The 144,179-nt window shown below is 39.7% G+C and overlaps 2 protein-coding genes and 1 pseudogene across 3 annotated transcripts in view; 2 read left to right on the top strand and 1 right to left on the bottom strand.

The window, feature by feature from the left end:
* Positions 1-6,601, top strand: part of HOMER1 (homer scaffold protein 1) — a 125,311-nt gene extending 118,710 nt beyond the window's left edge. Inside the window, exon 9 of the mRNA XM_021699847.2 lies at positions 3,952-6,601. Coding sequence (XP_021555522.1) covers positions 3,952-4,140 — 189 coding nt within the window. The 3' untranslated portion in view covers positions 4,141-6,601. The remainder of the gene's footprint in view (positions 1-3,951) is intronic.
* Positions 6,602-39,233: 32,632 nt separating this feature from the next.
* Positions 39,234-133,680, bottom strand: JMY (junction mediating and regulatory protein, p53 cofactor). Of its 2 annotated transcripts, none has more exons than XM_044916709.1 (11): positions 132,115-133,680; positions 96,839-97,012; positions 83,086-83,236; positions 75,233-75,402; positions 61,523-61,688; positions 60,757-60,944; positions 58,133-58,219; positions 49,367-49,462; positions 46,812-47,397; positions 45,047-45,357; positions 39,234-40,881 (listed from the first exon to the last, which is right to left on the bottom strand). In XM_044916709.1, exons 1-10 carry the CDS (start codon positions 133,153-133,155, stop codon positions 45,050-45,052), a joined length of 2,967 nt encoding a protein of 988 aa, XP_044772644.1. In that variant the 5' UTR covers positions 133,156-133,680; the 3' UTR covers positions 39,234-40,881; positions 45,047-45,049. The 2 variants fall into 2 exon arrangements, with proteins under 2 accessions (XP_044772644.1, XP_044772645.1); XM_044916710.1 differs by lacking the exon at positions 39,234-40,881 and adding an exon at positions 43,043-43,117.
* Positions 84,330-84,699, top strand: LOC110589309 (annotated as a pseudogene).
* Positions 133,681-144,179: the final 10,499 nt, after the last annotated feature.

Genomic DNA, 144,179 nt, shown 5'->3' with positions numbered 1-144,179 from the left:
CTCCTGGTTTTTTAGTGTTTTGTCTCATTTCTGTTTTTAGTGTTTGATATCTGTCTCAGGCTCTATTTTGAATGCTTGTTCGACAATATTTAAAGTTCATTTACCTATTTTTTTTAGTACTCTGTACATCCAATGTGGGGCTCAAACTCATGACCCTGAGAGCAAGCATCACACTGTCTTCTGACTGAGCCAGCCAGGTGCCCTATTTGACAATATTTAATTCAGAGTGGAGGCTTCTGTTTTCTTGTGCTTCATAGCTGTTTTTGGGGGGGGGAGGGGTCTTTTATTTTCAATCACTAAAGTCTCTACAGTTTCATTTTCTGTTTTCATCTTATGATAGTTTATGTAGATGAAGATAGCTCACACCTTTGTATTTTGTGGATTGAGTGGCTTACAGATTCTCAGTTCAAAATCACCCTCTTTTTGGGAGATAGTGGGGAAGGGGCTATGTGTCCTTCAGTGTTTGAGTTTTCTCTTGTCTTAGAAGATTGTAAGTTTCCCCGTGTTGCTTCTTCCCCCTTTACCGTAGTATTCCGGAAGGCTCCTCTCTTTTTCTTCCTTCTGCCCATTTCTCCTCAGAAGTGTTGCCTTTCCAAGATTGCCTCCTGTCTCGTGTACACTAGTAAGTCCCTTCCTTGTAGTCCGCTCTGGTCTACCAGGACTTTATTTATTTTTCCAGAATTTTGACACTTCCAGCGGTCTGTCTTAGGGTTATTAGAGTTCAGTCTTAAGCCTTTGGTTTTCCTCTTGCTTCTGCTCTACTTGCCCCACAACCCTGCCTTGCCCTCTGCAAAGGGTTAGAGAGAGAGCTTGGGAAATGTCTTTGCTGGAAATTGAAGTTTGTTTTATATCTTCTAGTTATTTGAAGTCATGGAATTTGTGTGGTGTTATTCTTATTATTGATTTATATAGTTTGGGAGGATGGTTGAGAGATCTCAGCATACAGAGTCACCATTACCTCAGCGTCCCGGAAGTGTTTACTTTTTTGTTGCTGGCATCCTGATTCTAGAATGCATGCTGCATTAAAACAAGAACCATCTTTGTTTATTTTCTGCTCTATCTCTATTGCTAGTACATAGAAGATACTTGGTAAATAATTGTTGAATGTTTCTTCTTCAAAATTTGCGTGTGTGTCTTTGGCCCATTTTTCTCTTGAATTACTAATACTTTTGATGATTTCTATGTCCTGTTACATATGAAGGTTGATGATCTAATAGGGCACTATATCTTGCTTGTAACGGCTTAACATGTGAATCAGATGTCAAAGATAATTTTTCTGTAACTTTTATTTAGATTAAAAATGCACGATTTAAACTTACAGAAAATGAGCCTGATCTGGTCCCATTGATGATGGTAATGTGTAAATTTTTTTTAATCACTCTAGTGTTGAGGCTCCATATCTAACAAACACAGAGCATGACCTTCTACCCACTAAGATTTTATACCTGCAATCATTGCCCTTTAAAGCACTCGAAAGGGAGTTAGCTTCTGGCCTCCATTGCTTTATCAAGACTGAACCAGGTCTCTGGATGCCCCTGGCACATGCTTACATGTCAGTGAAGGAGAAGAGGAAACTGGTAGCACACACGTGGTTAGAAGCAGAAGAATGCGTTCGGAGGGAGAAGGAGAGGCTTGGAAAATGCGGACATAAGGCCGACTACTAGGAAGTTCCCACCTGCCAGGGCTCCCGTTGCCTTGTGTTGGCCCGTGTGCACTGGCTTGGCCGTCTTGCTCTATCTAAGATTATATTCTGTGCCTCAGAATAGACCAGCACCGTCAGCACTGTATTGGATCCCTTTTGTTATCTGACTCCTAAAATTCCTCCAATGAGAGGAATGGCTGAGAGTATGACACTCTGTCTAGAGAGAACAATGCGATTTTGATAGCTGAGGAAATTTGGTGTTTTGCATGCTTCCATTGAAAATGTTTGCATGTTTCACTGATTGGCAAGGAGAACAAGGAAGCCTTTCATTTTAAGGAAGGCTTCAGAGGGCATACTGGATGGTGCCTGGTGAAATGGGTGTTTTCTAGTGAATGACATTTGGTCTATTTTTGTAGTTGGAAACATGCTACTCTTAAGCTTATTGTTGAAGCAGGCAAGAGAGCATGCTGTGCAATCATGAGTGGAATTTTTACATTTGACCCCAGGGGCTGTTTTCTCCCTCCTAGTTTGGAGCCTCCATAAATATGGCTTCTGAATTTATAAGCATTTTATTGGTTTCAGATCCTGCTCTCCGTTTATTTATCTTCACTTTGTGGATTATTCAGAGGGAAGAGATTAGAAACATACCTGGGAAACATCCAACACTAAATGCTTTAATATTAGATTGGGATTTCTTAAATTCCTCATTTATTACTCATTAGAGCTGCTGTATTCCTTTCTAGTATTTTCCCAGGTTCTTGTGGCTCCTCCGTGGCATTCTTGCTGAAGCCTTACTCTTAGTTATTTCTGTCAAAGCGAGTGAACATTTCTTTATGTTCAGAATCCTAGGTCAGGGTTACTTTCTTAGATGTATTCAAGCCAATTTCCTAATTATTTTTCTCAGAAGTTTACAATTTTTACAGGTGTTGTAAGAAAAATAGATTTTGGAAAAAAGTACCCATAATCCTAACAACAGCAGCTCTTTCCTATTTGTACAGTAATTTACAGTGTTTGTCCCCATGAATACCAGTGTTTGCCCGTTTGCACTGTGTGCTTCATATTTGGGGTTTTTTCTCATTTAACATTTACCAGATTGTCTTTCAAAAATTAAAAAAAAAAAAAAGTGTTCTGCCATCCATTAGACTCGATATAATTTTTTACGAGATTTACATTTAAACCATGTATTCACATTTGAAACATATTTTCTGAGGCTGATTCATATTGTATTACTAACACCAAAATATTGTCATTGTCCCATATAATTGACATATGTGAATGTAATTTGTGTCAATCATTTAATTCCTCTCAGAGGTAAAAATGAGCTTTCCAGAAAGGATATATAACTTTCAACTAATTGCTTATCTGAATACCTTGTTTAAAGTGTCATAAAGTGTTTAAAGTTTCTGCTCTTTTTCTCAGTTTGAATTTTTAACCGAAATTAAAACTCTAGGTCACTAGACCATTTCATTTTTTTAGAATTACTTATTATTATATTTGTCATGTTTAGAAACATTTTTAGAACAATAATAACTTCTAATTAAGTATGTTAGACTTGATTGTTTTTTTAAAAAAATAATTATTTTTGTCATGAACTTTTACTTGCCTTTTGTCATTTTTTTTTTTTCTTTTCTTTCCATGATTTGCAGTATGTTGGAACTGTCAGCTGTATAATTCTCTTATATGTACGCTTATTGTAGATCTTGACTGAGACTGTAGATCTTGACTCAGTTTTTAGCCACTGAGCTACTTCCCCGGCCACAAGCACTCATTTGGACGGTGAGGCAAAACAAAGAATAGTAATTAACATATTCAGAGGATCCTGATACCTCGTGTTAGAGAGCTGTTGTCTTCTCACGGGTCTTTCTCCAGAATTGCCCGTAAGGAGGAAAAAGTATTCTCTTTTTCTCTGCCTGCTTTCAGCTGAGATTGCTACCAGTTGGTTGTGCATTAGGGAAAAAGAGGTGGGCCGAAATTGAATTGAGATGTAGCTAATCCACAAAATGATCTTTAATCCTCTTCGGTATTTGAAATGCCCACAGTGTTTGCCTGGCAGGAAGTAAGCATTCAGGAAGTTTCTGTTGGGTTGGATAGATGGATTCATGAACATGCCTGTCTCGAAAACCACATGGATTTCTCAGAGGGCAGAATTCTAAAAATCTCCGTAAAGTGTGTTAACTTGAGATTCAGAAGCTCATCTTCCTGTGTGTCAAACTGCATTAACTACCACGATATTAGTAATAATGAAAGTTGTATCGTTATCTAAGTCGTGAACTGACATGTGTATATATATCACACTTTTGTTTCTAAAGGAAGTAGAGATTCGGAACAAAGACCTGGAGGGACAGCTGTCTGACTTAGAGCAACGTCTGGAGAAAAGTCAAAATGAACAAGAAGCTTTTCGCAATAACCTGAAGACACTCTTAGAAATTCTTGATGGAAAAATATTTGAACTAACGGAATTACGAGATAACTTGGCCAAGCTACTAGAATGCAGCTAAGGAAAGTTAAATTTCAGTGCCAATTGATTAAAAAATACACTGTCTCTCTTCATAGGACTGTTTGGGCTCTGCATCAAGATCGCACATAAAATTTGAATATCACTCCTCCTCCAGGAGGATGATCTTTTGAAAATTGGAATTGTATATTTCAGTGTAAATTTTAGAATTCAGCTCGTAGCTAGTTGGGGAAAAAAGAGATGAAAAACTTGAACTACAAATTACCTCCATGTATATTATTGGCCATAGTTAACTAGAAAGTTATAAATAGACACTTAATGCAATCTTTTTTTTCTGATATTAGCCAGTGGGAGAATTAACAATGTCTGGGTCACATCCCCTTTTTGTGTTCAACACAGTGAAGGTTATCTGCTTTTTAAATTAATTTATTTATGATATCTAAAGCTGTGTTTTGTGCAAAAACTTAGTGATGAAAGCCCTGTCTTCTGTTGTAATCTGAATAATTTCTCAGGATATTTTTGCACTGCTGAGAAGCAGCGCCATTACCAATTAATTCTTGCCAGGAGTGAGAGAGAGCTGCATCTTTAATTGAAACATACTTACTAGAACTGGGTGTATAGAGTTCTTCCCTTTTTTTATACTGGAAGATATTTCACTCGGTGACCACTCTGGTACACTCTGGTGTTCTTGAATCTTGTCTGCTGTATAGTTAGTTTACTTTTCCATATCGATTCCGTGTATTTATGAGAAGATATTGTCTCCCATTTTATTACACATTTTAAAGCCAACTAACGAAGGCAGCTGAGTCCCTCAGAAATTTTTCTTTTTAAATTTCTAATAAATTTGACACACAGTACTGAAATACAGCAGCCCGTCATCGACGGTCTGGCCTAGCAATGTTAAGTATATTTACAGAATATGCAGTTACATTTATTTATATATTTTGCAAGAAATCTTTTCTGAATGATCGATGCATTTCAATTTACAACTAATAATGGCTATTGGGGAACTGTTTATTATAGATCATTTTAAGGTATATAGCAGTTTTAAAGGGGATCCATTTCCATCAAACAGCCGATCAGAGGACTGTTGGGATTGGAGCCGTGTACTCTGTCTGGGTCTTCACATCAACCACCTCTCTAGTCAAACCTCACAAGGCAATATTCTGAACTGTTAACTAGGTGTTTCAAACAGGAATTCAATTCAATAGGCTCTTCTCAATGAACAAGTTTTAATGTTGTTTTGATGTAATTTTAAAAGACTTTTGGCAAACATGCATTTCTTTATATATTTCTTTTAAGAAGCTATTTTAAAAGTAAGCCAAGTGCTGTCTAGTCTGCTTATGGAGTTAGGGATTGCATCAGAGTCCATATATTCTCGCTGTACAATGCCTGTGATGTTGAGGAGGGTTCTTTTTTAAAGTGTATGCTTGAGCATCTGACTCTGTGGAGTCTGCAAATGCACTGACTTTGTTTGTACCCCAAAACGATGGAATTGTTAAGTACAAAATTAAGCTAATGAATCAGTTTGTAACCATTTTTTCACTCACACACAGCAACTCAACACTAGACAATTTTGTTTTATATATGTATGTGTATGTATGTAAATACATACATCTTAATTTATATTAGAGTGAAAAATAAATGGTTTGTTTCTAAAGTTAGTTTCTAAAGTGAGTTTTCAGGTGTCTCTGAAAAGTTTCTATCAGACACTTAATCATCGTGTATTCTATGTGCTATGACATCATGTAAGTTACCTCCATCTATTTTAGGATCTTTTCCTCACCTATTTATTATAGGGAGGGTAATTTAGGTACACAAGCTCAGAGCTGAGAGATTTCTCTGATAAATCAGGTAATAAAATTTATTTGATTGATGGAATTTTGAAGTAGATGTGATTTTATCCATCAGTTTCTGAGTATCTGCTGAGTAACAAAGAGCACCAGATTTTAATTTAAACAGGGGATTTAACACTAGGGATCAGGGAATTTAGTTACGAAGAGTTAAAAATTAAAAAAAAAACAAAACAGTGTAAGCTGTTGAAATGGTAAGTGAATTATTTTAATGATGTAATAAGATATTTTTAAATTTTGACATAGTTGTCATTTAATGGGAAAGTAACTCACCAAAATGTCTCCACTTGAATTGTATTGATAGGTGAGACGTGTGTAATTCAATATATACATATACCTGTATGTATATGCAGAAAATTATTTTTAATATTTTCCTACTGATTAAGAAATTTAAAATTGGAAATTTTGTGAGTTTTTTCCTCGTCCAATAGGGCCTAATTTTTTTCTTTTTTTTAGTGATTTAACAATTTGAGGGCTGCACCTTTAAATTCCCAGAGTGTCATTAGACGTGTACAGTATATGGGATAAGGGTGGACACAAGTGCACATATAAATAAAATCTTAAGACTATTTTAAATATTCATTTATAGTAGGAGAGTATCTAGAAATCATCATCTACAAGTCATAATTAGGTTGTGTGTCTACTATAGTTTTCTCCATTTCTGTATTATATAAATAAAAGTTTGCCTATTAAAATCTGATTTTTCCCAGAGACAAGTATTATATAATGTATCTATATTTAGATCCAACTGTGGTAATATATTTATCAGAAAATGATGCTGGGGACTGTAGCCTGAACATGTGGACTTTAAGTGACACAGACAAGGAGAGCAGAGATCGATCCCATTGTGTATAAGTTATTCTCTGATAATTATGAATTCTTGTACAAAAACCTGAAAAAAAAAAAGGAAAAAGAAAAATACAGTTTTTATTTTGAAATATATTTGTTGTTCTCTGGAGAATGTACTTTATCTTTTTTTCCTTCAGTCTTTTCCAGATACTTTTGAAAAGCATTTAAGTGATGACAGCATTGCTTAACTTTTACAGGTGCTACTGGATTTCGCATTAGTGTGTTCTGTTGTGAAATCCTGACTTTGACATAAAAGGTTTTATACGTATTTCCCTGCCTGGAAAATTAGTTTTTGTTTCTCCTCTCTCTCCTTCTCTCCGCCTTTCTCTCTCTCTCTCTCTCTCTCTCTCTCTCTCTCTCTTTTTCCTCCTTTTCTTTCTGCAGATTAAAAACAGTGCATGAAGTTGCATCCCTCCTTGTCCCTCTAGAAGAACTTCAGCACCGTCAGAATGTAAGGTTTTGCTGTCATTGAACTGCTGGAAAGCAGTTAGAGGAAAAGCTTGCAGGGTTTTTTCAAGTGGAAATAAAAGGGATGCTCAAAATTAAACCACCACCTTTGAAAACTCATTTTTTTGCCCCATTCAAGAATGTGGACAGTCTTGTGTCACTCATGTCCTTCTGTGGTTTCGTTTCACTGCGGAGTGTGCAGCTCGGCTACTCTCCTCCTGCAGACCCGATCTTCTCTCCGTTCTGGAATGCGAGGCTGGCCGCAGGGAGAATTGGTTGGGTGGCAGTGTTGTGTTGACTTTTTAAAGAAATCCTGTTGTTTGTTTGGTATCACATGATTTTACCATTCCTGATAGTCTGTGCTTGAAGTCATGAAATAGTCTTCATTGCATTTTTGTCTTCTGTACATTTGGCATTCATGAGGTAAATTAATTTATGGAAAATCTAAAGAAAACTTACAGGTAAGAAGTAGTTAAGAATGACACATTAAAAATTTTTTTTCAAGTAGGATACTGTGCCATAATTATTGAGAAGATAATTTTCACGTGAGAGAATATTTTTTAAATAACTAGAAAAGGATCATGTTGGAAAGGAAACAGCTGAGTCGTTCACCTTACTTTTATTTGAGAAAGTGCATTTTTTTCCAATGTAAAATTGGACCTTAAATTTTGATAACAGTTTTTTTCAACGGGAAACTGATAATATATCAGTGTCACAGAAATACAAGCATTGGTAATGAATTAAACGGTTTTTGGTTAGTAAAATAGCTCACAATTTTATCCAAGAAAAAAAAAGTCAAAAACTCAGCACTATACTGCCTACTGATTTCTGCTTAGTACACTAGATAGAAAAGAAACACTCTTTTTACCCAAAACAGGTGACCCAGGAAGAGAAATTGCACCTGGACTAGAATAGAATGCAAAAGGCCACGAGCTCCCAGTAGATTTCCAGTCAATTCTCTGACCTCCTTAGGTCCCTCCTGTCCTTTGCATGAAAGGACACATACTAGTGATGGCAAGAGCCAATCTGGAGGATAAGGGGATGTTTTTTGTGGAAGCAGGGCCAGCAAAGAGTGGGTACACGCTCACGTCAGTCTTTATGGAAGGCACTTCAGGCTAGCCAAAGACACCTGTTGCTTTCCACTAAACAAGTTGGGATCGCCTTAGTGAACTTTAAAGGCTTTCAGGAGATCTTGTCATTTTATCTTGTCAGGATTTATGACCTAATAGAAGACACCTGACATTTGGAACTCCCCATTCTGTGGAATTCTGACGTATTTTTGCCAGTTACTTTCGCATCAGATCTACCCAGGGATAGAAATATTACTGTGCTTTCTCCTAATAACACCAAATTAAGATGATAATGAGTGCCTAATAGATACAAAACTAAGCCCACTTCTGTACCACAGGAAAACATCTTTTGTGGGTATTTTGTCTATCAACATTCATGGTTTTGTCTTGTTAGCTGTGATTTATAACTGTGTTATCATATAGGCATCTCTAGAAGTCCTAGCTGTATGACTCACGTATAGGGCTTGATTGTTACACCTTGAATGGAATGTTTGTTTCATGAAACATGGCCAGAGAGCAGACCCATTTGGAGGAAACGCTTTCTCAACAACTTCAGTGTGAAATGGAACAGAAAGGAGTGTTTGTTCAATCTGTGCTATGTGACAGGCTCTGTACTAACTGACATTTCATCTCTACGTATAGGGGCCCTTGCAGGGGTGTTCCTTTGGAAGGGGGAGGAGGGAAAGGAAAGGAAGAGGTCAAATGATTGCACCCGCTCTGTTGCCACAGTGATCAGTCTGGTCATCCAGTACGCCAGTCAAAAGGTGGAGATCTTGCTCATGTATCTGGTACAGTTTTTCCCTCCAGCTTGACTGCCTTGCTCCTAGAATTATTTCTGTTAGGGTACTTCTTAGTTACCTATTTTATATTTGCTCTTCTTGAACTTCTTCCTTCAGCCTCCTTTGGTGTTTATAATGCTCGTTATCATTCAGTTGCAAATTGTACTTTGTTTGCAGGTCATATTTATGCAATGTATTTTAGTCCCAATTTTTTTTGAACTTACAAACTTCAGATAATCCAAGGACAGTGGGTTTCTTACGCAGAGTTCCAGTCAATAAAATTTAAGTAGGAAATTATTTATAAAGGCCTTGGGAAGACCATTCATCTCCTAAATTCCCTAGTGAAATAAGCTGTAAACCTGTAAAACCCATCCTCCAAGACGAAACCGTAGTTGAGCAGGATGTGGGTTTTGCAGTCAGTGTTGAGTGACTTTGTGGTCCACTGTGGTTCCATAGAAGGTAAGGCCTCTCCACGTTGATCATGTCATTAGATCAGCTGCAGAACTATCTTATGGCCTGATCTTTAGGTAGGCGATACCCCTCTTTTAGGTGGAATCATACAATATTTGTCTTTATTTGTCTGGCTTATTTCTCTTAGCATAATGTTTTCAAGGTTTATCTGTATTGCAGCATATATCAGAATTTCACTCCTTTTCAATGCTGAATGATACTCCATCGTATGGATGTACCACATTTTATTTATCAGGTCATTTGTTAATGGACTCCAGAGTCATTTCTCCCTTTTGGCAGTTGTGAATAATTTTTCGATGATCCTTCATGTACAGGTATTTTATGGGCCCTGCTTCCATTTATTTGAGGATACATCCACGAGTGGAATTGCTGGATCATATGGTAATTTTATGTTTAACTTTTTGAGGAAGGATTGGGTTTCAATTGGGTTAATTTAAAAGACAGAGCAGAATGCCATCTCACTAGGAATCCAGTTGTGGGGCCGGTGTTTGTTAACAGACCTGTAAGTGATCCAAGGGTATCTAATAGATCTTAGGCCTTTTTACTCTCTTACCTAAAATATTTATTGAGCACAGGCCATGTCCCAGACGCCATTTTGCAATAGAGACCAGAGAGAGAAGCTTAAAATCTAATGTAGGGTACAGATGGTTACTTCACAGTACCTAAATGCTACCCTAGAAGAGGACACTAGAATGAGGGAGCCCAGAGCGAAGAGGAGTTTTCAGGTCTTTCCCAGAAGAGTGAAGAGCTTGCTGGTTGAAGAAGGGGTGAAATTTCAGAGAATTGAGAGTGTGTCATGTGCAAAGGTCCAGAGAGATGAAAGCATTGAGACATTTAGAAAATTAGGCTGGGTGAGTGCACTGAAACATAGGATATTAGGGAGGAGTATAGCAAAAGATGGCAATAGAGAAGTAGGCAAAGGGTAGATCAATAAAGTCTTGTTAAGTCATAGGGAAGATTTGGGTTTGTTTTTTTTTTTTTTTAAGATTTGGGTTTTATTCTGAAGGGAATGCAGAGATAGTGAAGAAGTTTTTGTACAGAAGTGATGTAATAAAAAGTGTGTTCTGTAAGTCTAGTAGTTATGCAAATCATGGTAGTCTCTCTTTGTTTTTTTTTAAGATTTTATTTATTTATTTGAGAGAGAGAATGAGATAGAGTATGAGAGGGGGGAGGGTCAGAGGGAGAAGCAGACTCCCTGCCGAGCAGGGAGTCTGCTGCGGGACTCGATCCCGGGACTCCAGGATCATGACCTGAGCCAAAGGCAGTCGCTTAACCAACTGAGCCACCCAGGCGCCCCCATGGTAGTCTCTCTTAAAAGGCTGCCTTATGGCGGTGACACTGGAAATGGAGAAAATGGAATGGATTCAGAGGGTAGGAGGTAGAATCAGTAGGACTTCTTGGCTAATGTAGATGGCAAGGAAAAGAATGCAGGATAATGCCTAGATCTCTTGAACTGGCCAGCCAGGTGAACGATCTCATTTACTGATAGTGAATCCAAGATGGGAAAGGGCTTAGTTTGGGTGTAGGTGAGGAAGAAGGACAAAGCAAGATGTCGGAGGGAGGAGTTAATTTGTTTTGAGTTTAAGGTGCCCCTGGAATAGGCAAATGGAGATGTGAGCTAGATGGAGCTTAGGAGAAAAATGGGAGCTGAAGATCGGTATTTGGGAGTTGTCAGCATATGTAATGGTAATGGAGGGCATGAGAACGGGAACACAAGATAAAAATGTCACTTTGGGTCAGGTACAGCACCGAAGTATGTGAAAGAGATGGAACGGCCAAGAGGGATGAATGGATAGCTGAAGAGCAGGGACTCATGGAAGCCTAGAAGAGTCTCAAAAAGCCAGATTCCACACAACACAAATAAATCAACAAATGAACTCATGTCTTAAGGCATTGATATTCAAACTGTGTTGAGACCTTTTGTCAATGTGTAGTTTTAAAATATATTTTAACTGGAAAAATTAAAAACCAAACTCAAATTTATGTTGCTTTCTAACATTTTAAACCATTAAAATCCAGCAAACGTGAGTTCCAGGTAAAGCGTTTTTGTACAGATGCCACAATAAGGCCATGTCTGGTAAACTGAAGAGCATCTTGTTATTTCAAGGTGAGTTGTTAAAGAACTCCATTTCTTACTGTGAATTAGGAATTTCTCAATCCTTTGTGACGGAACCACGAAATACAGAAATCGGGTCTTCTACACAAGCTAAGTTCTGTCTTCCATAAACCCAGTCTCAAATGTTTGTTGTTTCTGAAAATAACTTCACTCTTCTTACTGACTTATTGATGAAATTAAATGTCACATACCATCCTTTCTGTTAATGTGTTGGTTTTCCATATAGCTGTCATTTCTAGAAGGTTGCAGGGCCACAGATAAAAGGAGGTTGACACTTTCCTAGCAGAACTTGGCTTATTTTTCTGTGGCTCACCTGCCTCTCCACAAAGTCAAGTTCTAGGGGCTTAAATGTATTTCCTGTATCTTTTTAAATGTATTATTTTGATACCTAACCCATCACTAGGACCAGGTGATTTTGTGTTTGTGTTCCCTGTTACTGTGGGAAGTTTAGAGAGTTAACATTTATGTGATCTTAAATGATCTTTACTCTTTTTTTCATATTGATTCATAAATAACTGTGTACAAATTATCTCTGGTAGAAATGATCTTGAGCAATGACAACAACAAAAATACTCTTTGTATTTGGTTTTAGACTGCTGTATGGTATTTGATTTAAGTTAAAATTAGCTTGAATTCCTTGAGTAGACACAACTTGCAGTACTTAGGCAACAAATTAGAACATGTTAGACATTCCAGGAAGAAAAGAGGAGCTACTGGTTTTCAAATTTGGCGCCAAATAACCCATAAAATTTGCAAATCACTTGTGAATTGTCAAATAAACTCTTTTAAACCACTTTTGTTCATATTTTTCTATTTAGTGATTAAGCTTGGTCTCATTTAGCAGAGCCTTTATTTTAGAGTATACTGTGTGCACTGAAATCCTGTGTTATATGTAAAAATAGAAAATACAGAATTTCACGGGCTCGTGGCCATCTCAACAGTTCACAACAAATTTTCACAACAGTACCATGACCTAAATGTTATTGTTATCCCCATTTTATAGATTTTATAGAGTCTGAGATTCAGCAAGATTAAGTGATCAACCAAGACAGAGGCCGCCAAGAAGACAGGCCCCGCCCCATGCCTGCTAATCCTGTGCCCTTCCCACTCCATCATGCCCAAACTGCGAACTGCAGACCTTTTTTAGGAAGACAGGTACAAAAGTTTATCAGTTCCCAATATTTAACAACCTGTCACTTAGAAAAATTGTTCGTTTTCCATTTCACAATGGTATAACATTTTTGAATATTTATCTCCCTGCTCTTTTTTAGAAAAAAAAAAAAACAACTTCATGCTACTCATTCATAGGTGCTTTCTTTTTGCAAACATTCTTAATAGTACAGATAGAAAAGTCACCCTTGATCTTGCAGTTCCATCCCTAGAATTTATGTCCTTTTGGCGTATTTATATGCATTTATACTTAATATTTATGTGCTTATAGAAATATCTAATTGTTTTGGGAGGAGGGAGTACATAAATTCTATTATCAGTGTGTCTTGTTCTATAATTTGCTGTTTTTTTTACTTAATCTCTTGGGCAGCTCTGTCCAAGTCAGTACATACAGTTTTTGACTCCTTCAGAGTATTCCATCCTATGGATGTATTACACTTAGTTTAAGCATTTCTGTATTGTTTCTTTCCTTTTTCATGCTACCCTCTTCTTCTGACCTTGAGGCTACTTTGTTAAGCACAGTATTAGGGATATTCAAGATTGATTAGTACCCAGTTACCAAAAGCCCCCACAAGGCCTTTTATATCCCCAATGAAAATGAACTCTGGATGAATAAATTTCCGTGAAAACTTAAAACTCAAAAAAAAAAAAATGTTTTAACTGGTCTTGATAAAATTCTTTCTAAATAACTACAAGCAACACCTAGCAACGTGCTTTGAACATAGTAGTCACTCAATAAATGTGTGGACTGATCAACCGTGCTTACTGCCGTAGAAAAAAGAGGATGCCTAATGTAAATTGTAACCTCTGCTGAGTGACTCGGGCCACCAAATGTTATACAGTGCCACCATCTGCATCTGAGGACCAGCAGGGGTGTATGGCACAGTTTAAAATGCAAAGTGCTGTGCTTTGTGGCCCTCAAAGTGGGCAGGAAGGGGACAGGACTAGAAAGGAAAGGACAAATAGGAAGATACGTAAACTGTGGTATTTCCAGACAATGCCTCCCTCTTAGGCCAGTAGCCTTTTGCCCCTTAATGGTGGCTTAGCTTCTGGTAGCATCCCCTGCCAGTTGACTGTTGATTCAGACATTTTGTGAGCACCTACAATATCACAAGGGACTGAGCTAAGCACTGAGAATGGAAAGGTGATCATGCACAGTCCCTACCCTCAAGAAGCTCATAGTCTGGTGAAGGAAGCAGACACATTAACCAGTAGGAACAGTAAGACAGTGACACTGAACGGAGTCATGGCTTCTGGTGAACAAGGCAGAGGAGGGAGTTAGCCAGTGTCCCTGAGGAGGTGGCATCTGAGCGAAGACGTAAAAGATGAAGAGATGTCCACTTTGACGAAGATTCAGGTGGATGGTGGAAAGCCTAGGGGCAAGGGTACATCACAAAGAGCCACACGCTCAAATTCAGTCTAACACCCTGGCGGACCCATCCGTGGCTTAGCTGGGGTCCAGAGCAGACGAGGTGGGCGGATTCCAGACTGCAACCTTGTCTCGGGTCCTCGGCTGTTCTGACTTTCCCTCAAGGCAGTGGACGGCTGCTGAAACCTTGGAGAGGGGAGGTATCATGACTAAGATTTACACCTTGAGAGCAAGTAAATCACTCTGGCCACAGTGTCAAGAATAAATAAAAGACCAGGTGAGTGATGGAGGTGCTAACTAACCTCATTGTGGTCATCATTTCATAATAAATACATGTATCAAGCTATCACATTGCACACCTTCAACTTACACAATGTTATATGTAATTATATGTCAATAAAGCTGGGGAAATGGATTAAAGAAAGGTTCTGCAAGACCAGATTCAGAATTCAAGAGGACTCTCTTTTTTTAATTGTAGCAATCCAGGTAAGAGACAAATAAAAACTGGAAATGATGCCAGAAAACGCTGAACTGAATATGAGAGAGACTCCAGAGGTATCTGATGGCAAGATATTTTGAAATTCTAAATTTCTGCTGCTTTTGTGGCATTTATTGCTTCCTTTCCCCTCCTCCCACCCCCAATTCAGGCAACAGCAAAAGCCCTCTATTCCCTGGCCCTCGGGATTGGGTTGGTACTGCAGTAATGAGAGTCCGTTCTCTACTTTTGAATTTCTCCACTCCAATGAGATGAAAAGGAAAAAGAGCTCTCTCATGTGACTAGGAAGAGGAATGGAAGGGAAACAACAAGAGGGTGGCAAGCATCACTAAGAAGGGGCCCCGAGGGCTGCTCCCTCCCTCCAACACACTAGCCTTAGATCAGAGGTTGGGGGACAACTAAGTGACTCCCCAGACAGGATGGGGGATTGGAAGACCCATGCCTCAGTTTCCAGGCTTTGCCTACAGAAGAATTCCCCTGGGCCAGGATGATGGAGCAGCTGCTGAGGAGAAATAATGATGTGGTATGGCAGCTAAGAGGGTCCCCAACAATTTTTTTGGTGCCCCAAAGGGCATACATAGGGAAACATCTGAAAAACTTCCCTGGCCGACCCTCAGCAGGTGCAGAAGCAGCTGACAAGCCAGTGAATTGGGATAGAGAGTCATCTCTGTGGATCTGGGACCAAAGACCAGGTGGACATCACCGTGGATGCTGGTGCAGAAAGCTCTCTGAGTACATGCCAGCCTCAGTAGATCAACACTCAGTAGTGGATGAACACTCAGAAACCAGCATTCTTCCCAGCCCCCTCCATACTTGGACACTCTGTGGAACTTACTTGTAATCCAAGGGAGGAGGTGGTAGAAGGGAAACTTTCATTGGCTGCTTTTATCTGGAAATGACAAGAACAATGCTTCTGCTGCCAGGCAGAATGTATTTTAGAACAAAATTGAGAACAAATTTCTTTGCACATCCTACTTGTGGCCTGGGAACATAGACCCATTACCAGCAGACACTGCAGGATTTGGCAAGTGTCTGGAGGGCTGCTAGGTTTCCATATTTGGTGTAAGAAGGATAAGTTCTGTTTTGGACATAGTGAGTTTGAAGTACTTCCCCAGCATGTAGGCTGGAGAAATAAATCTGGAAGTTACCAGAAAACAGGTTCTTGGTGAAGCCATAGGCAGATGAACTCAAATAGAGGGTAAAGAGAACAGGCCCAGAGCCCTAGAAAGCCCTGACATTTAGAAGGGTATGCAGAGAAAATAAAGTTAGGGAAGAGCCTGTGAAGAATTGTCCAAAGTGACCTAGAGAAGAACTAGCAGGTGACACCAGGTAATCAAATTGATAGCTATTTAATTTTATACTGAATGGGATCCAGCCCTAACATAGTTCATGGTGTAAACTAAAATTCTTTGTGACATCTCTTTTCCTTATTGACCAGGACATCTGCCTCATCTCCAGACTTGAGGCCATGTTCTGGTTTCCTGAGGATTCTGGGATTCTGACTACCAGGGCCCAATTTAACCTTACTTAGCTCCATAGTGTTCCTGCAAAGTAGATGGAAGTTCATGTGCACAGGGAACACTGCTGCAGGTTATGTCAATGTGCTACTGGGATCTTGGGGGGTTTTTTGTTGTTGGTTGGGTTTTTTTTTTTTTTTTCCTGGTTTTGGTTTTGTTTTGTTTTTGGCTATATAACCCACTTTTTCAAGAAAAGATCTCCATCACAAATTGTTTTCAGAGATTAAGACTAAATAAATTTGTTTTTTCGGGCCTGTGCTGCTTATTTCTGGGCAATGACAACTACATAAATCCATCATTCCCTTATCACCCTGGCTGCTAGGAAGCTCAAAACCAGGTTTTAGGCTTAATTGCTATTGTGTTCCTCAGCTAGGAGTTAGAATTCTAGGTTTTTTCCCTTCCTTTTGGTCCTTATTTTTTTTCGTCTTCTGATTTTTTTTAGAGATATATTTATTTGAGAGAGAGAGAGCACGAGCACAGGGAGAGGGAGAAGCAGACTCCCCGCTGAGCGGGGATCCCGATGTAGGGCTCGATCCCAGGACCCTGGGATCATGACCTGAGCCAAAGGCAGACGCTTAACCCACTGAGCAACCCAGGGCACCCCTCCTGTTCCTATTTTTTGATCAGTAGTTTGGTCTTGTACTGGTCTGATAGTACCTATATTTTTATAATAAGTTACCTCAACTCTTTTGTGAGTTTGGCCAGGAACAGAATAGCTAATTAAAAAATAAAGGATATGTCATCATTTTACAGTTTTTTTTTTTTAACCTGTATCTCTAAGGCTGGCCGTTGGTCTATGGTACTAACTGCTGTTGTCATTTTAGTTATAAAGTTCATTCTGATGAATAATTCAGAGAAGCTTCCCCCAGTCCACACCCCCGTAGTCAACCCATATATCAACAACAGTAGCAAAAATGGAACATTTGATTGCTTGATGATATAGGGCATTTAAGGAAACAAGGTAACCCTAGTGAAGTGACATCAGCAAGCTTTCCTCTTTTGCATCTCTTAGCTCTATCTATCATGGCCATGTTGGTTAGAAATGTGGCCAGTAATCTTTTAGGTCATTAGTATAAAATTTGCCTTCTCCAAATCCCATGTGAGAGCTGATAACAAGCTTCTTGCTCTGCCTGCTGAAGTATCATGGGCAAGAACTCAACAAAAATTAATAATAATGTGTTCCCCTGTACTGTACTTGGTTCATGACTTTGGACATAATTTCACTAGCCACATCTTTGGGACTGTCACATCTTCTTTAGGAGCCAAGATCAACTTTTGCCATCATCAGCCAGGAAGACCCAAGGCTTCCCTCCAAGGTAGAGTGAACTACTGAATGGCACTTTGTTCAGAACAAAAATATCCCCCCAAGAGCTCTGCCAGAGATTGCCCCCTGGGCCAGAGGTAGCCTCCTTCAGAGAGTGAAGCACACACCATGTGATCTTCCTTTCCTCACCTGGCTACAAAACTAATCATAGCGCCACACTTACCTAAAGGTTAGAATGGAGTTACCAATCATTGCTTTAATTCTGACAATTTAGATGGCCCCGTGCCACCTGATTTGAAAGTTGGATGAAACTCTCCTTTAAATAAAACTTTCATTGCAGTACTTAATGTGGCCTTCGTCTTCAGCCCATGCCTGCTAAATACTCACTTGGATTCCAAAAAAATAAAAAATAAAGTCTAAACTCTCCGTTTGATGATTTGTTCATCAAACCAAAATGTCTCAAACCTATAATTCTAGTTTTAATTGATTTCCCAGTTGATTTCATCCTACTTGGGAGAGCAATAGCTACAGGGGAGAAGAACAGGATTTTATTAACCACAAAGCATGTATAAGGTCCAGTGTTGGTCCTCACAACAGCCCTAGAGAAAATGGATAAGCTCCCAGAGACTCCAGGAAACCAATGGTCACCCAATGCCATATAACCAACAAAAGATGGAATCCAGTTTGAATTTTTCTCTAAGAGGCATATTTTTCTGGGCCAACCTCATGGGCAGAAATATCACGGAAAAAAGAGAGTTGACTATTCACTTAAAAGGCTGTAACAAGATTGGAGCCACAGGGCTGTTGCTGGAGACCATGATTCATTCATTCCTTTCTGTTGCCTGGCTTCTTATCTGGTCCCAAGACTGCTAAGCTTTTGGGACTAAAAAAAAAAAAGAGCTGAGCCCCTGCAATAGTCACACCTCTGATGCCTGAGATGCCTACTTCACACATAATGGGGGAAATGCCTGCAAGAAAGTTGCAGGTAATCATCGAACCACATTGGGAGTACAATCTCCCGTAGTGCCAAGGTAGGCTAATGCACGTGGACTCCGGAACCTCAGGGAGAGGCTTTAGAAAACCAGAGCCTGGGGTTCTGGAAGCTAAAAGTGTTGGCAGTAATGAAAGTACTTGATACTCCCCTTCCGGAGTACTCCCATTCCTGTCTCTGGAAGGGGTCCCAGATTTGCTGGAATCGGATCACATAAAGATGGGGTCATGAGGGAGAACGGTGGTGACACACCCCCATTCCTCCACCTAGAGAACCTTCTTAGCCTTCCCCATACGCATTCTCCTGTAAAGAACTCCCTTCCACTTTGGCTTTGCTGGGATCCCCAGATTTCAAAATGAAGGTTTTGGGTCCATCCGGGATGTCTCAGGACAGACAGTTTTTGTTGCAGGCTGGGAGCTGGCAGCGTAACTTGAGGGCCAGAACTCGGATGGATTCCTTAAAAACATGCCGTGTGGAGCAGGTAGGAAAACCACAGAACTGCTTCTGAGATTCCCCTTTAATCTTCAAGCTGTAAAACCAATAGCAATAATGGTGGGACTTTTGTTTTCTCTGAAGAGCCTAGGCTTCCTTTGAGAAAACTGACAAATTTGTAAATGTGGTAAAGATAACATTTGCAATAAGCTTTTATCTCTTCTTTATTATTTGGTTCAAAGAATTTTAAAATTTCACTCCGGGCGCCTGGGTGGCTCAGTCGTTAAGCGTCTGCCTTCGGCTCAGGTCATGGTCCCAGGGTCCTGGGATCAAGTCCCACATCGGGCTCCCTGCTCCACGGGAAGCCTGCTTCTCCCTCTCCCACTCCCCCTGCTTCTGTTCCTGCTCTCGCTATCTCTCTCTCTGTCAAATAAATAAATAAAATCTTAAAAAAAAAAAAATTTCACTCCAATTCTTTTCACTTTGTGAAAAACAGTCACCAGGAAACACTTGACCAATATATTCTTTTCATATAACAAATTCTCTTCTCAAGCTATTTTTTCTGAGATGAATAGAAATAATTTTATTTATTGTTGGGTTATGGTCACGTTCTTTCCAGTGACATTTTTCCCTTAAATATGCAGTTTCCAACCTACCTGATTGCAGCACTTAAAATGTGCTGCATCTAGTAGTGTTCCATCTAAAATAAGATTGGCGGGGGGCGCCTGGGTGGCTCAGTCGTTAAGCGTCTGCCTTCGGCTCAGGTCATGATCCCAGGGTCCTGGGATCAAGCCCCGCATCAGGCTCCTTGCTCAGTGGGAAGTCTGCTTCTCCGTCTCCCACTCTCCCTGCTTGTGTTCCCTCTCTTGCTGTGTCTCTCTGTCAAATAAATAAAATCTTTAAAAATAAAATAAGATTGGCTGTTACTGCTAGAGATTTTTTTTATAAAACTCCTTCTAAGAATCGTGCATAATAGTATTGACAATAAAAAGCAAACATGAATTGATTTTTTAATTAGAATTTTGTTGGGCTTATGTTTTAGATTAAGAAAGAACTGTGGTCAGTTAATGATTTTATTCCACTTGTATTGCAAACAAGAATGAAAAAGGGAGCAAATATTTCCACACTGGATTCATGAATGAATTCAAGCAAACTTCATTACTAGTACTTTTGTATTTGGCAAAGGTGTGAGACTGTGCCCATAGAGGTGCTGATTTGCTCCTCCTCCAGAGACGGGCCATTTTGAGCGGGCAGTGTTGGCCCCAGGAGAAGTATCTGCTCGTGTCTGTTAAGTCCCAGGGACTTCAGGGGTTTTTGTTTTTAAAGATTTTGTTTTTTTAAAAAGAATTTTGAGAGCGAGTGAGCGAGACAGAGAGAGAGAACTGTTGAGGAAGGGCAGAGGGATAGGGAGAAGCAGACTCCCCACTGAGCAGGGAACCCAACTTGAAGCTTGATCCCCGGACTCCAGGATCATGACCTGAGCCGAAGGCAGACGCTTAACCGACTGGGCCACCCAGGCACCCCACTTCAGGGGTTTTGATAGAGTTAAACACTGTTTTTTCCCCACTAGATTCTAAGTAGAGAAAATATGTCATCCAATGTAAATGATGACTAGATCGTTACTGACAGTCCATAAGCATAACAATGTGAACCAGCCCCCAGAGCTGTGCAGCTCTTCTTGACATTTCCTTCCATGAAAAACCCTGTGCACTTCTGTTTGCCATGTACTGTTCTTGGCACTTGTGACCTGCCAAAATTGATAGCATGCCTCACAGCTCTGTTTCTGGATGGTCCCTTTATCTCCCCAGGCCCCAAGTCCTCCTCTGCAAATGAGGAAGATGATCTATAACTTGTTCCAACCTATTCTTCCATCTCTAGAATATCTAATACATTAAGAGAAGGACTGGGCACCTGGGTCGCTCAGTTGGTTAAGCGACTGCTTTCGGCTCAGGTCATGATCCTGGAGTCCCAGGATCGAGTCCTACATCGGGCTCCCTGCTCAGCAGGGAGTCTGCTTCTCCGTCTGACCCTCCCCCCTCTCATGTGCTTTCTCTCTCATTCTCTCTCAAATAAATAAATAAAATCTTTAAAAAAAAAAAAAAAAAGGACTGAGTTGGGGCGCCTGGGTGGCTCAGTCGGTTAAGCGTCTGCCTTTGGCTCAGGTCAGGATTCCAGGGTCCTGGGATCGAGTCCCGTGTCAGGCTCCCTGCTCAGTGTGGGGGAGGGGTGGTCTGCTTGTCCCTCTCCCTCTGCCCCTCCTCTCCACTTGTGCTCTCTCTCTCAAATAAATAAAGTCTTCAAAAAAAAGAGAAGGACCGGGTTAAGAATCAGTTCCTCTAGCACTTGTGATGAGCACTGGGTGTTGTATGTAAGTAATGAATCACTCAATTCTATTCCAGAAACCAACATTGCACTGTATGTTAACTAAAATTTAAATAAATTTTTAAAAAATTAATGCCCCTAAAGAAACTCTGAAGTTTCTCTCATCTGAGGGCTAAGATGTACTTGACAATCACTGTTGTCTCAAAATTCTGTGAACTTTCTTTAAACATACACCTACCATATGTATTCCAGCCATTCTTCTAGCTATTGACTCGAGAGAAATAAAAACATATCCACACAAAGACTTATACATGCATCTTTTTTATGCTAATATTATTCACTTTTTTATTGAAGTACACTTAACACAGTTACATTAGTTTCAGGTGGACAGCACAGTGATTCTACAAGTCTTTGGGTTAATGCTTTGCTCACCACAAGTGTCTCTGCCATCTGTCCCCATGCTTTACCGTATCACTGTATTCCCTGTGCGGTACTGTTTATCCCTGTGACTCAGCCCATAACCGGAAGCCTGTACCTCCCACTTCCCTTCATCCATTTTGCCCATCCCCCACATCCTCCGCTCTGGCAACCATCGGGGTACGGATTTGTTTCTGCTTTTTGTTCGTTTTTGAGATTGCACCTTCAAGTGAAATCATATGGTATTTGTCTTTCTCTGTTTTATTTCGCTTAGCATGATACCCTCTAGTTCCATCCATATTGTTGCAAATGGCAAGATCTCATCCTTTGTTATGGCTGCATAATATTCTATCGTGTGTGTGTGTGTGTGTGTGTACATACATGCCATATCTTTATCCATTCATCTATCAATGGACACTTGGCTCCCTTCCATACCTTGGTCACTGTAAATAATGTTGAAATAATCATAGGGTGCATATATCTTTTCAAATTAGTGCTGTTGTATTCTTTGTGTGAATACTTCATAGTGGAATTACTGGATCATGTATTTCTATTTTTAATTTCTTGAGGAAACTCCATACTGTTTTCCATAGTGGCTACACCAACTTACATTCTCGCCAGCAGTGCACAAGTGTTCCTTTTTCTCTTCATCCTTGCCAACACTTATTTCTTGTGTTTTTTTATTTTAGCCATTCTGACAAGTGTGAGGTGATACCTCTTTGTGGTTTTCATTTGCATCTCCCTGATACTGATGTTGGGCATTTTTTTTCATGTGTCTATTAGCCATCTGCATATCTTCTCTAGAAAAAATGTCTATCAGATCCTTTGCCCATTTTTAATTGGATTGTTTAGGGGTTTTTTGATGTTGAGTTGTGTAAGTTCTTTATATTTTTTGGGTTATTAATCCTTTATCGGATATGTCACTTGCAAATATCTCCTCCCATTCAGTAGGTTACCTTTTCATGTTGTTGATGGTTTCCTTTGCTGAACTTGCACATGAATATTTACTCACAATAGCCCCAAACTGGAAATAACCTAAATGCCCATTAACAGATGAATGAATGAGTAAAATATAGTATATCCATACAATCAATGTATTACTATTTAGCAATAAAAAGGAACAAGCTACTGATACATGCAACATGAATGAATCTCATTAGCCTGAATGAAAGAAGCCAGACATAAGAGTACATGGTGTATGATTCCATGTATGTAAAATTCTAGAGAATGCAAACTATTGTAGTGACAAAAAACATTTCACTTGCCTGTGGACTGCAGAAGGGTACAAGGGCTCTCTTGGTGGTGAAGGAAATATTGTGTTTTGACTGTGATGTTAGTTTCATGGGTATATGCAACTGCCAACACTCATCAACTTGTACACTTCAAATGGACAGAACTTATATGTAAATCATTTCTCACAGGTACTAGGGGAAATTTTTTGTAAGCTCTTGACTGTTAAGGCTTAAAGAAAATACGTAATGGTCAACAGATAAGTTTTGTGGGGCTATGATATCAAAAAAAGGGTTAATAATCTTAAAATATTCTGGAAAACCCTTTAATTTCTGGGTAGCAGATACGAATTTGTAGGGAACATTTTTATCTTCTGGTTTTAGGTAAACCCCAGAAAAAGGACTGCCTTGGGGACTAAGCGGGGTCCTGGGCTGGTTGAGCTTTGCTCACTCTCTTTCTCCAGCTTTCTGTGGATTCCTGAGAATAGCTGGCTCAGGAAACAAAGGCAAGCAAGGGCTTGGTGGTGGGCAGTCTCCTGTCTTTTTGCATGTCAGGCATCTTAAAACCAATTTTCCTTCACTCTGACTAAAGTGGGGAGATTCCACTCTACTTTTTTGAAACTAGAAAGCTGTAGGCCACATTCTTCCTTTATAGGCCACTAGGAGCGACGTATTTTAGTTGGCTCTACATACAGAGTCATGGGATGTGAGATTTGTAAAGAACCTCAGAGACTGTCCTGGCCAACTTCTCAAAGGAAGAAGCTTCGGCCCAGAGAAGGTAAGTGACTGGTACAAGCTGACACAGCCAGAGCAGGGCTACCAGCCACTGTCTTCCAAGTTCTCTTGGCTTCATATTATGCCGGCTCAGGACTCGCTGAGGAAGCGCAGCTCGAGATCTCTGGCTGTCAAAAGCTAGGTCCTAAACCCAAGCACGTAGCTTGCTGCACTATTTTTAAAAATGAAAACTGTAAAGTGGTTGGGTTGTAGCTCCAAGAAAGGCGGCAGAATGTCACTTCTGACCTAATGTGAGGAAACGTAAGGATCAGACCTCAGCTTGGGAATGAATGAGAGGCATTTATGATTATTGTAGAACTTGGCAGCAGTAACAAAAGCCTGTTCCATGGTGGAAATGACCGTGTTAAATTTCCATTCTTATTTGCATTTATAAAAGTAAAATAAAATTGTTTCTTCGGTAGGAACATTGTGACTGGAAAATGCGTCTTGGTCATTATTGCTCCTTTCACTCTTCATATATTTTCCCTTGATGTCTATTTAAATAGCAGATATTTTATACAGAGAGAACATTCATCACAACAGCAGATTGTTTTTTTGGAAAGTAGTTAAATTTTATTTAATTAACTTTTTAGGTTTTTTTTTGTTAACACATAATGTATGTTTGTTTCAGGGGTACAGGTCTGTGATTCATCCGTCTTACACAATTCACAGCGCTCACCATAGCACATATCCTCCCCAATGTCCACCCCCCAGTTACCCCCTCTTCTCACTCCCTTCCCCTCCAGCAACCTTTAGTTTGTTTCCTGAGATTAAGAGTCTTTTATGATTTGTCTCCCTCTCTGGTTTTGTCCTGTTTCATTTCTTCCTCTACAACAGCAGATTCTTTTTTTTTTTTTTTAAGATTTTTTTTATTTATTTGAGAGAGAGAATGAGAGAGAGAGAGAGCATGAGAGGGGGAGGGACAGAGGGAGAAGCAGACCCCCCCGCCGAGCAGGGAGCCCGATGCGGGACTCGATCCCGGGACTCCAGGATCATGACCTGAGCTGAAGGCAGTCGCTTAACGAACTGAGCCACCCAGGCGCCCCAACAGCAGATTCTTGAAGTTGAATCAGATTCTTCCAATGAAGCAGCCCCTGCCTGGGAGTCAATTAGACCTTTCTGGAAGCTCCACGAACTGTCCAGCACAGCTCTAGATAGTCCAGTTCGGCAGGCCCAGCCTTCTCCTCTCGCATGGTGCCCGTCAGTGCCTGGGCAGCAGTGGGGTGCGGGCGGCTGAGAGTCCCAGTGCCATCCGGACAGTGCCCTTGATGCTGGTGCCACTTTGGGGGAGACAGAGATGTGTCAGCTGTGTAACTTAGCAGTGGTCTTGATTTGGATCGCTTGCTATGCTGGAGACAGGTTTTGTTCTTCACCCAGACTGCCCAGAATAGAAATGGCAGAATTCGGCAGAATGGCTAGGATGGAAACTTCAGGAAGAAGACGTCAGGTTGTTAGAATCCCCCTAAGCTGAAGAAGCCGCATCAGCATTCCCTGCCTCTGTGAGGGGACTCCCAGATGACCATACACTTCCCAGAGGTGGCGACGGTGGTGAGATCGCCCTTCCCAATGGTATTATTTTCTGTGCCACTTTGTCTTGCACGGGGGGGCATGCTGTATCATGACTGCAGCGAAAACCTGGTGTGTTTCAGACATGCTGGGCAGCGTGGACGAGCCACACTGGTGTCCAACACCTCCCACTCCTGAGCACTGTGAGGGCAGAGACTTGGTCTTCTTGCAACCTATTTCCACCCCCTCACATTGCAGATACCTGTATGTCCACAAAGACACATCATCAGCATGTAGTAAATCCTGCTAAATGACAAAATGACTTGTTGGGCAAGTGGATAATGAAAGTAACTGACCTTAAATGTGGACTATGCCAATCATTGTACTAATGATGCAAGAAATCACTGAAAACACTGTGGGAGAAGAACGGAAACGTTTTCTAGAAAACCCAGTAATGACCAGAATAGATCTGTCGCTTTTTTCACGTGTATTAGATAACCATGCAGAATTGAGGTGGCTCTTTGAACGAATATTCTCTGCTTCACCTCCTCTAATCTTTTGATTTGAAATCATTCCTATCATTGAGGTCAAAGGTGTTTGGGGCACCTGAACTGGATAATTAATTTTCTCCTCCATTTTCTCTTTATTAGTTACAAAGGTAGCCTTTTGCTTACCCAAGAAGCAGGTGGATAGGACTGCTATTTCAAGTCACTTTTATTTTTTATTTACTATTTTTAACTTTTTTTTAAGCAGTCTCCACACCCAGCATGAAGCCCAATGCAGGGCTTGAACTCAGGACCCTGAGATCATGACTTGAGCTGAGATTGAGAATCAGATGGTTAACCACCTGAGCCACCCGGGCGCCCCATTTATTTACTCTTCTTTAATTAGCATACCAGCATGCTCTAGTGTGTCCCCTCCCTTCCTCTCCCCTCCCCTTTTTTCTCTTTCTCTCTCTCTCTTTCGGACAGGGGTAGGGGTAGAGGGAGAGAGAGAGAGATTCTCAAGCTGCTCAACGCCCAGCACAGAGCCTGACGTGGGGCTCGATCTCACAACCCTGAGATCATGACCTGAGCCAAAACCAAGAGTCAGACGCCTGACTGACTGAGCCACCCCCAGGTGCCCCTAGTGTCTCTTACCTTTAAAGAGGTTCACCTTTAGGGGCGCCTGGGTGGCTCAGTCGTTAAGCGACTGCCTTCGGCTCAGGTCATGATCCCAGGGTCCTGGGATCAAGCCCCACATCGGGCTCCCTGCTCGGCAGGAAGCCTGCTTCTCCCTCTCCCACTCCCTCTGCTTGTGTTCCCTCTCTCGCTGTGTCTCTCTCTGTCAAATAAATAAATAAAATCTTTAAAAAAACAAAAACAAACAAAAAAAACAAGTTCACCTTTAATCCTCAGAGTTATTTTTTCTTTTTCACCAAAAAACTCTGAAAAAATTGTGTACTCACAAATTAGCTCCACTTCCTAACTTTCCGTTTGCTCTTCAGACTTCTCCACTCTGGCTTCAGCCCTGCCTGCTCCACCAGAATTGCGCAGTAACCTCCATGTCACCCATGCTAGGAGCGTTTCTGAGTCCTCATCTGGCTGGCACACTCCTCACAGGACCATCTGAGAATCCTTCTCTTGTACATGAAAGAAAACCCAGCTTAAACTGTAGTAAACAAAGGAGTAAGTTTCTTGTACTGTTTTTTTAAATAATTTGCTCCTCTCCACTTCTTTTTTTTTTTTTTTGCTCCTCTCCACTTCTTTCTACTCCCAGCATCAATCAGATATTGGATTAGCCGAATTAATCCTCTAATTATATTTTCTATTGTTCATCTCCTTAGCCGTCCCCACATACAAATATCAACGTGGGATGGTCTTTTCTCTGCGGCCATTTAGTTTCTCCAGAGAGGGATCTTTCAGACTCCTCTGGGAGGTGTAGATGCCCAGCCAAGGCCCATCTCAGAACCAGGCAGGAGAAAGCAGCCAGGGGCCTCCGGGTTTCGAAGGTAGATTGTAACTTAATCGTACAGTGTTCACCATTCCCCCTGCCTTCCTCTTGTACCTGCTCTTAGAGTCCAGATCTTCTCTGGCTTGTTTATTCCAGAGAATAAACCTCTAGTGTCTTGAAATGGGAAAGGAAGGTCCAGGGAGGTGGGGGATCTGTTGTTTCTGTTGGGAGACTTTTCACCTCTCTCCTTTGCACACTTATACCTCATCCCCACCTTGCAGGGAACACAGTACCTCCAAGTGCCAGGCCCCTCAGCCCTTGGCACACTTGTCAGTACTCACTGCAGACTCTCAGGTCAGCTCCCTCCACTGTTAAATCATTATTTCCTGTGCATCTTGCAGTCACTGACATTTTTTGTCCATAATTTTCTCTTTCGTTTTTATTCCTTTACTGCCATGTTAGGGATTTAGGAGGATTTGGCAATAAAAGCATGTTTCAATCCACCATATTTAATGAAAGTTCTTTGTATTCTTTATATTTTTGGATATTTTGATTCTTTAGGATTGCATTTCTGCAGAACGTCAGAAAATAGAAATTCTGCATTTTTTCAGTTGCACCCAATTCTCTCTACAAAAAGTAAACATGAAGGTAAGGTTTTTTTCCATTGTTAATATAAAATGTTGCCTATTGCATATTTTGACATGTGAATGAAATTATGTTCTATTAATGAAGGAAATAGATATGATCATCGCTGCTTTTTAGATTGTCCAGGAGCAATCTATTCTAATCTCAGATGTTCTTGCTTCTAAATCACTCAAATCTTTGTGGTTCTTTCTGAGAAATTTTGGCAACATACTTCGGGAGAATAATAGCTAACATGTACATATGTGTGAGGCACTCTTCTATTTAATCCATGTAACAACCATATGAAGTAGACATTGTTTCCATTTTACAGACTAACAAACTGAAGCACAGAGAAGTAATTTGTCCAAATTCACACAGCTCTACCAGATGTCTCGAGTCCTTGCAGTTAACCACTATGCCATGCTATGTTGCAACATCTTTTTATTTAATGAACATTTTAAAGCTCTTCCCATCTACTTCCTCAAAGGAAACTCACAATATTAAAACACCAAGAAGGAGAGTTTCACACATACACAGACACACACAGCAAATTAAAAGGAGCAAAGAACAGTGTAGACCAGAAATTTGAGATGAGTTGTTTTTTCGATTGGAGCACTAAATTTGCTCTGATTTCCTGGCAACTAACGAAAAAAAGTGAAATGTTAGATTATATTGTTCATTGTTTTGTAGAGCAAGCATGCAAATTACTTTGCAAAGTTTTTGGCAGCTGAATTCTAGAAGCAATTTCTAGAATTCTAATAAAAGAACTATATTAGTGTTTTTAAAAAATCTTTTTTTATGGTGAAATGTAATACTTAGAAAAATACATAAACATAAATGTATAGCTCACTGAATTATTGTAAAGAGAGCCCCACCTAACCACCCTTGTCAAGAAATAGAAGCCTCACAGCCCCAAGGAACACAAACATTACCATTATCATCATTTTTATGGCAATCATCACTTTTTTTTTTTTTTTTAGTTTTATTACCTAAATATCCTAAACACTATGGTTTAGTTTTGCCTGTTTTTTAACTTACTATGACTGGAATCACATATTCTTTTTGGCCTCTGTTGCTCAACTTTGGCAGTGAGATTCATGCAAACTGGTCTGTAGAGCTGTATTCATTTTTATTGTTCTCCTGCACTTCACTGTACTGCATTTTAGGAATATACCAGTTTGTCCATTTATCCGTAGATGGACATTTGGGTTATTCTGGTTGTTGGCTATGATGGAGAATGCTGCTCTAAGCATTCGTGTGTAGGTCTCCGGACTGAAGTGTGCATACTTTAGCCGAGTGTCACAGGGTGAGCACAGACCCAACTTTTGTAGATGATGCTTAGCAATCTTCCAAAATAGTTGTACCTATTACAAAATAGCAGTATACCCCTACTAGTAGTGTCTGAAAGTTCTTTTCTATATTTTTGTGAACACTGGAAACCGTCAGTCTTTCAAATTGTAACCATTCTTGAGGATGCACTGGTATCTTATTTTGGTATAGTGTTCTCCTTATTGCTATTGAGGTAGACCACATCAACCATCTGAATCTCTTCGGTGAATTAACTGCCTACTCAGGTCTCATGCCCAGTTTTCTACTGCATTGTCTGTCTTCTTTTCCTTGACTTCTCAAGTTTTTAAACAATGATAGTTTTTATAAACTTAATTTTTAGCTGCTTGATACTAGTATATAGAAATTCTGTTGATAATAAAATACTGAATGTTATCAAGCAATTCTTAACGAAAGCTGTCTTAATTCAATGGATATTTTTGGGTTTTCTACATACATAACCGTAATACCTGCCAAACAATGTCATTTTTTTCTTTCTTTCCATCCTTCACCTTTTCTTTTTCCTGCCTAACTGCAGTGTTAGTACCTCTGATACAGTAGCAAAAGGAAGTTGTGACAAAAGGAATCCTTGTCTTCTTCAGTCTCAAAGGAAGTTCCGTTTTCTTGTAGTGTATGAGACTTCTCTGTTTGCCACTAGAAAAGAGAAATATTGGAGCAATTTTTATGGACTTTTCACTGCATCAGGCTGAAAGTGACGCTTATTACTGCTTCTTCCATCTCATTGGTCAGAACTAGTTATATAACTCTTCTAACTGCATGGGTGCTAGCAGATGTAGGGGGAATCGGTGAATTATCTGATTAGCATGACTCTGATGGAGCCCAAGGTGGGATCTACTCAAGGAAGGGTGGGAAGTCCTCCTGAGGAGATGATACCTCAAGTGGGAACCTGAAGGATGATGTATCGTTTCCTAGGACTGCTGTAACAAAGTACTACAGACAGGGGGCTTAACCAAAAGAAATTTATTGTCTCACAATCTTCGGATGCTAGAAGTCCAAAATCAAGGTGTCAGCAGGGTTGGTTCCTTCTGAGGACCTTGAGCTTTCTGTCCAGGCCTCTCTCCTCGGCTTGTAGATGGCCATCTTTACTGTATGTCTCTCCACATTACCTTCCCTCTATGCATGTTCGTATCTAAATTATCCCATTTATAAAGATACTAGTCATAGTGGATTAGGCCCACTCTTAATGACCTTACTTTAACTTGATTACTGCTGTAAAGAACGTATCTCCACATTCTGAGGGTTAGGACTTCAATATAAGAACTTAGAGGAGACAGCTAAGTTGGTCATACTAAAAAAGAGAGGGAGAACAATTCTAGAAAGAGGACAGTTCGCATAGGTCCTAAGATAAGAGATTATACATATGGCTAGAGCTCAGTAAGCCCATGGGCCTGGTAGGAAGGGTCAAATCACATCCAGCCTTGGAGGCAGACCATAAGCAGACTTGAGATTTCATTCTAAGTGTAATGGAAAGCAACTGGAGGGTTTTGTGCAGGAGAGAGATGTGATCTCACCACTTTGTGGGTGGAGAGTAAGTTGGAAAGAGACAAGAGTGGCAATGGAAGGATCATTTAGGAGGCCAGTGCAGTAGTCTAGTTGAGAGGTGGTTGTCTGATAAAGATAAGGGTAGTAAGGGACAGAGAAAGCAATGGAAGGATGCCAGATATAAAGTGGACCTAGGCTTCATAGAACTTGGGAGAATTGGATGTGGGGGGTGAGGGTGAGAAAGGCAGCAAGGAGAACTTGCAGGTTCCTAATTACAGAACAGGATGAGCTGTGGAAGATGGGCAAACCTGGGAAAGGTTGGGCTTGGATTTCGATGGGTGGGTCCAGGGCAACATTTTGGACATGTTATGTTAGAGATATGCTTGGGGCATCCAAATGAAGAGACCATCAGGCAGTTGAATACATAAAGATCTAGTGTCCTGAGAAGAGGTATAGGCCAGAAAAAAAACTAATTGGGAATCATCATAACAGATGTCATTTAAAGCCATGGGAAAGAGTGAGACTAACTAGGAAAAGAGTCATGAAGAAAGACCAGAAATAGGTATTTATTTCTACACCTCACCCATCCCTGAAAGCTGAAGTATAAAGTCATCGTGCTTGTATCTAACGTAGTGAATGCATTGCCAGAGTTGGTGAGGTAATACGTCGAGGTGTTGCCTTCTGATGATGCAACATAATGTAATACCAAAGCTTAGGTAAAATCAGAGAAATTTATAGTTGACATTAGAAAACCTTTTAGAGCAAGTCCTGGGTCACAGTAAACTTATGGTTGCACTTTATGATGGTCCTTGGAAGTGCTGACAGAAGAGGCAATAGAGTTAACATTGTTTCAAAAATTGTGGAATTGACTGTATACTTGCCCAGGAAGGCCACCCTATTTCTGAAAAGAGGTAGGTCACAAAGCGGCCTACAGGGAAGACCAAATAATTTTTTTTTCAAGATTTTATTTATTTGAGAGAGAAAGAGAACAAGCAGGGGGAGGAAGAGGGAGAAGCAGACTCCCCCCTGAGCAGGGATCCCAATGTGGGTCTCAATCCCAGGACCCTGGGATCTTGACCTGAGCCGAAGGCAGATGCTTAACCGACTGAGCCACCCAGGCGCCCCAAGACCAAATAATTTTAAGTAGATCTGAACTCCTAGAACACTTGTACATTTACTCAAAAATCCCAAAGGTTTTGGTCTTTAAGCATGAAAAAGATTATTTTGGCCTACAACATGTCTAGGATGTTGATGCCAACTGGACTACTTCCACCATAGAACCACAGTATGGCTTTTTCATAATGTAATTTTGAATAAGATTATGTCACGATATGCCCATGATGGCTACAGGCATTAAGTTTCTGCCTGTCTTCTTACTCTTCTCCCAAGTCCCTTAATGATGTTAATTTATTCTTCTAGCTTAAGTGTATATTCACACACTGTACCACACACACAAAATTAAAAAAAATTCAGAGTAGGGTTTATATTGTTCTAAATCTTTCATAAGAAGTTTTAGGAGTAACTATATGATTGATTCCTGCCAGACTTCATTCTTTCCATTAAAAAAGGATTACAGACAACATAAGGTTTCTTGTAGTTTGCCAGTCTTTCATCATCACTGATGACATACACAAAGCGTCTGTTGATGGGAGGTGTTCAGCACCCTTGGGGATAACTAATTGTTCGTGGTAGTAATCTATTCTAACAGAAACTGGCCAGTGGGTTTAATTGCTGTTAAGGCTTTTCTTCAAAATCCATATTCATAGACTTGCAATGACTTGATTAAAGTATTATTAATTTGATTAAAGCAATTTTTAATATTTCAATATAAAGGGCCTCCAGATCAGGTCGATATAGCAAGACATTTACTGAGGGTTGAAAGAACTTGAACTGGCCAGCCACTGGGAATGTTGTAGCTCCAGAAGCATCTGAATAGAAAGAAGTTGCTGAGGGGGTACCTGGGTGGCTCAGTCAGTTGAGCGTCCGACTCGATTGCAGCTCAGGTCGTGATCTAGGGGTCCTGGGATAGAGCCCTGTGCTCAGGGGGGACATCGGCTTACGGATTCTTTTTCCCTCTGCTCCTCCCAACTTGTGCATGCTCTAATAAATCTTAAAAAAAAAAGAAAAAAGGTGGCTGAGGCTGAGTAAGAGTCCCAGCTTCTGCAGCTTGGAGACATCACTGGAAGTGAGACAGGTAACTGTGTAGGCATATATTGTGTGGGGATAAAGATGTTCCTGACTCCCCTTGCAAAAACTGTGGTGTGGGGACCAAGTTTCCTCCATCTACACTGCCTGTTAGCCCTGTGACTAACCATAATTACTTACCGTCTGTAACTGACTTTATTTGAATTTACATCTTGATGTCTTTGATACTTTGTTTTTATACTTCTTGAAAATTTTTATTGAATTTCTCTAGCACATCTCAACACAGGAGACTCGGGTCTAGTTATAGCCTAGAATGAGCTCTTTTCAAGACCGTCTAAAATTAAAGCTGAGCACTTGGATCTTACAGGGTTAAGAGTGAAGTTGAAGTTGCTGTGGGGAATGATGGAGGGGTTAAACCAAAGCTGCTGGACAATTTAATACCTAAACCCTTTTATTTCTCGCTCTGCCTCAAATGATGAGTAACATTTATAGAATCATGATTAAATCAGATTATGTAATTCCTCTTACATCTTAACTTTCTTATTCCCCTAATTCCAGTGTTCTAAGGATGTTGACACACCGAGGGGGAGAGGGGGGTCATGACTGCCCATGTGCTTTCCAAATTAACATTCAATGGATGGAATTTAGATGGTGTCGACAGAAAAGAAGCATTTTAGGCAGACACGTGTGCAGGTGGAAAGGCATGAGATGAGCATGTGAAATGGAGATACTACAGCTAAAGGCTTAGAAAGGAGACCAGAGTCTGCTCACAGAAAGCCTTGTACATCGGTGCATGTTTACCCTAGCCAGTGTGGAGGCAGGAAGTCTAGGACCATACTGGCTGCACTGCAAGCCTGGCCACTGGAATTAATGACAGGGATGAACATGAGATCAGAGATGCTTAATGGCCTGGCTCTATGGAGTCATTCACAGCAACAGCCGAGAGTGGATAGAGGGAGGCACGAAGGAGGAAGGAGGGCAAGAAGTAGGAGGCGGCTGTGATTAGAGGATAAACCCAGTATGAACTCGGGGAAGAATGGGTCAGCACCCTGTTAGACATTAAGCAATTGACTGCCAACTTCAGAGAAATAGGAGAGCGCGCAACTGGTAAGCAAGAGGATCTTGTGAATGGGCAAGATTACTGGTGGAGAGAGCTGGAGAAAATGCTAACAGCAAGGAACAAAGTTTTTGATGAGCAACAAAGTTGTAGGGTCTCTGTGAAGAGAAAGGGTATGAATGTATTAACTTGGCAGAGGGACAGAGTGCTTGGGAAGTAAGATCAAACTTCACTGTCAGAATGTGATGGAATGTTGGCATTTTTGCACCAAAGAATTCTAAACCTCTCCCAAACAGCTTCCTGTAGCAAAGAACTCATGAGGTTTTCATCCAGCTTATGGAATTCGGCAAGGTCAGGATGAATGACAGTTGTAAAGGACTGAGGAATTCTATCAGGCCTAGATTTCCAGGAGATGCTTTTTTTTACCTTAGTAAAGATGGCTAGTCCAACAGAGGGGTTACCCAGGGAGGCTATCCTAAGCCAACCACACCCTGACTTCGTAGGGTGAACTAGGTACTAGGATTCTTCTGAAGTACTGTGTTGAGAGTTGTATTAATATATCTAAGTTTAATTCAGAGATGATATTCTGCCAGTTTGGCTAGATCTCCTCTTATTAAATCCATTCTCTAAATTCTCGTAGAAAAACCATCTAGTAATCAAAGCTTTCTGGCTAGTTTCAGATTTATTTGCAGAGGGAATACAGAGAATTAATTTCTCCCTTGGGAGAAATTTCTCACTTCTTAATACAGAATCCTGAAATTGGCAAAGTACCAAATCCCACTGTGTTCAGCCCATCATTTTATAAATGATAGCTTGGGGGAAGGAAGAAATAAATTATTTAATACCAGGCTGTGAACTTTCTCACACAGGAACTAGATAGCCCCAGTAATAAAAAAATCAGAAACAAAAATTCTGTTATCTAAGGGAGCAAAAGTGATTTGAACTGCCCAGGGAGAGATGGAACTGGAGCCCTTACTTGGGGACTGAGCAGCACCTGGGACCCACCCTTAAACATGTGCCTCCTGTATGTTGGGGGCTTTATCAAGTCAGCATCGGATAAGGGGAGCTGCTGGGTTCCGGTGAAGCTAGTCCTATGTTTAAGTATAGAGCCAATAATCTCAAATTTAAATAGTCACAGATGGCTTGCTAAAATGAAAGGCATTTAAAGACCTTCCAAATTCTGGAAGTCAACATCGCCAAACTATGTGGGGATAGCTACACAGACAACATGAATAAGGCTTTTATTAGCATAAATTCGGCAACTGTTAAAATACTTCATTATAAATAGGAAGAGGCAGAAGTACAAGGATAGACAGTCTCCGAAGCCTGTTCATAATGTTATAGCAAATTCACAACTTGCTGTGCTCCTTCTATTTGAAATGAAGTGACAATATCTACCATCACTGCTATTTTAAACAAACAAAATGAAATTAACTCAATAAATATCTTTTATTAAAGAAAAAAAGGAATATTGTTAAGCACCAAAACTGTATGTTGTTACATTGCATGTACAAGAAGAGAAAGTGATTGCAATACTTGCCGTACAAGTACTTAACTCTGAAGTCATGGTGTAAAAAACATGAAAATACAAAGCAATACAATAATTACAACGCAGAAAATTTGCACTAAAGAGCAAAAGGCAACCGTCAAAACAATTATTGGAGATTTCAGAGTATTGCTATAAATGCCTGCTTAGTTTTTTCTTTGTACTTTTAATACTTTAGAATATTAATGGAGCATATTTAAGTATTGTAAATTTGCAAGGAGTTGGCATTTACAATACACTGTGCACACTTCCGTTTAATGTACGGTGTTAAAGCCTCTTTAAAAGCCAAGCACAATGTGCTAGTGTTTTGCTTCTACCATTATAATATTGCACAAAGCTAGTAAATGGTGAATTGGTTTGCCATTGTAATTTTCACTTAACCAGAAAGGCTAAAAAACATGTCAGTTTCAGTAGCCCTAATGGGCTTTTAATCATGCAAAATGATCTGTAGCCTTCGATTTTTCAAACTATGTATTATGGTTTCACACTTGGCAAGACATACAGTACGAGAAACTCAACGAGACAGTGGGGATTCTGTCCAAGTTAAAGAAGTCAGAAGTCACTGTCTGGGTGGTATTTTCTATCCCTCCTGGTTCACAACTGAAGGGAAAATGCCATCTTGTGACCATGAAGACTTCTTAAAACCAATATAATTAGTACTGGGAAAAGCTAGAATAACTTGTTACACTCTTGGATAGTTAACCATAGAACATGCAAGTTAAAACAAAAAACAAAAAACAAAAAAAAACCCCCCAAACTTCCCTTGTTAAAATTCACCTCTATAACCAACACCCATACCTTTGTGTATACATATAAAAATGACTTTCCACGGTCTTTCCCCTCCACCCTTAACTCCCCCAAATTGAGCCACCCTTAGTTATACCTGACTTTTAAAAAAACCAACAAAAAACTTTCCCTTAACTCTCAAAACAAATGACTGCTTTGAGATTCAATGTGAAATAGCATTGATGAAATATTTATTATATGTCAACCTCCGAGGTATTTTCTGTACATGCACCTTAACAGTGGCATAATAAAAATGGGGAAGGGGAAAAACATTTATAAATTTGAATTCAATCAACAAACCCCTCAAATACCAAGCTGCACATTTATATTTGTGGGTAAAACAGAATATTTTAGAGTGAACGTATCTTCCAAATAACCCAATGGGGCAAACATGGCACACACGCGCACACACATACAGGACCCCGATTCCCTCTCACCCTTAAAAAAAAAAAAAAAACTCTGTTTACATACATGATAGTTTAGGCAGCAATATAAACTCATTTTGTAGGAAAAACTTTTAAATTAGACTATAGGATGAAAAATACCATTGCTTCAACTTACAAAGCAATTAGGCAGAGATCCCTCTTTATGTGCTTTAACTAAAGAGCACTTTGCAGCAAAGTTCAGAAGTAACTACTGATTCAGTTCAGTAGCACTAAATAAATGCAATATGCTCCAACAGTAAGGTGCTTCTACTCTCTTACCTCTTGCATCTGGAATATATCTTGCTGGTCAATCCTCTAACACTAAGCATAGCTCTTCTTGTATGCTAAGCTATAAATGTGAAATAAAATCTGTTTAAAATGCACATTTAACTCTATATTATCATTTAAATTCAGTGCAAGAATTAGGTAAAACTTGTTAAGGTTTCTGCTCTCATTATCAAATGGCTGCATGTTAATGCATCTGCCACGGTTTTTAAATGTTTTACAGCTGTTCAAAACGATTTCTTACAAATAACCTGGTAATAATGTATATGAAATCTGAACTCCCTGATAAGGTCTTTAAGGGACCCCTTACTATAGTACTTTACAGGTTGGTATCTGATATGATGTGCATACTAAATAAATTATAAGGGTTAAAAAAAAAAAAAACCCAAAACTTTGTATTTAGTGGAAGAAAAAACTTTCCTTAGGCTAAGACTAAACTGACTTAGGCACGGACTTAAATTTATACACAAACTCAATGAATGCAATTAAAAAATGGAATCTTAAGGAATGTATAAAATTAAATTGTGTTAATTGTACACTGGTCCCATTCCAAACAGAGGATGCTGCCTGTTCATTTTTGTTCCACTGATACGAGGTTTAATTCTTAGTGCCTGCTATGGCCTAAGTATGCCTCAGAATTTAACACATTTTATGGCAAAGTGGCCATGCCATATGTTACCAAAAATTGCTACACAGTTCAGCTTTGTAGAAACAAGGATTTTTGCCCCCTCATTTTACACAGTAAATCAAAGTGCAGAAAATTCCCTATGGTTTCATGCAATGAGGAAAACCCCACTTTCCCACTGGAAAATACTATACCTGGTCAACATTTACGGCTGCATCTAAATTTGCTTAAAAATACACGTTAAGAGATCTTTCAGTTCCACAATGAACAACTAGAGAATGATTGTTTTTATGCAGCTCACAAACTCAAAACCTATAAAACATATATCAAGTAAGCAAGACAACTGCTCATCTTTTAATCCTCTTTAGCCAGGAATTTCATCACACTGCCTCACCACAGTACCACCCAGATTTGAGATTAGGAATACCTTTTCTATATGTACCACATTGGTTATATACACAGCATTTTGACTGTAAGTGGGAGAACTATTTAAAAATGGCATTCAAGTGAGCAGTAATCTTAACCTTAAAATATCCTCAAGTTATCTCTTTCCCTATTTAAAATCTATTAGTCGAGACCAGATTGGTAAATGAACTTTTAAAGTGATTCAGCACAAACAAGCAGCTGTTTGTGTATTCTTATGACAGAAATGACACATTGAGATATAACTCTCAAATATTTTAAACCATATAAATAGTATGGGCAAGTTTGGAACTTGAAGTGTGTGATCATCTGTAACTACCATCTTAATTAAATATATTAGAATTTAATATTAAGAGCAAAGACACTTTTTTTTTTAAGGGCCGGGTGGGGGGGGGGAATTTAACCATGCTTACAGAATTGTTGGGTTCCAAACTGCATTAAAATTAACATGAGGAGGGCACCTGGGTGGCTCAGTTGGTTAAGCGACTGCCTTCACAGCTCAGGTCATGATCCTGGAGTCCCGGGATCGAGTCCCACATCGGGCTCCCTGCTCAGCTGGGAGCCTGCTTCTTCTGATCCTTACCCGTTCTCATGCTCTTTCTTTCTCACTCTCTCTCTCTCTCTCAAATAAATAAAATAAAATCTTAAAAAAAAAAAAAAAAAACAATTAACATAAGGAAAAAAATTAACTTGAGGATTCAACTGGTAATCTCATCTTGGACAAGTGGACTGTACTTACTTGAAATTTTAACACTGTGAGAACTCCAGAGGTGGATGATCTGCAGTAACTTGTAATTCTGTGTAAGTAGGAATCTGAATCTTAAGGATGGAAAATAGGTGTGGTGGAGGAAGTTTATTTAGCAGAGAGTAAGTATAGCTGGTTTTAAACGAGGGTTTGCTTTAACCTACTCATCATCTTCAAGTGAGATAATCTTCATGAAGTGCCACAGTGGGATGTACTCAAGAGTTTTGGATGCACCCCTAAAAGGATTCACAGGGGTCTGTACCCCCTCCAGAGTACTACAGACTTACGAGAACATGGTTCTGGAAGACAAATCACAGTACCCATTTATAAGTGAGCCTGTTTTTTAATGGAATCCCAGCTGTAACACTAAATGGGGAGCAAATTCCTGACATATGAAAGTTCTAGTGCTTTTGCTGTTAATGTTAAGTTCTCCTGTATTTTTCTAAATATCAATGAATGAAAAAACAAACTTATTCATAAGCACCCAAAGGCTTAAAACTGATACATGATTTTTTTAAGGTTTGCAAATTTGCTTAAACTTTTTTTTTTTTTTTGCCAAATTATATTAATCAAACCAATCGTTATTTTGGTTGAAAAGCACACTTCAATGCTTTACTGAAGGAAACGGGGAAAATTCCACACCCACCTCCCCCATTGTGGGATAAAGATTAAGTCTCTATACTAGATATGTATTTAACCTTCCAAGATAAGATATAGGAATAATACAACAAGAAAACTAATGTATTGTGAAAAAACTGTGCAAAAGCTCCTACTCTCATCAATAAACAGAAAATTTTCTCCATAATTATTTTAAAGGAAATATATCTTAAAGTGACAAAGGTGTAAGCATGTTTTCTCTCTTCTGAAAAACTAATTCATATACATTGGAGGGCTTTTACTCTGGGACTGCTTTCTGGGTCTAGGCCAGAGAAATGCCTCAGAAGAAATAAAGTTCTTTTTGGTACATCAGTCCTTACTTAACTCCCTTCATATAAAGGCCAACATCTGTCTGATGCAGAATTACACTCTACAGAATACTACAGACTGAGTCTGCCATATCTACCTTCATTCAAGCCCACAGCACTCCTGCTGAGAATTCATAATGGCTCCATTCATATAAATGTGCCCTTCAGGATGCCATTATGGCAAACTCAGCACCTGGAACTACATACGTATGTTTTAAAAGGTCTACTAACAGTAATAAAGGTGCTCTCCCCAAATTCCACTCAAAACATGTGAAGATAGTGAAATGCTAGCAAAGGAGGCTTTTCCGCCTGTCTACTTTCTGCATATTTGTAGAGCACACTTCACTGTGGAGCATAAAAAGAAAAACTTAAATGGTGCATGTTAAACAGACTTAAGATCTGCATCCCTATTACTGAATTCTCATTTTTGATTCTCAATAGGAAAGTCATGTTGAATTACACTAATCGAGCAATCGTTCAAACAAAAGGACTAAAAATAATCTGAAATATTATCAAGTTACAAAGTATTGCTTTTCATAAACAAAGCTGCACATGAAATTCAAACTATTATAAATTCACAATTATGAAGAGCTATTTAAAAGCATGGAAATTTTTACTTCAAAACCTTACAAAGTGTGAGAGTATGTGGTCTTTTAAAAATATGCCATGGTAAATGTGTCATGTTGTGGTAAACACATTAAGTGTATCTCCATGGTTATAGATCTTTTCAGATGTTGAACATCTTTATGAAAATTCCTTTGGAGATGAGTAATGTGGAAATTTTCAGTGCATTTCCATCTGATTCTTTCCAATTCCTGTCCTATAGCTATCATGATAAACTTCTTTTTCAGAGTGTCCGACTATTTATACAAGCTGATATAGAAGAAGCTCTGTGTTTTCAAGCAAAGGACTATTCAGTGCACTTAAAGATGGATTTCAAAGCAGTCCCAATACAGCTCACAGTAGGTCTCTGTCAACCCAGTGTTCTTCCAACTCAGAGCAACCCCTAGCTTGACTGGCCACTACGAGGATGTACACGGGTGGACAGGAAGGAAGGGAAGGTGCTTAAAAAACCAGGCATCTCTGGAAGGCCTTTTCTTCATTGCATCAGAAGCATTGCACATCTAAAACTCATGTTAACCACCAATATTGGAATGACTGGAAAAGCGATAACTTGCCAATTGTGCTTCCATTTTTTCATACCACAGAGCCAACACACTTTGCATCTAACGGAATCCAGTTGGGAAATCACACATTTAAAATTTTGTTTTCCAAAAAAATCTTTGATCTTCAACTGTAGGTGTTTTTTCTTTCTGTTGAGTCACCTGTTTACAAACAAAAATATACAGTGTATTAAAAAATACTGACTTACTAAAGACAGTGTGGTCTTTTAAAAATATGCCATGTTATAAATGTATCATGTTGTTGTAAACACATATATGTTCCCACACAACTTTTGCAATATCTGGCACTGGTATTTCTTACAAATGGCCATTTGTAAAGACAGTATATAAGAGACATGTTTTAAAAAATGCGTTTGTATTCTTAAAGCAATAAAAATGGAAACAAAATAATTAGAATACAACTTTGAACACTTAGAAGGTTGTATGTTAGATTCACTTTTATTCCTTTTACTCTAACATTTTGTCGGAACTATACAATAAAAAGGACCAAATACAATCTAAAATATCAGCCTCATAAACTGCCAGTCTATTAAGAATTAAATGATATTTTAAAAATTCATGAGAAAGTGAGTTTTTGTTATACTGACATGTAGAGGACAGGATTAGTACCGGTCTTCACAGAGATGTTTTAGCTAAGTTCCAGAATAGCTGTGTTCGAGATCTATGGCTTACACACTGCACAGGAGCACTTACATGAAAAACCTACTTGGCAGATAAAAAGGAACATGCACATAAATCAAGTCCTAACTTATGTTATTATAGTTCTGCATTATCTGATACTGCAGCTACGTGTGGCTTTGGAGCACTTGCAATGTGGCTAATGTGACTGAGAAAGTGAATTTTTAATTTGATTTAAATTAAAATCTGAAGCAGTATAAAATATTTCTCCATTAAATGCAATTTTATTGTTTTGCTAGAACATTTCAACTTTAACCATTGAATACTTAGCATCCAAATTGAGATGTGCTACTAAATATAAAATACAAACTGGATTTTGAAGACTCAGTAAAAAAATAAACTACATCGTGGATTTTTTATACTGATGCGATGTTGAAATATACTATTTTGGATACATCATATAAAATAAAGTATTACTGAAATCAATTTCGTATGTTTCTTTCTAGCTTTTCAATGTGACTATAAAAACTGTTTTAATTACATCTGTGGATCATATTGTATTTCTATCAGACAGTGTCATCATAGTTACTTCTTAACTTAGAGGAACCCACAGAAAAGAAATTAGAAACTAAATATAAAGTCTATATAATTATATGTATTTACTTATGTTTAGAAATTTCCTTCCAGGACACTATTACCTATGGCTGTTTCTGAGAAGAGTCTTATTATTATTTTGAAAGATTCTATTTGTTTGAGACAGAGAGAGAACCCAAGTGGTTGGGGGAGCAGCAGAGGGAGAGGGCGAAGCAGACTCCCCGCCGAGCAGGGAGCCCGATGTGGGGCTTGATCCCAGGACCCAAGATCATGACCTGAGCTGAAGGCAGAGGCTTCACTGGCTGAGCCACCTGGGCACCCCACTGAGAAGAGCTTTAAAGGAAGACAAGGCAGAACAGGAGATCCTCACTTTTTATTTCATGAAGTTTTGAGAAATTACTTTTTTTTTCTGAAGAGCTAATTAATGATTTAAAATCCTCAAGAAATGGATTTGTAATAGAAAATAAAATCACAGACCTGTTAGCCATGTGTAGCGAAGCATCTAAAAGTTCAGTCTTAAAAACAATTCCCCAAGGGCGCCTGGGTGGCTCAGTTGGTTAAGCGACTGCCTTCGGCTCAGGTCATGATCCTGGAGTCCCGGGATCGAGCCCCACATCGGGCTCCCTGCTCAGCAGGGAGTCTGCTTCTCCCTCTCCCGCTCCCCCGTCTTATGCTCTCTCTCTCTCTCTCAAAAACAATTCCCCAAGACCACATACAAGGCAGTGAGAATAGCCCCTTTATCAATGCCTGCTCAGATCGGTGGGGTTACAACTAGTCCATGGTTTGCTTCTGGCATAGGGTACAGTCTGTTTTTTATACGTAACTTTGCAGATATCTCAGCTCATGTGTTTTCTGGGAGTATTTCACTTTTCTCTCAACATTATTACTTATGGCTGGCATATGTATTAATAATCAGCCAAACAATTATTTTTAGGCAATTTTCAAAATGGTATTCATTGTGGACATATTCTTAACACAGCTCTAAGGGTAAATTAGCAGCCAAAAGCTAAAAATAACCACCCAAGCACTTGAACATATGAACTGCTGCTGCCATGTCTACATGTTGGGCAGGATCTGGTGGGATGGGTGAAAACAAACGGAGATGATGGGCTGGTCTGAGCAAGTGCTGGTGGGCCATGTACCCCAACTGGGCTACTGCAGGCAGCTGTAACCAAAAGACGAAAACATTTATTGAAGGCCCAACTGTGGGGTTAACTAATCAGTGCCTAAGATGGTAGTTTTAGGCATAGGCTTAGAAGCTCACTGAGAAGCTCCAAGCAAGAGACAAGGGGAGAGGTAACAAGCACCGTGAAGTGGCAGACAGTGTGGAAGATTCCCAGTCAGACACCCTGAATCCCTAGACATAGTCGCATACTGAGTACACACAATAATATATTTATATCTTCTACAAAGCATAGTGTACAAAGGTATAGCACAAATGGTTTGAAATTAATCTGGGAGCCAAAAACACTGGGTCCTAAAAGTGATAATTAGGGCCTCTACCAATAGAGGAAAAAGGGATACCAACAGCCCAGTGCCAGGCAGCACAGTGCTGCTACTGAATGCTAGCTGGAGCGCACTAAAAAAGGTAATCTATAACCACTTATCGAGGGGAACGCGATTTTTCACCCCCCCTTTTTGTTAAAGCTACAGATTAGTGCAGATGCTGATGGGGAGAGGTAGGGATGAGAGCACTGTAGAAGAACATCTACATTTTCCTGATGGATCCATGCCCAAAAGGAGCATGTAAAATTGCTTTTAGTAGTATTTTATTTGATATATCCCAAACAGTATCTTTCAACATGTTAGTAATATAAAAAAATTAATGACACAGTTTACCTTTTTTTGGTTTATGTCTTCAAAATCTAGATGTATGCCTGCATATACCTCAGATCTGAATATTCAGTCAGAATCCATGGGAGCGAAAGCTAAGAATCTGCATTTTTAATAAGCTCCCCAGGTACTTCTATGATCAGGCATGTTTAAGAATCACTTTGCTAACAAGTAAGTTTATTATTCTTTTACCTACTTCCTTCCCAGGGCTATCAGTCTCTCTCCCGCCCCCTCAACTTTTGGTGAATGTTGTAAAGCCCATAGAAACAGTCCATCAAGAGAGCATAAGATACTTAATAGAATATATGGGCATATTTGCATTACAGTTTGTACAAGTTGTAACATTTCAGTTAGGACTACTATCAATTCTATATTGATATGCTATCTTTAATGACTGTATTTAGCATAATTTGTGCCACAGAACTATATAATTAGCTTACTAAAATGTGGTCAAGTAAAAAACTCTATTACTTTAGAAGAACCCCAAATGTGTTACCAGTACCCACAGGTGTACTCAGTAAGATATGCATACACTTACTACGTATTTATTATATTAGCTGCAATTTTATCTGTATCATGCAGTAACTATGGTAAGCCTTAAAATGATAAACCTTCATTTTATAAGCTTAGAAAGCTAAATAATCAGACAATGCAATAATTTTTCTAAACTGATCTCAGAAAATTCCTTTGTAGGCAGCTAAGAAGACACCAAAATTCAATATACGTAAGTTTGTACCTGAAATACTTTAGTCAGAAAAGACCTTTTCCGTATTTATTTTTAAAGATGTTATTTGTCAGAGAGAGAGCACAAGCAGCGGGGAGCAGGAGAGGGAGAAACAGGCTCCCTGCTGAGCAGGGAGCCCGAGGACTCGATCCCAGGACCCTGGGATCATGACCAGAGCTGAAGGCAGACGCGTAACCCAGCCACCCAGATATCCCGCCTTTTCTGTTTTTAAAACAAGAAATAAGACTGTCACTCTACTGAGATAAGACTACCCTCTTTATTTGGGCTACAGCTATACTGTAGAAATTTTTAATGAGCAGGATATAAACAGAGCATTTACATAACAGTATTTTTGAAAAGTGCTTTACTGTTAAGTTTCTAGAAACTACACAAAACCTGAAGTTCATAAATCTATGGTCTATGCTATAACTGAGCTGTATAATAAATAATAAACCTCATCAATAAAATCTAACAGACCTCCTCATCCAATAGAAAAGCTGTATTACTGATGCTACGAAAGAAAATAAGACCATTTACTTGTTAGTTTTCCCAGTCTGTGCAAGGCAAAGCTTCCTCTTCATCCTCTGACTCAGGGGACGCTTCTTTGATTCTTCTAAGAGCTTCATGGATGCTTCGTGTTAGAGGGTCTGTGTCAGGCAGAAGTGTGAAGGATTCTCTCAGAACTTCCTTCTGTACCTTCTTCAATTTTACCCCTTTCCTGATTTGTGCCAAGATATTATTACTATCATCTTCATCAGGAAAAGGAGGTAGAGTTCGCTGTTCAACCTTTTTCAGATGAAAACTACCACGCTTCAAGGAAGCTAGCACCTCATCCATGGGTGAGCTCACTTTACAAATGAAAGAGAACAATGACAGTTAGGATCATGATTAGAGTCCAGCTGGCAACCTCTAGACTTTAGGACTGTGTTAGCCAAGAACACTGAAAACAATATGGACCATGAAGTTTGGACTGAAGGTTTCCCAGAAACACATGGGATCCCAATTATGCTTGCACAAACAAACAAACAAACAAAGCCACAACACCCAGACTCCAATTCCAAGTTATTATTTCTATCATTTCCCATGTGAGAGAAGCAAGCAGATTGGGAGCTGGAAGGTGCTCTTTGGGAATATAATGGGTGAGACTCCCAAAGGATTTCCACAATGTACCAGCTCAATCTAAATTCAGACAGCAATTGAGTTACAAATGTAATTTTAAAGAACTAAGTTTTGATTCACTATGGTGATTTCTTCTTTTTTTAAAGAGGTTTTTTTATTATTAAGTAAACTCTATCCCCAACGGGGGGGGCTCAAACTCATGGCCCTGAGGATCAAGAGTTGCAAGCTCTAATGACTGAGCCATCCAGGTGCGCTGACTACAGTGACTGTTCTGTTTTTTTCCATTTAGTTGTTTTACATATAAAATTCTACTCCAGTTATGGTAAGAAATATTTTACAGTATGGTCTCTCAGATTAAAATTTAATATGCACATTGTTTTATATAATATTCTCCCAATGAAAGCTATGGACCAGGATTATTCTGTTCATTTCAAAAACAGCTTTATTAAGGCTTATCGGACATGCAATAAATTGTATATGTTACTCCCCATCCTTCCTTTTTTTTTTTTTTTTAAGATTTTATTTATTTACCCGACAGAGAGAGACACAGCGAGAGAGGGAACACAAGCAGGGGGAGTGGGAGAAGGAGAAGCAGGCTTCCCGCTGAGCAGGGAGCCCGATGCGGGACTCGATCCCAGGACCCCGGGACCATGACCTGAGCCGAAGGCAGACACCCAATACTGAGCCACCCAGGCGTCCCCTTCCTTGCTTTTTTGTACAAAGAGTATACCAAGGCCCTCCATAAATATGTGACCAAATGTTACATGGTCCTGCCAACGTCATCCTAGTGTGACAGTCCTGCCCAGCTGGCTTACCTTCTCTGGTGTGAATACCTTCCTTGTATTTCCTAGGTTTAAAATCAGATTTTATTTTAAACACAGAAGGAACCACTTCCTATGTACTACCAGAGAGACCAAGTATCACTTCAAAATATATAGTTTTTAAAACATCCGTAAGAGCTCAAGAAGGTACACATTCCTGTGTCTATACCCATTTGCTGATGGGGGTTGGTAGGATTTCCGCCAAGCTGGGACCGTGAAAACCTGTCTGCTGTTGAATAATGTCCAAAAATTAAGTGTTCTAAGCTCTGTAGGGTGCTATGAGACAGAAAGGCCTTTGCTTACGTCTCACTTCATTCGGCAGAGGAACGGGAAGGCGTCGGGAAGGCGTCCGTGGAACTTACCTCTCCTCCTCTGCAGAGCTTCAGCAGTCTTCCGGAGCCGCTTCCGGGCACTGACCAGCTGGCTACTGTCAAACAGCTGCGCTGGCGGCGCGCTCGCGGGCTCCGCGGTCCTCGGCTCGCTCCCCTCTCTTCCGGGCTGACCTTTCTCCAGGGTCTCCAGGGAGTGGTCCTTGGCGACAGGCAGAGGGGGCGGCGGTGGGGGAGGGGGGGGAGGGGGTGTTGGAGGAAGAGGTGGGGGGAGTGGCGCTATGGTAACAGAACCCGGTTTGAGGTCAGTATTATTCAAAAGTGGAAGAGAAACCACGGGCGGCAGTTCAGAGGTAACACCACTGAGAGGTAATGAAGTGGCTTCAAGTTGTGCTAATGAACTATCTTCAAGTTGCGCGAGGCTCTGGGCTTCTGTTTTCTGCAATGACCCGAGCTTCCCTCTTCCTTCCTCCACCATTTCACTTTTCTCGTCTACCTGGAGCGCTCCTGGCAGAGAGTCACACTGGTCCTCACAGGGCACGGGACTGGCTGTGCTTCTTCTTCTTGCGTGAGCCAGGCGCAATCTGGTTGATTTAAGTATGACTTGGCCAGGGTACCTCTAAAAAATCAGAAGGTATTGTAACTGGTCAAATTACATTAACACAATGCATCAACAAATGGCTATTTTCTCCTTCAGATGGAAGATGTTATTTTGGAGCTTTTGTGATTTTTCAGGGAAAGTTCTTTAATAAAGTCAAACAGAAGACTACAAGACCACAGCATAATACGTTTCGACAATTATCACTGAACTCTATTTGCTTATCAAATCCTTTATCAAGGCCCTGGTCCTCTCTTGTCCACTTAAGAAGCCAACTGTTCAGAATTACCACAGGATTTAAAGATTTTTAATGACTGAAATTACTAATTTTAATGACAAAATAGCAAGACAAAATACGAAACATAAATGATATTGGTACATAGAAAGCTATGAAACTATTAGCTTCTTACGTGTATTTTCAAATGCTTACAGATAAAAAATTAAAAATTAATGTTCTTTTTAAAAACGTTTCTTGGGGGGCACCTGGGTGGCTCAGTTGGTTAGGTGGCTGCCTTTTGGCTCAGGTAATGACCCCGGGGGTCCTGGGATCAAGCCCCACATTGGGCTCCCCCCTCAGCTGGGGGTCTGCTTCTCCCTCTATCTCCCTGTCAAATAAATAAATAAAATCTTTTTAAAAAATTAAAAAATAAAACGTTTCTTGGTATTTAAAAAAACTCTCTCAAAACAATATATACATTTTTATGATGGAAGGAGAGGGAATAAAATTTTTAGTACTAATACACACAACTCTTGTTCTATCTTTTACTACAGTAAAACCGAGCATTAATGGATTTGGTGAACAACATTTACTTAACACAAGGTTTATCCTTGTCAGCACAGATCGTGGAAGTAAGACTCCTGAGCACTTCCACAACTAGAACCATTCAGCTTAAACACAGTTCCAAGGAAATGTCTGGCTGCTGTGATACTGGCATCCAGGTTCATGGGTGGTTAGCCTGGCAAGAGAACTGCCAAACCATTTCTCATGTAGCTTGATCCACTCTAATTCTGGCAGGATCACTTCCATAGATTGTTCCCATAGGTTACTGTATGTGCTATTAATAACAAGTTGATGCCTGAAATGGACTGGATAGTCAGTTGTGAATTAATTTTATAAAACTAAAATACATACATACATACATAAAAATCAAAAAAAAAAAAAAAAAAAAATCCCGGGTTGCCAGAGGCCCTGACCATTCGTCTTACACTACTGAAGTGGTAGGCCAACGGCACGAGGGTATTAATGTGGTACACAAATGGAAGAAAGGTATGGGGTGCCTGGGTGGTGCAATCAGTTAAGTGACCGACTCTTGGTTTCAGCTCAGGTCATGATCTCATGATCTCAGGGTCGTGAAATCAAGCCCCGTGTCAGGCTCCACGCTCCACGCTCCACGCACAGAGTCTGCTTAAGACTCTCCTCCTCCTCCTGCCCCTGCCCCCACTCTCTCTCTCTCTCTAATGATACTATCTTTAAAACACACACACACACACACACACAGAAGAAAGGTAGCCCGGTAATCAAACATTAATTTAAAAAATTATTTTAATATTTTATTTATTTGTTTATTTGAGAGAAGAGAGAGGAGAGAATCTAGAGTATACTCTGCCAAGCGCAGAGCCAGACATGGGGCTTGATCTCTCAATCCTGAGATCATGACCTGAGAGAAAATTAAGAGTCAGATGCTTAACCAAATTAGCCACCCAGGTACCCCTAAAATAATTCTTTTTTTGGCTTTATTTAAATTCAAGGTTGTTAACAAATAGTATATTATTATTTTTAGGGTAGAACTGTGATTCATCAGTTGCACAGAACACGCAATGCTCATTACCTTATTGTCCATCAACCCATCAGCCCATCCCCCCAATAATTTTATTTTCTAAATTATAAAGGAAAACCTTTTTCTCATAATCTTCCAATAGGACTGTATATGTAGCTATATGTAGCTGTTTTAAAAAGCAATGAAAAATAAATTGATCATACTTTTATTACCTGTTTAAAAGTTCGAAGTCTATCCAGTGTTCTTTGTCTCTCCTGGCTAACCCAAGCACTTTTTCTTTCTTCTTCGTCATGTAATTTTTCTCTCTTCTGGTAAAAAATTAATAGTAATTCCATTATGATGTGTCTCATTCATTTTTATTATTAACGGGGGGGGGGGGGGGGGGGGGGGGAAGAGTTCTCCCAATAAGTAAAATGGGTAACTCCAAAGAATGATTCATTAAACAAAGTGTTTCATGGCATGAAACTACTAGTTTTTAATAGAAATCATAGTTTTAAAATTCACAATGATATGCTGACAAAAACAATACTGTTTCTTTTTTTGCATTTACCCGCAATTAAAGATGTTTACTCTGAAAAGTAAAATCAAATCTTCTCTAGATTAAAAAAATGTTCCATCTTTGAGGTTCTGGCTTAAACAGTTTAAATATAAAATACTTGTAGCTACTCTATTCTGCAAAATCAAACAGTTCACCTTAAAAATAAAATCAGCAGCCACCTGGCCAATAGTTTAGATACTGCACAATCATTCAAACAATATAACCAGCAGTTAGGAAAAAAAAATACTTCTCGCAGTATACATGAATCATTTGGTTTAATATCACACCTTGAAACTGAGAGTTATCTGTACAGAAATTTAAAAATTTCCCTATGTTAATGCTAACTGGTAGTAACTGTAGAAAACAGTTTATATGTCTGGAGTATGAAGGCTCCTCAAAAAATTAAAAATAGAATTACCTTATGATCCAGTAATTTCACTACTAGGTATTTACCTAAAGAATATGGAAACACTAATTGGAAAAGATACATGCACTCCTATGTTTACTGCAGCATTATTTACCATAGCCAAATTATGGAAGCAGCCCAAGTGTCCATCTATAGATAAATGAATAAAGAAGCTTTGGCATATGTAAAACAGAATATTGCTCAGCCATAAAAATAATGAAAACTTGCCATCTGCAATAACATGGATGGACCTAGAGAGTATAATGCTAAGTGATATAAGTCAGAGAAAGACAAATACCATACGATTTCACTCACATGTGGAATTTAAGAAACAAATCAGTAAAGGAAAAAAGAGACAAACCAGGAAATAGATTCTTAACTATAGAGAACAAACAGATCATTGCCAGAGGGTAGGTGGGTGGGAGGAAAGGGTGAAAGACGTGATGGGGATTAAGAGTACACGTTTCATGATATGCACTGAGTAATGTAAATTGTTAAACGATTACTATTATACACGTGAAACAAATAGAACACTGTATGTTAACTATACTGGAATTAAAAAAAATTCCTTATGCTGCTGAATCACCTAAAAGGTATCTAATTAAATCTGATTTCACAGAACAAGAATTAAATGAAAAGGCTATGGCTTTATTTCCTGCTTTGTTTTAAAAACTAGGAGAGGGCGCCTGGGTGGCTCAGTTGGGTTAAGCGACTGCCTTCAGCTCAGGTCATGATCCTGGAGTCCCGGGATCGAGTCCCGCATCGGGCTCCCTGCACAGCGAGGAGCCTGCTTCTCCCTCTGACCCTAACCCCTCTCATATGCTCTCTCTCATTCTCTCCCTCTCAAATAAATAAAATCTTTAAAAAAATAAAAATAAAAAATAAAAACTAGGAGATACCTCCTACAAGATCAATTAATTTCGTGTGAAGAGGACCGTGGTCTCCGGTATGTCATTAACTTGTCTCTCTTCCATTTGTCCTTTTCAAATTCAATCTTCCATTATTCTCTTACTCTATTACCTCTCTTCTTTCCCACCAGCTTTTCCCTGACAATTTCTAGTGAGAGTTACTGCTTCATTTGTCTTGGATGATTATATTGAAATCTAAAGGATGATTTGAATCTTCAGGCTGAAAGTGAACATCGAGTTTCAGGAAACCCTGATGCACAATGATCACCTGGTAAAGTTACTAGACTTCCACAACAAAGACTCTTTATGAGTATCCATGCAGAAAACTCAAGTCTCATGGAGGATGGGTGGAGGGAGGGAAACCTCAGGCCTCTCATTGCAACATTCAAAGCTAAAAGAAAGTGTAACAATGACTCCAAATTTTGATGGAGAGAAAATATGACAGTATGACCTAGACAAATTTTCTCTTAGGAAATGCCAGAACATAGAATATATGGTAACCATGAAACTTTCCTGAAATGGTACCTCAATGAAATCTAGCTCTAAGATGAATCAAAATAAACTCAGGAAGAGGAGTTGTGATAATCTATTTTGGTGGTTTTTTCTTCATAGTTTTTTTTCTGTATTGCTTTATTCTTTTGTAACAATCATTTATGTCTTTTTATAAACACAGTAAGGTTTTTAAAAATGAGTTAGAATGGTTGAGAAGCATTTTTGCAAGCCACTAATTAAAACTGCTTTTAACAGAAGAATTTTTAAAGTAGCAGTAAAGAAAGTTTAGAATATGCTTTTTTAAATCTGGTAAGTGATCAAAATTTATACACATCAGGATACTCAATTACTCAGGGAAAAAACCAACTTGCTTATAGATAGTAAAACAAAATTAGAAAATATAAGAGCAAGGAAACTTTTTAAGATCATGTAATAAAAAAGGATGGCACGTTAAAATACCATCTAAGAGAGTAATATGTTAGGGTAAAAGCAGCTGAAAATAAAGAAATTCCATTCTTCCATCAAACACACCAATTACCTGTCAGCCAGGCCCTATAGTAAGCCCTAGGAAAGCAGAAGGGATGTGTATGTGGTGCTGAGGAAGAATAGGCATGTTAAATAGACCTGGAGGTTTAGCTGTCAAGCACCAAGTAAGAAACGGACCCTCCTGGAGGTGCAGGTGGTGAAAAAGAGGAAAACTCCCAGAAGAGAGCACAGGCAGTAATCTCTTGGACAACAGCCTTAGCAACATTTTTCTAGATAGGTCTCTTCAGGCAAAGGAAACAAAAGCAAAAATCAAGTACTGGGACTACGCCAATATAAAAAACTTTGGCACAGTGAAGGAAACCATCAGCAGAATGAAAAGACAACCTGCTGAATGGAAGACGGTATTTGCAAATGATATGTCCAGAAAGGCATTAAATCTGAAATATATAAAGAACTTCTACAACTCAATACCAAAGAAAATAATAATAATCTACTTTAAAATGGGCAGAGGATTTTTCCAAAGATATGCAAATGGCCAACAGACACATGAAAAAATGCTCAACATCACTAATCATTGGGGAAATGAAAATCAAAACCACAATGACATTATCACCTTACACCTGTCAGAATGGCTAGAATGAAAAAGACAAGAAATAACAAGTGTTGGCAAGGACGTGGACAAAAAGAAGCCTCGTGCACTGTTGGCAGGAGGGTAAACTGGGGCAGCCACTGTGGACAACAGTATGGAGGTTCCTCAAAAAAACTAAAAATAGAAATATCCCATGATATAGTAGTTCCACTTTTGGGTATTTACCCAAAGAATACAAAAACATTAATTCAAAAAGATATATGCACCCCTATGTTTGTTGCAGCATTATTCACAATAGCCAAAATATGTAAGCAACCCAAGTGTCCATCAAAAGATGAGTGGAGATGGATATGTACAATGGAATATTACTCAGCCATAAAAAGAATGAGATCTTGCCATCTGTAACAACATGGATGGACCTAGGGGGTATTATGCTAAGTGAAGTAAATCAGACAAATGTTTTATGATCTCACTTACATGTGGCATTTAAAAAACAAAATAAACAAACAAAAAAAAGCAGAAACAGACCCATCAGCACAAAGAACAAACTTGTGGTTTCCAGAGGGAAGGGAGATGGGCAGATGGGAAAAAGTGCTTGGAGGGCAATGGAAGGTACCAGCTTCCAGCTATGCAATGAGTAACTCACGGGGATAAAAGGTGCAGCTCAGGGAATGCAGTCAGTGGTACTGTCACAGTGCTGTGCGGTGACAGGCGGGAGCTGCACTGGCGGTGAGGACAGCACGATGTAGAGAACTGTCACATCCGTAACTGTACACCCGAAACTGAAACTAACACACCGTTGTGTGTCAACTACACTTCAATTTTAAAATATCTTCTGTTAGAAAAGAAACTATTATGAACAACAAACTAGCTAAGAGACTACATCTTAACTGTTCAACACTACAAGAGATTGTAATTAAGTGATACCATAGAGATGTTAGCAATGGCAATCATACTGCAAATGGAATGTATCAAATCAATATGCTCCATCTTAAATTTGCACAATGTTGTATGGAAAATACATCTCAAAAAACTGTCAAAAAATGATTTTTAAAAAAACCACTGTAACCAAAATAATCTTAAAACTTCTGATCAGTTTTCTTTTTTTTAAAGATTTTATTTATTTATTTGACAGAGAGAGACACAGCGAGAGAGGGAACACAAGCAGGGGGAGCGGGAGAAGGAGAAGCAGGCTTCCTGCCAAGCAGGGAGCCCGATGCAGGACTCCCTCCCAGGACCCTGGGATCATGACCTGAGCCGAAGGCAGACGCTTAACGACTGAGCCACCCAAGCGCCCCTGTTTGTACTTTCTTGAAGTGAAACCCATCAGTTATGAATGTGGTTAATAAAACAAGAATGCACTTTTTAATGGGAAAACTGACTTGTGTCCCCACCACCATTTCCTTCTCTTACTCAATTTGTCTCTGAGCTTAAAAAAAAAAGTAGCTTTTTGCATTTTCTTTATTCTGTTTCAGAGGTTTACTATCAAATATTAAAATAAACTTCCTTAGTCTTAAATATTTAATTTGCAAGGATTTCCAGAAGAAATTTTTGAGACAATAATGTTAATATCTAGGAATGCGCATTTTAAACCACCCAAGAGATTTTAATAAAGGTGGTTTAAAACTAGCTTTGAAAAACAATGATTTGGGGCACCTGGGTGGCTTAGTCAGTTAAGCATCTGCCTTCGGCTTAGGTCATGATCCCGGGTCCTGGGAGCGAGTCCTGTGTTGGGCTCCCTGCTCGGCGGGGAGCCTGCTGCTCCCCACTGCTTGTGCTCTCACTCTGCCAAATAAATAAAATCTTTAAAAAACAAAAAAAAAGGAAAAAAAGAAAAACAATGATTTATTTTAATGTAAGCCAACTTGCCTTTTCCTACAGTTATGCATGTTAAAGAAAAGGAGATGGTTAGTGGGCTCATTCTCCCCCACTTAGCATTCCACCCAAAGCTGGTATTTGGCAGAATTAAAAGGCAGATGACATTTATCTTTGAGATCTCCTCAAGTATCAGTTTCCTCATTTTTACTCTTCTTTGCCCTAAGAAACTCTTGGAGAAAGGATTTGATAGTCATTCTAAAAAACTAATTAGGGGCGCCTGCTGGCTCCGTCGGTTGTGTCTGCCTTTGGCTCAGGTCATGATCCCAGGGAGCATCGGGCTCCCTGCTCTGTGGGGAGCCTGCTTCTCCCACTCCCTCTGCCTGCTGCTCCCCGATTGTGCTGTCAAATAAATGAAAATCTAAAAAAAACAAACAAACCAAAAAAAACAACAGTTGCTACATCTACCAAAGTAGTGGCAAAATCTTCATGAAGTAAGTAACAACGTCTAGGCATGGATCTCAACAGCAATTTGATAGCACAGGTATGGCGGTTGATAGGAGGCATTCTTATTTGCCTGTTTGGCTGGTCCATTATCTACCCTTTACAAGTCAGTTTCTGATCTATGAAAAGCACAATGAAAAATAAAAGTGTAAGAATTAATTTTGCTATTTCTAGTTTCTTGGAGAATGATGAATCTTACAATTTATGGGTAGTTTGGCTACTTTTATGTGTTTAAAATCAAGAGTAAGGGGCAACTTTAACTAATATGTGCCAAAATGAGCTTAAGGGATTAATATAGAAAAACTTAAGCCATTTGGCCTTTAGGGTGACAAACACTATATAAGCACATACAGTGATACGGTCATGTCAGCATTTCTACTATTTAATGAAATTTAAAATTATTGGTTGAGTAATCTAAGACACGGGTAGACACTATCAGGATAATACATACACTGCAGATATAATGAGGTGTAGCGATGCTGGGCGTAGAAGATTTCTAATGCAATTTTTTAAAAAAGTGAACTAATGATCTCAGTAAATCAGAGAGAGTAAGTTCCTCACCTTGATAAGGAATATCTACCAAAAACCCTATAGCTAAGCATGGTAGTTAATGGTCAGAAACTAGAAGCCGGGCGCCTGGGTGGCTCAGTCGTTAAGCGGCTGCCTTCAGCTCAGGTCATAATCCCAGAGTTCTGGGATCGAGTCCCACGTCGGGCTCCCTGCTCAGCGGGAAGCCTGCTTCTCCCTCTCCCACTCCCCCTGCTTGTGTTCCTGCTCTCGCTGTCTCTGTCAAATAAATAAATAAAATCTTAAAAAAAAAAACAAAAGAACAGAAACTAGAAGCCTTCTTGTTAAGAGCAGGAGAAGACAAAGCTGTCCCCTCTCACCATTCCTTCTTACTTATTAGCATCATACTGAAAGCCCTAGCTACTGGAAAAAGTGGAGTAAGTAAAAGGTGTACAGATTGGGATAGAAGAAATACACCTGTCTTCATTTGCAGATGACAAGACTGTTCAGGTAGAAAACCTAAAAGAACCAACAGAAAAAGAAAGCTCCTGGACTAATGAGTGGATTATAGCTCTGCTGCAGGATACAAGGTTGACACAGAAAAGCCAAATGCTTTCTAATGGACCAGCAACGAACATCTCAAAGTTTAACTTTTTTTTTTTTTTTAAAGATTTATTTATTTATTTATTTGACAGAGAGAGAGACATAGCGAAAGCAGGAACACAAGCAGGGGGAGTGGGAGAGAGAGAAGCAGGCTTCCTGCTGAGCAGGGAGCCCGATGTGGGACTCGATCCCAGGACCCTGGGATCATGACCTGAGCCGAAGGCAGACGCTTAACGACTGAGCCACCCAGGCGCCCCTCAAAGTTTAACTCTTTACATAAGATCTATATGAGGCCAACTATAAAACTTACAGAAGAAATCAAAAAAGATCTTAAAAAATGGAGAGCTAATTCCTTGTTTATAGACAGGAAGACACAATATTGAGGTGTCCATTATTCCGAAACTTAACCTATAAATATGATGTAATCCTAGCCAAAATTTCAGTTGCTTATTTTGTGCTTACTGACTAGCTTTGGAGCGGCAAAAGACCTAGATCAATATGACAACACAGAGTACAAAATTGACCCAAATATATTTAATCAACTGATCTTTAAAAGAAGAGCAAAGGCAATCCAATGGAGAAATGACAGTTTTTGTTTTTAAAAAAATGGTGTTGGAACAACTACACATTCACATTTAAAAAGAAGTTTAGCTACAGACCCTATACCCTTCACATACATTAACTCAAAACAGATCACAGACTTAAATGTAAAATAAATTATAAAGCTCCCAAAATATAACATAGGAGAAAATATAGATGACCCTGGGTTTGGAGAGGACTTTTTAGATACAGCACCAAAAGTACAACTCATGAAAGAAAGAAGTGATAAGCTGGCCTTCATTAACATTAAAATTAAAAATACCCCATATTCTGCAAGATATGCTGTCAAGAGAATGAAAAGACAAGCCACAATATGCTTTTTAAAAACCCTGATAAAGGACTTTTCCAGAATAAATTCTTAAAACTCAATAAAAAGAAAACAAACAACCCAATTAAAAAACCAGAAAAAGATCTGTACATAACCTCAGCAAAGAAGATATACAGATGACAAGAAAGCATTATGAAAAGATGCTCATTATCATACACCACTAGGGAACTGCAACCTAAACATTCATCAGATACCACCACATTCCTAATTAGAATGGCTAAAATATAAAACACTGACAAGGATATGGAGCAATAGGAACTCTCATTCATTGTTGGTAGCAATGCAAAGTGCTACAGCCACTCTGGTAGACAGTTTCGCAGTTTGCTACAAAATTAAATCAACTCTTACCTTATAATCCAGCAATCGTGCTCCTTGGTATTTACCCAAGAGATGAAAACTTATGTGCACACAAAAACCTGTATGAATGTTTATAGCAACTTTATTTATAAGTGCCAAAACATAGGAGCAACCAACATGTCTCAGTAGGTGAATCGATAAATAAACTGTGGTGTACCCAGACAATGGAATATTATCTGGCACTAGAAAGAAATAAACTATCAAGCCATGAAAATGCATGGAGAAAAAAAAAGGAAAGAAAATGGAGGAATCTTAAATGCATATTACTGAGTTATGTCAATCAGAAAAGGCTACATACTGTATGATTCCAATTAAACATTCTAGAAAAGGCAAGACTGTGGAGACAGTAAAAAGATCAATGGTTGCCAGGGGTGTGAAGAGAGAGGGGGATGAACACATAGAACACAGGACATTCTCAGGGTGGTGAAAATGTTCTGTATGATATTATAATGGTGGATTCATATCCTATCACTATACATTTGTCAAAACCAATAGAACACACAGCACCAAGAATGAACTCTAAACTATGGACTTTGGGTGATACCAATGTATCAACGTTGATTCACTGACTGTAACAAAGGTACAACACTCTGGTTGGAAGGAGAAGCTGTGCATGTGTGGAAGTATATAGGAACTGTCTATGTTATCTAGTCAATTTGTCTAAAACTGTTCTAAATAATAATGTATGCATATAAATGCATACATATTGAACTACATACATTCCTACATACATATATATGGAATTAATGCTAACATCTAGTTATTCACATTTTCTTATTCTCTATTCATTTTGAGACATGTAAAAATCAAAGTTTTCTTCTAAGTCTCCACAAGTCCAAACTTACTAGTTGTACTGTGTGATGGGTTCTATATTCATCTTCACTCCGAAGGCGCTGTTGGAACTTTTCATTGTGTTTTGCAATACAAATTTCCTATAAATACATAAAATGTGTTTTAATGTAAGTGAAACCTGAAAGACTCGGAACACCACACCAGAGTTTATTTAATTGGGTTTTAGTTTTAATCTTAACATGTACCTACATAGGGCACCTGGGTGGCTCAGTTGTTAAGCATTTGCCTTCAGCTCAGGTCATGATCCCAGGACCCTGGGATCAAGCCCTGTATCGGGCTCCCTGCTCAGCGGGAAGCCTGCTTCTCCCTCTCCCACTCCCCCTCCTTGTGTTCCCTCTTTCACTCTCTCTCTCTGTTAAATAAATAAAAATCTTTAAAAAAAACTTAAAACAAAAACATGTACCTACAATAGCAAAACACCAAGTAGGCCACGTTTGGTTTCTCATCTGAAGTACTGAAGCGGCAGAAACCAAATCATTAGGATCTAAAAAAATATTAACTTCTCTAGAACGTCTCTTTTCTAAACTTTTTTTTTTTTTTTTTGGACGGGGAGGGATAGAGCAAGATAAGAGTGGACGAGGGTATCCTTAGATAATCTCAAAGCTCTCTTTAAGCTCTGAAGTCTGTGGCCAAAAGATTCTAAGTCTTATTGTACTCTTTAAACTAGTCTGAGTAAAAAAGGATATACAACTCTTGGCTGAAAGTCTGTATTCTAAACTCTGATGGGTTAAATAACATGCTTTTGCTTGGAGTGGCTTAAACAGTATTATGAAATCTGTACCTTATGGTCAGAGATTGAGTGAAAAGGGACCTTAAAGATAAAAAAGTCAGAATGACCAAAATATATATATATATATATATATGAATGCTTATTCTAATCACATGAAAATAAAAACAATAATAAACTAGGAAATACGTGCCTCTTTACAAAATAATGCACTATCATCTGGCAACATTTAATGGCACCACGCTACGTCTTTTTCCCTCGGTCTTCCTAGAGAAGTCCTCCAGATAAAAAGATGGCCATTAGTTTCCAACACTCTCAAAACTATACCAAAAGATCACTCTTCTAACCAGAGAAAGTGATATTATGAATGACCTTTTAAGCCAGTGAACTACATTGTAAATAAAGCAACTGTGTTGTCTTTTTCATCAACACTGGGTTGACTCTATTGCCTAACAAGTACAGATCCTGAAATTAAACTGTTCAGGGCAGTCTCCAGGGGGATACCAAAGGTAGTATTATATATAAGTAACATGATATGGTGGTACAATGACTCAGGCTTCTAAATCACACGGACCTAAGACAGATTCCTACCACTGCACAGTAACTAGCTGCTTTTCTCTGGGTGATTTATTTAACTACGAGGAGCCTTAGTTCCCTTGATTACAAAATGAGAATATAGGTCCCAAGTCCCTTATTTTCAGATTTTAGAAATGTGGTATGTTGCATACACACTACCCAGTAACTCCAGCAGGATCCGAAAGAGCGCCCTAAAAGTAATACTAACATTTTTGCAGTGAAATATATGAATAGTCAAATTAAATGGGACTATGAGATGGACAACTTCCTCTCAGCTCAGGTCTGGGCTTGTCACCAAACCAAGTATGAGAACGCTTTTGACTTTTGGAGCTTTCTCGGCTTTAGGCAAAAGATTATTATCTCATTTGACTAGTGGTTTCATTAAAGAAGTTAAAAAATGCATAAAGAATAATGTTGTTTCTATTATTCTTCTTAAAAAGTCCAATCACAAAGCGCAGACTTCAAATCCTCATGGCATAGCCAGAGACCATCTTTGTTTTTTCAAGAGGAGAAGCAGGACATGATTTTCTTAGTCAGAACTACCCTTGGGTATGCAATTCTACTGTGGATATTGGATAAACCAAGCACCCTGTGACTGTGGGCATGATGACATGGAGACAAGGATTATAGGACGATGTCACATGGAGAGGTGTGTTTTTATCTTTTGTATCATACAGTTGATCTTCTCGTTGTCTTTCTTTTTAGGACTTAGTGTTTCTAGTTTTCTCTCTTTCCACCCATCTTTTGTCATTACTTCCTCCCCCTGCAGACCTGCCACCCCAGATGGTAGGCTTGGAGGGACAGGGGTAAGGATGGGACAGGACAAGACCACTGAGGGCCCCTGACTCTGTGTGATGTGATGGGTTGCAGCAGATCTGAGGCTGCTGGTATAAACAGGCAGATTCTCTGGGGGTGGCTTTCCCTACCTCAGATTTAGATTAATATATATGTAATTCCTTCAAGACTGAGGTCAGAACCAAGACTTCATTTAGAACAGCACTGGCCTCCTTAAATAATAAGGAGCCAGGAATTGCATTACATGGGATCCTGCAGTCATGCCCTTTAGCAGAGTCACCTTCAGGGTAAACAGGACATTATCACTGGCTGTTCTAATGTGTTTAACAGGGCAGCTCTCGGAAAACTATAAAATGTTAATATAATGGCTCGAGTATTGAGAAGAGGCAACTCTCACTTAGTTTTAAAACAAATATTAGTGACAAACCAGGTTAGAATTAGATATGGGTCAAGGACTAAGTAACGACTAAAAGCAGGATTTAAAATTAAGGCTGTCTATTCAATAAATACCTATTATACCTTTTTATTTCTGAGGTAGGCTTTCTTGGCTGAAACCCGTCCACGTCTTGCTTCTAGCTGGCGTGCTTTCTGCTGAAGTTTCTGTAGCTCTTCTCTCTGTAAGTACACAGATGCTGCCATCTCTTCCTTCTCCAGCATGGCCTCCATGCTTTCGTAAGTGTCATAGTATACCACTTCATCTCTCTTTTCTAGAACAAAACAGCAACAAGGGGTAGTGGTTAAGAGCATGGGCTATGGAGCCAGACAGAACATGGTTCTAATCCACTTACTGGTTCTGTAACCTCAGGCAACACCCCCCCGTCCTTATTTTTTCATTAGGACTCAGTATGATCCTATATGTCTTTAATTTTCTTTTTTTTTCTTTCAGTAAGCTCTATACCCAAGCATGGGGCTTGTATTCATGACCTCTTGAGCTTCTTTGTAAAATAGTGATTATTGGGAAATACACCTTCTAGGGTGAGTGTGTATAGGAAGTGCTTAGCAGTGTGTGGCAGGCAGTTAAGTGCTCAATAAATGTTAAGTATCATCCCCAAAACTCAAAAATTTTCTGGCTGAAACAACCTAACAAAAGTAAGCATTTTACATAAGTAATACATAGTTGCATTGCTGAGTCTACCTAATGACTTGACTTTAGGAGCTCCTCTAAAAGGTTTTATGTTAAGACTTTTTTAGTCTCAAAAGTTTCAAGAAACATAGCTGACAAATACATATATTTTCTCTATGTTTTCAATTTTTTCTGGATTTCGTGGTTGAATGCACACCGTACCCGATATAAGTCTTTTGATGCTTTCCAGTTGGGCTGTCAATAATAACTCTTCACACTTCAGGATTTCAAACTGTACCTCATACAACTGAAGTTGCAGATCATAATAATCAGCTTCTAATTGATCCAATCGGGCTATGGCTTCTGTACCACCCTGCAAACTCTGCATCTGTGTGAAAATAAAATAAAAATATTTCTAGCTGGTGGGGACAAGAAAAAAAAAATCAAGTTAGGATTAGAAATGAATACTAATCATACAGCATAAATCCATGAATCAACTGTTCCAAGAAAAAAACTTAGAGGCAAGAAGTAAAGATGTTTTAAAAGAAAAATAGTAATAATTGAGACATAAAACAATTTTGGAAATAACTAGGCAAACATGGTAAATTAACTTATATTACAGATCATCTTTAGAATCCATTATTCTAATTATTATGATATAAATATTAAAAGTATCCTTTCTTCTCAAAAGTAGATGTGCTAAGTTATTCAGTTTTCTTTTCCATATATGAAAGAGATTTATATATGGATGAGTAAGATTAAGCCATACTGGGATAGTTACAACCAAGGGATAAAAGTCTGGTTTCCCTACACATCCAGAGATGTGTTGTGCTCCATGGTCACAGCCTGGCTAGGTTCTGGAATCTGGTGAGTGGGGAGCAAGGAGAGTGGGTGTGAGGAGAACATGACAAAACAGATTTTCTAGAAATCCCTGCAGTCTACTGATAATGATAACTATTAGTATCTTTAAGTAATGCACTCAGGATCCTATATCCACCCTAAGGTGGGACTCAAGATTTCCAAGCATGTCTCATGAAGTGGTAGTTGGTCAGGCATGAGGTCTGCTTGGTTGCTCAATCGGGTTTTGGTCCTGAAAAGACAGGGAGAAGAGATTTTGCCAGGCATTAGCAGGAAATTACTATCAGCAAAGTATGCTTCAGGTATTAGTCCGCAACCCCATTATTTCCATGAATTCCTACTTGGCTCTATGGAGGAAGGTGGCGGTAAGAAGGAGCTGACAGAATGGCCAGCAGTCTGTGAAGTACAAGCATGTGAGAGTAAAGCATCCTCCCAGAACATTTCTTCTAAGAATATAGTGCTACCACTCTGGCAGTTTAAAGATTCATGCTTAGAAACTCCAGGGGCCCCCTGGCCCAGGTACCAGTGTGCCCTGGGGGAACTAGCAACATTGGTGAGGAGGCCCTGGCCTCAACTGGCACCCCAGTAAGTGACTACCAAAAGGGTGGAGGAGGAACAGAGGAAAAAGGGAAATGTTTTGGGAGCTCATGGAAGGGGTCATCTGGGGATCCCAGAATACTAAGGAGATAGTTGGCTGGTACTCTTGGGACAGCTGTGACAGCAAAGACAGTTCTTATGGCTGCAAAATAATCCTTTCTGTCTAGTGAGGTTGGCGAAACATGCTAGCACATAGAGTATGTTTTAAACAAGAGTCCAGCCTTTCCTTTACATTCTACTCAACACAGTCTTACCTAAAGACTAGAATATATATATATATATATATATATATATATATATATATATATGTATTGTTTTAGCACATAATTTCAAGTTCCTTTTAAACTGCAAAGCAACATGGGGCGCCTGGGTGGCTCAGTAGGTTAAACATCTGCCTTCAGCTCAAGTCATGACCTTGGGTCCTGAGACTGAGCCCTGAATGAGGCTCCCTGCTCAGCAGGGAGCCTGCTTCTCCTTCTCCCTCTCCCTCTGCTCCTCCCCCCAGTCATGCGTGCACACGGCGCTCTAATAAATAAATAAAATCTTAACAACAACAAAAAAAAACCTGCAAAGCAATAGCTGGGCTGTGATCTAAATGTCCAATGGTACACATTTAAAAATAATCAGGTTAATTAAATACAATGTTATTTAATAAATGTTATAAAAATATTATATTTAATGAATTAGAAGCCAGAGATTCTGCTGCATTAGGAAGTATTTTATGACTGACCGACAGTAAGTATAGAACCACAAAAGGGTTTCATTATAGTGGCTTGTAGAGAATGTTGACAAAATGAAATCCTGCTGTTTCTGAAAATAGGAATCTAAGTTGTGATTTCTTTCCTCAGACTCCCAGTCTCACTTTAAATTACTAACAACCCTTTGCATACTGTCTTGGGTCTCTTATCCAGCTTTGGAGACTATAGCTCCAGAATCCATAATCCTGTTATCCACACCACACTTTCTGTGCGCACCGCATACAAACACGTGAAATATGTAATTTTAGAAGCTTTATTTTCCAGGGAATTATAATCAGTTAAGATAAAACCTTAATATGCATTGGTCTAAAAACCTTCTCGTAAGATCAGTTCCAGTGACAATATCCGGGTAGAGATCCAGGCTGTTAGCTCCACCTTCACTATCTTTAGTTCTCTCCAGCTGGAAAGAACCATTTATGTGCCATGTTCGTAACACTGTGCTAAAGCTTCCCCTAGCACTCTCTAAGTTTGACTCTCTTGTCTAATACTTAGGCTAAGGAAAAAAGTTGAGAGCCCCCTGCTGACGTACCTTTACACAGTCAGCCAGTATCAAGTATCAGACTGAGAAAGGACGGGGTGTTTCCTTACAAGAAGTGACCTCACCCCCACCTTTCTGGTTTACTGAGTTCTATTCAAAGCAAGGGACTCCAGAGGTGGATCTGCCATGGCGAGGTTCAAAAAGGACAAAACCTCATCAGAGGCAGAAATGTAGACTAAGGATCTGTTGAATCCCAACCTCTGAGAAAACAAACAATAGGGCAGCGGTGGGCATCAGGGTAAGTAAAAGGGTTGTAAGGACTCAGGAGAGAGGACTTTTATGGGATAAGCTAAGGAGAAAGGGATTAAGAGACAAATCAGGGAAATCTGGAAGGACAAAACTGTCCTCTGAGGTTATTTAAACTTTAACAGTGAGGCAAAATCCTCAGTCAAAGACATGCAGAGATATGGGAAGGCTATGCTGTACCAAATCTCTTCCCTGTATTAGCTATAACTTCCAGACTGATTTTTTCCTGGCACCTACTTCAGCTGACAGCCACAGAACTAAGGGAATGGGAATCCAGAGTGAAAGGACTACTATTTCTGGACAATGGAGCAGTGCAGAGAAAGTAGGTGCCACAGTTGGGGCACCTTTTTTATGCCCGAGGTCACTGCTTCCCTGGGCAAGAAGGAAGCCTAGAAAGTAGGTTAAGCGCTCAAAGGAGACAACAGAATGCCAATAAAAACTCTGCTACCCTGAAATTTTACTTAGCTCAACTTTTACCTTCTGAAAAAACAAACTTAAAAATATATATATATCTAGTTATTATTTGCGAGAGAGAATGCATGCACGCAAGAGAGGGTGAGAGCACATGAGCCAGGGGAGGGGCAGAGGGGGAGAGCAAGAGAGAGAATCCCAGGCAGACTCCCCACTGAGTGCGAGCCTGACAAGAGGCTTGGTCCCACGAACCCAAGATCATGACCCAAGTCAAAACCAAAAGTTGGACACTCACCTGACTGAGTCACCCAGGCGCCCCCTGAATAAACAAACTTTTGCTATCAGGATATCAAGACCCCAAAACAAACTGCCTTCCCACTGTGACCCAGCGATAATACCAGCAACGTTGGAGCCTGACCCAATTCTCCCAATTCCTACAAGAATGGCCTTTCCACTAGACAGAAGAAGGGAGGAGCATTCTATTAAGTATAAAAAAGGAAATAAAGCAAAATGTTTTTTACAGTAAATCTAGCAGGAAAATTAAGTATGAATCAATATCCATACATCCACATGAGTACATCATACACTACTGACCCCACTGATCATTCCCACCAGGCACATTAACAATAATGGTTTTCTTGTGTACCTATTTTGACAATAGAAAATCATGACACCAGACAAAGCAATTTATACAAACTAATGTCCCTGTCCTGCCTTTCACCCTACTGTGCTAGGTAAAAACCTCATGACATGTGAGGGGCTATGAAAAATAAAGCTTTCAGTGTATCTGTGGGTGGAGTCATTCATTCAAAAAATACTCACTGGGCACCTGGTGCTGTTTGAGTTACACAGAGTATAGCAGTTAGCAATAAATGAAGTGAGGGGTCAAAGAGTCATCATGAAAACCACGCATAGAACAAGAGAAATAACATTAAAGGAAAGCTCAGCAAGCTCTCAATCAAGACTAGCCCTTTTATTACGTGGAAAAGATAGTACATGAGAAATGGTACCAGATAAACCTGAGTATAGAGTTTCCACCAATACCAGCTACACAGAAGGAATTATCTGAAATTCCACATTTTAGAAATCTTAAAAAACTGAAAACAGCCTTAATTTCTTTGATGCCAAAACCTAATCTTATAATCCATTTGTAGGAAGATAGGATCTGAACTGATGTGAAGCCCTATTTATTCCATTTAATATGTTTCATTATTGGAAAAGTAACACTTGTCTAGAAATTACATACCCTAAATTATCTAAAATATGAAAAACTTACAATTCTAAAACAGATCTGAGGGCGCCTGGGTGGTTCAGTTGGTTAAGCATCTGTCTTTGGCTAGGGTCATGATCCCAGGGTCCTGCCAGCATGATCAGATCATTATCCTATGGTCCTGCTGAGCGGGGAGCCTACTTCTCCCTGCCCCCACCCCCACTCATGCTCTCTCAAATAAATAAAATCTTAAAAATAAATAAATAAAATAGATCTGGCCTCAGGGGTTTCAGATAATGGCTTATAGGCTTGGAATATAAAGGGTTATGTTCGAAAATTAAATGAGACAATATATAAAGCACTAAGTATAGGGTCTAAAACATTTAAAACTTTCCTATTACCCTCCTCCCTCTCATGCTCTCTGTCTCTCATTCTCTCTGTCTCAAATAAATAAATAAATAAATAAATCTTAAAAAAAAAAAAAAACTTTCCTATTTATTTTTTTGTAACCAATATCAAAGTATATTTAGATGGCTAAAACAGAATTTGATAAGTAATATAAATTAAAACTTTTGGGGCGCCTAGGTGGCTCAGTTGTTAAGCGTCTGCCTTTGGCTCAGGTCATGATCCCAGGGTCCTGGGGTCGAGCCCCGCATTGGGCTCTCTGCTCGGCGGGAAGCCTGCTTCTCCCTCTCCCACTCTCCCTGCTTGTGTTCCCTCTCTCGCTGTGTGTCTGTCAAATGAATAAATAAAATCTTTTAAAAAAAAAACAAAAAACACAAAAAACTAAGAATGGAACCTAGCTTTTTGTACTTAGGAGACTTTGAAATTTCTGGCATGCAGATATGGAACAGACTCTATTTATTAATAAATTTAAAATAAAAAAGCAGCCTCTCTGCCTATACAAGCACCCCAGCTGCCCTGCCTCTGTTCAGACCCTGTCCACCACATCAAAGCTCCTCACTGTTGAAACTTTTTGGCAAGGCCCATTTGAAATGCAACTGTCTTATGCATGGGAATTAATTTTTCCTATCTTTGTATTCCCTTCCTTGATACTTGCATAATAATGTCTAGTATTTATTGCGTTCTTACTTGACATGCAAAGCATTATGCTAAATGCTTTATAGGCATTAACCAATGGAAACGTAACTTTCCAAAAAGATCTATACTAATCATATTTTATAGAGAGGTTAACTAATTTACCCAAGGTTATGTAAGTTAGAGTTTGCAGAATCAGGATCTATTCTGTCTAATAGTAGCCACAAGCTGCATATGGCTATTTAAATATAGATTAAATTAAAATTCTGTTCCTCTGTCACATAAATCACATTTTAAGAGCTCAACAGATATCTGGCTAATAGATATACTACAAGAAAGTGCAAATATAAAAATTTCCATCGTTGTAGGAAGTTCTATTGAATAGCACCGTCTAGATACTATAAATGTTCAATATATACTTGATGACTTATGTAAAACTGACATGGGGTAATATAACCTTAATCATATTTTAGCTATATGCTTTTAGGAGAAAGACAAAAGGGACACCTGGGTGGCTCAGTCGGTTAAGCGTCTGCCTTCGGCTCAGATCATAATCCCAGGGTCCTGGGATCGAGGGCCACATCGGGCTCCTTGCTCAGCTGGAAGCCTGCTTCTCCTTCTGCCTCTGCCTGCCACCCCCACTGCTTGTGCTCTCTCTCTCTGACAAATAATAAATAAATCTTAGGGGGAAAAAAGGAGAAAGACAAAAGTATGGATTATAAGGAAGTACCCTTAGGATTGTTACATATTCAGCTCATATATGTATATCCATAAAGATGACCTCAAGGAATCATTTTTTAAAGGGGGGGTGGAGTGCCTGGGTGGATCAATCAGTTAAATGTCTGACTCTTGATCTCAGTTCAGGTCTTAATCTCAGGGTCGTGAGTTCAAGCCCCAAGTTGGGCTCCATACTAGGTGTGGAGACTACTTAAAAAAAAAAAAAAAAAAGGATGGGTAATGGTTAAAATTCTCTGCCAAGACAAGAAAGCACATTGATATATTTTTAGAAGCTTCAGAAGGACAGAAGGACTGTCATCCAAAAGAGTTTCCTGGTTAATTCCCAGTTAGCCAGAGAACATGGTTAATCAGAAGATAACAGCAAACATTAAATGAGATGTGATTGTATTTTCTGATTTGTTTCATGCTAGCACCTTAACAAAATCCCCTAATTCAATTAATAATCCTTACTTTAATAACACTTCTAACATATATGCTACTTCTAACCATGTGTGATTTTATATATTCTCATCTTGTTCAATGTTTTAAAATATATCTGATATAACCTGTAAATAATACAGATTTGAAACTCAAACTGTACTCACATAGCCAGATTGTGCTATTACTTTTGTGTATGGATTGGAGGGGAGGGAGTATACTATTCAAAGACTGGAGTGAAGTAGCTGCAACGAATTAAACTTACCCTTGGTTCTTTCAAAGGTATTGAGCCAAAAAGACACTAATATATTCAGGAGTTTTTGATGGGGAAATTTCAATACCAGTGGCAGTCTGGGATCAGAGGTTCAGGTATAGATGATTTGGGAACCTACAAAATTTGTGTGCAGAGCTGTGTGTACATGCATATTTCTCTTAGTATAGGGCTCCTACTTTTCAAATTCTTTTTTTTTTTTAAAGATATTATTTATTTATTTGACAGAGAGAGACACAGCGAGAGAGGGAACACAAGCAGGGGGAGTTGGGAGAGGGAGAAGCAGGGGGAGTTGGGAGAGGGAGAAGCAGGCTTCCCACTGAGCAGGGAGCCCGATGCGGGGCTCGATCCCAGGACCTCGGGATCACGACCTGAGCCGAAGGCAGATGCTTAACGACTGAGCCACCCAGGCACCCCTACTTTTCAAATTCTTAATGGGGCAGGAGTCTGTGACATAAAAAGGGTAAAAGAAGGACTACAATCAAGACCCAGGAACATTTAAAAAGAAGACAGATTAAAAGGAATGGTACATACTCTTAAAGAATATTTAAAAAAGAATTTATTTTTTAAGATTTATTTATTTGAGAAACTGCACCCGTGTGTGTGTGTGTGTGTGTGTGTAGTGGGGAGGGGCAGAGGGAAAGGGAGAAAGAATCTTAAGCAGACCCTGCACTGAGTGTGGAGCCCCATGCAGGGCTCAATCTCACGACCCTGAAATCATGATCTGAGTTGAAACCAAGAGTCAGACACTTAACCAACTGTGCCACCCAGGTGGTCCATAGAAGTTAAAGAATTTAAAAAGCAAAGAGAATTTTGCTTATGTAGGTAAAATTTGTCAGAGTTACCTTGAAAGTTGTGTTTCAAGTTCAGCACTATACTCATGGTAAATATTACTAAATATTTTTAAATTTTTAAAGTATTTTATATTGTCACACCAGAAAAAAGTTTTGTTTTTAAAAAACCCAAGACATAACATACTGACATTTTTTAAAGAACAAAAGTTTCCCCATAATTTAAATCACAGAGTAGTACTGTATTATAAAGCCTTCACTGGGAAATCGTTTGTTTGGGATGGGCTTAATAATGCATTTTTACTCTGCTTCTCATGAGTAATGTGGTCACCTTAAATTAATGCTAATAAAACTGGTACAGTACATCACAATACGTACATTATATACACTCAAGCATAAACCTGGTAAGAATGACTGACAGGTTTACCAAACCCTTTGAAGAATTCAAGCACAATCCAGAACATTAAGAAGCAGACTATTAAGGTAATGGGGTGGCCCCAGGGAAAATGACCCCACAGATAAAAATCCCAGACTCTTGGGGCCCATTTTAGCCCAGCCCTTCTTCTACCACCCTAGACCAATTCCAGTAAGAACAATGTTCTTACAATAGCTAATAACCAGAAATCTTACCCTCAAGCAGTTCTTTTAGGTACTCTGTAACTCAGTGTCAACTGGCTAGAACAACAAAGCTAGTACATGTGAGGAAGACAAAGAATGGTTCTCTACTTCACAGGCAAAAAAAAAAATGCTAGGATTTAAAAACAAAAACCTAACAAAAATGCTATGATTTTAAGTTTTAAAAGTTCTGGAACTTAAAAATCAGACAGCTAGTCACATAAGGGAGAAAGCTAATCAGGAAAAGGAGACTGCAGTAGAAATGCTACAGGGGAACACAAGTGGGACTGAAATCCTTGCAAAGAGATGCTGAATATAGTGTGAAAAAGTTCTAGGACAAGACAAGTTACAATTTTACCAACACTAGTAGCAAACAAAACCTAAGGGTAAAAATCACAATTTAAAATTATTAACAAAAGACTTCTTCCTAGATCAAAGCCATAACGATGTTATCTCATACTATTTTTTAAACAGGAGTTAAGCATATGCACTTTTAAAATGTCAGTAAGGACTATCTAAGTCTACCTTCTAAGCCAAAAAAAATTTCATACAGTAAAAAAGTGGAGGCAATTTGTTTTCCCGTAGAAACTAAAATACAGTACTCTCAGATATAGCCAGTGTTCTAAAAACCAATATGGTCAATCCACAGAATGGGAGCAAATATTTTCAAATCATGTATCCCATATAAGAGCTGTATCTAGTATAAGTGGCCAATAAGCACACAGAAAGATACTCAATACCATGATGAAAATGCAAATCAGATAACCACTTCACACTCACCAGCATGCTATAATGTAAAAGAGACAAATTTTAAGTATTAAGGATGAGATGAAAGATGTGGAGAAATTCTAACTGTTGTACACGGCTGGTGGGAATGTAAATGTAAATGTACAGCTGCTCAGGAAAACAGCCTGGCAGTTCCTCAAAAAGTTAACAGCAGTTTGACTCCTAAGTATACACCAAGATAAATGAAAATCCTGAGCATGAAAGTTTACAGCAGCATTGTTCATAATACTCCCAAAGTAGAAAGAGCCCAAATGTTCATCAACTGATGAATGCACAAAATGTGGTATTAATCACAGAATACAGTATCATTCTACAAAAAAACTAACTTAAACACTCATGCATCTACAGCATGAACTGTGAAAACATTATGTTAAGTATAAATGTTTAAAAAAAACCCCACGTTTTATGATTCCATTTATATGAAATATCCAGGATAGCAAATTTATAGAAAGATTAATGGTCAGCTAGGAAAGTTTAGAGAGGAGATGGGGAATCACTGCTAATGGGGTCAGGTTTATTTCCAGGGTGATGAAAATGTTCTAAAGTTGATTGTGGTGATGTGCGTAATTCTGTTAGTATACTAAACAGCACTGAATCTATATACTTTAAATGAGTGAACGGTATGGTATCTTTTTTTTTTTTTTTTACGGTATGGTATCTTAATTGAAGTATAGTTTAGTGAAATTTTTTAATTGTATAGTGAATTTTTTTAAATTGAACTATAGTTAACAATGTTATGTTAGTTTCAGGTGTACACAAATTATGTCTTAATGTGGTTTTAAAAAACCACTGTGGGCTACAAAGTACAACATGGGATACGTTCCAAGATCCCCAGTGGATGCCTGAAACCACAGATAGTACTGAAACCTATATATACATACATACCTATGATGAAGTACTTGACAAATTAGGCACAGTAAGAGGTTAAGAGCAATAAAACAATTATAATATATTGTAATAAAAGTTATGTGAATGTGGTCTCACTCTTCACCCATTCACCTGTGAGGTGAATGATGTACGCACTGTGATGCAGCATTAGCTAGTACTGAGCTTCTGGCAATAGAGCTTCTGGCAATATATCAGGAGGAGGATCATTTGCTTCAGGACGAAGGCTGACTGTGGAAAGCAAAACTGTGGATAAAGGGGAACTGTACAACAAATCTAATCAGACAAATAATTTTATTCTAATCCTTCTGAGGTATAATTGCTTTTTAAAAATAACTAACACAAATTCAGTTGCCTCACCCAGTTCATTCTCCTCTGCCCAATAAAACGCCACACTTCTTACCTCCTTTAACCAGCTCTTACAAGATGACTTCAGTACTACTTGAACAAAGGCACAGCCCGAGTATACTCAGGAGCCTGGGTGTGTGCAGTCTGGATCTGACCATCACCAACCTGCCTTTACTCACTTCTTAACTACCCAAGAATGCTGTGCAAACCTGAGTAGTTTTTAAAGGAGCAATTTCAGATCCAAAACATAACGTAGATTTAACTTTTCCCAATTCCCTATTGCCTTCAACTTAAACCTCTTTTATTACTGAGTGAAGGGTCTACATTCCTGGTATTTACACTCATTTTTGAGAAATGCCTTGCTTTCCACTATCAACAATGAAACACAGTTAGAAAAGCATGTGAGGAAAATGGCTCAAGATTGAAGAATGACTTTCCAGTCAATTCTCTATGAACTGGTCAGAGTCATTATTTCATAAAAATAAATTTGATTGTGTTACGCCTTGATGAAAACTTTAGAGTGGCTCCATACTGCTTTTAGGGCGAAATTCAAACTCCTTGGTAGGATGCAGAAGGCCAGCCCCAAATTTTGCTTACTTTTTCAACCTCATCTCTCAGGACTCTTGGTCCAGAAAACTAGGCTGACTCTTCCTCCCTGCCCCTGGGGCTCCTGGAACATATAGTTCTCTTTACCTAGGACAAAGCTGAGTACTCCTGCAATGGTCCACCTTGTATATAATGATAGCTGCTTATCTCACAGCTTATTTTCACACTGTACACGTCTTGCCCCACCACAAAGAACTCTAAACACTGTGGCTGCATCTTATTTAGGCTTTAAAAAGTGTTGGAGGGAGATAGTGAGACAAGGGGTATTAATCATGTCTTTCTTTATCTCAATCACCCGTTAAAACTGTTGGCAAAAACAAACAAACAAAAAACAACCCACTTAATAAATGTTTGTTGAATAAGTAACTGAGGAGGGACATGTGAATTGGGGAGGATTCCAAAAGGCAGAAAAAGCTGAAAAATGAAAGAGTTAAAGTTTTGAGCCTGGAGTATCTTGAAGAACTGAGGCTTTAACAGCAAGGAAGATTTAAGAAGATCTAGTAAGAGGAAATGAAGTAGTCTGGTTTTGGAAATATTTCATGCAGGGTGCCTGGGTGGCTCAGTTGGTTAAGCGACTGCCTTCGGCTCAGGTCATGATCCCAGGGTCCTGGGATCGAGCCCCACATCGGGCTCCCTGCTGGGCAGGGGGCCTGCTTCTCCCTCTCCCTTCTGCCGCTCTCACTGCTTGTGCTCTCCTGCTCTCTGTCAAATAAATAAAATCTTTAAAAAAAAAAAAGAAAAGAAAAAGAAAAAGAAAAAAGAAATATTTCGTGCATACTGTGTCAGCCCAAAAAAGTGACTTTATTTTTTCAAAAATGCCTTAATAAAATAATGATACAATAAACTGTTAACTTTCTCAAATGAAAACAAGGGGAAACAATCCAAAATTTATATAATGATTCAAATATTTTTCATCTCTGAAATATTTTTTTTTTTTTTTTAAAGATTTTATTTATTTATTTGTGTGAGAGAGAATGAGAGAGAGCACATGAAAGGGGGGAGGGTCAGAGGGAGAAGCAGGCTCCCTGCCAAGCAGGGAGCCCGATGTGGGACTCCGGGATCATGACCTGAGCCGAAGGCAGTCGCTTAACCAACGGAGCCACCCAGGCGCCCTCATCTCTGAAATATTTTTTAACTCTTGGTACAAAAGGCACAAACTGAATAATTGTGCCTAAACCATAAAGTCCTACTATATGCAATCTAGAACACCCTTTTAGGTTCATCCCTAACACCAGCTTTAATCTTCATTCACTTTTAAAACTAGAGTTGAGACCCCTGAACAACATGAAGATTTGCTGCTTCTAATACTTAGGAAAACTATCAGCAAAAGACCAATGTAGATATTTGAGTACCCTTTCATGAAAAGCAATCTGTTCTGGCCCAATTTAATAATAAAACATAAAATGTTTAATAGCATTTAAAAAATAATGGCCTGGAGGAAACGAAAAATAGTATACATCTAATGGTTTCACTATTTTCACCAAGACATGGGCATCAATGGTATATTCCGTGTTGCACTGGGCAGTATGAGTATGAATACTAAAACCATTGAAGAACAGGATGACCATGAAAAAAAGTGGTTAGGTTTTTCTTTTTTTAAAGATTTTATTTATTTATTTGACAGAGAGAGACACAGTGTGAGAGGGAACACAAGCAGGGGGAGTGGGAGAGGGAGAAGCAGGCCTCCTGCGGAGCAGGGAGCCCGATGTGGGGCTCGATCCCAGGACCCTGGGATCATGACCTGAGCCCAAGGCAGACGCTTAACGACTGAGCCACCCAAGCACCCCCCTTTTTTTAAGATTTTATTTATGACAGAGAGAGAGAGAGCACGCACACATGAGTGGGGGGCGGGAGGGAGAATTCCATGCAGACTCCATACTGAGCTCAACGTGGTGCTCAATCCCATGACCACGAGACAACCAGCCAAAATCAAGAGCTGGATGCTCAACTGACTGAGCTATCCAGACACCCGAAACATGGTTAATTTTTAAAAGATCATTTTAGATATATTTTACATAAGTTTATCAGCAACCTCTTCAAGGATTTCTTTCTTTCTTTTTTTTTTTTAAAGATTTTATTTATTTATTTGAGAGAGAGAGTGAGAGAGAGAAAGAGCACAAGAGGGGGGAGCGGGAGAGGGAGAAGCAGACTCCCTGCTGAGCAGGGAGCCTGATGCGGGACTCGATCCCGGGACTCCAGGATCATGACCTGAGCCGAAGGCAGTCGCTTAACCAAATAAGCCACCCAGGCGCCCTCTTCAAGGATTTCTAAAACTATTCTTTTTTGGAGGGGTATTCATGAAGAGGTTTAAGAAAACTGGACCTCTGCTGAGGATCTCTCCTGTTTTATGTTCCAGTAGGAATAAAAAGGGAAGCTCCAAAAGGTAATGGTTTGAGTATAATAGAATCACTTCTAACAAAATTCTACGGCCTTAAGATTCTTCTGTATTTCTCTGGGCACTGAAACTTTCTTAATAAAGCTATGAACCTTATAGTACAAAAACAGTTTAAAGACAACAAGGAAATTCTAATGTCAACCTCCTTTATAAGAGTGCACTACTGCCTACAGCCACCCTGTGATGCTGCGAGAGTACCTCGAACGTCTCCCTCCCCTCTCTCTCCCCCTCCTCTGTCTCTCCCTCCTCTCTTACCGGCAACTCCAAGGACAGGCTCCATCATGACTGTTATCATCTCACGGAAACAATGCAAAATTAACAACAGCCTGCAGTGTCAGAAAAATGCCAGTCTTGTACAAAGATAAAAAACAAATCACACATCATCTTTTTAAATTTTATATATATTTTTGATGGTTTTTGTTACCTCTTCTTTCAGTGCATGTTTCCTCTGTTCCAAACAGATCTCTTTCGCTCTCATCATCTGCAGAGTCTCCTTAGAAACTGCATACTGGAGTTTTTCCATACGTTCTGCAGCTGCTGCCCATGATGCTTTACCAAATTTCTTCTGATCTGCTCTCATTCGATCATACACAGCTATTAATAATAATTTTGTAGAGACATTAAGACACAAGACAACTTGATACTAAAGAATTTCAAAGTTTTAGATCTCGCTGACCACACACATAATGATAAACAAATAAATCCTACTCCCTTAAATTACCTCTTAGCAGCTCGAAAATATAACTCAACATATCTTAGATTCTATTATCTTCAATAAGAATCCTAAATAATCATCAGAAATAACTTTGTGAAGATAAAAACTGAGTTGTCAGATTTTAAAACTTTTATTTTTTAAAAAAGATTTTACTTATTTATTTGACAGACAGCACAAGCAGGGGGAGCGGCAGGCAGAGGGAGAGGGAGCAGATTCCCCGCTGAGCAAGGAGCCCAATGTGGGGCTCGATCCCAGGACCCTGAGATCATGATCTGAGCCGAAGGCAGACGCTTAACCAACTGAGCCACCCAGGCATCCCTCAAAGGTTTTATACATACTTTATAAAGGGTTACACTTTTTCTTGGGTACATTAATTGAAATGAGAGTCCTAACTATTCAAGATTCTTTGAAATTATTTATTTAAATCCATGTGTTAATCTTATCATTCTGAGTTCCTCCAAAAATACTATAATGATCTGATGAAGGGAAAAAAATCCTAGATGTTAGCATGGAGCTTATTCTGAGGTTAGAGTTGGAGCACTACAACCAAGTCCCAGGGAAAACACCCAACTCCCTCTCCCACATGCCCCAAAAAGGAAAAGAAAAAAGTAACTTTTTATTTGCCACAACAGAGCCCTATTTCAAGAGATACTTCTTGACAATCAAACAGCTAGTATCTTTTCCAGTTAAAGAAGCTTATCACTGAGATCCTGGGTCCTATACAATTAAACCAACCATCATTATGCGCAAGCACTTTAACAGGTCAGACACACACATCACAAAAAAGATAGCTATCTGTTTAGCACTGAACTAGTCCGGCTCTTTAAGTCACTACATGTTCACTAGTAGTATCTTCTATATGTAAATGGTAATTCTGTACTACTATTATGTCCTAACCATCTTTTGCAATGAAGTATATCTCAGTAAATCTTTGTCTCCGAGTTTTGTGAAATCTTAATTTTTTTTTTTTACAATAATACATGGACATACTTAAAAATTAAATCTGTACAGGCAGGCTGCTAAAGAAAAAGAGCAGTTTCTCGGGCTCAGCTCTCCTCGACCCCTTAATCTCAATGCCCAGATGCAACCAACTTTTGTTTCTGGTGGTTACTTCCATATAAAAATAGTTTTTATAAAACAGTATTCTTTATAAAAACTGACTGTTTCTCAATTTATACAAACTTTAAAAACTATCTGTTGAGTTCCTATAATAACAGATGAAGCACTGTGCTGACTTAGATTCTCCTCTCAATATAGTTAAATAGGTTCTTTGGGTTTCAGTTTTTCTGTGGCCTTCAAGTGCTAACATAAAAAGTAATTTTTCAATGCATAATCTTGCTCTGAATCTTGATTTTAGGCTTTTTAACAAAATCTACTCACTGGTTAAATATCAAATGACTTTGCCATTTTAAAGTTCTACCTATCTTTTAAACTGTATATATAGTATTTCTGCAACCATAAGATCAATATAGTAGTACAATGTAGGAAAACAAAAATCAGAGGATTTGGAGTGAAATAATAGAGTTAAATTCCCAATTCCACCTGTAACTGACATGTAACTTTTGGCAAGAAACGTCATTGTTCTGGGGCTCCATTCCCTTGCTTGTGAAAAAATGACACAGAGTATCTAGTTCAAAAGCTTTTGTGGAAATTAAATGAGATAATGAGAGTTATTTCGTGTGTCTCTTCCACTTCCCATGGCACCAACTCTCTTGCTCTCCACCTTACTGTCAGAAGTAGCTTCCTGTCCTAATTCAGTCTCATGTTGTTACCTACCACAAGAGCTAATCCATACTTTGTCTTCTAATACCTTGGCTAGAACATATTCTTACATCTCACTGTTACTCTCTTCAAGTGGAATTATTTTCCCCAACAGCTCAGAAATACGACAGTGACACAGAAAATTGTTTGTGAATGTAAAATACTTGGAATACCCTTGGGATATCTCTAAAACAGATTCTTCTCTCCCTCTGCTGGCAAGAATAAAGATTCTTGCTAAGGGACCTTTCACATTTTCAGAGTAACAACTCTATAATAATGTATGATGATCTGTATATGTAAAAAAAATCTGAGTGCAATATAGTTCTGGTGTTCAAAAAATATCATGTTCTGGGCGCCTGGGTGGCTCAGTTGGTTAAGCGACTGCCTTCAGCTCAGGTCATGAACCCAGGGTCCTGGGATCGAGTCCCGCATCGGGCTCCCTGCTCTGCGGGGAGCCTGCTTCTCCCTCTCCCATTCCCCCTGCTTGTGTTCCCTCTCTCGCTGTGTCTCTCTCTGTCAAATAAATAAATAAAATCTTTAAAAATAAAAAAATAAAAAAAAAAAAAAAAAAAAAAATATCATGTTCAATCTATTTTTTAAAAAGTTTAATATGCTAACATATATACCTGTCAGAAATGAGCCTATTTAAGATGTTTTTAAAGTTAAGCAATCGGGGTGGCTGGGTGGTTCAGTCAGTTAAATGTCTGCCTTCGGCTCAGGGCATGGTCCCGGGGTCCTGGGGTTGAGCCTCACATTGGGCTCCCTGCTCCGTGGGGAGCTGCTTCTCCCTCTCTCTCTGCCTGCTGCTCCCCCTGTTTGTGCTCTCTCTCTGTGTCAAATAAATAAATAAAATCTGAAAAGGAAAAAAAAAAAAGCTAAGCAATAATAGGGGCACCTGGGTGGCACGGGCAGTTAAGCGTCTAACTCCTGGTTTCAGCCCAGGTAGTGAACTCAGGGTCATGAGATCCAGCCCCATATCCAGCTCTGTGCTCAGCACAGAGTCTGCTTGAGATTCTCTCTCCTTCTCCTCTGCCCTTCCTGCTCATGAGCTCACTCCCTTCCTCCCTCCCTATCTCTCTCTAAAATAAATAATCAAATATTTAAAATAAAAGCTAAGCAGTAATATATCAAAATTGTTACATCTGGCTCAGTAAATGAAAAAAATAAAATAAAATAAAAGGGCGTCTTTTACTCTTCCTCTAAAAAAAGAAATCAGAAAGTTACCTTCTGGCTGGAAACATAAAGGAGAGCTATTACTATCAGCAGCATAAAGCCACAGAGAGTTCATTCTGTTTCCCTGACATGGGAGGAAGGAAACATACTCAGAAAAGGAAAATAAAGGAAAATTGAACGGCCAAGCAAGTATCTCTGTGTTTGGGTTCAAAAGCTTCCTACTAGGATAAAGTCACCAGAAGTGAGATATAAAGAAGTCTACAGTGACTCTAATGAAGAATTTGGAACCCTATAATGATGCCTGTCATATACAAAAATATTTTGCTTAAAATTGGAGAAGTATAAAATAAGAGCAATCATCAAAATTGTATAGAGCCAGAATTATGAACCATATAAAAAAATATATACAAAATCATGGCAATTCTGTAATAAGCCATAAATAGAAAAAAAAATTGATAGAAACACAAAGTGGCTGCATAGGCAGTAGGATTACAGATGTATGTAGGGTTTCCCCCCTCTAATATTCTAAATTTTCTATAATGGTTATATATTTCTAAATTTATTTATTTGAGAAAGAGAGAACAAGGGGAGGGGCAGAAAGAGAGGGAGAGAATCTTAAACAGACTCCCACTGAACAAAGAGCCCAACATGGGGCTCGATCCCAGGAACCTGAGATCATGACCTGGGCCCAAATGAAGAGTCAGATGCTTAACTGACTGAACCACCCAGGCACCCCATAATGGTTATGTATTTTTAATCATAATGCAAACTTTTTTTAAAACATTAAAGAATGCACCTAGAAAGCACAGAAAGACTCTAAACCAAATAATTTACAGAAAACTATTTCATAAAAATAGTTTACAGTAGGAAAAGACTTTTTTTTTTTAAAGATTTTATTTATTTATTTGAGAGAGAGAGAATGAGAGAGAGAAAGCACATGGGGGGGAGGGTCAGAGGGAGAAGCAGACTCCCTGCCGAGCAGGGAGCCCAATGACGGCCTCGATCCAGGGACTCCAGGATCATGACCTGAGCAGAAGGCAGTTGCTTAACCAACTGAGCCACCCAGGCGCCCAGGAAAAGACATCTTTAAATGTTAAAAGGAACTATTACTAACATTTTAACGTACTGTTTTTTAATTTATTTTTTAAAATTGTCATAATGCTCTAAGGCAAATATGTTCAAGTAGGACTGCTAGGTCAGACGGTAAGCACATCTTTAACTTACATAAGAAATTGCATTCAGGGGCGGCTGGGTGGCTCAGTTAGTTAAGTGTCTACCTTTGGCTCGGGTCATGATCCCAGAGTCCTGGGATCAAGCCCCATGTCGAGCTCCCTGCTCAGCTCAGAAATTCGGCTTCTCTCTCTCTCTCTCCCTCTGCCCTCTGCATGTGCTCTCTCTCTTGCTCTATCTCCCTCAAATAAAATCTTAAAAAAAAAAATTGCATTCATTTTCACGAGATTGTACAATTTTGCATTACCACCAGCAATACAGGGAAGGTTCTAGTTACTCTACATCCTTGTCTGCCCTTAATATTGTTAGTATTTTTCTCTTTCAGCCATTCTAATAGGCGTATGTTGCTAACTCACTGTGGTTTTAATGTGCATACTAATGACCAATGGTCTTGAACATCTTTTCCAGTGCTAATTTGCAGAGTAAATGGCCATGTATTGTGAATTTATTTCTTATTCTCTATTCTATCCCATTGGTTCACATGTCTATCCCTTCCATAATACCATGCCACAGTGGCTCTATAATTTGTAAAGTCAGGTAACGTGATTGTTTTTCTTTTTTTCTAAACTGTTTTTTTTAGGTATCTTAGTTCCTTTGCCCTTCCATGTAAAATTAGAATCAACCTGCTTACATTTATAGGAAAAAGTCCTGCTTTTTGGTAGGCAGTGTGTTAAATCTACAGATCACTTTGGAGAGAACAGACATCATTACTATGCTGGACGTTCCAATACATGAACACAACATGTCTATCCATTTACTTAGGTTTGTGGTTTCTTCATCTTGTTAATCTAATCGTAAGCATTACAAATCCTGTACGTGTTTTGTCAGACTTATTATAAATGGAATTTTTAAAAAATTTTCTATTTCCAACTATTCATTGCTTATATAAAGAGGATTCATTTTTGGGTTGCTGACCATATTTCCTATTATCCTGAGAAAGTCACTTGGTAGTTGGAAGTTTTTAAAAATAGATTCCATACAATTTTCAACCTAAACAATATTATCTAAAATGGGAATCAATTTATTTTTTCCTTTCCAACTATAAGCTTTTTCTTTCTTCTTCTTGCCTTATTACAACTAAGATTTATTTTATTATGTTGAATAAGAGGGGTTAAGAGTAAACATCCTAGACTTTTTACCCATTCTAGGGGGGGGAAGCATTCAGTCTTCCACCATTAAATGTGATATTGGCTATAGAGTTCTTGCAGATGTCCTTTCCAAATTTAAAGAAGTTCTTTTCTATTCCTAGTTTCCTGAGTGTTTTCATCACACACAGCACGCTGTATTTCGTCAAATGCTTTTTCAGCATCTACTGATATGATTGACCATGCATTTTTTTTTTTTTTTTAAGAAGACTAAAGCTTCTCAAACTCAGCACTTTAGACATTCTCAGCCAGAAAATTCTTCGTCGTAGGGTAGCTTGTCCTATGTAACATAGGATGTTTAACATAATCCATGGCCTCTACTGATACTAGTAACCCTCTTAGTAGTTGGGACAACCAAAATGTCTCCAGAGACTGTTAAATGTTCTTTTGTGTGACACAATCACCTTTAGTTAAAAACCACTGTTGTGGGGCACCTGGGTGGCTCAGTCCTTAAGCGTCTGCCTTCAGCTCAGGTCATGATCCCAGGGTCCTGCGACTGAGCCCCGCATTGGGCTCCCTGCTCGGTAGGAAGCCTGCTTCTCCCTCTCCCACTCCCCCTGCTTGTGTTCCCTCTCTCGCTGTCTCTCTCTAATAAATAAAATCTTTTTTTTTTAAGATTTTATTTATTTGAGAGAGAGAATGAGATAGAGAGAGAGAGCATGAGAGGGGGGAGGGTCAGATGGAGAGGGAGAAGCAGACTCCCTGCTGAGCAGGGAGCCCGATGTGGGACTCGATCCCGGGACTCCAGGATCACGACCTAAGCCGAAGGCAGTTGCTTAACCAACTGAGCCACCCAGGCGCCCCTAAATAAATCAAATCTTTAAAAAAAAAAAAAAAAAAAAAAAGAACTACATTAGTTTGAGAAGAAGTAATTTTTAAAAAAGGATTATAGTACTATCTTCTAGAAGAATAACTGACTAAACACCCAAAAAATTATTGAATAATAATGAGGAGGAGTTAATTGATAAGCTAGGTAATAAATTTCATTATGAAGCTATTATCATTAATCAAAGCATAAGAAAAGACTTATCATTGGAAAAGAGAGTCCAGAAAGAAACCCAAGTATATAAAAGAATTTTACTAGGTTTTAACTATTCTGAGGAATACAGAAACTAACTTTAGAAAATATAAGTAACAATTCAAAGATTTTTTAAAAATCATTCTTAAAAGCTCATAGTTTTTACAAGTAAAATTTGTATACAATAAAAGTTAAAATTTAGGAATAGATATTTGCAACAGATGTCCAAGTGTTAATATAACTATAATATAAATATAATAAAAATATCAACAAATATAAGGAGCTTTTATTCATCAACAGAAAAAAATCCACCATACCAAAATAGGCAAAAGGTATTATAACTGGAAAGGAAGGATATGCAAATACCAATTATTACATAAAAAACAAAAAGTACTCCGTAATAACCAAGGAAATGCAAAATTTAAAAACACGGTACTAGTTTTCACCTATCAAACTCCTATTTTTATTTTTTTAATGACGATGTCAAATGATGCTAAAGAATCAAAGGGAGCATTCTCCTTTAGCACACTGGCATTCTGAAGGAATAAACTGCTTCAATACAACTTTTAAGGAAATGTGGATTTCCTGAAGGAATAACCTGAATGCTAAACTGTGTTAATGCCAGGTAGATAACGAAAATAATGAATAGCAGTGATTTTAAACTGCGACTGAAGGATTTCCATGGCCATCTATGGAAGGAAGTTGGAAGGAATGGACCTTCAGAGACCTTGCCCTATGAATCTCTTCATTTGGCTTGTCTTGATTTTTATCATTTATAAATTGTAATCCCAAGTATGTACTTTCCTGAGTTCTGTGAGTCACTGTAGCAAATGATCAAACCTAAAAAGGCTGTGTGAACCCCCAAATTTATCATCAGTTGGTGAGAAGTGCAGAAGGCCTGGGGACCCTCTAAACTTCCAAGTAGTGTCTTCAATGTGGGCAGTCTCAATGCGAACTGTGCCTTTAAGCTGTGGGGTCTGTAACGGGTTAGTGTCAGAACTGAATTATGCTACACTAACACCCAATTACTATTTTTTAAAGGTGGAGTATGTGTAAACACATGCCCAGAAAAGACTGAAAGGATCTACTATAATTTGCTAATAGTGATCTTTTTTAACTACTAGAACTATGAGTAGTCTTTATACATTCTTCCACAGAACTCCTGCAAACATGAAATATTTAAACCACTCATTTTCAAAAACATCTAACAAGGATAACTTTACTAGGAAACTTACCTTTTTGTGCTTTCGCTGTTATTTCAAAATATTTGACAGTAAGATCCTGAATCGACAGCACAGCCATGTGAGCTTTTCGCTGCCAATCAGCATCTTCTTTTTGTAGACTTTCAATTCTTCGGGGACCCAGATAATCATTCTCCATGGAAATCTTCAGAAAAAAAGAAAAATTAAAAAGCCCATTTCTTTCTTTCTTCATTCATTCCTTAAACATTTACTGAATGTTTAGTTATCAGGCAGGCATTGTGCCTTGTGCTAAAACAAAGAATACTTATTTTCTCTTGCTCTAGAGTACAAGCTATTAATTTACAAAACAAACAAATTAACAGTAACATTAAAGACATCTGACACAGAAATCTGTTCCCCATTCCTCTCTACTTTTTCACCCTTCCCCTCCTTCACGTATAAAAAAAGGACATACAGCAAAATGTTAAGATGTTACTTTTGGGTGCTGAGATAACAAGAAATATATTTCCTCCTTTATAATAATTATATTTTCAGGTTAAGAATTATTTGTGCCACTACATACTTATTTATAACTGGACATAAATAATTGAAAACTCAGATTTTTAAGACTGGTAATTTATAAAAACCAGCCCGTCTATCTACTAAAGATCTCTGGACAAAAGTAAAAGACAAAAATTAAATATTATTTGCAAGAGTTACAAATAGAACAAAAGAGAGTTGAAAATCAAATGATGGACAGGGATGTACCAGCTGAATGCTAAAGTAAAATTCACAGAAGTGACAGTATTAATATAAAAACACTACACAGGTATGTTTAACATGGAAGAAAGGTGAAATCCAGCAAGACTAGCAATGGACCCTTTGTGCACTCTATCCTGCTTTATCATATAGTGAGAAAAGACTGCCTAAAAATTAAATGAGAAGTTAACATCTTATTAGGATGATGAAAAAAAAAAAAAAAAACAAAGAAAAAGGAATTAACCCATCCCTGGCATATTTCAAAAAAACTAATCAACTATCATGAGCCACCAAAAAAGCTGTAAAACAATTTCAGAACTAGAAATACAGGCTCTATTCCCTAAATGGTACAATAAACAAATTAAAAGAACAGCCTGAACCCAAAATAAAATTTTAATCACCAGGAGCCCTTTCTCACCCCTGCGGAGGTTTTCCAGAAGGGGCTTGCGCGGGGGACTTGGCACTGAAGTGGCGGAGCTGTCAGGAGGGGCCTGAGTGGGCACTTCGAGGACCCAAGATTGTCTAAAGCCACAGGGAAAATGGTGGAAAACTCACCGTCGCCATTGCCAGAAAGAACGATTTATGGCTTTGTTCTTTTCTCAAGCTCTCAATTTGGCTTCATCCTGTATCTTGTGTGGGCATTTATTCCTGAATCTTGGCTAAACTCCTTAGGATTAACCTATTGGCCTCAAAAATACTGGTCAGTTGCATTGCCCGTCTACTTCTTCATCACTATAGTAATTGGTTACGTACTCTTACTCCATTCATACAATCACAGATAACTATGCTAAAAATCAACAGCAGAAGAAATACCAAGAAGAGGCCATCCCAGCATTAAGAGATATTCCTATTAGTGAAGTAAACCAAATGTTCTTCCTGGCAACTAAATAACTTTATGCCAAAAACTAAATTGTATGTAGACTAACACTGAGCATTTCCTATAATTTTTTATATAATAATTTTGACTATAATTATTTTGACTCTCTCTCGTACCCAATATTAAAATGTAAACAATTAAGTTGATTCTTTTAGATTAAGTTATATTAGTATTATAAAAGTTCCTGAGTATTAGTTATTAAGAGAATAAATAAAATACTGCATTACCGTATTTAAAAAAAATTTAATCACCAGGAAATGTAACCTAAAGGAAGATAATATTTGGTTTTAATCTTGAAAAAACAATATACTGCTTCTTAAGCAAATGAAGAGGCTTCCAGATAGAGGGGTAAATATATGCAAGAGCATTTAGTACAGAACCGAGCACACAATGAGCAATTTATAATAAGCAGTGTTATGAATGGACCATAGCAAGGCATAAGGAGGGATCAAGAATGACTAGAGGGGAACCTGGGTGGCTCAGCAGGTTAAGCATCTGACTTCAGCTCAGGTCATGATCTGAGGGTCCTGGGATAGAGTCTCACATGGGGCTCCGTGCTTAGCAGGGAATCTGCTTCTCCCTCTCCCCCTCCCCCTGCTTGTGTGTGTGTGCACTCCCTAATAAAAAAGAATGACTAGAAAAAATCTGGGGGTGCCTGGCTGGCTCAGTTGATGGAGCATGAGACTCTTCATCTCTGGGTTGGAAGTTCAAGCCCCGCATCAGGTGTAGAGATTACTTAAAAAAATATACAAAATCTTAAAAAAAAAAAAAATCTGTATATAGAACTGCCATCTCCTCAAAAAGTAAACAATGAAGGAATTGCTGGTTTCAAAGGGGCGAGGATCAAGGATTTCATTTTATATACATTAAGTTTGATTTTGCAAAGTTCATGGCTAGAGATATAAATTTAGGTAGCCTTGACATACAGATGACATTTACAGTCATCAGAGTGAAAGAGGTTATCTAAGGAAGTCATGAGAAAAAGGCTCATGATTGAGCCCTAAGGAATTCTGACTGTGAAGCTGGGTCAACAGCCTACAGAAACAAAGCTAGAGGAAGTGGGGACACCAGGCAAGTGTGGAATCACATAAGGAGCAAGATTCAAAGGAAATAAAATCTGTCCAACACTGCTTGTTGGATGTAGGATGACACCTAGTACCCAAAGATCTAACAGTATTAAGATCACTGAACTTAGCAACAACTTAATTCTGGAGTATAAGCAAATTTCCTTTGCCTATTAACTCCCATGACATCTTCGGATCTCAGCTCAATTACTAGATCATGGAAGTCTTCCCAACTTCCCATTATAACCTCTTCAGTGCAACACATATAACTTTCCTTCAAAGCACTTACCAAATCATACTTTATAAGATTTCGTGACCTTTAACTATTAACTGCTTCCCCCTCTGAAAGTTCTATGAGGGCAGAGAATGCACAGGCTTTTTTTGAGTGTGTGGTTTGTTGTTTTCTTTTGGTTTTTATTTTTCTGCTTCTCATTAGCATACTGCCTGGCATGAAATAGGCAATCTAAAATATTTCCTAAAAAAGTAAATTAAAAATTCACTCTGCACCTGTTTTTAATGAGGAGAGAGATGTAGACATGTGTATAAATAAATACTCTCTTGAGAGATCTGAGTGAATAGAGGAAAAAAGGGTGGTGCTAGGAGAGGACAAGCTTAAGGATAAGCCTTTTGCTTTTTCTTTTATTTTAATGGGAGACCATGGAACAGGCTGAGAAGTGATAAGCAGTATCTAGCAAAGGGAAAACATAAAGATGCCAGGGGAAAATGGGGCTAATTATAGTAGAAAGGTCCTTAAGAACAACATGGGAAGGAACAGGATTCAGAGTACTGGTGTAGGGAATCTGCTCTTGGCAAATGTAGGGAAAGTTCTTCCGTGGGCATAAAGAAAGTCAAGTTTTGGATTTGTAGAAGCATGAGGGGAATTTCTCTTTGATGATCTCCATTTTCCCCTGTGAAAAGAGAGTCCAGATAAGAAAAGGTTGGTACAGGAGAATGGAGAAGACACAAAATAGCTGTTTTTAGATAGTAGGATGACAAACCATTTAGAAAAACTCATGAAGCAAATTTTTTTTTTTTTTAAGATTTTATTTATTTGACAGAGAGAGACACAGCCAGAGAGGGAACACAAGCAGGGGGAGCGGGAGAGGAAGAAGCAGGCTTCCCGCGGAGCAGGGAGCCCGATGCGGGGCTCGATCCCAGGACCCTGGGATCATGACCTGAGCCGAAGGCAGACGCTTAACGACTGAGCCACCCAGGCGCCCCGAAGCAAATATTTTTTTAAAAAGTAACCAGGGTTATTGTGGTCATGGTAAACAGGCACAAACTCATATACTGCTGTTAGAACCATAAATTGATGAAAACCTTTTCTGGCAATTATTTTATGATACCATATTCTTTTCTTAAATACCTATTTTCTTACCTATTTAAGAAAATACCTTCAAAGAAAAATAACCAAAGATGTTCACTATAATGTTTTTCAAAATAAAAGAAAAACTGTCTCACAAATATCTAACAATAGAGAATATTACAGATGATACACCTATAAAATACAATTCTATGCAAAAATGTTTGCGAGGTTTCCAGTAAGAAAGGAAAATGATTATGTTGTAATATTAAGACAGATCAAATCATAGACATAATTTCAACTACATAATGTCCAGAAAAAAGGAGAAAATATGTAGAATGTATTACTGAGGTCATCTTTTGTTAGATTATGGGTGATTATTTTTCTTTTCTGTTTAAAATCTGTACTTTCCAAATCTTCTTTATTGTGTATGTATTGCTTTTATAATCATGAACCACAAAAATGCTTTATCTCTTCTTTGGTTCACAAACCGTACCAACCAGACAAGATGAAGACACATTATCCCAGAGGTTTCCTGTTTCTAGTCAAGCAAACAATGAGCTCCTGTTTCCATATAGGAGGACCAGCAAGAGGCAAAATTATGAGACTTACTTTTTTTTCCAGTGTGTGTGGGAGGGAGGGGAAGTGGAGATATGATCAGAACCTAAATGTCTTCCTTAATAGTTGGAAAACAGAATTACGTGAGCTCCATTTCTGGGACTACAAAAATAGTGCCAAGTAAGGACAATTAAGTCAGTAGGAGAAGCTTAGATTCTTGGTATCAGATTCCCTACTTACCAAGACTGGAATTAATTCTCAGAAGACAATTACTGTATCTCCAGTCACATACTGCAGGAGTCAAACTTACATGATGCTACTGGATATGGTTGTTTTTTTTTCTCCCTTTTAGACTTTACCATGGCTAATATTTGGAATCATTCAATTATATAATTTGAATAAAGAGCCCATTGTACTGGGTGCTTCAGGGGATGTAACATAAGATACACATTCTCCTCCTAAGAAACTTACAATCTAATTGGAGGGTGGGGTAAGCAAAGATATCTGTGCTGCAGAAATCTGTCTTCAAATTAGGAGACCTGGCTGTGCTACGTAGTAACTATGAGAGCTCTGTTTGACACAATCACTTAACATTCGATTATTCACTCAAAATGATGATGTATTACAGCATTTTCTCAGCATCAGTACAGTACTAGGCAGTAGGCATAGAAAGATACTCAGCCTAGTGGAAGACACAGACAACAAAATAAGAATTAAAATAGAGTATGAAAATATATCAAAGATAGAGTATTCCTAAAATACTATGGGAAACACCAGCTATGGAGGTTGCAGTACCAAGTCTGGGAAGAAAATTTCTAATGGGAATGATGAGTAAGTAAATTCTGAAAGAACAAGTAGAATTTTGGGGCGCCTGGGTGGCTCAATCGGTTTAGTGTCTGCCTTTGGCTCAGGCCATGATCTCAGGCCTTGGGCTCCTTGCTCAGTGGGGAGTCTGCTTCTCCCTCTGCCACTTCCTACCCCCCCCCACTCCGCCCATGCTCTCTCTAATAAATAAAACCTTTAGGAAAAAAAAAAGCAAAAAAAAAAAAACAAGTAGAACTTTATCCAGGTATTAAAAATGGTGAAGGGTGTCTCTGTGTAAAAAGAATAAATGTAGGGCGCCTGGGTGGCTCAGTTGGTTAAGTGACTGCCTTCAGCTCAGGTCATGATCCTGGAGTCCCAGGATCGAGTCCCGCATCGGGCTCCCTGCTCAGCGAGGAGCCTGCTTCTCCCTCTGACACTCCCCCCTCTCATGTACTCGCTCTCATTCTCGCTCTCAAATAAATAAATAAATCTTTAAAAAAAAAAAAAAAAGAATAAATGTATTCTAAGGGGCACCTGGGTGGCTCAGATCATTAAGCGTCTGCCTTCGGCTCAGGTCATGATCCCAGGGTCCTGGGATCGGGCCCCACGTCGGGCTCCTGGCTCAGCGGGGAGGCTGCTTCTCCCTCTCCCTCTCCTTCTCTCCCTGCTCATGCTCTCTTTCTCTCTATCCCAAATGAATAAATCTTAAAAAAAAAAAAAGAATAAAGGTATTTTAAGACCCTTAAAGTAAATGAAATGTTTGGCAGGAAGAGAATTCATTTAGCTGTTTAGATCAGGATATACTTTATTGAGGTTCAAAACTGCAGAGGGCTCTAAAGGAAGGGTATGATTTTGACAGATACATATAGTATATGGGGAAAGAGAACCACCCAAAAGGCGGGCTGGAGGCAAGAAATGACCTGAGCAAAAGGCTAGCCTAGAGGCAGTTAGGTTCAGTGTGTTAAGAGAACAGTTCAGCATGGCAGAGTTTAGGTAAAACAGATAAAGGCAATGGGAGATAAGACTAGAAAAAGAGGTTGTGGTCACTATTAGGAGACCTTAAAATGTCAGACTGAAATCATACTTAGCTTGAGAGGCACCAGGAAACCACTGTGGGATTCTTAGCAATAAGTGGCATACTTAGACTTCAGCTCAGATAGAAGGACTCAGAAGATGTGTTTGCTATCTAACAAAATCATCAAGGTTTGTGCTTTGTTGTGATTACCACCGATTTTTAAACACTCAAGTTAAAAGGTATAAAATTAATATTCATAAGTGTGGACCAGAGATTTAGTAAATTTAACACTGCAGCCAAATTTTAAACTCTTACTCAGCACGTTATGATAGAACTTCTTTTTGATGACACGATTAAACTTTATACCCTTTCAAGGACTTGGTATACTGTACCTAAAACCATAAGCTAGATAACTAGGTTTTTTTCCTAACTTTGAAAAAGTCTAAAGATATGTAAATTATTGTCCATCAGTTCCCAGGTTCATCCTTATGCTTTGTGATGCTAGAGTTGGGGCTCTGTGAACCACGTTTAGGCTTTGCCAATAGAAAGGGCTGGAGGAGGGAGAAGAGATTTGCTTCTTCCTATGTATATCACTTGACTTTCCTGTTTGCTGTTCCTATGAGCATCATCACAGATTCACCTCTTCCTCCCAGCATCCGCAGTTCCTTCCTGAAGCAGTTCACAGAATCCAGTTTTCAATTTGTCAGCCTTAGCAGAACTAGCCTCACTTTCTGCCCACCCTCCCCCCATGGGGAACCAACACCAGCCTGCTCTATTCCCAGACATCTAGGTCTCTCCTTTGACCTGAGACATACCAGCCCTTGACGAGCTATGTTGCCTTCCCCAGACTTCAGCTCCACACAGAGTCTATTCTCCATGTTAAAGCATTAACAATTACCATCTCTTTCCTGTGTGCCACCAGTCCAGGAGTGGTGGCTGTTTTTACAATTGTTAGCTCTGATATCTTAGTTGCCGTCTTAACTATCTGGTTAACAACTTTAAGCCAAGTTAACAATTCTTTGTATTAAAATCTCCCCTACTGAAATAACCAGTTTACTTTTCCAATCAAACCCCTACAGACAACTACGGAACAGAAATTTAATAAACAGAACAAGCAGTGTTCAAAATTCAAAAATCTTAACTCTGATCATTAAATAGAAATCTTTTTCACTTGGATGGCTAACCACTGTACAGAAGTAAGGAAACTTACATTCTGGCTTTTTAAAGAGAAAAAAACTTTTTTAAATCTGCTGGTATTTGAAGATAATTTGTACTTTGTTGTTGGATTATCTTTACTTCACAGGTCCCCGGTAGCTCGCCGTGATCATATAGTGGTTAGTACTCTGCATTGTGGATTATCTTTACTTCACTGTACAGGTATATTCAAATATATGCAACATAAACACCTCTCTATGCTTTTTAAATGCCGTTTCAATGACTTCTGAAACAAAGTAGTTAATACTGCAGCCAACTTTTTAAAAAAATGTTAATATAGTTTACTGTACCTAAGACATTAAGCCAGGATACTAAGTTCTTTTCCTAACTTGGCAAGTCTGAAAATGTACAGCATTGGTCAGCTGGATCATGTGCTTAAAAACAATGACATCTCTGTTTTCAATTTCAGGGCTAGAAAGAAAACAGTGTCTGTTTTTAAAATGGAAAAAAGTATGTGTCAGTTTAGGTAGCTATAGTGAGACCAATGTATAAATACAAATTTCTTGGCATCAATTACTTATTATGAAGTACATCACTTCCTTGGATACTGGTTTTATATGAGAAACTTAAGTGTTATTCCTGTCTATTGTTGGGTTAGTGGGTGAAGAGAAAAATACAGCAAAACAAAACCTCCAATTCTCATGTGAAAGAGATGCTAAGATAAATTTGTATATATACTGATGTAGTAGTGCCGCAAATTTTCCACGCCCAGGAATCACCTGAAGGTGACCAAGATTAACAAAATGACATGATCAGATTTGGAAATATCTACTCATGCATTTTTTGTATTCAAAGTAAATCAGTATTCTTGAGAAAAAGTGTGAAATGATAAATTTTTTTTAAAGATGAGAGAAATCTGGGGTGCCTGGGTGGCTCAGTGGGTTGCGGGTCTGACTCTTGATTTCGGCTCCGGTCATGATTTCAGGGTCATGAAATCAAGCCCCGCGTCAGGCTCCACTAGGGAGTCCACTTGAGATTCTCTCCTCCTGCCCCTCCCCACTGCTCTTGTGCATGCTCTCTAAAAATAAATCAATCTTAAAAAAAAAAAAAAAAATGGTGAGAGAAATCTAAAGGCAAGGAAACCAAAGAAAAAATAGCTCAGATAAGAGATAAGTACCTTTTTTTTTAAGATTTCATTTATTTATTTGACAGAGAGAGAGACAGCGAGAGGGAACACAAGCAGGGGGAGTGGGAGAGGGAGAAGCAGGCTTTCCGCTGAGCAGGGAGCCCGATGCGGGGCTCGATCCCAGGACCCGAGCCAAAGGCAGACGCTTAACAACTGAGCCACCCAGGCGCCCCAAGAGGTAGGTACCTTAATGTATACTGATGGCACTACAGAGTTCACAGCTGGCATGCCACAGTATACAGTGATCCAACAGTGTAAAAACCACCCTGCACAAAAGTGCCCCATCAAGGGGGCAGAGTGTGAAGACTGAAAAGCAGCCCATCTTTTGCCAAGCCATGTATACAGCTGCACCTGCCCAGAAGAAGGCCCTTTTCTAATTTGTCCACTGGAATAGGGGCTGGGTAGTGTATATCTTTCTATCTCACACAAGGATACCTACAGATTTGCTTGGGGAGAGGAAGGGTGGAAGAGCACATTTAGGATACAATGAGGAGATAATTGGCAAAATGAAGTGCCTGGCTACAAAGGGGAGAAAAGAGCTGAGGATGCCTTCTAGATTCTAGCTTATTTCTTTCAGCAAGTACTAAAAAAAAAGTCGGCCAATGTGTTTGAAGTGCTTTTAGCTAATACACAAAGACAAATCAGTGTACCAACTCAGTACTAACCCTGACTCATTAATATGCTGGGTTTAAAAATCTAGATAGAATCACCTAGTTTGAATCTCACTCTGTGGATGCAAAAACTGAGTCCCAGACAGACTGTAACTTTGAGTTCAGTGTGTTCCATCCCTTAGTGGTTTCAAGTTCTTTTAAACTTGTGGTTCTCACACTGAAGTATGTATCATAATCACCTGGAAGGCTTTTTAAAACAAAGATTGCTGAGCCCCTCTCCCTAGAGTTTCAGTAGAGATCTGAGGTAAGGACCAGGAATCTGTATTTGTAACAAGGTTCCACGTGATACTAATGCTACTAATGAGGTAACATATGGTGACTAACATAATAAAATAAAAAAGAATACAAAATAAAAAAAAAATTTTAAATACCATTTATATAAATATAATTAAGACTATACTGGGGCTCCCGGGTGGTTCATTCGTTAAGCGTCTGCCTTCGGCTCAGGTCATGATCCCAGGGTCCTGGGATCGAGTCCCACATCGGGCTCCCTGCTCCACGGGGGGCCTGCTTCTCCCTCTCCCACTCCCCCTGCTTGTGTTCCCTCTCTCGCTGTGTCTCTGTCAAAAAAATAAATCTTAAAAAAAAAGACTAAAGTATACTTAATATAAAATATATAGTAACTATATTATAAAATGTGAATATATATTTTGTAAAATATCAAGACATATTAAGCATAAGCATATGAATATTTTATAAATATTATATAATATATAATACAAATATACATTCAGGGTACCAAGTTAACTTCTTTTCTATCATGCTTTAATATCTAGGTTAAAAGCACTGGAAATTAAGTTCTTTCTAAAGAATCTAGAGTACAGGTCAAACTCCACAGGATGCTATAGTGTTCTAGCCCTGGACCACCTTTCCTCTCATTTCCTACAAATCCTTAGACCCCGAGACATACCAAACAATTTACACCCTGTAGTATAACTAAAACAGCAAGCTTTGCAGTCCAACAGACATGTGTTTCAATCCCAGCCATGCTATTTACCAGCATTGACCAATGGTGCCAGGCAGGAGTGAAGATTTGGTAATTTATTCAATAATTCATTTTGACTAAAAGCACAAGCACATACATGCCTATTCACTGTACCATTCCTGTTTTTATCTGTATCTGGAGTATTCTGTATTCCAATCTCCAGTGCAGACATATGTACCCACTTCCTATTGAATTGTTGATTCTTTCAATGGTGAAGTGCTCAATAATCCCTCTTTTTCCATGTATCTTTAGGCAATGTTGATCACTCTAATTTGTGTGCCTCTACATCAACTTTTACATGATACTTTTTTTTTAAATCACCCTTATTAAATTATAATTTACATACAACAGAATGCTCCCGATGTAAGTGTAAACTTTGATGAATTTTGACAAGTTTATATATTCATGTAAAAACCACTATAATCAAAATTTAGAGCCTATCAATCACCCAAAGGATTCTGTAACACCTGTTCCCTCTTAGTCAATCTCCACTGCCTAACCACAGGCAACAAGTGCTAAGCTTTCTGTCAATATAGATCAGAACCATCATCTCCAGAATTTCACATAAATGGATTCATACAGTTTACACTGTGTCTATTGCCTTTTGTTCAGCATATTTTTTTGTAAACTTTTATTAAGGCTTAATTTATATATAAATTAATCCATTTAAAGTGCTCAATTTGATGAGTTTTAACAGCTGTATACATCCAAGCAACAACCACTACAATCGAGACACAAAACATTTTTATCACCTCCAGAAGATTCCTCATGCCATCCATCCCTTCACACATGAATATACACTTTTGTATTTGGCTTCTTTGACTTAGCAAGATTTCAAATTTATCCATGTTGTCGTGCCTATCAAGAGTAAATTCCTTTGCACTGCTGAGTATTTATTCTGTAATACGGAACTACCACATTTTGCTTATCCATTCACCCACTGATGGTTATTGGGGCTGTTCCAGTTAGGGGCTACTGGGAAGAAAGGTGGCATGAGTATTAGTGTATCAGTCTTCGGAGTAGATGTTTTCATTTCTCTTTCATAAATAACTAGGATTTGAATAGCTGAGTAGTAAGGTATGTATATATATAAAACTCCTTAAGAAACAGCCAAACTGTTTACCAAAGTGGTTACACCACTATGAAATATGCTAGGAATATCTGAGAATTCCAGTTACTCCATATCCTTACCAGCCCTTGGGAGCACCACAATTTTTTTTTTTTTTTTAATTCATTTGACGGAGAGAGAGCACAGGTGGGGGGTGGGCAGAAACAGGCTCCCCACTGAGCAGGGAGCCTAATATGGGGCTCGATCCCAGGGTCTTGGGATGGAGCCCCACATCACGCTCCTTGCTCAGCACAGAGCCTGCTTCTCTCTCAGCCTGCTGTTCCCCCTGCTTGTGCACTCTCTCACTCTCTGACAAATAAATAAAATCCTTTAAGTAAACAAACAAATAAATATTTAGCTGATTTTTAAATTTTTTTGGTTGTCTTACTGAGCTGTACAGTTCCTTTTTCAGATGTATTAGAAGTATTTCTTTTCCCAGTCTGTGCGCTTGCCTTCTATTTCTTAATGATCTTTCAAAAATTAAGTGTTTAATTTTGGTCAAGTCCAACTTATCAAAAAAATTTTTTAAAGTTTATGGCTCAAGTTTTCTGCATCCTGTCTAAAAAACCTTTACCTTTTCTTTCCCAAAATTGTGAAAACTTCCTATGTTTTCTTATATAAGTTTTCCGTTTTGTTTTGTTTTTTAAGAGAGAACTGGGGGAGTGGTGGCGGGGAGAGGTAAAGATCTTAAGCAGGCGCCACACCCAGCACCGAGCCAACACAGGGCTCGATCTCACGACCCGAATCAAAATCAAGAGGTCTACACTTAACCTACTGAGCCAGCCAGGTGCCCCTCTTATGCACGTTTTAGAACACGAGATTCTGTTGAGGTCTAAGGTGGATTTCAAGTTAATTTTTGTACATGGTTTGGTTTTGGTTTTTTTCCCCTTAATTTTTCTTTTTTAAAATTTTTAAAAATTCTTTGTTTTTTAACAAACCCTTGTGTCAAAGGCTGAATTTCAATAGATCGCAGCAAGGGAGCTGCTCTGCTACATACAAACCCCGACCCAGAAGCAGGTCGTCTACGAAGGGTTTGGCACCAGGTTCCCCACGAATGTGCGTTGCGTCACGGGCGACGGGGCGACCCCCTTTCCTGGGACAGGGGCTCTCCACACCAGATCCCGGTCACGACATGTGGAGGCCCGCCGGCAGGGAGGTGGGGGACCCACTATCCGAGGCCAACCAAGTCTCTGTGGCGCTGCCTTATCGGTCTGCCTGGGCAGGATTCTGACTTAGAGGCATTCAGTCATAATCCCACAGATGGTAGCTTTGCCCCACTGGCTCTTCAGCCAACCACATATGAGATCAGTTTTTTTAATGTGGGTATGCAGTTGTTCTGGTACCATTTCTTGGAAAAATTATTCTTTCTCCCACTGAACTGCTCTGTCACCTTCATGAAAAACTTACTATATAACCACGCATGTACTTCTGGATTCTATTCTATTCTGTTGATTTACAATTCTATCCTAGGTCAATAGTACAATGTCTGGATTTCTCTAGTTTTTTAGTAAGGAGGACTTATTACCTGACTTCAAATTTTATCTTTTTCAAAATTGTTAAAGCCCTCCTTTGCCTTTCCATAAAAATTTATAATTCGCTTATCAGTTTCTGGGGGGAAAAAACCCACTAGAATTTTAATTTGAATCTACAGATCAACTGAAAACGGACATCTAAACATTACTGAGTCTTCCAAACTATTATCATGATCTCCCCATTTCTTAAGGTACACTTAATGTCTCTCAGCAAAGTTTTATAATTTTCAGTATACAGAACTTTCATATATTTTGTAAAATTTATTTCTAAACAGTTCATGTTCAGAGATACTTATAATGGTGTTTTAAAGTTTCTATAATTTTCATTTCTAAAAGACAGAAAATGCAACTGAATTTTTAACATTAACTTTGTACCTAAATTTACATATTATTTTCAACAGTTTTTTTTTGTTTAAGATCCCTTAAGATAGGGGCACCTGGGTGGCTCAGGTCGTTAAGGGTCTGCCTTTGGGTCAGGTCATGATCCTGGGGTCCTGGGATCAAGCCCCATATCAGGCTCCCTGCTCCCTGTAGATTTCTCAATGCATCTACAACTTACCTTTCTAGGCTCTTCTCATCCCTGCCTACTCAACAGAATGCCCTTTGACATACTCAGGCTCTATGTAATCTTAATCGACCAAAACAGAATCTTTGGGGAGAAAGGACCAGGTATCTGCATTTTTAAAAAGCTCCTCTATGGGCATAAAGCTCCTCTATGGCCAGCCAGGCTGAGAACTTTGAAACAGGCAGGGAACTATGAAGGTTTAAAAAAAAAAAAAAAAAAAAATACCTTGATCTGTTGTCTCCGTAGCATGGCAAGTTCTCTCATGTCTCGGAATGGCTGTAGTAAATACTGATATAGTTCAGTTGTGGCTTCTGCAAGGCTGCTATAGGCTTCATCCTCCATCTGATACAAGTCCAGAAGCTCGACCATGCTTTCTGTATTCTTGTGCTTATCCAAAAGCTATGGAACAAGAAAATTTTATTACAAAGAATCTGATTATAATAGAATAGCCTATAAATACTGCCTTTTAACTTCCTCCCTTATCCTCTTCGGATGTTAGAATACTGAAACACAGAAGGAATGAAAATCACTGAATGCTTTTCATCATTTACCTCCATGCTGAGATGTCTTACTACTCAAGACCTGCTTGAATCATCCCTTTCAAACTGCTCTCATCATATTATTCCTGTTCTGTGTATTTTCTGGGACTCCATACTATTTATCTGCCTAGACTTAAATCCTTAAATATATTTTCCCAAGTATCTTGTAGCTTTCTCCGTATTTATAAAAAATTTTTTTCTTTGCTAATATACAAAGTACTTAACTCTTACAATATTATTTTACTAATTTTCCCAAATCTTCTTGGCACTCCCCTCCTCCTCCCAGTTTGGAACATTCCCACATTAACTTTCAACTCCCACTTACCACATCCCTCAAAATCTAGGTTAATAAAAACCTCAACTATACTAAAGAGTTTAAGACTGACTATAATAGATTTTTATAACTATTACTTGCACTCCTTGATACTCGTGTATGTGTTTGTGTATGTTTTCATTCATTCCTCAGCAAATACGGACATCTAACAAGTTAGGCACTGGGCTAAAAGCTGGGCATACAAAAACATGGTTGTTCTCTTCAGGAAGCTTACAGTGTGGTAAATAAACAGAAACTAAATAACTAAAACTAAGTAAGTTTTTAAAAAATTACAAACTGGGGCATCTGGGTGGCTCAGTTGGTTAAGTGACTGCCTTCGGCTCAGGTCATGATCCTGGAGTCCCGGGATCGAGTCCCGCATCGGGCTCCCTGCTCAGCGGGGAGTCTGCTTCTCCCTCTGACCCTCCCCCCTCTCACGCTCTCTTCTCTCTCAAATAAATAAATAAAATCTTTAGAAAATAAAAATTAAAAAAATAAAAATTACAAACTGTGACAGTCTCATTTCAAAGGCACAAAATTCCGCTTTTTATTCCATACCTGAAGTTTTCACTACTATCTTCCTCCCCAACTTTTTGCTTTAGTTACGTTGCACTATACATATTATACTCAATTTAGAGTCCAAATTCACTTCCTGCCCAGATTCTTACCACTAAATGTAGCAACACCTATGCCTTAGTCTTTTGCCTACTATATCATTAACAATCATGATGGATCAGATAATCTAAAATGTTTTTATGACAAAGAAGTACTATATAAATACTTGTTATTCTGTTAATATTGTAATTCCAACTTCCACTGCTAACATGGAGAATTTCCACTATCCAGTATCATCTGAATAGTTCCTCTTAGACCAATTCTCCCATTGATGGTGACTGTAAACCCTGGGAAAATATTACAACACTACTACCTGAAGGCACTGTAAAGTGACCAGAAATAAATAAAAACTGGAAAGAACATCAATACTTAGAAGATAGGAAAACCGTAAGTGAGTTTTTATTCACAGCATTTGGCCTGAGGGGAGGCCCCAGTGGCTGCCAGAGGAGAGAAGTTTGGCTGAAACAGAAAGTTTGGTGCTTGAAGAATCAGAGGACAGAGTTCAAGACAACCACAGCACCTAGAAAAGGGGGTAAACGCTGAAACGGAGAAAGCCAAAGGAGGAAATCCCAAATTGGTAATAAACTCTACTCAAGGGGCATCTGGGTGGCTCAGTTGGTCTTAAGCGGCTGCCTTCGGCTCAGGTCATGATGTCAGGGTCCTGGGATGGAGCCCCCAGTTGGGCTCTGTGCTCGGCAGGGAGTCTGCCTCACCCTCTGCTCTGCACCCCCCCCCCCCCCCCCTGTGCGCCCTAACAAATAAAAATTAAAAATAAATAAATAAACTCTACTCAAATTTCAGGCTGATTACCAGAACTATGTACGTACAAGATAGGCTGTGGGCAAAGCAGCTAAAGATAAAAATGTAATATTTTAGCTGCGCTTCTGTGAACGATGAGTAGTCTGCAGTTGAACCAATTAAATTAAGTATCTGCTAAAACAAATCTATTTAAAAAAAAAAATCAACATTCTCTGGAGGAATATAACACACAACAGAGGCTCTGCAAGGTACCATTTATAATGTCCAGAATACAATCCAAATTTAGCAGACCTATAAAGAAATAGGAAAACAAAACAATGCTCAAAAAGCAATTAAATGGAGAACTGTAAGATGAGATACTTTCGATTTCGCACAGATTTTAATTCTAATTTTTTTAACGATTTTAATTTATTTGATAGAGAGAACGAACACACAAGCAGGGGGAGGAGCAGAGGGAGCAAGAGAAGCAGGCTCTTTGCTGAGCAAGGAGCCCGCTGTGGGGCTCGATCCCAAGGCCCTGGGATCATGACCTGAGCTGAAGGCAGACACTCAACTGACTGAGCCACCCACGAGCCCCTCAATTTAGCAAAGATTTTAAAGCCATTATTATAAAATGCTAATGAATGCAATTTGCTCATGAAGAATAAAAGTCTCAAAGGAGAAATAATTTTTTAAAAATATTTTATTTATTTGAGAGAGAGCAAGTGAGCACGGGGGGTGGGGGGGGTGCTTGGGGGCTTGATCTCATGGCCCCGAGATCTTGACCTAGGCCAAAGTCAGATGCTTAACCGACTGACCACCCAGGCACCCCTAAAGGACATTCTAGAACTAAAAAATATAGTGTCTAAAATAGTCCTAGGGCACAGACACACTAAGAGGTTAAAAGATTAAAAAAGTAATCTTAAGTCTATGATGAGCACTTCCTATTCCCCTACTTCCTTGCTGTTGCATCAGTAGAGCTCCTGTATAAAAGAATGAAACTGAAAAAAACTTCATTTTTTTAAGATTTTAAGAAGTGGGGCGCCTGGGTGGCTCAGTCATTAAGCGTCTGCCTTCAGCTCAGGTCATGATCCCGGGGTCCTGGGATTGAGCCCCGCATCGGGCTCCCTGCTCCGCAGGAGGCCTGCTTCTCCCTCTCCCACTCCCCCTGCTTGTGTTCCTGCTCTCGCTGTCTCTCTCTTTGTCAAATAAATAAAATCTTAAATTAAAAAAAAAAAAAAAGATTTTAAGAAGTAACTAGGAAAACCCAAACACCACGGGAGACAACCAAAGACACCAGAGGAAATCCTAGCCTCTGCCACCTATAGCAATTGCCTAGATTAACACAGATGAGTCTCCTCTAGGTGAATAACAAAACCTCAGTCTAAAGGCATATTTCTCTCAGCTCCTTTTGCCTAGTACCATCACGTCCAGCTTTCAAAAAAAATTACAAGGCAGTCCACAATAGCCAAACTGTGGAAAGAGCCAAGATGTCCATCGACAGATGAATGGATAAAGAAGATGTGGTATATATATACAATGGAATATTATGCAGCCATCAAAAGGAATGAGATCTTGCCATTTGCAACGACGTGGATGGAACTGGAGGGTATTATGTTGAGTGAAATAAGTCAAACAGAGAAAGACATGTATCATATGATCTCACTGATATGAGGAATTCTTAATCGCAGGAAACAAACTGAGGGTTGCTGGAGTGGGGGGTGGGGTGGGAGGGATGGGGTGACTGGGTGATAGACACTGGGGAGGGTATGTGCTCTGGTAAGCGCTGTGAATTGTGCAAGACTGTTGAATCTCAGATCTGTACTTCTGAAACAAATAATGCAATATATGTTAAGAAAAAAAAGAAGAAGAAGGTAGCGGGAGGGGAAGAATGAAGCGGGGGAAATAGGAGGGGTAGACGAACCATGAGAGACGATGGACTCTGAAAAACAAACTGAGGGTTCTAGAGGGGAGGGGGGGTGGGAGGATGGGTTAGCCTGGTGGTGGGTATTGAGGAGGGCACGTTCTGCATGGAGCACTGGGTGTTATGCACAGACAATGAATCATGGAACACTTTACCTAAAACTAATGATGTAATGTATGGGGATTAACATAAGAATAAAAAAAATACAAAAAAAAATTACAAGGCATATTAAAAGCACAGTTTGAAGAGACAGCAAGCATCAGAACCATACTCAAGTAAAGCAGGGATATGGGAATTATCAGACCAGGAATTTAAACTATGATTAATATGGTAAGTAATCTTGGAGTGCCTGCCTGGGTGCCTCAACAGGTTGACTGACCGACTCTTGGTTTTGGCTCATACCATGATCTCATGGTTCGTGGTATCGAGCTCCATGCTCAGAGGGGGAGTCAGCTTGAAGGCTCTCTCCCTCTGCCCCTCCCCCCACTCCTGCTCGCACCTCTCTCACACACACACACTCTCTCTTAAATACACAAATAAATTTTTTAAATTATGCTAAGGAATCTAATGGAAAAAGCAGACAACATGCAAGAACGAATGTATATAACATAAGCAGAGAGTTGGAAATACTAGGAATCAAAAGAAAATGCTATAAATCAAAACCACTAAAATGCAAAAATGCAAAAAAATAGGCTTATTATTAGGCTGGACAAAACAACAACAAAACAAACCAGCAAATGAGCTTGAAGAAATGTCAGTAGAAACTTCCAAAACTGAAAGGCAAAAACAAAAAAAATATTTGAAAAAACAAAATATCCAAGAAGCATGGGACAATTACCTATAAAAGAGTAAGGAAAAATTTGTATCAGACTTCTCTTCAGAAACCATGCAAACAAGAGAAGTAGACTGAAATAGTAAGAGTTTAGAGGTCCCTGGTTCGGCTCAGTCAGAAGTTGTGATCTTGGAGTTGTGAGTACAAGTCCCACATTGGGTATAAAGATTACTAAAAACAAAACAAAACAAGACAAAAAAAAAAACCTTAAAAAAAAGTTAAAAATCCATACACCTAGAATTTTGTATTCAGTGAAATTACCTTCAAAATTGAATGAGAAATAAAAGAGAACCTCAGGCAAACACAAATTGAGGGAACCTGTCTTGCAAGAAATATTAAAAGATTATTTGTCAGAAAGAAGGAAAATTATATAGGTCAGAAACTTGGATCTAGATAAAGAAAGGAAGAATGTTAGACAAGAATAAAAGTAAAAAAAAAAGAATAAAAGTAAAATAACATCTTTTCCTATTATTCTTAATGGATCTAACAGCTACTAGTTTACTCAAAATAGGAGTCACAATACATCCAGTGATTACACCTTACAGATTAGTAAAGTAAATGACAGCAAGGTTACAAGGGACAGGAGGGAAGAACTGGGAATACCTTGTTATAAGGTACTTGTACTACATGTAAAGTAGAACAGCATGATCTGAAAGAAAGGTTGGTTAGGGGGCGCCTGGGTGGCTCAGTTGGTTAAGCGACTGCCTTCGGCTCAGGTTGATCCTGGAGTCCCGGGATGAGTCCCGCATCGGGCTCCCTGCTTGGCAGGGAGTCTGCTTCTCCCTCTGACCCTCCCCACTCTCATGTGCGCTCTCTCTCTCTCTCAAATAAATAAATAAAATCTTTAAAAAAAAAAAAAAAAAAGGTTGGTTAGTATTGCAAACCTATTATCGCAAACTTGAATGCAACCGCTAAAAAAAAGTTTTAAAAGTATCACAGACATGCTAACTGATGATGTTATACTGAGAAAAAAACAGAATAATATAAGATGCTCAATTAATACCAGAAGGCCAAAAGAGTGGACAGCAAAAAGGACAAAAACAACAGGGCAATCAAAAGAAAATAGTAACAGATACGGTAGGTATTACTCCAACTGTACCAATTATCACTTTAAACATCAATGGCTGAAATACACCTCTTAAAAGAGACTATCAGGGTGAACATAAAAACAAGATCCAACTGTATGTTGTCTAAAAGAAACTCACTTTAAATACAGACACAGATGGGTTAAAGTGGTAAAGACATACCATGCTAACACTAGATCAAAAGAAAGCTGCAGTAGCTATATTACTTTCAAAAGCAGACTTCAGAACAAGGAAAATTATCAGAGAAAATTATAAAATAGTTAATTCTCCAAGACATAATAATCCTTAATGTGTATATGCCCAAAAACATAACACCAAAATACCCAAGTTAAAAATGGATACAACTACAAGGAGAAAAGGAGTCCACTATGACAGCTGGAGACATCAAGATCCCTTATCAGTAATGGACAGATCCAACAGGCAGAAAATCAATAAAGATATAGCTGAATTCAACAGCACCATCAATGGGACATAATTGACATCTATCAACTATTTCATCCAACTGCAGCGAAATACATTATTCTTTTTGAGCTCACATGGAACATTTACCAAGACAGATCACATTCTGGGCCTAAAACACATCATAATAAATTTAAAAGAACAGAAATCAGGGGCGCCTGGGTGGCTCAGTCGTTAAACGTCTGCCTTCGGCTCAGGTCATGATCCCAGGTTCCTGGGATTGAGCCCCACATCGGGCTCCCTGCTCCGCGGGAAGTCTGCTTCTCCCTCTCCCACTCCCCCTGCTTGTGTTCCTGCTCTCTCTCTCTCTCTCTGTCAAAAAAAAAAAGTCTTAAAAAAAAAAAACAGAAATCATACAAAGTATGCTCTTAGACTACAATGGAATTAAACTACAAATCAGTAACAGAAATATTTCTGGAAATCCCCAAAATCCTTGGAAGATAAAACAACACAATTTTAAATAGTGCATGGGTCAAAGAAAAAGTCATGAGAAATTTTAAAATATTTTCAACTCAAGAAAAATGAAAACAGCAAAATTTTTGGGTTGCAGTAAAAGTGTTTAGAGGAAAATCTGCAGCACTGAATGCATATTACAAAAGTCTGAAAGCAATAATCTAAATCTTTACTTTAGAAAAGAGCAAATTAATTTCAAAGCCTGCTGGAAAAAAAAAATTTAGAGTATAAATCAATGAAATTGAAAAGAGAATCAATAGAGAAAAATCAATGAAACAAAAAACTCTGGTTCTTTGAAAACATCAATAAAATTGATAAACCTCTATCAAGGTTAACAAAGAAAAAGAAGACACAAATAACTAATATCAGAAATGAAAAAGAGACATCATTACTGATCCCATGGACATTAAGAGGAATATAAGAACATCTCTATGCCCACAAATTCAAAAAACTTGGTGAAATGGATGAATTCCTTAAAAGATACACTCTAATGAAACACAAGAATAGATCATCTGAACAGGCCTTTATTCAAGAAATTGAATTCATAATTAATAACCTCGCAACACAGGGAACACCAAGCCCAGATGGGCTCACTGGTGAACTCTACCAACAGTTTAAGGAAGAAATTTTGCCAATTCTCTACAATCTCTCAAGAATACAAACATAGAGGGAATACTTCCTTATTCTAAGAGGTCAGCATGTGCCTAATACCAAAAACAATTACAAGAAAACTACAGATCAACATCTCTCATGAATGTAGATGCAAAAATCCTCAACAAAATATTAGGAAGTACATACAACACTGTATAAAAAGAATCATGCATTATGACCAAATATGATTTATTCCAGGTATGCAAGACTGGTTCAGTATTAAAAAAAAAAAAATCAATGTAATCTATCACATTACAGTCTAAAGAAAAAAATCATGATATTAATAGATGCAGGAAAAGCATCCGACAAAACCCAACGCCATTCATGAAAAAAAAAACTATCAGCATACTAGGAATACAGGGAAATTTCCTCAACTTGATAAAGAACAAAAAACCTAGAGCTAACATCGTATTTAATTGTGATAAATTAGATGCTTTCCCATAAGATAAGGGACAAGGCAAGGAGGTCCCCTCTCATCATTCCTATTTAACATCATACTGGAAGTCCTAGCTAATGCAATTAAGAAATAAAAGGTGGGGCGCCTGGGTGGCTCAGTCAGTTAAGCATCTGCCTTTGGCTCAGGTCATGGTCCTGGGTCCCTTGTCAGGCTCTCTGCTCAGTGGGAAGCCTGCTTCTCCCTCTCACACTCCCCCCTGCTTGTGTTCCCCTCTCACTGTATCTCTCTCTGTCAAATAAATAAAATCTTTTTAAAAATAAAATAAAATAGAATAAAATAAATAAAAGGTATACAGACTGGGAAGAAACAGAACTGTCTTTACACAGATGACATCACTCTGTACAAAATCCAAAGGAGGAGAATGGAGGGGAGGGGAGGGAAGAAACCCCTCCAAATATAACTTATGTTAGCACACAAAAATTGAAATACTTTGGTATAAATCAATGCACAAGATCTAAATGAAGAAATTACACAACTCTGATGAAAGACATCAAAGATCTAAACAAATGGAGATATATTCCATATATATGGACTGGAAGACTTAACTACTGTCAAGATGCCAGTTCTCTTCATCTTGATATGTCTTGATACTCAACACAATGCCAATCAAAGTATCAGCAAGTTATTTTGTGGATATCAATAAACCACTTCTAAAGTTTATATGGGGGGACGCCTGGGTGGCTCAGTCGGTTAAGCGTCTGCCTTTGGCTCAGGTCATGATCCCAGGATCCTGGAATCAAGTCCCTCACTGGGCTCCCTGCTCAGTAGGGAGTCTGCTTCTCCCTCTGCCACTCTCCCTGCTTGTGCTCTCTCTCTCTCTGACAAATCAATGAATAAAATCTTTAAAAAAATAAAGTTTATATGGAATGCAAAGTCTCAGATTAGCCAACACAATATTGAAAAACGAAGTGAGAGGACTGACACTATCCAACTTCATTAGTAACTAGAAAACTACAGTAGTCAAGACAGCAGGGTACTGATAAAAGAACAGATCAACAGAATATAGAGTCCAAAACAAACCCACACAAATACAATCCAGTAATCTTTTGACATAGGAGTAAAGGCAATTCAATGAATAGTCTTTTCAACAAATGGGCATTCATACGCAGGAAGGAAGGAAGGAAGGGATCTATCTAGACAGATGTTACTATATACCTTTCACAAAAATTAACTCAAAATTGATCATGGACCCACATGTAAAATGCAAAACTATAAAACTCCTAGAAAATAACCTAGGAGAAAATCTTGGTGACCATGGGTTTGATAGATGTTTTAGACACAACACCCAAAGCACAATCCATGAAAAAAAAATTATAAGCTGGACTTTGTTATAATTAAGAACTTATACAAAAGAGGGCACCTGGGTAGCTCAGTTGGTTAAGCGACTGCCTTTGGCTCAGGTCATGATCCTGGAGTCCCGGGATGGAGTCCCACATCGGGCTCCCTGCTTGGCGGGGATCCCTCTGACCCTCTTCCCTCTCGTGCTCTCTGTCTCTCATTCTCTCTTTCAAATAAATAAATAAAATCTTTAGGAAAAAAAAAAACTTATACAAAAAACACTCAAAAGAATGAAAAGACAAGCTACAGGGTGGTGGGTGGCTTAGTCGGTTAAGTGTCTGCCTTTGGCTCAGGTCGCAATCCATCCTGGGATCGAGCCCTGATTTGGGCTCCCTGCTCAGTGGGGAGTCTGCCCCTCCCTCTGCCCCTCCCCCTCGCTCATGCTCTCTCTCTCTCTCAAATAAAATCTTCAAAAAAAAAAAAAAAGAAGAGGAGACGAGCTATAGAGAAAACACTTGGAAAATACATTTCCGATAAAAGACTGTTATGCAAAACATACAAAAACCTCCCAAATCTCAACATTAAGAAAACGACCCGGGCGCCTGGGTGGCTCAGTTGGTTAAGCCACTGCCTTCGGCTCAGGTCATGATCCCAGGGTCCCGGGATCGAGTCCCGCATCGGGCTCCCTGCTCAGTGAGGAGCCTGCTTCTCCCTCTGACCCTCCCCCCTCTCATGTACTCTCTCTCTCAAATGAATAAATAAATGTAAAAAAAAAAAAAAGAAAACGACCCAATTTAAAAATGGGCAAAAGATCTGAAGATACCCATCAAATAAGATATACAGATGCCAAGTAAGCATATGAGATGTTCAACATCATACTGTCATCTGAGAACTGCAAATTAAAACAATGAGATGCCACAACACACCTGACAATACCAAATGCTGGCAAGGATATGGAACAACCAGAATTCCCATTCATTGTCAGTGGTAATGTATTCTTATGATCTGTTGTTAGGCACATGCACATCATGGATTATTAGATCTTCTTAGAAAATTAACTCTTTTATTATGTTATGTTATTTTATTATATTAACCCTTTTATATCCTCTTTGTCCTTGGTAATTTCCCTTGGTCCAAAGTCTGCTTTATCTCAAATTAATATAGCTATTCCAACTTTCTTTTGATTAGTGTTAGCGTGGTATCTCTTTCTTACAAAACTAAATATATTGTCACCATATAATCCAGCAATCATGTTCCTTGATATTTACCCAAATGAGGTGAAAACCTAAATCCAAACAAAATCTACACATAAAGGTTATAGGAGCTTTATTCATAAATGCCAAGACTTGGAAGCAACAGAAATGTCCTTCAATAAGTAAATGAATAAACAAACTGTGGTACATCCACACAACGGAATATTCATTTAGCATTAAAAAAAAAATGAGCTGTCAATCCACAAAAACAGAACAAAAAACAAAAAAACCCCAAAAAACACAGGGAGGAACCTTAGATACATATTCAAAGGTGAAAAGAAGCCAATCTGAAAAGGCTACATATTTTATGATACCAATTCTGGAAAAAGCAAAATATGAAGACAGGTTAAAAAAAAAAAAATCATTAGTTGGCAGCAGCTGGAGAGAAGTGGCACACTCCAATGAATGAGTAAGGGAACGTGATTTTTAGAGCAGTGAAACTGTTCTGTATGATACTGTAATGATGGATACAGACATTCCCCATTTGTCTGTCAGAGAACTGCACAACCCAAAGAATGACCCCTAATGTAAACTATGCTTTTTAATATTAGGGGAGACTGTGGGAAAGAGGGGAATAAATAGGAACTCTATGTATTTTCTGCTCAATTTTTCTGTAATCCTAAAATTCATATAAAACAAAGTCTACTGGGGTGCCTGGGTGGCTCAGTCAGTTAAGCATCTGATTCTTGATCTCAGCTCAGGTCTTGATCTCAGGGTCCTGAGTTCAAGTCCGGCCCCGGGCTCTCCACTGGGCGTGGAGTCTACTGAATGAATGAATGAATGAATGAACGCATAAATAAAACAAAGTCAATTAATTTTTATATAACACAAACCTACTTAAAGACAACATTGTATTTCACTGTACGTGTGCTTATTCTTATTTTTTATTTATTTTTTTAAAGATCTGATTTATTTGTCAGAGAGAGAGCACGAACAGGGGTAGCGACAGATGGAGGGAGAAGCAGGCCCCCCACTGAGCAAGCAGGCAGAGGGAGAAGCAGGCTTCCCGCAGAGCAGGAGCCCGATGAGGGGTTCGATCCCAGGGCCCTGGGATCATAACCTGAGCCGAAGGCAGATGCTTAACCGACTGAGTCACCCAGGAGTCCCATGTATGCTTATTTTTAAAGTAAAACAAAAAAAGATTAAAAATAAATTCATAATAACCAATTAACACGATTTTTGTCTCTGCTAAGCCCGGTGATCAGATCAATGTCTTTCTGCTGTGTTAACAAGTGCTTTTTGTTTTGTTTTGGTTTTTATTTTATTTATTTATTTGACAGCACACAAGAAGGGGAAGCAGCAGGCAGAAAGACAATTCTGGAGATACTAAGAGATCTTGCTGGCCCTGAGTTATATGCCAAAGTGGTGAGAAAAGCTTGGAAGGGGCATCAGAGGGCATGCAGAGAGATCAGTTCACAGGCTCCTGGGTGAGTCCATGAAAGTTGGAAGTTTTTACACTGGGGGAGAGAAGAACAAAGATTCAAGAAATGCTCTGGAGATAAAATCAGTGGTACTTGGTGAAAAACCAGATTTTAGCACAGAGAGAATTAAGGATGACTACTAGGGGTCTGGCACTAATTGAGAGAAAGAACAAAGGAACAGAGACTGCTTTTTAGTGGCAAAGATTAACAGATTCAGAGACACTGTCTAAATTGCTTTTTAGATACCCAACAGGAGAGTCATGTAGGGGATACAAAATGTCCAAGAAAGACCTTATCCTTAAGAGGTCTACAGTCTAACTAGGGAAGCAAGCTAACAGACATAAAAATAAAATACTGATTATAAAAGACAGTAAAATGTTAAAGATGGATCGGAGTAGGCTAATGCAGTTGGAAAAGATGCTCTAAAACTAGGATTTGAACTGGGTCTTGAAGGATGAGAAGTGCTGGGTAGGTGAAGGAGGGCAAGCCAGACTTGAGAAATCACATGAATAAAAGCATCTTGGATAAAGAATCTGGGTGGGATGAGGGGTAGCAAAGTATCATATTCCCTGAAGTCTGGAGGGTTCACACTAAGAACAGGGCATCACACTGAGTCTGTAAATGCAGCACATTCTAATAAGCAGTAAAACCACCTACAGAGTAGGAAAAAAGAACGATGTATGTGGTCAACCCGCCCTCTTTAATTTAGTTGGCTGTGTTCAACTCAGCTAAATGTCCAGATCAAACAGATGGTCATTTAGTACCTGGTTACTCAAAATATGGTCTGTGACTAGCAACACCAGCATCATGTGGGAATCTGTTATTAATACAGAACCTGAGGGCCCACTCCAGACCCACAGAATCAGAATCTGAATTTTAGTTAAGACTGCCATGTGATAAGCATGCATGCCAAGGTTTGAGAAACTCTACTTTAGTAACACCTTTATATACCCATATTAACAGTGATGTGAGGCAAAAGTCTCTCTAAAGTTATATAAATTATGGCAGGTGACTTTTCTTCAATCAAAAACAATTTTTCCCTCTCACTCTCTCACTACATTTACTATTAGATTAATTAGCACTATAGGCATACCTCGTTTTATTGTGCTTCACTTTACTGTGCTTCAGATACTGTTTTTGTTTTTAACAAATCGAAGGTTTGTGGAAATCCTATGTTAAGCAAGTCTATCAGTGCCATTTTTAAAACAGAATTTGCTCACACCATGTCTGTGTCATGTTTTGGTAATTTTCACAGTATTTCAAGCTTTTTCATTATTATCTTTGTTAGGTGATCTGTGATCAGCACTCTGATGTTGCTATTCTAATAGTTTTGGGGCACCATGGACCATGCCCATATAAGATGGTGAACTCAACAGATAAATGTTGTATATTGTATGTTCTGAGTGCTCAACCAACTGGCCAATCCCCCATCTCTCTGCCTCTCCTGTGGCCTTCCTACTCCCTGAAACACATCAATATGAAGATTAGCCTAATTAATAACCCTACAATGGCCTCAAAGTGTCTAAGTTAAAGTGAACTTTAAATCAAATACTAGAAATGATTAAGCTTGGTGAAGGTATATCAAAAGCTGAGGGAGGCCTCCTGCACCAGTTAGCCAAGTTGTAAATGTAAAGAAAGACTTCATAAAGGTAATTAAAAGTGCTACTCCAATGAACACACAAATGATAAAGTGACAGAGCCTTACTGTTGATACACAGAAAGTTTTTAGTGGTCTGAAAAGTTCAAACCAGTCGCAATATTCCCTTAAGCCAAGGCCTAAATCCAGAGCAAGGCCCTAACTCTTTTCAATTCTATGAAGGCTGAAAGAGGTGAAGAAGCTACAGAACACAAGCCTGAAGCCAGGAGAGGTTGGTTCAAGAGGCTTAAGGAGAGATGTCTCCATAACATAAAAGTGCAAGGTGAAGCAGAAAGTGCTGATGTAGAAACTACAATAAGTTGCCCAGAAGATCCAGCTCAAGCAATTCATGAAGGTGGCTACACTAAACAACAGATTTCCTATGCAGACAAAACAGCCTTACATTGTTATAGCTGAAGAAGATGCCATCTAGGATTTTCAAAGCTAGAGAAGAGAACTTAGTGCCTAGCTTCAAAGCTTCAAAGGATTGAGACTAACAACCTTGGTAGGGGCTAATACAGTTGTTGTCTCTAAACGGAAGCCAATGCTCATTTACCATTCCCAAAATCATAGGACCCTTAAGAATTACACTAAATCTATTCTGCTTATGCTCTACAAATGCCAAAGCAAAGCCTGGATGACAGCACATCTATTTACAATATGGTTTAACTGAATATTTTAACCTCACTGCTTAAAATATCTACTGCTCAGAAAAAAACAATTCATATCAAAGTATTACTGTACACTGACAATGCACCTAGTCACCCAAGAGCTCTCACAGAGATGAACAGTGAGATGAATGTGGTTTTCATGCCTGCTAGCACTATAACCATTCCACAGCCCATGGATCAAGGAGTAATTTTACTCTCAAGTCTTATTCTTTAGGAAATATATTTCATAAGGCTGTATCTGCCATAGGTAGTGATTCCTCTGATGGATCTGGGCAAAGTCAACTGAAAACCTCTGGAAAGAATTCACCATTAAGAACACTCAGGATTCATGGGAAAATATCAAAATATCAACATGCATAGGAATTTCGAAGAAGTTGATTCCGACCCTCATGAATGATTTTGAGGGGTTCAAGACTTTAGTGGAGGAAGTAACTGCAGATGTGGTAGAAACAACAAGAGAACTAGAATTAGAAGTGGAGCCTGAAGATGTGACTGAACTGCGGCAATCTCATAAAACTTGAACAGATGAGGAGTTGCTTCTTACGGATGAGCAAATAAAGTGGTTTCTTGAGACAGAACTTAATCCTGGTGAAGATGCTGTGATGACTGCTGAAATGACAACAGAAGATTCAGAATATCACATAAACTTAGTTGATAAAGTAGGGGCAGGGTTTGAGAGGACAGACTCCTAATTAAGCTAGAAGTTCTACTGTGGGTAAAATGCTGTCAATCAGCATCACATGCTATAGAGATACTGTTCATGAAAGGAAGAGTCAATCAATGCAGCAAACTTCACTGTTGTCTCATTTTTAAAAATTGCCACAGCCACCTCAACCTTAGGCAACCGTCACCCTGATCAATATGCAGCCATCAGCACTGAGGTTAAGACCCTTCATCTTCAAGAAGATTACAACTCATGGAAAGCTCAGAAGATTACCATTTTTCAGCAGTAAGGTTTTTTTTTAAAGATTTAGTTATTAAAAAAAAAAAAGATTTAGTTATTTATTTGAGGGGGGGCAGAGGGAGAGGGAGAGGGAATCTTTTTTTTTTTTTTAAGATTTTATTAATTTACTCGACAGAGAGAGACACAGCGAGAGAAGGAACACAAGCAGGGGGAGTGGGAGAGGGAGGAGCAGGCCCCCCGCGGAGCTGGGAGTCCAATGCGGGGCTCGATCCCAGGACCCTGGGATCACGACCTGAGCCAAAGGCAGACGCCCAAGGACTGAGCCACCCAGGCGCCCCGAGGGACAGGGAATCTTAAGTAGTCTCCGCACTGAGTGCGGAGCCTGACATGGGGCTCGATCTCACAACCCTGAGATCATGACCTGAGCCAAAATCAAGAGTCAGACACTTAACTGACTGTGCCACCCCGCACCCTTAAACTATTGTTAAATTAAGGAATGTACATTGTTTTTTTGTTTTTTAGATATAACACTACTGTATACTCAATAGACTACAGTATAGTGGAAACAACATTTATATGCACTGGAAAACCAAAATATTCATTTAACTTGTTTTATTCTGCCATTTGCTTTACTGTGGTGGTCTGAAACCAAACCCACAATATCTCTAAAGTATGCCCATGTTTAAACTAAAATTGAGCCAAACCTCCCATTTCTCATGGTTCAGTTCTCTATTAAAGCACTTTCAGTGGATGGAGGTGGGGTGGAGGGGCATTTTTAGCTATTCAAAGGAAAAAAAATACAGTTATTACTGAAGTCAATCACAGAATGATCTTTAGTAAGACAGGTACAGAGTGACAAAATCAGCCTGGTCTTATCTCCAGCACCTGCCAGGATGCTATCTCCAGTATGCAAGCCATTCCATGAAAGTGGATGTTTAAAGGCAATGGCCACTGAGGTGCCTGGGTGGCTCAGTCAAGTTAAGCATCTGACTCTTGGTTTTGGCTCCGGTCATGATCTCATGGGTCATGAGACTGAGCCATGTCCAGCTCCCACACTCAGCAGGGAGTGTGCTTGAAGATTTCTTCCTCTGCCCCTCCCCCGACTCACACAGTCATGCTCACACGTGCTCGTGCTCTCAAATAATCTTTAAAAAAATAAATAAAAAAGAAATAAAGGCAATGGCCACTGATTTGAAATCATCAAATTAACTCTTTTCATTCTGATGAGATGCTTACTTTTAAAAAAATTATAAATTGGCCTTTTTATTATGGGGCAATAAAATGATCATCAAGATATTCTGGTTCTGGGGCACCTGGGTGGCTCAGTCGTTAAGCGTCTGCCTTTGGCTCAGGTCATGATCCCAGGATTCTGGGATCGAGGCCCACATCGGGCTCCCTGCTCAATGGGAAGCCTGCTTCTCCCTCTCCCACTCCCCCTGCTTGTGTTCCCTCTCTTGCTGTGTCTCTCTCTATCAAATAAATAAATTAAATAAATTAAATTGCAATAGAAAAAGAATTCAATAAGCTTAGTTATAATTTATATGCAGAAACCAACAGCCCTGTTATAGTAAAAACAACTAGCAAGGATTCCATTTACAACAGCAATACAAAGAAAAATACTTAGTATTAAACTTACATCTATTAAGAGCCACGTAACTAAAATGTTTAAAAGTACCAAAAGAGGGCGCCTGGATGGCTTAGTCGGTTAAACCTCTGCCTTCAAGCTCAGGTCATAATCCCAGGGGCCTGGGACTGAGTCCTGTCTCGGGCTCCCTGCTCAAAAGGAACCTGCTTCTCCCTCTCCCTCTGCCATTCCCCCTGCTTGTGCTCTCCGGCTCTATCTCTCTGTCAAATAAATAAATAAAATCTTAAAAAAAAAAAAAAGGTACCAAAAGATGATGTAAATAAATGGAAGACTAGTAATAAAAATATCAATTCTTGGGCGCCTGGGTGGCTCAGCTGGTTAAGCGACTGCCTTCGGCTCAGGTCATGATCCCGGAGTCCTGGGATCGAGTGCCGCATCAGGCTCCCTGCTCAGCGAGGAGCCTGCTTCTCCCTCTGACCCTCCCCCCTCTCATGTACTCTCTCTCTCTCTCATTCTCGCTCTCTCAAATAAATAAACCTTTAAAAAAAAATCAATTCTTAATAAATTAATCTATAAATTTCACATGATAATAGTTTCTTGACATCTTTATGGCGTAAGAAAAGGCCAATTTTAAAGTCACATGGAGGGTGCCTGGGTGGCTCAGTTGTTAAGCGTCTGCCTTCAGCTCAGGTCATGATCCCAGGGTCCTGGGATCGAGTCCCACATCGGGCTCCCAGCTCGGCGGGAAGCCTGCTTCTCCCTCTCCCACTCCCCCTGCTTGTGTTCCTGCTCTCACTATCTATCAAATAAATAAATAAAACCTTAAAAAAAAAATAAAGTTCACATGGAAAAATATGAGGGCAAAATAGAAAAAAAAAAAAAAACTTTTATAAAGAGTAATTGTGGAGAGGGGCAATGGCCTTACCAGGTATTATAAATATTTGATAAAAGTATCAACTACAACGTATTATTAAAGAGCTTACATAAATGGAAGTTTACTGCAAAGTATGAATCAATCAAGAAATCATGTGATAACTGTCATTTCATCAGGAAATAAAACAAGTTGGAGTCCTACCTTATTCCCTATACCAAAATAAATTCCAGTTCCATCCAGAAATTTTTTTAAAGAAATTTAAAATGCAAATAACAAAATCATAAAAGTAGAAGATGTGAGGGTTTTTGTTTTTGCTTTAAATAATCTCATCATGGGACCCTTTTTAAGCATGAATCAAAATCCAAAACTATCAAAACAGACAAATAAATTTTGCTGCAAACTTTTAAACTGGCTACAAAGGCATACAAAATAATATCAAGAAGCTAATTATAAAGTGAAAAGTACTTTCAACATAGACAATTTCCACAAACAATACAGTAGAAATATAGATAAAGAATGTAAGGGGTTCAAAGAAATTATTTCTAACAAATGAAGATTCACTCATAAAAGATTAGCAAAATAAATTACAAACAAACTTTTCACAGGTAAGGTTTTGAAAAATACAAAAAAGTTTTTGAAAATACAGTCTTGCAGGGGCGCCTAGGTGGCTCAATCGGTTAAGCCTCTGCCTTCGGCTCAGGTCATGATCCCAGGGTCCTGGAATGGAACGCCACATGGGCTAACTGCTCAGCGGGGAGCCTGCTTCTCCCTTTCCCCCTGCCACTCCCCCTACTTTGTGCTCTCTCTGTAAAATAAATAAATAAAATCTTAAAAAAAAAAAAGGGGGGGGAAATCGTCTAGGGTTGAAAAGGATGTAGAAACAAAAGGCAACCTCCTTGGGTTTGAGAGCCAGTAAACGAGTATACCTCTACAGAAAACAACTGTATTAAAATTCACATTCTCTTTGACCCAGAAATTCCCTTAAAAATTTATCCTATAGATATACTTGCACATGTGGGAAAAGATATGCAATTTTAAAAGGAACAGCATAAGATGGGGGGGGGGAAAGCTATGTACCAAAACAAATCCGTTCAGTGTAGTAGTATTTAGCCATTAAAAGAAATGCAGCCTGTTATGAGAAAAAAAAACTACTAGACGCGTCTTTGGAGACAAAGGAAACAAAAGCAGAACTGAACTATTGGGACTTCATCAAGATAAAAAGCTTCTGCACAGCAAATGAAACAATCAACAAAACTAAACAACAACCTACAGAAAGGGAAAAGATATTAGCAAATGACATGTCTGATAAAGGGTTAGTATCCAAAATCTATAAAGAACTTATCAAACTCAACACTCAAAAAAATAATCCAGTTAAGAAATGGGCAGAAGGGTGCCTGGGTGGCTCAGTCGTTAAGCCTCTGCCTTCGGCTCAGGTCATGATCCCAGGGTCCTGGGATCGAGTCCCACATCGGGCTCCCTGCTCGGCAGGAAGCCTGCTTCTCGCTCTCCCACTCCCCCTGCTTGTGTTCCTGCTCTCGCTATCTCTCTGTCAAATAAATAAATAAAATCTTTAAAAAAAAAAAAAAAAGAAATGGGCAGAAGACATGAACATTTTTCCAAAGACATACAGATGGCTAAAAGACACATGAAAAGATGCGACAACACTCAGCATCAGGGAAATGCAAACCAAAAACCACAATGAGCTACCACCTCACTCACATCTGTCAGAATGGCTAACATAACAACGCAGGAAACAACAGAAGTTAGCAAGGATGTCGACATAGGGGAACCCTCTCTTACACTGTTAGTGGGAATGCAAACTGGTGCAGCCACTCTGGAAAACAGTATGGAGGTTCCTCAAAAATTTAAAAATAGAGCTGCCCTACAACCCAGCAAGTGCACTACTAGGTATTTACCCAAATGATACAAAAATACTAATTTGAAGGAGTACATGCACTCTGATGTTCAGAGCAGCATTATCAACAATAGCCAAATTAAGAAAGAGCCCAAATGTCCACTGACTGATGAGTGGATAAAGAAGATGTAGTGTGTGTATATATATATACATATATATATACACACACACACACACACACACAATGGAATATCACTCAGCCATAAAAAAGAATGAAATCTAGCCATTTGCATCAGTGTGGATGGAGCTGGAGTGCATTATGCTAAGCAAAGTAAGTTAGTCAGAGAAAGACAAATACCACATAACTTTACTCAAATGAGGAATTTAGGAAACAAAACAGATGAACATAGGGGAAGGGGGAAAAAAGAGAGAGATATAAGCAAGTCATAAGAAACTCAACTATAGAGAACAAACAGGGTCGACGGAGGGAGGTGGTGGGGGGGATGGGCTAAATGGGTGATGGGCATTAAGGAGGGCACTTGTTCTGATGAGCACTGGGTGTTGTATGTGAAGTGATGAATCACTAAATTCTACACCTGAAACCAATTTTTACCATGTGTTAACTAAATAGAATTGAAATTTAAAAAATCTAAGATATAGAACAGAGTGTATAATATGCTACCATTTGAGTTGTTAAAAAAGTGGAAAATATCTATGTCCTATGTTTCTTTGTATATGTGAAAGAATCTGAAAGACACACAAGAAACTCATGAGTGGTTGCCTCTGAGAATAAGAACCACAGACAGGGAAACGGCGGTGAGTGGGGAGTAGATTTACATTCCATTTACACTTTTTTTCAATCATGATCTATCAAGTAAATACATATACTTTTTAAAATATTTTATTTGAGACCGAGAGAGTGCGGGGGTGGGGGGGGAGAGCACGAGCAGGGGAAAGGGGTAGAGGGAGAAGCTGACTACCCTGCTGAGCAGGGAGCCTAATGCGGGACTTGATCCCAGGATGCTGCGATCATGACCTGAGCTGAAGGCAGATGCTTAACCAACTGAGGCCACCCAGGCGCCCCCATATACTTTTTTTTTTTAAGATTTTATTTATTTATTTGACAGAGAGAGACACAGCAAGAAAGGGAACACAAGCAGGAGGAGTGGGAGAGGGAGAAGCAGGCTTCCCGCTGAGCAGGGAGCCCAATGCGGGGCTTAACCTTCAGATCTTGACCTGAGGCGAAGGCAGACGCTTAACAACTGAGTCACCCAGGCGCCCCTAAAGGAAGGTTTTATATTCTATTCCTTCTCCACTTCCCAACCTCTAAAGTATTCTGGCTTACACATAAAAAAAGGAAAAGTAAATTATCCCCTTTGGCACAATATCCAAAATACATGTGTACATATAACTTTTCCAAAAGATGAGGCGTAAGAAATATGCAAATGATACATGTTTCTCTTCTTGTGCCTACCTATTATCCAGAAGTAGCTAAATCCTGTGTTGAGCCATCTATTTCAAGCTACATCTATTTTAAGTAGAATTATGAAAGTAACAGCAGCTGATCAATTTCTAATCACAGAAAAATCAGTTCTAATTGGTGGCAAAGGTGCTCACCTCCATCATGACTTACCACCTCAAGGCTGCAGGCATATTAGTAATAACGAGATTAAAGAAGGATAGGATAAGATAACTAGGGAAAAAAGAGTGAATGTGTAACAGCAACAATGAATTAAAATGAATCTTTACAATGAATTATAAACTACCTTTATTTATTTATTATTTTATTTATTTGACAGAGAGAGACAGCGAGAGAGGGAACACAAGCAGGGGGAGTGGGAGAGGGGAGAAGCAGGCTTCCCGCTGAGCAGGGAGCCTGATGCGGGGCTCGATTCCAAGACCCTCGGATGATGACCTGAGCCGAAGGCAGACGCCCAACGACGGAGTCACCCAGGCGCCCCAATAAACTACCTTTATAGTTTTAAAGGCAGTAATTCTCTCCTCGCCAGAAAATGTACATTCACAGCCCTTTATCTTTTATTCCACTTGAAAATGGGAGATTTTCGGGGCGCCTTGGTGGCTCAGTCGGTTAAGCATCTGACTCTTGATTTTGGCTCAAATCATGATCTCAGGGTCATGAGGTTGAGCCCTGAGTCAGCCATGGAGCCTGCTTAAGATTCTCTCCCTCTCTCCCTCCCTCTCTCTCTCTCCCTCTGCCCCTTCCCTCTGGCTTGCACATGCATGCACATGCTCTTCCTGTCTCTTAAAAAAAAAAAAAAAAGAAAGAAAATGGAAAATTTTCCTTGAGATAATGATTTTCTACCAAGTTTTAGGAAAGTAAAACTATTAAAAGAATGAGAAAACAAAACTGTAGAACATCTCTCAATAATAAAGTTCCTGGAGTCATTTACCAGTGATCAAATGCCACCATTCAACAGTAAGACAATCCTCAAGACACTAGGCTTCTTTGAGCTCTTCTTACAGAGACACTAAAGTAAATGTAATGCACCAAACAGATACTATTTTCTGCCAACACAAAAACATCAGGTCATGATATGCTTATTAATTAAATCACAATACCACTCTAGGCAGATATGTGCAGCTGACAAGACAGAAAATCAGTTATTCTACTCACGTTAATATATTCATATATTATTTCCCACATACTTTATCCTGAAACAGAACGGTACTTTACAAAGGTATTATGCAGCAACTAAATACTCTTGCAGAGAAGCCCAAGGCATCTCACCTAACACTGCTAATTTATTAATTTGTCCTCTTTGCTATAAAGTTTCATGTTTTTCCAACATTAGATTACCTTAAAACCAATTATAACCTCAACTGGCCATCTATTTTAATCTAAGCATCTGAAAATAATATTAAAGTAAATGCATTTTAAACCTTCACAAAAGATGCAATTTACTATAAACATTAGACTTTTTAGCCTAAACCACTTCCTATAATCTATGATAAAAGAATTTTACTGAGGGGCATCTGGGTGGCTCAGTTGTTAAGCGTCTGTCTTTGGCTCAGGGTCCTGGGATCGAGCCCCGCATTGGGCTCCCTGCTCAGCGGGGAGCCTGCTTCTCCCTCTCCCACTCCCCCTGCTTGTGTTCCTCTCTCGCTGTGTCTCTGTCAAATAAATAAATAAATAAAATCTTTATTTTAAAAGAATTTAACTGATAAAAGAATATAATCACTAACCTATTATAACAGGTTTCTATTTTGCTAACCAAAACTGACAAAACCCAGGGAATAAGCTGAGCTGCAGATATTTGTAGGTTATCAACTGCAAAATGTGCAAGGTACTATAAATAATACACACACAAAAAAAGAGTACAAAGAAATTGGAAAGAACTGGATTATTTAGGATTAAGGATGTTTGCCATGTATAGGGAAGGCCTGAATTTAAAATATGGAAAATGCAGGTTTGCTAAATGAAAAGATTCACTGATGGACACAAACTGAGTCAGAATGTAGATGGATGTGAATGAGAATTACAACACGCCTGACAGAAGAATGAAAGGGCTGAAGTGCCGCTAACACAATATGGAGACGCTCATAGCAGAATGCAGAGGTAAAAAAGAACAGGCAGGGAAAGGGGCCTAGAAATAGCAAGTTGAATTGAATTATTTCTGCTTCAAGACCTGACACATTGGGGCACCTGGGTGGCTCAGCGGCTGAGCAGTTGAGCATCTGCCTTGGGCTCAGGTCATGATCCCAGGGTCCTGGGATCGAGTCCCGCATCGGGCTCCCTGCTCAGCGGGAGGCCTGCTTCTCCCTCTCCCTCTCCCCCTGCCTCTCTCTGTGAAATAAAAAAATAAAATATTAAAAAAAAAAAAAAAAGATCTGACACATCTCTTGCAATTTTAGAAAGTTATTTTGCTCTATTGATTCACTTAAAAGAAATGAAGCACAATTGCATAAAGCATCAATTAAACATATTAGCCTAATAAGAACACTTCTCTTTCCCTTCTTTCTAAACTTGCCTAATGGATACTTTTTTTTTTTTTTTTTTTTGCCTCCCTTCATCTAATCGTGATAAGAAATAGGCTCTTAACTTCTGAGGTCTCACTTATCTGAAACAAAACTCTGCTTTTTGCAAAATTTTTCTAGGGCAAGGACTGAGAGACTTTCTATTGGGTTCTTAAAGGAGTCAGTGACAACAGTTAAAAAAATTTTTTTTAGGGGTGCCTGGGTGGCTCAGTCGTTGAGTGTCTGCCTTCGGCTCGGGTCATGGTCCCGGAGTCCTGGGATCGAGCCCCGCGTCGGGCTCCCTGCTCTGCGGGGAGTCTGCTTCTCCCTCTCCCACTCCCCCTGCTTGTATTCCCTCTCTTGCTGTGTCTCTCTCTGTCAAATAAATAAAAAATTTTAAAAATTAAAAAAAAATTTTTTTAAAGACTCCCTATAATCACTGCAACAGAGAAAACTACAAAACAACAACCCTGCACGCACCACTTCTTTCCCCAATCATCTTCAACTTGGTTTCTATGCCAGTGATCATTCCAGTGGAGGAGACAGGAAGACACCTTCTGTGCTTCATTCTGGAGTTCCCATCCTGTACCTTCCCAATCAGAATTAGTTCAAGTTAGTTCAAGCTCAATCCTCTCTAACTTCAGGATTATAGGACTGCCACTATCCTTGAAGATCACAGAATAATTTTTAAAGCCGTAGATATAAAATTTAGAAGCTAAACTCTCCTGTGTATAGTTCTTCCCTACTCTGTCAAACCCAAGACAGAGTGCCTTATATTTTTTATGTATTTAGAAAGATGTTTAAGAAGCAATGTAATAAAATCTACAAATATCTTCACTATTAAGTTATTGTTAAAACATTCAAGTAATTAACTGCTTGTGAAAAAGAGTGACTCAGGACTAGCACTAGGGTGCTCAGATGGGGGAGGCCTAACCCAGCAATGAAACAGAATCTGTGGCCCTTGGAACTCCCCTTAGGTCTAATCAAATCTGTTTCTTCAACTGAAAGTAAGGACTAAAGCCAAACATGTTTTCCACATTCACAAAGCACACTGCTCATTTCTATTCTTATTCTGTAAAACTGTTGTATCATTTCTATATTATTTTGTATGTTAATCACTGATTATCTGTTAATATTGTTTAATGCTGAAACCCAGTTTTACAAAGTATAAGGGCTACTGACAGTAATAACTCATTCTGAAATTTTAAACATTGATTTCTAGATTCTTTACTCCATAGAGAAGTGGTACATTTTATTTCATTTTACTCCTGGGGAAACACATACCTCTAATCAAAATGTTAGCTACATGCATACATATCATGTAAAGAAGCCAACTTTTTGAAGATCAAAGAACACCTATCTACTGAGCACCAACTGTATCCAGAGGCACTGGGGAATTTGAGGCATTAGAGAACAGTAGCAAGAAAATCCATCTTTGGGGGGCGCCTGAGTGGCTCAGTTGGTTAAGCTACTGTCTTCGGCTCAGGTCACGATCCTGGAGTCCTGAGATCGAGTCCCGCATCCGGCTCCCTGCTCAGCAGGGAGTCTGCTTCTCCCTCTGACCCTCCCCCCCACCATGTGCTCACGCTCTCTCTCTCATTCTCTCTCTTTCAAATAAGTAAATAAATAATCTTAAAAAAAAGGAAAGAAAATCCATCTTTGTCTCCTAGGAGCTATAATGCATTTTAAAAGGCAGGAATTGTTCACAAAGAGAAAAACACAGGGCAGCAGTTATGGATGATATCAGCCATATGTATCATAAGGCTTCTCTGATTTCTGGATTTCTAAGAGAAATTCTTCTGACAGAGGTCAGAAATGACTTTCTGTGAGGAGGCATTTAATCTGGCCCTGGAAAGAAGGGTAGTTAGACAAAAAAAGGAAGACATTAGAGGGTGGTCTCCTGTATAGTGGAACATGGGTTATTGTGAGTTCAGCAAACAATGGGTAAAAGAGTTTGGCTACAATAATGAAAGGTTCATGTAGAGAAGAAAGAGTTAAGACTGCAGGCTAACCAAAATATGGATGGCTTTGAATGCCAGGAATCTGGCCTCTGTCTACAGGACAATGGTAAGCAATGGAAGAGTACAGTTTGTTCTGTGTGTGTGTGTAGTTCTTTAGTTCTAAAATCAATATTTAATATTTCTGAATTGGTATGCATTTACAAATCAATGTGTACATATAACAGTGTTCCTTTTTCTACACTGAAGAACACCTGTCTTAAAGTCAAACGTGTCATAATCAATGGCTTCTTAAAACCAACAAACACCAGATTTGGAAGAAATGAATAACAGTTCTGGGAATTGAGGGGAGTGAGGCATTTTCAGGGAAATAGGAAAGACTTGGATTAAAGGCACTGCTCCACAGAGATCCACACACCAAGTCAGGGATGGCAGGTGGGAGGATGCACTCTGGATAAATGGAATGAACAGAAGTTCAGCAGAGCATCCAGATGCAACTGAAAGTTGGAAATCCTGGACTTAGAACTCTAGGAGAGATGACCACAGGGCAGGAGAGTAAAACTCTTAAACATCTTAAGACTCCAGGGGCACACACCCAAACATGCACAAAACACCAGTTTTAAAAACAACGTATTCACACACTACATGAAAAACTGACAAAAATCGATGATTTTTGAAGACTCAAAAACTTTACCTCTAGGGGCGCCTGGGTGGCTCAGTTGGTTAAGCGTCTGCCTTCGGCTCAGGTCATGATCCCAGGGTCCTGGGATCGAGTCCCGCATCGGGCTCCCTGCTCTGAGGGAAGCCTGCTTATCCCTCTCCCATTCCCCTGCTTGTGTTCCCTCTCTCGCTGTGTCTCTCTCTGTCAAATAAATAAAATCTTTAAAAAAAAAAAAAAAAAAAAAAAAACTTTACCTCCAAAAACCCTGATCTGTGACACAACAGTGACGTGCTGTAATCCTCCCTTTACCAATTTATTCCATTGTGCTTTCCAAGATGGCTACTTGATTCTAAAAGTATTGCAGTATATCCACCCTGATGTACTAGAAAAGATGTTTAGGAGTATCTCTGGAAAAAAAAGCCATTTGCAGGGGTGCCTGGATGCCTCAGTCAGTTAAGCATCTGCCTTTGGCTCAGATCATGATCCCAGGATCCTAGGATCAAGCCTCACGTCAGGCTCCCTGCTCAGCAGTCAGGCTCCCTGCTCAGTGGGGATTCTGCTTCTCCCTCTCCCTCTGCCCCTCCCCCTGTTCCTTCTTTCTCTCTCTCTTTCAAATTCTGTCTCACATTAGAGCTTCATGTATCATATATGTACAAATTTAAATGAGTGTCCTTTAGGATTACCATGTTCTTTAATTACATACAACATTGTTAATTACAGTATATGTAAATACAGTATACGTACATAATCAAGGTTTTCCAAAAACAACATTGTTAATTACAGTATATGTAAATACAGTATACGTACATAATCAAGGTTTTCCAAAAACAATCAGCAGCCAGACACTGTTAATAAAGTTTTTTGCCGGGGCGCCTGGGTGGCTCAGTTGGTTAAGCGACTGCCTTCGGCTCAGGTCATGATCCTGGAGTCCCGGGATCGAGTCCCACATCGGGCTCCCTGCTCGGCAGGGAGTCTGCTTCTCCCTCTGACCCTCCTCCCTCTCATGCTCTCTGTCTCTCATTCTCTCTCTCTCAAATAAATAAATAAAATCTTTAAAAAAAAAATAAATAAATAAAAATAAAAAAAAAAAAAATAAAGTTTTTTGTCCGGTGATGAGACACTGACCAAGTATTTCAGTTTGCCAATATCAGTTAGCTTCTCTCCCTGTCTACAAGAAAGAAGATGGCCCAATGGTTAAGAAAGCAGGATAGATTCAGTTAGGCTTGGATTTGAGTCCGGTTCACTTATATGCCAGATGTTATCTTATGCAAATTTATCTGATCTCTCTGAACCTGTTTCCTCTACTGTAAAATCCCTACCTCTTAGTTTGATATGAAGATTAACATTAAGAGTTCACATTTACCAAGTGTTTGCTGGGTACACAGCACTGTTCTAAGTACTGACATAAAACCTATTTTTAAAGGCAGCAGTATTCTCTCACTTTACAGAAGTTGCAGCTAAGGAAATATGACAATTAGGTAGGCCCATATTCACAAAGCTATCAGGTAGAGGAGCCAAGACTCAAAATTCAAAAACTACCTCTTAACTCCTATCTACATGCTAATTGAGATAATTTAAAGACCTCAGCACAGTGGTAGAGCCACAGGAAGCATTCAATAAAGGTTACTCTGATGACTAAAAATTTAAAACCTTGACTATTTCACTACACACAGGTCCCTCTTAGTCATGGCCCCACTGGTGTCAATAAAGAGAAGATAGACTCACCTAGATAGGAAGGTGAAGAGGAAGAAAGGCTTAAAAAAATAATTTTAGTAACTAAACATTTGCTTTGTAAATGTAACTTCAAGTTATCAAATGGAAAAGCAGTTTTAATACTAGAAACCATAGGGAAATGTACCAAAGCCTGGGGGGGATTAGAGGGGGGGGAAACACCTTCAGAACAAGTAATGAACAAAGTGAGGACAAGAAAACAAATATAAGAACAGGAAGAAACACTTCTGCCCTCTTCTAATGCCCTCTGCAGCCAAAAATGATTTAGGGCTTTTTCAAAGCCTTAAAAAACTCGAGCAAAATTAGAAGTGCTGCAACTTCAACAGTCTGAGCAGCTTACAGTAGGAAGACCTAAACCTGAATACAAGCACATAAAACAAGTGGCTCTGGTTCCAACACTTGCCATACTGTGCCTGTAAACTATCCTGGGGATCCTTAACGTCTAACCTTGGTCTTACCTTGGACCAACGACCTTAAGTGACAGCCTTGAGGTCAAGCTACTAGTATCAGAATTGGACAAAAATAGATTTTACTGAGCCACATTCAATAAATTTTCTTCCCCTAAGCACTTACCATAGACAGTGTAGAGCTTCTTGGGGAAAAAAAAAAAATACCGTGCCTCAAAAAACAAACAAAAACTTTGCCTCAACTAATTCCTAGCAGCAGGCCAATTTGATAACCAATTGTATTTAAAACTTCTTCTGGAGCAGGGGCGCCTGGGTGGCTCAGTCGTTAAGCGTCTGCCTTCGGCTCAGGTCATGATCCCAGGGTCCTGGGATCGAGCCCCACATCCGAGCTTTCCGCTCAGCGGGAAGCCTGCTTCTCCCTCTCCCACTCCCCCTGCTTGTGTTCCCTCTCTCGCTGTCTCTCTGTCAAATAAATAAATAAAATCTTAAAACTTCTTCTGGAGCAAATGAGCGTTTTTGTTTATCACTGTAGTCTCCCTATGTTTATGTTACCTGAATGCACTAATAATTTGTTGAATAAACTAAGCCTCTAGCCATCACCCTCAAACCCTAAAGTTAAAAATAAAAACCCCACATCAAGTGAACTTCATACATTTATCCTTAAAACCATTCTCCGACCATCAGGCCTATTTTTATTTCACAGCCTATACTACAAAACCTTCACTACAGTATGAAAAGAGTCTATCATATGCAATTATAAACATATAAAATTTAAAATTCAAGGACAAGCATAGGGGCACCTGGGTGGCTCAGTCGGTTGGCTCGGGTCCTCGTCAGGGGTCATAGGATGGAGTCCCGTAGCCAACCTGGTTGCTCAGCAGAGTCGGCTTGGGATTCTCCTCCTCTCCCCCTGCCCTTCCCCCACACTCTCCCTCTCTTTAAATCTTTAAAAAAATAAAAAATAAAGATAAAAAAATAAAATCCAAGGACAAACATAAAAGGGCAATTTTCCACATTTAAGAAAACTCATTAAATTTTTCAGCTTCTTGCCGAATGAATCCTTCTCTGCCTTTGTGGAGCTTTAATAACTTACTCTGTGTTAAGGCTACTTAGTATTAACAGTCCACTACAAGAGGCCTGAAAGGCCAAATAAACTTCATCACCCCTATCAGAAAACAAATAGCACCAAGAACTATTAGTCTTCATTACATTCTCTCAGCATTGCAACTTAAATTTTTCCCCATCAACAACTGAGGGAACTGGGCAGATTAAAGGGGAGCACATCTGGCCTATTCAAGAGTGAAAAAAGCCACGGGAAACTTTCCATTACAAAAAAGTAAGCACATAGGCATTTAACCATCATTGGAAGGGAAGGCTACCTTTTGCTTTCAATTCCCACTTCCAGCAATATTCCACAGTCAATGAAAGGTCAAATAAAGCAGCAATGGAGAACAGTGAGAGACTGATTAAAGTTACAGGTGAAGATCTGGGGAGTGAAGATTGCTAATTCAAACATAACAACTGTTATGTTTAACAAACCAAACTGCCCACTCACCTTCTCCGTTCTACCTCCCCCCTCCCCCCAACTCACATTGGTCAAATGTTTGTCCAAGTCGGCCTTGTTTTAGCAAGGAAGAAACATGCCTGATTTCAAGTCTGTGAAATATCTGGTGGATGGGGCATCATGTGATGTTAAACAGCGAGCAGAGAAAGCAGCACGTAAAGCAGTTATGACGAAGGCTGCTGCTATCCTGCCACCAGCCTCCATGTTTCTGCACTATAGATGCACTAACCGAAAAGGATCTATTCATCTTTTTTCTATACTTCTCTCTCTTTTCAGTGACGTGAAAAATGGCCCAGTTTATTTGGGCACAGGAATGAAGAAAATGATTAGTATATGTCATTGTTTTCATGGCCTCTGCCTTTCAAGTCTTTCATCATAACTTCCAAGAATCCTACAAAATTCACTTAGCTTCATTATTCCTTAACTCTGTGTGCACTATTTTTATGGGAATACACAGCCATAACAGCTCTCTCAGATGCAACTACGTTACGTCTTTCTTGAGTCTACTTCTACTATTTATACCTAATCACGGGTCAAGGCACACTATCCCAATGAAAGGCCAGCATCCTCGGGCTCCGAAAAGACTATGATTTCTCTAACATATACTGTTGGGATTGGTTGGGATATCAGTGTGGCTCCAGGGTTTTATAAATAATCTTAGTTTTTCAGAAAAAATTACAAAAGTCATAATTGGTTGGAGAGATGATAAGCATTCTTTCTAGAGCTCTCTGCCCCTTATGTTAAATAACCTCAGAAGTCAGGAGTTATTTACAGCTGAGTCATTTTAAGATACAAAGGAGGGGCGCCTGGGTGGCTCAGTTGGTTGGGCGACTGCCTTCGGCTCAGGTCATGATCCTGGAGTCCTGGGATCGAGCCCCACATCCGGCTCCCTGCTGAGCAGGGAGTCTGTTTCTCCCTCTAACCCTCCCCCCTCTCATGTATTCTCTCTCATTGTCTCTCTCTCAAATAAATAAATAAAATCTTAAAAAAAAAAGATACAAAGGATATTAAATCTTAAGATATCCTTAAGTATCTTCCCCATTTACCTGTTTTAAAAAGCTTAACTAAGCAGGTCACAGAAGTGTTGAGTTCTATTTGGAAGCCAGGTCTTTCTGACTCCAAGCACTAGGCAGGCTCTGTCTATAGCATGCCTTACATGGCTACTTACAAAAACACATGCTGCTCTTTTGTTTGTTTCACTAGCAGTAAGTTAAAATCAACTGGGAAGAAGTTAGCTGAGCAATTGTATACACATAATCTCTTCTCCAAAGAGAACACTATTTTAGATCCTAATCAAGCCTACCATCAGAGTTAAGGTTCACTATCTAAAGGACCACAACTATCTCAACAATAGTTGTCCTTATACAGAAACCACTATTTACAAAATCCAGGTCATCAAAGGTTAAGTAAGGTATGGGTCACCCATGCACATACACTATAATATGATCCTCAGCTCTGACCAACAACTAAGACTATTGCTGAAACCATCCCAAGGGGCCTCGCTGGCACTTGATTCATACACAGATTGGGTCCCTTCTATATAAATAGCACTCCTTACAGCAAACCCTTGTAAAAGTCAAAAACAAGCCTACCATGTAATAAATTTCAAATTTCATTTAAGATTAAGGCCCTAAGTAGCACACAACCTTACAATTCCTATGTTATCTGAAAGTGTTTCGTTAGTGGGGCACCTGGGTGGCTCAGTCGGTTAAGCATCTGACTCTTGGTTTTCAGCTCAGGTCATTATCTCATGGGTTGTGGGATCCAGCCCCGTGTCAGGCTCCTGGCTCAGCAGGAAGTCTGCTTGCAAGATTCTCTCCTGCCCCCCCCCCTCTCTCAAAATGAATAAATAAATCTTTAAAACTAAATAAAAATTTCTCATTAGTATTATATAAATTATAGCTTCTCACAAACTATCATTTCCAGTCAATTGACCAAATTTGTGAATCATTAACAAAAACGTTTAGCAGACAACTTAGTGTTCTATTCTTCAATATTTCACAAAGATATAGAAGTACTTCTTGGGGCACCTGGGTGGCTCAGTCGTTAAGCGTCTGCCTTCGGCTCACGTCACGATCCCAGGGTCCTGGGATCGAGCCCCGCATCAGGCTCCCTGCTTCTCCCTCTCCCACTCCCTCTGCTTGTGTTCCCTCTCTTGCTGTGTCTCTCTCTGTCAAATAAATAAAAATAAAATCTTAAAAAAAAAAAAAGTACTTCTTATAACCCCATATTAAATCTTAAGTATATTCTAAAACTTTAACTCCAATAGAAGTTATGCCAAAGCTTAAAAAGCAAATGATTTACAATTATGGTTTTAAAGCTCTTTCTGAAGAACACCTTAAAGAATTTGATAAAAGCCTCTCTCCAAAAATGCAAATCATATAAAACTTAGCATGCTACTTTATGGCACCCCATTAAAGTCCATCTATAGCTCCCCTCAATTTAGAGGGAATTCACGAACCCCAGATAAAGACCTCTTATTTAGAAAGCTATTTAGTTTTAAAAGATTTTACTGTTTCTAAACAGCATGGTCCCTTATGTGGAATTTACATCTATCAATATATAAAATTTTATTTACCCAGAGCTTTAACTCAAAAAGACTCTTCTTCCAAATCCTTTGAATTCTTGTAATACTAAAAAGCAACAACAACAACAAAAACAAGAACACCTCTTAGGTCCTTGGTCCACAAATCTTAAGAGTGCTCGCAAGATGTGTGACCCTGAACTAGGGATGGCAAAGAGAATTCCAAGATACTGTCAAGGCCAGTGACCTTGAGAAGTTTACAGTCTACTTGCACAGTCTGTTCTACTAAAAACAAAACAAAACAAAACACCTCCTTTCCACAATTTACTGACCATTTTGAACAAAAACAGGTGTGGCCTTTAAGCTGAAGGCTTTAAATAGATAGGAAATGGAATACTGAGAGAAAAAAAAGCAGAAAACAGATCCAGATAAATTAAAGAAAAAAAAAAACCTCAAAAGTCTAAATTTTCTAAATAACCTATACCTAAGAATGTGTTTGATTTACCAGATATACCTGGCTTGAAAACCTTTATAACCACTCCCACACAATTGGGAACAAAAAAATCATTAAATTAGATGTAATTACTAAATTTAACAAAATCAGGAATACAAAAATGACACAATTTCTATATTTTCTCTAAAGAAAGTTACTGCAAACTATTTTAAGCAGCTAAGAAAAAACAAAACAAAAAAAATGGCTGCCATCCTCTTACACTCCCATTATCAAGCCTACAGCAGAAGTCACTAATTAATCACACCCCTATCTCCCTACTGAGCTTCATTTCTTTCAATATAAACTTCCAGTAAATATCAGGGTGAGCATTATAACTGAGTCTATTTGTTGTCATGGTAATTATTTTTCAAATATTGTTCAAATCAACTAAATGAAGCACCAAAAATTTATATATTTAATGTGCAATGAATTTATAATAAACTTCATTTGAGTTGCCTTCCAGAACACAAAATACTCTTTAAAACTTTAAATTTCTCTGTTAAAGAGAACGCAACATCGTGGTCAATATAACCTTAATTAGGAAAAGATATTCTTTTAAAACTGTAACCCTCCACCCCCATGAAAGAGTTCCAGAAAACTGTAATTAACTGTATTTTTGACCCTATTTGAATGAAACCAGACAAAATTACTTTTTCGAGTACCAATAAAATTAAAACTAAACAAGTCTACGTCATTTAGAGATACAAGAAATACAAAGTTTAGGGGCGCCTGGGTGGCTCAGTTGGTTAAGCACCTGACTTTGGCTCAGGGTCCTGGGATTGAGGCCGGTCAGGCTCCCTGTTCAGCACAGAGTCTGCTTCTGCCTCTGCCCACAGCCTGCCAGCTCGTGTGCACTCTCTTGCTAATAAATAAAAACCTTAAAATATATATATACAAAGTTTAACAAGAAAGTATGAGAAAGAAATATTAATTTTGTCCACACCGTTTAAAAGAAATACAGGTCAATATTAACAAAACTCTAAAAAGAATATATGTGACCATTTAAAATTTATCACTTCCTTCCAAAAAGAATTAAGGTAGAACACAGATTCCAAAAGTAGATGATAAAGAGGGAATTAGGGGCACCTGGGTGGCTCAGTCGGTTAAGCGTCTGCCTTCCGCTCAGGTCATGATCCCAGAGTGCTGGGAGCCTGTGCGGGGCTCCCTGCTCAGTAGGGAGTCTGCTTCTCCCTCTCCCCCCCGCCCCCCCCACTCATGCATGGATACAAGCGCTTTATCAAATAAATAAAATCTTAAAAAGAAAAAGAAAAGAGGGAAATAAAAACATCCCTAGGATTCTAGGATAGCATTACCAGGTGGGTGATGCTTAGCACAAAGTAAACTAACAGGAAAGAGTGAAAACCTGGATTCAGGAAGTTGTAGGAGAGCACTGTGGGTTAAGTAAGGAAAAAAAAATTCCTTATGCCCCAAATCTAGCAATGAAAAATACAGGCGATTCCATGCAGAAACAAGGAGGTACGAGCCTCCTAGCCTTAATAGTAGGATTCGAGTCTTTTATAAACACAGGCAAGGTTAACAGATGACAACACAATGTCAGGAATATAAACACCATAAAAAGGGGCATTTCCCGACGCCACCTCTAACCTCAACTGGTACTAATACTAAAAATAATAGCTTTGAGGAAGTATCTGTTCGTGCCCATTAGGAAAACTAAAGTATATATATATTTTTAAAGATTTTTTAAGTAATCTCTACACCCAACATGGGGCTCAAATCCACAACCCCAAGATCAAGAGTTGCAGGGTTTATTGACTGAGCCAGCCAGGTGACCCAAAAACTAAACTATATTTTAAAATACTTTTTTTTTTTTGGTACAGTTCTTTCAGCAGAAGCTGTTGGGTAGGCATGACCTCAAATTATGTATATCCTACAAACCATGGACCTCCTCATATATACCCATGCAGACCTCTTCCATTATTTCCTGTAATTTTAAGTATAAAGTAGTTTGAAAATGCTTTGTACTACTTTTACAAGTACAAAGTATAATAAACATTCCTGCCCAAGACCTTTTTTTCTCCCTAAAACAAGAGTTAAATATCAGCCAGCTATAAAGACTCGAGATTATGCATACGCCTTTAAAAAATACATTCATACGGTGCTTTTTGATTTGGACAGTCTACTCATTTGAAGGAAAATAGAATTTAAAATTTGCCTAAGTTGCCAAACTACAAACGGAGATTTAAAAAAAGACCAACTGTATTCCCTGCGACAAATATATTTTAAGTAAATGAACAGGACATCAGAAAAGTAGGGTTAATTATCTGGAAAGTTATTAGTGGAAAGGCAAAAGAGAAACGAATGCTGGGTCGCCTTTTTTCTGAGTGGCTTTAATCTTACTTGCAGCACTGAGTAGTAAACACACCACTTATTACACAGAACCTATTTGATGAATGGGAAGAGGAAATCTAAGGACTTAAAGTTCCTTCAGAGGGCCAATCTTAATTGGCCACGGTTCTCCCACCACTGAAAGGAATTAAGGGGCTGACTGGTAAGGAACCCATCTTCTTCCGCTTTTCCTGTCCAGAAGAAAAAGTCTCCCAAATTGTCACAGCCCGGACTGAGGCTTCAGCCTCCGGCAAGTGAGTACCCAAAAGCAATGACTGGAGCCCAGACTAGGTTCTTACCTCCTGGATGCGCTTCCTGGCCCGCTGAAGCACTTCTTCGTAGCCCTTCTGCCGCAGCTCGCTAAGACTTTCGTAATACTCCTCGGGATCGTCGGTCTCAGTGAAAAGTACCTGGGAGAGGATCTTCCAGCCGCAGGTGTCCAGGCCATGGCCCAGGTAGACCTGGAGCTGGTAACACAGAGTGTCGATCTCCTGCTCGGTCATCTCTGGAGCGCCCCCGAACAGCACGGTCCACATGCCAGAGGGCTCCTCGGGGAATACGGGCAGGCACTGTTCCAGCTGCGAGTTCACAGAACACAGCTGCTGGTGCACAGCACGCAGATCCTGGAAGGAGAAGAGCCCGGCCCAGCTACACTCCTCGGCCGGGGACTCCAGCTCGGTAGTGGAAGGCGGCTGCTCTGTGTCTGAGAGCGCCAGGGCCGCCGGGGCCACCTCGTCCTCCCTCAACATTTCCAGCACCTCTATCTCCTCGGAAACCGCCCCACAAGTGCTCACTACTCGCACGGAGGACACCGGGGCCTCCCTGGACGCCGGCGGGGCTGCTGCTGTAGCGGCCCCCGCCACATCTTTGCCTTCAGATCTCCTTCGAACCGGGCTGGTCTTGGCCCGCACTGGGCTCCTGAAGGGGCTCTCCGCCCCTTTGCCGGCGGGACACCGCAGCAGCGGGTCCCCCCGAAGGCTGCGCGCGCTCCGCGGAGAGCCGCCCTCCCCCCAGGCCGGGCTCCTCCGGGGCCCCGGGCTCCTACCCAGAGTCGTAGAGGCAGTGGCCTCGGGCCGGCCCTTGCCCGCTGGGCTGCCTGGCCCGCGGGTCCCGTCCGACGCGGATGCTCCGGGCTCAGCGCCCCCTCGTGCCCCCGCCTGCTCCCGGGAGCCGCTCCTCTGCCTCTGGGCCGTCCGGTTGTGGCAGGTTATGGCAAACTTGCCCTCAATCTCGTTCCAGGCCACAATGAAGACGAACTTGTGCTTCTCGCGCTCGTCGAACACATGGGGCCGCACGGCCACCCAGTCCGACTCGAGCGTCTCCTCCAGCGCGAACGACATGGTGGCTCCGGTGCCAGGCCGCGGGGGAAGCGCCGCTGGCCCTGCCCGCTCGAAGACTCACCGGCTGGCTGCACCGCGCCCCCCGCTCACCCTCGCTGAGCGCCTTCGGCCATCTTAGCGCGCCAGCCGGCTCTCCCCGCTTACTCGCCCGGCCCTCCTCACTTGAACCCGCCGCGCTCCTTTGTGGCGCGGCTCGCGGGAAAGACAATACGCGTCCCCGGAGCAGGTAGTTCACATGGTCACGTGCGGCTGAATCTGTTTACAAGCCCAGTGCTGCGGCAGCGCCTCGCGCCCGTCCCGGCCGCCCCCAGCGCGAGGCCGCGGTGCTGCGTCTGTGGCTCTCGGAAGGTGAGGAGCGAGTCCCGCGGGGCCGGGCAGGCCGGTTAGGCAGTAGGGGCCGGCGATGTGTGCGTCTCCGCCGCTCGTCCAGGCCGATCTCCCCGCCCCTCCTCCTTCTCCTCCTCTTCCCGACCGCCCGGAGCCGGCCTGACGGATAGACGCGTCTCCTAAACTGTAACCCTCAGTATCGCCACAATGTTGCCATTTGGCTGCTGACGTAGGCTGCTCCACGAGGGACGTAAACACGGGCACGTGCCGCACGCTGGTGACGCGGCGGCGGCGGCGGCGCGCACACCCCGCCCGCGCGCGCGCCGGCACCGCCCCTCCCCGTCCCCCGTCCCCCGCCCGCGAACGGCCGCGGGCCGGACTCCTTCCTTCCGCGCAGCCTCTTTTCCCAGCGGCTTGGGCAGGCTCTTCGCAGGCTGCCGGTTCAGAAGACGGTGAGCGTGGTACGTGTGCTTTGCGGGACAAATGGCCTCTGAGCTTCCTGGGGGAAAAAAGTGTAGGAATTGAGATTTTTCCAACTCCAGCCAATCAAAGGGACCCTGAAATGTAAATGTGCCTCCTTTCGCCCGGGGGGAGTCGGTATAGGTAACGCCTATATTCGGAAAAGTGCTCTGTAACATAACACGAACTATGTGCTAAACGTTATTGGGATGTCCCAGACTGTTGAATTCTCTAACACCCTTGAGACACAATTTAAGATATGAAAGGGAGGTGTCCGAAGACAGCCCAATAGGACTCCAAAACAAAATTAAATCAAGTGAAAATTGAGTCATGTCCTAATAGTATGAATGTTTACATTTCAGTTCAGCGGCGCTTTATTGCTTCAGGTTTCATCATTGTGTACTGTTCTGGGAACTTCGTTTTGAGGTCACTGGCTTAACCCCTTTTGAAGTTGTATTCAATTATCAGAGATCCCAGAATGCACATAGAAAAAAAATCATGTAAATTTGAAGAATTCTGTTATTTATACTGAACTATGATGAAACACATTTTTTAAATTGCCCTATAATCTAGTTTATATTATTGGCATTCGCTTTCCTATTAGCTCCCAATTCACAGTGCAGGTATTCTGCATCCACAATAAAGTACAATGGGAATTATTCTTTTACTTTTAGGTTTTTTTTTTTTAAGATTTTATTTATTTATTTGAGAGAGAGAAAGAGGGAGTATGAGAGAGGAGAGGGTCAGAGGGAGCAGCAGACTCCCTGCTGAGTTGGGAGCCTGATGCAGGACTCCGGGATCATGACCTGAGCTAAAGGCAGTCGCTTAACCAGCTGAGACACCCAGGCGCCCCTATTCTTTTACCTTTGTCCATATTTCTCAAATTATGCAAAACCATTTGGATTAAAGGTGCATTGTCAGCTACACTTACTTGAGTACACTGACATCGGAATAAACAGCCAAAAATTTTTGCCCTGTCGCTCAGATGGACATTGTAGACTGTAGATCTGCTTGGACCAGAAAAAAAATAAATTACTTTGGGCAGGATGAGCAAAAAGGTAAAAGGACAGGTTTTTAAATTTTTTTTTTTACAATTCTTTATGTGGAACCACAAATTTTCAAAGCTTGTAACAACTTGTGCCAACACTCAAATGCAAATCAGAGATACAACTTTCGAAGTCTGTATCACCAGCTAAGCAAACGATATCTTATCACGGAAAACTTACCTGTCTTTTCTGCTAAAAAGCTACCGCTAAAAGTTTTTCTGATAAAAAGTGATGACATGATCACTAGCTGTCTTCTTGTAATACATTATAGATAACTTTGAATACCAAGAATGAGCACTAAAAGAATGTATTTATAGGAAATATTTTTACTTACATATATATTAAAACTTGCAATATCTATCCACAGATACTAAATTATGTCTTATCACAATAGTGCTAGAAAAAATTGTTTCATGGTCACACAGGTTTTAAGTATTTTTCCCCAAAGACTCTGACCACTGTGTTTTGTGAAAAGGGTTGTTCAATGTTTCTCATTTCCTCTGTCTTAGTAATTGTTATCCTAGAAATGAAAAGAAACAAACCAAAATTCCCATGGCAGGTTACTGTAGTACTCTACAATTCTTTATCTAGGTATGTATCTGATTGTCAAGCAAGATCTCTGAGTGTAAAAATTAGTCCTTAGGAATACGTAACACCATAGAAAACCACATACACCTTACCAGCTTGAAAAGACTTGAAAATAATTTTCTTTGTGAATGTTTTTTTAACTATTGAGAATTGTTAGGTACTCTGGGAAATGCTTTAACTCTATAGGCCTTTAATAAAAACTGTAACCATTTACATAGGAGTTTTCAAATTACATAGGATTTTCCAGCACATATTTATTTTATCCTCACAACAATCATATAATGTACTTGTGAAAGGAGTAAATCTTTAATTTTACACGTGAGAAAACAGCAGTTCTGATTACTTAGTCACACATCCCAGGACGGGGAACAGGGAATGAATGAATGGAGTTCAGGGGCCTAATGCATGCATCTGTCCCAATTAGATTCTCTCAGAAGCAGACACTAAAAAGAAGTCAAAATGCAAAAGTTCATGAGGGGTTAACACCTGTAAAAGAAAAAGGGCAGAAGCAGGATTGGGCAGACTATCCTAATAGGGAGCTCCAGAGCAAAGATTTTTCCTTAAAGAAGTTCCCCCACTGAGTAGAAATGATTAGGCCTTGCCCAGTCATTGACTGGGGACCACCCTGAGAAACGCAGAGGATGATAACCTGAAGTTGACTCTGAAGACACAAACAGCTGGAGACTCAGCTAACCACATTCCTTGCAGATGTGCAGTGAATCTTTTTTTTAAATTTAAGATTTATTTATTTATTTTAAAGAGAGAGCATGAGTGGGAGGGACAGAGGGAGAGGAGAGAGAATCTCAATGAGACTCCCCACTGAGTGTGGAGCCTGATGTGGGGCTCGATCCCATGACCCCGAGATCACAATCTGAGCCAAAACCAAGAGTCAGACACTTAACCGACTGTACCACCCAAGCACCCCAGAGCAAGCCCTTTCTTAAAGGATGATCTGATTGCCACATCTCCACATCTGCCACAGTTTACCTTGTGTGCTCCGTAGATCCACTTCATAACATATTTGGGGAGCAGCTCCTCCAGGGCTCTGGTCGGCCCCTCTTCCTGAGGGGAAATTTAGAAGAGGGAGGTGAAGAGACAAACTGTAGCCTCCACTGCTGTGGTCAGTCTCATGGCCAAAACTGGTACTCATCATCTCTCTCCTCCACGGTCTGTTCTAAAGTCCCTCACTCTGCTGACCTTAGTGGGGCTCACGTGGTGGTGTTTCCCAAACTCTCATTCCTGAGGAGTCTGAACTCCTGGTGACCTTACCCGTGTGTATAGCCTCCATTACTACATCATTACATTTGTCACAATTAGGCAAGAGTGTACCAGGAGGCATCCAGTGGGTCACCAGAATTCAATGCACATTCCTCCCCGCTCCCACCATGTAACACAGCCCTGCCTCCTCCCGCTGATGAGTGTTAATCACCCCTGACAAGGTGGTGATTGCTCTTCTTGCCTGCTACTTTCTGGCCACAAAGAGCCCAAAGTGTCCAAGTGGCAGCTGTAGCTTATAGTTCAATGAGATCTTTGCTATCTCATGACAAGAACATACTTCATTTTGAAGATCAGGACCTCTCACCTTACAGAATTCAGTTGGTCATTCAAAATGATGGTGAGGTCACTTCTGCTTCCACTCCTTGGTTCCTGGACCCATGTATTCTTCCCCATAGTGCTACATGAAGTTCTGTAATTCAGTGCTTATACATGTTTTGGAGGATGGGACCCCCATCCTCACAGGGTGTTGCCTGGTGCTACAGCTGTACCTTCAGCACGCCCTGCCACTCTATTTAGCCAGCAGCTTCGGGATGACACAGTGTATGACATGACCAGTGGATCTGTAAAATGAGTTCCCTGATTAGATACTATATTGTTTCATGTCTGTAGATCAGGCATTCTGTAAGTGGCTTGATCATGCTGGCAGGAAAGGCAAACCCATACCCAGATTAAGTTTCTATTCCCATGAGAAAAACCGCTGCCTCTTCCAGGATGAAAATGGTCCCAAGTAGTCCATTTGCTGCCAAGTGACCAGTTAGTCTCCTTTTTTTTTTTTTTTAAGATTTTGTTTATTTATTTGACAGAGAGAGACAGCGAGAGAGGGAACACAAGCAGGGGGAGTGAGAGAGGGAGAAGCAGGCTCCCGGCCAAGCAGGGAGCCTGGTGCGGGGCTCGATCCCAGGACCCTGGGATCATGACCTGAGCTGAAGGCAGATGCTTAACGACTGAACCACCCAGGCGCCCCACCAGTTAGTCTTCTTAAGGAATAGTGCCATACTGGTGGCTCAGTGTTGGTGTCTGTTGCTGGTAGGTTGATCACTCAAAGCAGGCAATAACTAGATTGGCTTTCATAAGTGGAAGTCATGTTTTTTTGACCAATGCAAAGCCTCCATTTCTTTCACTGTGATCATGTCATCTGTTTGCCTTATCATGCCAATGGATGTCATCTAGTCGTTACTTTGTCTGCTTGGTCATTTGGTTCCGACCACATGGACGCTTTCTGATGGGTATTAAAATACAATGTAGGGGCACCTGGGTGGCTCAGTCGTTAAGCGTTTGCCTTCGGCTCAGGTCATGATCCCAGGGTTCTGGGATCGAGCCCCGCATCGGTCTCCCTGCTGGGCAGGAAGCCTGCTTCTCCCTCTCCCACTCCCCCTGCTTGTGTTCCCTCTCTCGCTGTGTGTCTCTCTCTCAAATACATAAATAAAAAAAAAAAATCTAAAAAAAATTAAAATAAAATACAATGTAACACGGGGCACCTGGGTGGCTCAGTCGTTAAGCAACTGCCTTTGGCTCAGGTCATGATCCCAGGGTCCTGGGGTCGAGCCCCGCATCAGGCTCCCTGCTCGGCGGGAAGCCTGCTTCTCCCTCTCCCGCTTCCCCTGCTTGTGTTCCCTCTCTCGCTGTCTCTCTCTGTCAAATAAATAAATCTTTAAAAAAAATACAATGTAACAATCTTCACACCTTGTTCCCACTCTCATATGTCTGTCTACATGTCTCTTTTCCAGACTTCCTCATCTCTGATATTTGAATTTTTCTCCTTCCAGGACCCAGACCATTTCTCATTGGCGAGAGCCCATATGTGTTTTGACTTTAGGCCACTTTCCCTTTTATACGAAGTGGATGACCAGATGCATCTTCTGAAGCTCTGCACATTGGGAAGATCTATCTTTCACAAATTGTCTCATCATTATTTTTCACAACCACACTGAATAAGTTATATAATGCAGAGAGCATCTACTTTTGGTTTTCACCTAATACCAAATCAACCCATCCATAAACCAAGCTGTCAGGGGGAGGGGGCGGTTCCTCCTTCCTCAGCTGATTGAGTGGGAGGTCCCTTTGGTCACTGGTATGAGCTCAGAAGGGACACTGCTAATAGTGGATGCCATGATAGGACACAGTAGATACCATGAGGTTTTAGACCCAGTCTTCATGCCCCTTGCAGTGTCATTTCTTCCTGCTCATACTCAGTCTCAGATGTACCATGTCCATCTTATGACGGATTGCTACAGGGCCAATCTTACTTTACGACTTATTCCCAACAGATGGTGGACAGTTCCAAACTTGTGGCTGCTTGGTATCCCAAAGTCAAGTGTTCCAGCTCTGTCAGAGCACCTAACTAGGAGCTGTTTTACAAAAGGTGCATAACCCTCTGCTGCAGATAGTGTAACCTTGTTCCATAACCCTAGGAGCCTGGGTTGTGATTCTTCCCCTGGGACTTGTCATAAACTTCACACCATCTCCTTTTCTACCATTAACATCTCAAATACCATGGGGTGTGCTGAGATCATTTGTTCTAAACAGGAGGGCTACTTGCTCTACAGCTAGGACTGTTTTCTCCAAAGCCCAAGAAGGCCTAACAGTTGGGGCGCCTGGGTGGCTCAGTCAGTTAACGTCTGCCTTCGGCTCAGGTCATGATCCTGAGCCCCAGGATCGAGCCCCACATCAGGCTCTCCACTTAGCAGGAGTCTGCTTCTCCCTCCGACCCTACCCCCTCTCGTGCTTTCTCTCTTATTCTCTCTCTCTCAAATAAATAAATAAAATCTAGGGAAAAAAAGATCTAGGAAAAAAAAGGCCTAACAGTCATTGTACTTCCTTCACTGTAATAGTGGCTGCATGATACAGCAATTTGCCCTTTACTTTGAAGGGAGTGCCCTGGCATTCACTTGACTATGGGATGTGCAGAAACTTTACTAAGTTGGCAAGTACCTGAATTTTTGTAGTCTGTCTCCCTCCCTTTGGAGTACATGTGTCTTACCAATTCTCCAGCACACTAGTACCCTCTTACTTATTCATCTGCCAGATCATCTTGATGTCATCAATGTAATGAATCAGTAGGATATTCTGTGATATGTCCAGATGGTCCAGATGTCTTCAGGCTACATTATGACAGATGGTGGGAAAGTTAACACAGCCCTGGAGCAAAATCTCTCTGATCTTCTTTCCTGACTAGGATAGAAGAGTATACATTCACCAACCCAATGGCTGCATACTACCTACCAGAGACTATATTATCTACCCTCACAAAGAAACTACATCTGGCTGGGCAGCTGTGATCAGGGCTATTTCTTGGTTGAGCTAGCAATAGTCTCCAGGATCTATCTGGTTTCTGCAAGGACCAGACCAGCAAATTAAACAGAGATATGCTAGGGACCACCACACCTGCATCTTTAAGAGTGGCACTAATCTCTGCCATCCTTCTCCAGGGCCACACCGTTTTTGATTCAATATCTCGGTGGGAGGGGGACAGTTTCAGAGGGTTCCTGCTTGGCCTTCCACAGTATGATAGCTCTCACCAACAGGTCCAAAGTATGGGTTACTCCAATCACCACATATGCCAATCCCAATTATATGTTGGAGGACTAGGAAAATGAGTACAGGTGAGTTCACAGAACTAGTGGACCCAGACTTTGACTAAGACTCTATTTATCACCTGGCCCTTGTATGTATGTCCTCACTGTAATAAAGAGCCTGTGATAAGTTTTGGGTCATATCAGTGCCAACTTGGACCCTGTTTCCAACAGTGCTGGAAATGTCTGAATGTATTCCTTTCCCCAGTGAACAGTCACCCAAGTACATGGCCTAGATCCCTTTGGGGAAGCACTGGGGAAATCATTATGTATTACAGGGCCCTTCTCCCTCAGATCCAATTATCTCATCAGTGAATGAGTGCCAGGTCTGAAAACTGAAAAGTATTTCAGGTCCAGAAACTGGGCAAGAGACTTTTGGGGTAACTTCCTTCAACCTCCCATTCATCCACTCTTGCTCTATTTTGACTATGTATGTTAAGCAGTGTGTATTGGCTGTCCCTCGAGACACTGTGTTCTGTTAGCCTCCCATAACTGTGGACACTGTGACCCTCTGGCTTCTGATGGTGAAATGCTACCACCAGGGCCCTCTCATCCTCACTGCTATCAGTGAGCCAAATTCTATAACCACTTCTCTTGCCACTAACTCTGGCCTACAGAGGAGAGCCACACTATACTTCATAGTGATGCTGGGGACCCCTGACCAGATCATTTCTAACACCCTTGGTGAATGGTGAATCCTTTAGGCCTTCCTAGGAACATATTCTTTCTCCTGGCCTCATGTACCATTTAAGTTGTCATCACTTATATCCTTGAGCCAAGTCCTAATCCTAAATATATCCTAAATCTTTGAGCACATAATTATTTCTCTTTTCATTCTTTTTTTTAAAAGATTTTATTTATTTGACAGAGAGAGACACAGCGAGAGAGGGAACACAAGCAGGGGGAGTGGGAGAGGGAGAAGCAGGTTTCCCACAGAGCAGGAAGCCTGATGTGGAGCTCAATCCTAGGACCCCGGGGTCATGACCTGAGCCAAAGGCAGACGCTTAACGACTGAGCCACCCAGGCGCCTCTCTCTCTTCATTCTTAATGACCTATCTAGAGAATCCTTTGAAACCCATACACTTAACCACTGTGTTACTTAGGATCCTCCAAGCAGATTCCAAGATCAGATTAGATGGGCAAAAGATTTTTTTGGGGGTGGGGAGGGGAACAACTGTGAGGGAAAATGGAGAGGAAGCCAGAGCTAGGGGGAGAGCTGGTAGATAGTGTTGGAGAGAGGGGGGAAAAAAGGAAGTTTCAATAGAAAGCATCTTAGAGTGCAAGGTAGTCTAAGAAAGTTTTCACTAGGCCAATGGGGAGTCCTCAAGCCCACATCATCTGTCAGAGGAGTTTCCTGTCTCCCTGCCTCACTCAGTCATTGGCTGGAAGAAGCCTGTGGGAAGTGTGGTGGATTCATAACATAGCAGCCTGGCCCATTAGTATTATGCTTGGAGATCTGAGAGGCACGTTCTCATGGCTGCCACAAACACCATCTGTGCTTTAAAAAAAACTGGGTACTATTTATTCATTGATTCATGACACATCAAGGGCACAAATATGAATCCGATGTAGTGCTCACACTCTAGCAATTGGCATCGGTTTGAGTGGGTTATGAATAATTTTCAGAAATTAGGAATAAGAAATAGATTTCCAGAATCTCCTGAGGCAGATCTTCAGGCTATGGCTTCATTATTTTGTTTGAAACGATTTGAAATTCTAGAGTAGGTTCTAAGCTTAAATAGTAAATGGGGTTTGGATTCTTCCCCACTGCACCCAGGAAGCTACAACTGTACCTGAAAACTTTGTTCCTTTAGAAAAGATCTGAATTAGGGGCACCTGGGTGGCTCAGTCGGTTAAATGTCTGCCTTCGGCTCAGGTCATGATCCCAGAGTCCTGGGATCAAGCCCCACATCGGGCTCCTTGCTCAGTGGGGAGTCTGCTTCTCCCTCTCCCTCTCCTCCTCCCTGTTCCTCTGCCGCTCCCCCTGCTTGTGCTGTCCTGCTCTCTCTCTGTCAAATAAATAAATAAAATCTTAAAAAAAAAAAGAAAAGATCTGAATTAGTATGGCATAATGGCTCAGTGTCAATATATGGTGAAATTTGGTCTTGAATACATGAGTGCTTATTACATTATTTTTTCTGTACTTTATTTAATTATTATTTTTAAAGATTTTATTTATTTATTTGAGACAGAGAGTGCGAGCATGAGCGGGGGGAGGGCCAGAGGGAGAGGGAGAAGCAAACTCCCTGCTGAGCAGGGAGCTGATGTAGGACTCCATCCCAGGACCCCCGGGATCATGACCTGAGCTGAAGAAAGATGCTTAACCGACTGAGCCACTCAGGCACCCATTTTTTCTGTATTTAAAAAATAATTCCTAATAAAATTAATAATTTAAAAAATACCATTCAGTCATTAAAATTAATCACAGCTACACATTAATATATCCATTAATATGGATATATTTCAAAAGCAATGTTGAAAGAAAAAACAAGAACTTGCAGTCGGGTATATATGTTATGAGGCCATTTCAATTTTTTAAATAAGCAAAGTGATATTCTATATTATTTATAGATCTATAATTATGTGGTAAAAATCTTTTTAAATGTAAGGGCAGGACACACACCATGATCCAAATAGTTTTTCCTTGGAGGAGAGAAGGAGATGAATAGGATTGGGGAGGGAGCAAAGAGGATTTCCAAATATTCACATTGGCTAAATCTGGGTATGGAGTGCCTGGGTGTTTGTTATATTACACTTGGTACTTGGTATATTTGAGATAGTGCATATTTTGAAAGGAATTAAACTTTGCATTCCATTTGGTCTTTTCTTTGGTTATAACAAAAGTAGCCATGTAAGTATATGCCACCAGTTGGTTGGCATGAAAAGGAAAGGAAAATAATGTGTTCTATAAGTCTGCACTTGCTAATTTTTCCCAATATATCCTTTGCTGCACCCATTTTTCAAAACACTGGCTTGATGTCACTGATTAAAACTACTCCCCTGATGCTTATGTGCCCAGTTATTTTTGTGGGTGCTAAACTGCATTGCTGCCGTGGGAGAAACATACTGGAGAAGTCAGTCACAGAAAGTTGTAGAATAAGCATGGTGGTAGTTAATTCTGCTACAGACAAATCCTAGATTCTTGCCCCCCCCCAACTAAAAATCTAGGTTTTAAACAAATTTATAGAGAAAGAATATTAAGTTATAACTATTTACATCCCTTTATATTACCTACTCTCTGATCTTTATTAATTTACCGATCTCTGATTTGCATAGTTGCCATGCCTACATAGGGGTTTTGTTGTTGTCTTTTTATTTAACTTCAGTTAATATTTGTGTATCCACCTAGTCAGTGTTCCATAGTTTTCCAGCTTGATAATATACTTCAGTTTATTTAGCCTTAACGCTATTGTTGAATTTTTGAGATTTTTCCAACTTCCCAGTATTATAAATATTGTTTTTATGACCATCTTTGTACAAACTATTTTTTTTTCTTTCTGGTCATTTTCTTGAGGTATAATATTAAAGTGGAATTAGGCCAGAGGGTATGAATAGGGTATGAATATGACCCTAAGTTCATATTCCATTATCATATCAATTTACTGTAGGCCCAACAATACTGGATTTACACATTTTAATACGTTTTAAAACTTCAAGTAGGTATATAATGATTGTTAAAAATTACGTAATTAAAAATTCTTTCCGATGCTTTTTAATTTTTTTTTCTTTGGTCTAATCATTGTGGAAAAATAAA

The sequence above is a fragment of the Neomonachus schauinslandi genome, chromosome 7 (assembly GCF_002201575.2).
Source record: "Neomonachus schauinslandi chromosome 7, ASM220157v2, whole genome shotgun sequence".
Lineage (NCBI taxonomy): Eukaryota > Metazoa > Chordata > Mammalia > Carnivora > Phocidae > Neomonachus > Neomonachus schauinslandi.
This window is presented reverse-complemented; position numbering and strand designations above follow the sequence as displayed.

Coding starts and splice junctions, on each gene's coding strand:
- JMY (XM_044916709.1), bottom strand. CDS start 133,155: ATGTCGTTCGCGCTGGAGGAGACGCTCGAGTCGGACTGGGTGGCCGTG. Junction 49,463..58,132: donor CCCATCACACAGTACAACTA/GTAAGTTTGGAC, acceptor ATTTTTTACCAG/AAGAGAGAAAAATTACATGA. Junction 47,398..49,366: donor GACTTCGAACTTTTAAACAG/GTAATAAAAGTA, acceptor CTGATTTTTTAG/AGGTACCCTGGCCAAGTCAT.